This window comes from Ochotona princeps, chromosome 15 (assembly GCF_030435755.1).
Source record: "Ochotona princeps isolate mOchPri1 chromosome 15, mOchPri1.hap1, whole genome shotgun sequence".
Taxonomy (NCBI): Eukaryota; Metazoa; Chordata; class Mammalia; order Lagomorpha; family Ochotonidae; genus Ochotona; species Ochotona princeps.
Window position 1 is genome coordinate 53,355,429 of NC_080846.1, and position 108,329 is coordinate 53,463,757.

Genomic DNA, 108,329 nt, shown 5'->3' on the forward strand with positions numbered 1-108,329 from the left:
AAGCAGACAGAAATTGAAATAATTTGCCACCATGCTCTGAGCAAAACAAATAATGCTTAAGGATGTACTACATATCGAAACAGAGAAGGAGGCCTGGTGTGATAACATAGCGGCTAAGTCCTCACCTTGCGTGCAACGGATGTCATGTGGGCGCCAGTTCGTGTCCCGGCTGCTCCACTTCCCATCCAGCTCCCTGCCTGTGGCTTGGGAAGGCAGTGGAGGACATAAATATTTCATCCCAGCCTAAAACATTCTAGCAAAACACCAGGAAAACAGAATAGAGCTATAAATGATTTATTGGATCTTGAATTCTAGCACCTAGATTTCAAGCTCATTTCATCAAGGCTAACTCTTCTAATCCTTCAGTGTTCCCACTATCTGCTGTTTCTTACCGCTTCCCACCCCTTCATCCTTCTACGCACACAGCATATAGAATGCCTGGCATATTTGGTAAGGTCCCTTTAAATACCATTTGAGCCAATGGAAAATGTCACAATGGGTAAAACATGACATCGCCAGGATTTGGAGTCAATGATTGGCAACCTCAGTAGCACGGTGAGCCACAATCTCTGGGAGCGTAAAAACCCATTTCTTGGCTTCCTGGTAGATTTCTTTGTGAGCATTTGCCTAGATTCTCTGGAAATGTAGAAATAAAAGAAAATCACCCAGATTCTCAATATTTTTTTTATCAAAATGCAAAGTAAAAAAGACAATGAATCTGAATTTAAAAAAGAGTTTGAAAATTCCCCCAGTATAAGAAACCCCCAAAATGAATTGGATACTCCAGAGATTACTACGATTGAAATTCCACATGCAGTTCAAGAAATCCTGAGTAGAATTGAGCAAGCACAGCTTCTTCGAGCCAGAGAGGTATGTAAAGAATTACAAGTTTATAGATTGCAACATAAGGTTTGTTGAATTTATTTCTATTTCCTTGAGTAACAGTGACAAAAGAGAGCAACAGAAATATACTGAGATCACGCATCTGCTGGATTCACTCCTCAGATGCCTGCAACAACCAAAGCAGGGCCATGCTGAAGCTAGGGACCAGGAACCCGACCTGGGTACTACATGTAGGTGACAGGAACCCAACTACTTGAGCCACTTCTACCTCCCAGGTGAACAATGGAAAGCTGGAATGGGGAATAGAACCAGGACTCAATCCTAGCCCTCCAACTCAATCTGAGTCCCCCCTCCTCCTCCGAGTGGGTGGTAGGAGCCCAAGAACTTCTGTTTTCTGGTGCTTTCCCAGGCCCATTAGCAGGGGATTGGATTGGAAGCCAAGCAAGTGGGACTCAAGCCAGTGCTCCTATAAGGGATGCCAGCATCACAGCAGTGGCGTAGGCACCTGCTGTGCCACAACACAGGTTCCCAAAGCCAGCTGCTCTCTAAGAGAAATAAGAAGTGCTTCGAGCAGCTCCTGTGATTCTGGAGGGCACGACAGGATTTAGGGGAAAGCAGTAGATGATGGCTGATTTATTTGTGGGATATGCATGTGGGAGACCCAACTGGGGTTTTGGCCTGACACAGCTGTAGCCACTGTGACCACTTGGGGAGTGAGTCAGCAGATGGAATATCATCTATCTATCTATCTATCTATCTATCTATCTATCTATCATCTACCTTTCAAATAAATACATATTTTTTATAAGTGAGTAAAAACATTTTATGACTTGTTGGATGAATTAGGACCACCATTGCAAACTTGAATTGAAATAATGAGAATAATGGTCAAAGTTTTTGCCATAAGGTATGATGACAGTAGCTGTATATTTTTAATGGCGCTCTTCACCTGCTTGGAGAACTTCTTCTCTTGCCCTTAATTTACTGAAATTTTTTATCAGGAATAGATAATGTGTCAAATTAAAGGCATCTCCTACATCTCCTGCATCTGAATAACAGTCATGTTCCTGTTGAATGTGTCAATATAATGAATTTTATTGATTTTTTGGATGTTTAACTGCAGGGGGCCCACATTGGGGCTTAGTGAGCAAAGACATCCCACTTTGAGTACTGGCTACACCATGAGCTAGGATAATATAGGGACTTGGCACAAAGGGGTCAAGTTGAACACTGTCTCATTAATGCCCCTGGGATGTTGAACCATTCAATATTTTCCACTTGACCATTAACAGAAAGAATGAGGCTACTACAAGGAGACTGACGCATAGCCAGGACTCCATGACTGCCTCTCAATCAAGGGAATGCTGCCTCTTCCTTTAAAATGACCACAGTGAGCACATGGTGTGTGATCCATCACTGTGCCCTAATCCCAGATTTGAGAATCTGATGTCTTTGACCTTGAGAAGAAAGGTCATCTGAGAGGGGACTGGTCTCAGCAGACTTGGTAGCAATTAACCTGGAGAAGTGCCCAGGAAAGATAACAAAGCCTTGCCAAGGAAGAGCTGGAAACTCGAGCATCACCAAAAACTGGCAAGAATAAAGAACATCTTTTTATCTGGCAAGCCAGATAGGAAAAGAAAGCTTCTGAGTGTGAGGCTTGCATCAAGTCCCATGATGGCATTGCTGTGGGGATAAAGGTCCCGCATGGCAATTCAGTGCAGAGCAAATTTCCCAATACTTATTTTAAAATCAGCTCTTACTGGAGACATGGAAAGTCACCTGGCATTCCAGGCATGAGATGTGCATACGGATTGTGGAAGCCACCTGAGTTCTGGGATACTGTCATTCCGCAAAGACATGAGGGATTTGGGAGTCCCCACACACAGACATGGGAATGCAGGACAATACTGATTTGAGTGGCTGTCTCTTTGACATTGAAGGTGGAGACCTTCCTTGAATCAGTGTCTTGGCTCCCCACACTTGAGTATTGTCTTCTGGGCCTTTTCCATTAAGAAAAGCCTTCCAGGTAGGCTATCAGATGGCCAGGCACTGGTCACAGTAACTACTGTTGCATGTGTTGTGAGTGGTGCTGCTCCCCACTTTGGAGTGCCCTGTCTAGATTAGGAAACACTACATCTAGCTTCTAGTTCGTGGGAGTCTGAAATCCCATGTCAGTTTCTGAAGCTTGCCAATTGCTGAGCAAACACTTCTAGGGGTGAATCCACAGGGAAGAGGGGTAGAATCATGCAAGTGGTAAGTCTCTCTATGACCTATGAAGAGAAGAAGCCATGGCTCTACGTGGATTCAGACACAAGTATTTAGCATTGTGATCTGGCAACCCAATGTCTCCTTGTACCACTACTTGATTGCTTCTGTAGATGAAATCACCCCAGTCCTTTCCAGAATCCCCTGAGGTTTGACCCAGACCTGGGACTCCTCCCAGATTTCAAATGCAGCTACCCAAAGCTTCAATCATTTGGAGAGTTCTTCACCTCTGCACCTAGGAACCCTGGGTTCCATCAGCACCTGACTCCTAGGTTCTTGTCCCAGGAGGGTTCTAGAACTGCATCCAGGGATCCTCAGACTCTGGGGCTTCACCACGAATGTGTTCCAACTCAAACCCTAGGGTAATAATCTGCACCCAAGCATCCTCAGATGCAGGAGCTAAAGCCTGCATCTAAGGTCCAGTGGGGACTGCAAAGCTAACCATGCAAAGAGACCGTGAGATATAACAAACCTCTGCTAGCTACTGGCACCTTGACCCGTAAGCTAGGACTGAGAATCAGAGCTCAGATCTGCTCCATGTTTGTTAACCTTTCAGTCATTCCCAAGTAGAGCATCCCACATTGACTTTCCATGGAATCAGCTTTCCACAGAGCCACTGCCATATGAATTTTATCAGGGCTGTAAGCCAGGCACTGGGGCAAGCTCGCCATCAGGGCTTGGATTGGCCGACATGACAAGAGACAAGTGGCAGCACACACACCCGCAAACATGTCAGCCAGCAGACAAACTGTCCTGTACCTGAGAGGCAGGTGCAATAATTGTGTTGTCTTAGTCCTGCCTCCTTAAGAAACTGAGTCTTGAAGTCCCACTCAAACTTCTGACTACCTGGGAACCACCCCAATAGCTATGGAGGCCAGACTCTTGGGCTGAACCCTACGATTTCTGAGTGCCTATGCAGCTACAAAGGAAAAGAAGGAGTTCGAAGTTCACCACATGCGAGCTCAGTAATGGCAACTCTGTGCTAGAAGCAAGTACACCCCTAGGACAGCCCAGCAGAAGCTGACTCCAGGAACACAACACAACCAGTATATGTCTGGGAGTGGTGGCTCCATCACACATATGCACTTCTCTCACCTGCCAGAACGAACTAGGAACTGGCCAAATCCCTGTATTTTCCAATACATGCTAATGCACTTGGGAAGATTTCTCCAGGGGATTCTCTGTGCTCTGTGGGGCCTCCAATTATTGGAATACCTAAGTCCCCAGTTTCATATTTCAAACACCTGCCCAGAGGCTGTGAGTATAAAAGAGCGACAATGTGTATCATTGTCATCTTAACATGACATCTTCCAATCAATGAAAAATGGGATGTCTTTTCATTTACTTGTACCTCTTTAATTTTTCTTGGTAACATGTTGTAGTCAATACTGAAAGTGTATAGGGGCTGGCGCAGTGACACATCCAGCTAATCCTCCACCCTTCAGTGCTAGCGTCCCATATGACTGCCAGTTCGTGTTCTGGCTGTTCCATTTCCCATCCAGCTCTCTGCTTATGGCCTGGGAAGATAGTGGAGAATGGCCTGGATCCTAGGGACTCTGTACCTACATAGGAGACCTAGAAGAGGCTCCTGGCTCCTGGCTTCAGATCAGTTCAGCTCTGCTGTCACAACCATTTGGGGAATGAACCTGATGGAAGACTTCCCTCTATGTCTTTCCTTCGCTCTCTGTAAAATCTGCCTTTCAAATAAAATAAATAGTTTTTAAAATGTAAGTGTATAAATCACCCATATCCTTGGTTAAGTTTATTAACTTAAGAATGAGTCTTCATATTTTTATTCTAGATTAGTGGAATTTTCTTAATTTCCTTTTTGGAGTGCTTACTTGTAATGCATAACAAAGTCCTGATTTTTGCTTGTTGATTTTGGTGAATCCTACAACTTTACGGCATTCATTCGTTTTTAAAAATTTATTTATTTCTATTTATTATTATTATTATTATTATCATTTTATGATACAGTTCCATAGATCCTGGGATTTCCCTTATCCCTTCCTCAATTCCCTCCCCCATCACTGAGTTCCCCTATATCATTGCTATAGTATAATACTTCATACACAGTCACATGTCCATCATTGTGGATATGGACAATGGCAGAGAGTCCAGCATCCTATTGTCAAGATATAGTAAACAGTTTCATTGGAAGTCCATCTTTGGAAGTAGAAATGCATACTGCATTGTATCCTCACACCTGGATATGTTAGTCTCCATTTCACAATTGCTGTACATCCCCTTCAATGAAAAGTCACAGTACAAAATCAACAATAGGAAGAAAAATAGAAGTTTACAATGCCATGAAGTTAAATAACATGTTACTGGATATGACAGTCTCCATTGCACAGCTATTATACATCCCCTTAAATGAAAAGCCATAAAACAAAATCAGCATCAGGGAGAAAAAGATATTAACAACACCATGAAGTTTATAACATGCTACTGAATGATTAATGTGTTGCTGAAGAAATGAAAAAGAAAATCAAGAACCTTCTTGCAGAAAATGATGTTACTGTATGCTGCATGAGTCACTGAAGAATTTAATCAGAAGAAACTGTTTTGAAGAGATGAAACTAACAAAAACAAAAACATCAAAATGCATGAGATAGAGCTTCCACTGATCTTTGTTAGTGAAATGTGTCTCTGTGGGGCTTCTCCCTCAATATCCCCCTTTACCTCAGATACATGATGGACTTGAGTCAAGCAAACAATATGGACATAATAGTATTACCCACTTCCCTATCCCCCTGAACCTTTTTTTTCCCCTTTTCTTTCTTTAACTGTAATTAACTATGTAAAGATTGTCAACAACAATACAATAAAATAGATTAAAAAAAAAAAAGAAATGTGTCTCTACTAGACAACAAATAGATGGGTTTTGTTTTTAAACCCAGTCTACTAATCTATGATGTTTGATTGAGCTTAAGCCAATTACTTTCAGGGTTAATATGTATGGGTGATAATTTAGTCCTATTATTTTAGCAATGGGTTGTTCATTGATTTAGTCTTCTGTTGTTATTTTACTGGGATGTTCTTCCCATTTGCCTTTGGTTTTGGTGGACACTATTCCTGTTCTCTGTCAAGAGAACATCTTGAAGTATCATTTGCAGGACAGGTTTGGAAGAGGCAAATTCTTTTAACTTTTCTTTTTTTTTTTTTTTTTTTTAATTATTTATTGTTTAACTTCAGTAATTACATTGTATTATGTGACACAATTACATAGATACTTGGGTTCTCCCCACCCCTCCCCAAACCCTCCCACCATGGTGGATTCCTCCACCTTGTTGCATAACCACAGCTCAAGTTCAGTTGAGATTTCCCCATTGGAAGCGTATACCAAACATAGAGTCCAGCATCTTATTGTCCCGTCAAGTTCAACGGCTTCTTAGGTATACCCTCTCTGGTCTGATGACAGAGCCAGCAGAGTATCATCCCAGTCAATTGAAAGCTCCAACATACCATCAGCAAAAATTTACATCATTATGGAATTAATTGACATAGTAATGAGTAACCAATATGTTAAAAGTAAATGCGGGTTCCCAGCCACCTTCTGTGACCACCTCACCTATACTTCAATTTTAGTTTATACACAACATATAACATTCAAAACATAACATGTTATACATAACATCATATCATCTTAAATTAAGGCAAACATGTGGTATTTAACCTTTTGGGATTGGCTCATTTCCCTTAGCATTATGGTTTCCAGTTTGGCCCATTTGGCCACAAAGAACTGCATTTTGTGTTTTTTAATAGCTGAGTAGTATTCCATGGAGTAGATGAACCATAGCTTTCTTATCCAATCCTCTGTTGATGGGCATTTTGGTTGTTTCCATGTTTTTGCAATTACTGATTGTGCTGCTATGAACATAGGAGTGCATGTTGGTTTCTCATAGAACAAGTGTTCTGGATATATTCCTAGGAGTGCTATTGCTGGATCATACGGTATGTTGAATTTGAGTTGTTTGAATATTCTCCATACTGATTTCCATAGAGGCTGTACCAGCCTGCAGCCCCACCAGCAGTGGAGTAGGGATCCCTTTTCCCCGCAACCTCGCCAACAAGTGTCGTTGGTGCTTTTATTCATGTGGGCCAGTCTTACTGGCGTTAGGTGGTACCTCATTGATGTTTTAATTTGGATTTCCCTTATTGCCAGGGAACTTGAGCATTTTTTCATATGTTTATTTGCCATTTGGGTTTGTTCCTTTGTGAAGTGTCTGCCCATTTCCCGTGCCCATTTCTTGAGTGGGTTGCTTGTTTTGACATTTTGGTTGTTTTGTAGCTCTTTGTATATTCTGGATATTAGCCCTCTATCACCTATGTCGTGTGCGAAGATCTTCTCCCATTCTGTGGGTTGCCTTTTTACTTTGTTGATTGTTTCTCTAGCTGTACAGAAGCTTCTTAGTTTGATGAGGTCCCAATTGTTTATTTTGGTCTTGATTTCTATTGCATCTGGAGTCTTTTTTAGGAAGTGAGGGCCTACCCCTAAGTGTTCCAGTGTGTTTCCAACATTTTCTTCCAAAAGTTTGAAGGTTTCTGGATGTAGGTTTAGATCTGTTATCCATTTAGATCTGATCTTAGTGTATGGTGAGAGATGTGGATCTATTTTTTTGTTTCTGCAGGCTATCAACCAGTTGTCCCAACAGCATTTATTGAACAGACCTTCCCATTTGCCTGGGTTGTCGTTTGTCTTTTTGTCAAAGATTATTTGGCTGTATCTGTGTGGGTTTCCTTCTGGCGTTTCTATTCTGCTCCATTGGTCTTCCTCTCTATCTTTGTGCCAGTACCACGCTGTTTTGATAACCACTGCCCTATAGTATGTCCAGAGGTCCGGAACTGTGATTCCCCCTGCTAACTTCCTGTTCTTCAGGATAGTTCTAGCTATCCGTGGTTTTTTGTGCTTCCAGATGAACCTTTGGATCATTGTTTCCAGTTCCATGAAGAATGTTTTGGGCAATTTGATTGGGATTGCGTTGAATGTATATATTGCTTTTGGCAGTATAGACATTTTAATGATATTGATTTTACCTATCCAGGAGCATGGGATGTTACTCCATCTTTTGAGGTCTTGTTCAATTTCTTTTTTAAGCAGTTTGTAGTTTTCTTCAAATAAGTCTTCTACATTTTTGGTTAGATTTATTCCCAGATATTTCATACTTTTCTCTGTTATTTTGAATGGTATCTTGCTGGTTAAGTCTTTTTCCATCTTGGGGCTGTTCGCATACACTATGGCTGTTGATTTTTGTTCATTAATTTTGTACCCTGCCACTCTACCAAACTCTCGTACAAGTTCTAGCAGTCTCTGTATTGAGTCTCTTGGCTCTTCTACATAAAGAATCATATCATCTGCGTATAGTGAGAGCTTGACTTCTTCGTTTCCCATTTGGATTCCTCTGATTTCTTTTTCTTGTCTTATGGCCTCAGCGAGTACCTCTAGGACTATGTTGAATAGTAGTGGAGAAAGTGGACATCCCTGTCTTGTTCCAGATCTCAGTGGGAAGGGTTCCAGCTTTTCTCCATTCAGTATGATGCTGGCGTTGGGTTTTTCATATATGGCTTTAATTATGTTGTGGATTTTTCCATCTATGCCTACCTTGGTTAGGGTTTTTAGTAGGAAGTGATGTTGGATTTTGTCGAAAGCTTTTTCTGCATCTATTGATACTATCATGTGATTCTTGTTTTTCAGTTTTTGGATGTGGTGTATCACATTTATAGATTTTCGAATGTTGAACCATCCCTGCATTCCAGGGATGAATCCTACTTGATCTGGATGAATGATCTGTCTGATGTGTTTTTGAATTCTGTTGGCTAGGATTTTGTTGAGAATCTTAGCATCAATGTTCATCAAAGAGATAGGTCTGTAGTTTTCCTTCTCTGTTAGTTCTCTGTCTGGTTTTGGGATTAAGGTAATGTTGGCTTCATAGAATGAGTTTGGAAGGGTTGCCTCTTTTTCTATTGTTTTGAAGAGTTTGTAGAGGATTGGGGTCAGCTCTGTTCGGAATGTTTTGTAGAATTCTGGAGTGAAGCCGTCTGGGCCTGGGCTTTTCCTTGTTGGGAGGTCTTTAATCACTGATTCAATCTCTACTTCAGTTATGGGTTTGTTCAGGTCGTTTGTTGCCTCTGGGCTAAGTTTTGGCAAGTGGTAGAAGTCTAAGAACTTTTCCATTTCTTGGTGATCTTCTGATTTGTTGGAGTACAGTGCTTTGTAGTAATTTCTAATTATGGCCTTAATGGATGCGGTGTCTGTTGTTATGTTGCCTTTTTCATCTTTGATGCTGGTAATTCTTGCCTTCTCTTGTTTTTTCTTTGTCAGTCGGGCCAGTGGGGTGTCTATCTTGTTTATCTTCTCAAAAAACCAGCTTTTTGATTCATTGATTTTGTGTATGGTTTTTTTTATTTCTATCTGGTTGATTTCCTCCCTTGTTTTGATGATTTCTTGTTTCCTATTGTGTGTGTGGCTCTTCTGCTGTTGTTTTTCCAGTTCCTGGAGGTGTGTGTTTAGTTCCTGTATTTGGCGCCTCTCTTGGGCCTTGACATGAGCTCCAATTGCGATGAGTTTACCCCGTAGCACTGCTTTGGCAGTGTCCCACAAATTTTGGAATGTTGTGTCAGAGTTTTCATTGGTTTCCATAAATTTTTTGATCTCATCTTTAATTTCTTCTCTGATCCATTGTTCGTTTAGTAGCATATTGTTCAGCCTCCAAGAGTTTCTGTATTTCCTGGGGCATTTTGAATTGCTGATTTCCAGCTTCATTCCGTGGTGGTCTGAGAGGGTACATGGTATGATTCCTATCTTTTTGAAGTTATTTAGGTTTGCTTTGTGTCCTATCATGTGGTCGATCCTGGAGAAGGTGCCATGCACTGCTGAAAAAAATGTATAATCTGTGGCCTTAGGGTAAAAAATTCTATAAATGTCAACCAAGTCCAGTTGTTCTATTGTTTGTATGAGTTCTGTTGTTTCTTTGTTGAGTTTTTGTTTTGTTGATCTGTCTATAGTTGTTAGTGGGGTGTTAAGATCACCCACTATTATTGTGTGCATATCTATGTCTCCCCTTAAGTCCGTGAGTAATTGCTTCACGTAGCTAGGTGCGTTTGAATTTGGTGCATATATGTTCACAATGGTAATTACTTCCTGATGGATCAGTCCCTTCACCAATATATAATGTCCTTCCCTGTCCTTTTTGATGTGTGTCAGATTGAAGTCCACATCATCTGAAATTAAGACAGCTACCCCAGCCTTTTTTTCTCGTCCATTGGCATGAAATATCTGTTTCCATCCTTTCACTTTCAGCTTCTTCGAATCTCTTCTGGTTAGATGTGTCTCTTGTAGGCAACAGATAGTTGGGTGCTGTTTGATAATCCATTCTGTTAATCTATGCCTTTTGATTGGTGAGTTCAGGCCATTAGTGTTGAGAGTTAAAATTGAGAGGTTGTGATTTTGCCCTGCCATACTTGTTTTTGTGGGTGTTGATATCTGTGTTATTGCCCTTCCTTGTGTGGACTTTAGTGGGGAGACCTTCCTGTTTGCCATCTTTGCTTATGATTCACCTCTTTTTTTTCTGGAATTAGTGCATTTCTAAGGAGATTTTGTAGAGCTGGTTTTGTGCTGGCATATTCTTCTAATTTCTCTTTGCTGTGGAAGTATTTGATTTCGTTCTCAAATACGAATGAGATCTTTGCTGGGTACAATATTCTTGGTTGACAGTTGTTCTGATTCAGGATTTGGAAGATCTTTGTCCATTCTCTTCTTGCTTGTAAGGTCTCTTCAGAAAAGTCAGCCGTGATCCTGATTGGTTTTCCCCGGTATGTGATCTTTTCTCTGCTTCGTACTTGTCTCAGGATTCTTTCTTTGTCTTCGTTGGAGTGGAACTTGAGCACCATATGTCTGGGTGAAGATCGCTTTGGGTCATATCTGCTGGGAGTCCTCTGACCGTCCTGGATTTGAGCTGGATTCATGTTCCAAGTGTTTTGAAAGTTTTCCTGTATAATTTCGTCGAGCACCATTTGCATTCCTGATTCTTTTTCCGCTCCTTCAGGAAGGCCAATAATCCTAATATTTGATTTTCTGGGGTTGTCTTTCATTTCTTGTATGGTCTTATTGGCTTTGTTCAGACTTGTCTCCAGCTGTTTAATGAACTGGGTGTGTTCGTTTTGTGTGTCTTCCGTTTCAGAGATCCTCTCTTCTGCTGTATTTGTTCTGTTGGTTAGGCTCTCAATTTTGTGCTCTAAGTCAAGGATTTTACTTTTCATTTGTTGTATTTCTGAGGCTATGTGGTTCTTGAATTCCTTGAAGTCCTCCCAATTCTTCTCATTGTCTCTGACATATTTTAACATTATTTTTTTGAATTCCTTGTCTGGTAGATCTTCTATGTCTTCATCTCGCATCTCCAAAATAGACATTGGCTTTCGATCCTTTATTGGTAGGGTGTTGGCACTCTCATCTGGATCATTACCTTTTCTGGTATTTCTTCCCATTGTGTTAGTGTTTCTTTTTTGAGAGACCTAGGCACCAGTGTGCTGAGGGGTCTCCAAGCACTATCCTGTAGAGATCGGAGTCTGCAGGCGTGGAGCAGCAGGGTGTGGGAATTTTCAAGGCACTTTTGGTGCGTCTCCAGAACACTGGACCTCAGGGCGCCACTCCCAGGGCCCAGAGGATTCAAAGCGCACTCTCAGCTCGTCTCCTACAGGTATGCTACCACAGGGCGTGGGGGAGTGAAGGCACTCTCTGTGCGCGCCCCCTGTGCACTGGATCACAGGGCTCGGAGCAAGGGACTATAGGGCGTGGGGTGTTCCAGGTGCTCTCTGGAAACGCCTCCTGCGCAGGCCCGCCCACCCCAGCACTTGCAGGGGACCGACCGCCCCGGCGCTAGCAGGGAACTGCCCAGCCCAGAGGCGTGCTTGGGTTCCTGTGGGATAGCACCGCCCAGCTGAGTGCCAGACCGCAAAGGCACAGGGGAGTATCCCGTGTGCCTTTTGCCTTTCTCCCAGACACAGTTTTGGCAGTTTCAAGGCACTCGCCCTGTGTTCAGGCTCTGTCCGTGCCCCTGGGGGGCCAACTCCCGAAGCCTCCAACCCACCACTGTCCGCACCCAACTCACTCAAACCTCAGGTTCTTGCAGTCTGCCTCTTCCTCTGGTGGGAATCCTGGCCGCCGGTGCGTCTCCCGACTGCTGCGTCCGTTGCTGGTCTCGGGCGGGTCGCGATGGAGCCTGGAGGCTGCAGCTGGTGCAGGTCCCGGGGGTTGGCGACCAGGGTGGGCAGATGCCGGCGGGTCCCGGTGATTCAGGGTCCTGGTGTCCGCAGCGGGGCAGGTCCTGGCGAGTCCTGGTGACCAGGGTGAGCAGATGCCAGCGGGTCCCAATCACCGCCGGTCCTCACGGCCACAGCGTCTGCGGGTCGGTCTTTGGGTACGTCGGCGGCTTTCAGCGTCTGCACTCAGAGGTGACTCAGCAGGTCAGGAGCGGAAAGTCGTCTTCCCTGTCCTTTGCTTTGTTTTTCCCTGGTTGCTCTTCCGAGTTGTGTGGATTTTTTTGGCTCCACACTGTCCAGGGAACTTCACGTTCTTCTCCCTGTAGTTCTATGCTGCTCCACTTACGCTTTTGTCGCGTTCTAGCCCTCTCTGTCTGTGAGCTCTCTCACAGTCTTCCTCCTATGTCGGCCATCTTGCGAGTCCTCCCCACTTCACATCTTAACAGCACCTCGTGTGCTCCACGTGGAGATGGAGTACCGGGGAGCACGCGTCTGGGATACGTCGTTGCTGGATGGAGGCAGATGCTAGCACCGTCAGGTCAGATGAACTCAGGAATGGCCACGTGGAGGTAGAGAACTCCGGAACTGGCAGGCGAAGAGGGCGAAATCGGGAACAGGCCGAAGAAGACGGAAGCAGGAACAGGCCGTTGGAGATGAATTCACGAACCAGCGGGCGGATGGAGATGGATTCTGACGGCTGCTGGCGAGTCTCGGTGGTGGTGAACACAGATCACAGTTCTCACGGCTCGGGTCCCGGTAATGGCCAAAGGCCCGAAGGCCACGCGGCCAAGTTCCGGGGGAAACCGACCAGTCACGGCACCAAATGTTAGTTATTTTAAAAAGATTGTAGAGTTCTAGTTCATATGATATTACGATATTATCCCGATATTATTATGCGCAGCTAATTCCCACAACCTGGTTCTTTACCGTGAGCTGAAACACCAGACGCAACGAGGTATCTTAGGAGGTTTATTTCAACGGGGCAGGAACGGGTAGAGGTGGTGAAAGTCCGGAGGAGAAAAAGGGAAGGGGGAACTTTTCTTTACTGTGGAAGAATTTTATTTCATTTTCAAAGACAAAAGAAAGCTTTGCTGGATATGTTATCCTGGGCCAACGATTTTTTTCTTTTAGAATCTGAAATATGTCACACCATTCTCTTCTTGACTGTAGAATTTGCTGTGAGACGTCAGCTGTGAATTTAATTGGCATTCCTTTATATGTCAGTTGATTTTTTTCACGTGCACATTTAAGGATTTTTTCCCTTATGTTCGATTGAAGAGAGCTTGATGATCATGTGTCTTGGTGAAGATCGCTTTTGATCAAGCCTGTTGGGAGTTCTGTGCCCCTCCTGGATCTTGTTTCCCAATTCTTTCTCCAAATTAGGGAAATTTTCCCTTATTATTTCATTAAATATATCTGTAAAACCAGTTTGTCTTTCTGCACCTTCTGGGACTCCCATAACTCTTATATTTGGTCTCTTAATAGTGTCTTTCGATTCTTGAATACTTTTTTTGGCCCGATCCAGCTCTGCTTCCAGCTTTTTGTTTGCTTCCCCCTGATGACAGGAAATATCTTCCAATTCTGAGATTCTTTTTTTCTGCTTGCTTCATTCTATTTTGGAGACTCTCCACTGTACTTTTAATTTGCTCTACTGTGTTCTTAATTTCTGATATATGAGCCTTGATTTGCTTTGTTGCTGTTATTTCTTGTGTAATATATCCCTTAAATTCTTTGAACTCTTGTATGTGCTTCTCATTGCTGATCAGAAGCTTTATAATGAGTTTTCCGAATTTTGTGTCCCCCATTTTCTCGATGTCTTCCTCAGTTAACTCTGAGGTTGGCAAAGGGTTTTGCTCCTTTGCAGGGGAGTCTTCAGTAATATTCATTGTGCCTTTGTCTCTTCTTTTGCTCTTGGTCATTGTACTTCTAGTTATCAGATTCTTCTCCTTGGCGTAGGTTTCTAAGCTGTCACTCACAGGTCTGCAGTTTGATTTTACTTATTGCAGTTGGTACACAGCTCTTTGCTTGCACCCAATTGTGTCACTCCCTCCAGCAAGTTCCAGGTCTGGGTTCTGAAGTTAGATTTCCACCAAGAACTCTGTAGCCCCAACTCCTGGCTCACTACTCTCCACCTCCTCTGCTATCATGCTGAGGTTGCACTGTTGTCTGTACAACCTTTCTTCCACTTGCGGTTGGAGCAGGTCCCAGGATTAGGGAGACAACTGGTGTCCTATATAGCTAGGTTGTTGGTGGTGCTAATCTTGCCAGAACCTGTTGGATGTTAGTTAGGTCTGGGTGCCACATGGACCTATTTTGACCACAGTCAGTATTATTTTCCTGTGGGATCAGTGCAATTCACGGAACTCAGTGAGCTCTCGTGAGCTCAGCACATGTGCAGTTCACTGTTGTCCCCTGCAGTCCTATACTTTTGCCACACTGTAAGAAATGGTGCCTGATGTGCTACTACTAGAGTTCTTGATCTGCTGGCCGTCTGGTCTGAGGGCTACCCAGACCTGTCTTGGGTGGAACCTGTAGAATGCCACGTTGCTGCATTTCACTAAGTCAAAAATGAGTTCACTTCCAGCTCCATGCATGCTCAGTCCTTTCCCTTGCCTTTGCCTCCTTTGGCAAAATGGCACCCAATTCTGCTCTAGGGGGCTGCCCAGGCTGTGAAATCCACCCTGTTCTCACACTACCCATCTGGGATCTGCTGCTCTGTCTCTGCTCCTGGTCAAATCAAACGGACCAGCAGGACAGACAGTTCTTTGTCTGGGTTCACCTCCCAAGCTCCCAGTGGAAGTCCCTTCCCATCTGGTTGCTGGTAGAGTTCTGGCTGCTGGTGGAGTTCAGATCGCTGTTAGCTGAATGCCACTGGATTATCAGTCACTGCAACACCACACCGTTGTGTCCACTGCTTTCCTGTGTCTGTCAGTCTCCAGGTACCCCTCTACTTTTGTTCTGTCCTTTCCTGTTTCCTGGAATGTGTCCCCTCTGCTTCATCCTGATTAAATGTTTCTCTGTCCATTTAAACGTGTCCTTACCCTATTCCGCTATCTTGATTACCCCCCCCCATTCATTAGCTTTAATCGGTATTGTACACTCATGTATGTAATTCTCAGGGGTTTTCTAGTAGAAGACGATGTCTCTGTAAACAGAGATAACTCCTTCCTTTCCAATTTGGATATCTTCTATTTCTTCCTTTTACTGACCAACGTATATGTTTAGGACTTCAAAAATGGTCTTAGAGGAATAAATTTCAGTATTTTAGCCTAAAGTGTGACATGGGTTTTCATGTTAAGGAACTGTCCTCCTCTTCCTTGGTTTTTTGTTTGTTTTGTTTTTTTTTGTTTTTTATTTGTTTGCTTGTTTTACCATTAAAGCATAATTATTTTGTAGCATAACTTTTCTGCATCATTTGAGGATGTTCTGTTAATTTCCAGTCATTTGTTAATTTTGTGTTTTATACTGATGGACTTACACATGTTGAATTACCTTTGCACTCTGAAAATAAATTTGTGATCTATAAAATTCTTAGCATTCCTTGGGGTTCTGTTTGCTAGTATTATGTTGAGGTGTTTACATCAATAATTCATCTGTAGTTTTGCAGTTTTTTGTAGTGTTTTAGTCTGACTTCAGTGTCAGTGGAATGCAGGCATCAACACATGAGTTGAAGGCTGTTTCTTCCTGTATTGTCTAGGAGATTGAGTAACTTGAGCATTCAATCCGTGATCACCACACTGTTTGTTAACGAGTGATACTCTTCGTCATCTGACTTGACAAAATGTGCTTCTGCTCTCCTGTGATCCTAACTTAAATGTTTATTTTCTGAAATGCTATCATTTCCATCCTACCTCAAACTCAAATAGAAGTAGACAGAGGCTTACACCTAGATGCAGATGTAAAAGCTACAAAAGTAGGATGATAAAAATTCAGCTTTGTTGTACTGACACCGAACATTATTGACAGTGCTCCTGGAACTGTGGTGTTTCCCAAATGGTTTTTTAAAAGTGGAGGAATTTTGAATGCCATCTTTACTGTTGATGTATATAGTATTTTTATTTCTGAAAATGTCAACATGTAATTAAGTTAAGCCGAAGAACTAAATTTTCATTTTAGGAGCTACACATTTTTTAATATACTTGTGTAAATGTCCCCTGGGGCATTCCAGAATTCAAAGGTTTTGGGACAATTCTTCATTGTTTTGGACTACAAATTTGCACTGCAGAATTGGTTATCATTACTTAGCATCACGCGCAATCACTATGACAACCAAAAAGTCTTTGACAATATTCCATGTATCCGCATCAAGAGCTATTACTATGGGGAACCAGAGGATCTGGCTTTCCCTGGGGGCTGGCTCCCAGGCAGCATGGCTCAAGTCAGAGGCTCAGGTGGACATGCACTTGGAGCCACGTGAGCCTGGGCTACATGGTAGGGCTAGATCACAGTACCATCAGTGGGAGTTGTAACAGGCATGGGAAATGTCAGGCTTGGCCATGGCACTAACCAGCATGTTAGAGAACTGAGTCTGGGAACAGAATCTGTGGTTAATGTGTAAGCCCACCCCTGTAATCTGCAATTCAGCTGGTTTTCTTGGGAGCTGGGAGTGATGACATGCTGAGTAGGCATGATCATGGAACCCTCCAACACTCATGGGTACTAGGGTTGGGTACAGGTTGGGTTGGCCTAGGCTGAAGCACCTACAGGCACACTCAAGAACACAGTGTGTAATGGGCTGGGCCACAACATCCAGCACTCATACATATGCCAAGATGGAGAGTCTATGACTTGTAAGTACCTAGCACCCACTGGAATGTGTGAGATCTGGGTCTGGGGGTAGGTCTGGTGGGGGAACAAGGGAAACTCCCCTGGTGTGCCATGATTCTGGCATGTGATTCAGGACTGGGTGTTGGTCAGACCAGGCAAAGTTGGTCACCTGCTGGCAAGTATGTGGTGCAGCTTTGGAAGGGGACAGACCGGGCAGGGCCACACCAACCTAAGCTCAATGGCAAATGCAGGAGCCATGCTGGAATGCAGGCATGCCGGGATGGGCCTGCCGGAATAGGCTAGCACACCTATCAGTTTCCATGAGTCAGGGATGGGAGCAGACTGGGCAGGGTCAGGCCACAGCACTTGCCAGCAAGTATTGGGACTGAGGGCAGGCCAGGTCAGTTCAGGCTGCAGCATCCTATGGCAAAGGTCAAGACAGTGGATGGGCTGTGCCAAACTGGGTCAAAGCAACCATTGACATGTGCAAAATCTGTGGCTGGGACCAGGCCTGGTTGGGGAGCTAAGCGGGTGTCCCAACTGGGTTATAGTTCCCACTGGTGAGAGTGAGAGACAGAGTGGGGGCTGTGGTCCAGGCAAGACATGACTACAGTGTCCTTCCACACGAGTGTGGACTGGGTCTGGGGTGCAGCAGGCTAGACTAGATTCCAGCACCCACTGGTGTTCATGAGAGACAGAGTGCATGTAGAATGGGCTGGGCAAGGTTTCGGCTCCCCTGGGCCACCTGAGAGCTACGTCAGGGCATGGACTAGGTGTGGCTCAGCTGTAATACCCAACAGTAAGAACCGGATTGGGTGTGGGCCAATTGTGCAAGCCTACTGTTCCTATCAGGACAGGAAGTAGACTAAGTCAGCCTGGGCCAAGGACCCACCAGTGTGCATGAGATCTGCAACTGGGGGGAAACCCAACAACGAGCTTGGGAAACTTCTTTATCAAAGTGTAGCCCCTGCAGGAGAGTGCAAGATCCAAGGCAGGAGCAGCCCAGCCAAACTCAGATCAAGTTACACTACCTACTGGCATACATGTGGCTCAGGTCTGGAAGTGGACCAGGCTGCAGCAGTTCATAACACCCACTGGCAGATCTGAGAATGGGCAGATGGGGTACAGGATAGACTACATTTGGTTGCCTCACCAGTCAGTTCACATTAGGGCTGGGATTGGGGGCTGACTGTGCTGGGCTGGGTGGCAGCACCCACCAGAACGAGCTGAAACTGGAGGCAGATAGGGTCAGTTCAGGCTACAGCACTCACCAACAAATGTCAAGGTGAGACAAGCCATGCCAGACTGGGCTGCGACACCCACCAGCACATGCAAGACAGGAAGAGGTGTGCAACCCCAGTAGGGATGCTGTAGGGACTCCCCTGCTGGGCCACTGCTGGTGAGCACGAGAGCTGGGACTGAGGGCAGATCAGGCTCGGCAGAGCTACAACACCTGGTGGCCTACATGTGAACTGGGTTAGGGGAGAGCCAGGCTGGGCCAACCGATTATATACACTGGTACAAGCATTGGCCGAAGTAAGGGCAGACTTCTTGGGCTTTGTTGCAGCATCAGCAACTGGGGGCAAATCTTGTTGAGCTAGACTATAGAACCACCTGGAGTGTGCAAGATCTGAGAAGCGAATGGGTCCTCTGGGGAGACTGTGGGCACCTTTCTAACGGGCTGCAGCTCCCACTGGGGAGGGCTTGGCTGGACAGGCAATTGCACCCACTGGCACAAGTGTGGGTTAGAGGGTGGAGTCAGTTGGGTTGTTTGGTATCAACAGTCAATGATGTGTACAAGAGCTGAATGGGATGTGGGACAGATCAGACCAGTCCACTGCACATACTGGCAGGCACAGGAACCAGAGCTGGGGGCGGTCCAGTGAGGGTTACTGGGGGTCACTCTGACTTGGATTCAGTTCCCCTTGGTGTATCTGACAGGCAAGTGTGTGATGGTCAGGGTTGGGCTGGGCTGCAGCACCCACTGGTTTTCAGAGGAAGCAGGGCCGAACAAATTGATCTATTATCCCAGTGAAATTATTTTTTTAAAGATTTATTTATTTTGTTACAAAGTAAGATATACAGAGAGGAGGAGAGACAGAGAGGAAGATCTTCCATCCGATGATTCACTCCCCAAGTGAGCCACAACGGGCCAGTGCGCGCCGATCCGAAGCCGGGAACCTGGAACCTCTTCCAGGTCTCCCACACGGGTGCAGGGTCCCAAAGCATTGGGCCGTCCTCAACTGCTTTCCCAGGCCACAAGCAGGGAGCTGGATGGGAAGTGGAGCTGCTGGGATTAGAACCGGCGCCCATATGGGATCCCGGGGCTTTCAAGGCGAGGACTTTAGCCACTAGGCCACGCCGCCGGGCCCTATCCCAGTGAAATTTGACAGCAAACTTCTGGGTGAATGGAGACTCTGAGGTGGACAATGAAGCCAATTGACCTTGGAAGGATTTCCTTGTCCTTGGAGTGGCGATATCAACAGCATCTTAGAACTATCAAAATTACTTGAGCAGAACCCTCAGAACATGCTCCACAATGAGGACCCCAGGATGACATTGGGTACTGGGGAGGCTGGGCGTGGTCTCTCCCATTGTATCCTCCCCTCTCCCAGATACAGAAACAAAAAGGAAAATGTGTAAACAATGGTCTTGCCCACTTTCCCCTTATCCTTGACCCTTGCCACCCTGATCAACTATGTAAACATCATCAAAAATAAAATTTAAAAGCTCTGAAGAAAAAGATCTACTATGATACAGTGGTAAATGGAATAATTTGTTAAGACATTCTTGAGCAAAGGAGATAATGAAATAAAACTCATATTTAAAGAATGTTCTGGTAGCCAATTTCCCCACATGTGAGGGCTAGGTAAAGAAAGAAAAAAGAAGCAACTAAGATTTTAAAAAAATGTTCAAAAGAGGATTGGATAAGAAAGCTATGGTTCATCTACTCCATGGAATACTACTCAGCTATTAAAAAAAACAAAATGCAGTTCTTTGTGGCCAAATGGGCCAAACTGGAAACCATAATGCTAAGGGAAATGAGCCAATCCCAAAAGGTTAAATACCACATGTTTGCCTTAATTTAAGATGATATGATGTTATGTATAACATGTTATGTTTTGAATGTTATATGTTGTGTATAAACTAAAATTGAAGTATAGGTGAGGTGGTCACAGAAGGTGGCTGGGAACCCGCATTTACTTTTAACATATTGGTTACTCATTACTATGTCAATTAATTCCATAATGATGTAAATTTTTGCTGATGGTATGTTGGAGCTTTCAATTGACTGGGATGATACTCTGCTGGCTCTGTCATCAGACCAGAGAGGGTATACCTAAGAAACCGTTGAACTTGACGGGACAATAAGATGCTGGACTCTATGTTTGGTATACGCTTGCAATGGGGAAATCTCAACTGAACTTGAGCTGTGGTTATGCAATAAGGTGGAGGAATCCACCATGGTGGGAGGGTTTGGGGAGGGGTGGGGAGAACCCAAGTATCTATGTAATTGTGTCACATAATACAATGTAATTACTGAAGTTAAATAATAAATAATTAAAAAAAAAAAAAAAAGAATCATATATATGAAAAAAAAAAAAATGTTAGCAGTGATAGGTCAGAAAGATATTTTGCATGTTATACACCTCCTATGGCTGTGGATTTAATATCTCCACTTTTTTTCCTTATGAGGCAGAGAAGGGTCAAAGATGTTAAGTGATTTTCTAAAAGTCATTTGAATAAAAGCTAGAGTTAGGATCCAAGCAGCCTTCAAAGCAAATACTGTCCATTGTTTCATGGCATTTCTAGGCTAATAGAAGCAGGGAAGCAAGGTGTGTTGTTCTGTTTTGAGACAGGTAGAGAGCTGCTGTCTGCTGGTTCACTCTCTAAAGTCCCACAAGAACCAGAACCAAGAACTCAGGCATAAAAGGATCCCTGCAAAGAGAGAGAAGCAGCCTAAAGGGCAAAGGAGGAGAGCAGATGTTAATGACGATGAGAACAGCTGTACAAAAAACCAACACATGCCCAACAGGCCAGTCGCAGAAACAGAAGGCATGCGGCTGCCGGGCAACAGCACTATACTTTTGCTGACCACCGCTTGAAAAACTGTCTTTTAAAACAAGTTTTGTAAAAAGGTTGACTAATGGTTCTGCTTTTACAACAGTATGATTTTTTTGTTGTTGTCTTATGTGGAAACAAATACCATTAATGTTTGTAGAGTGTGTTTTGGAAAGTCAATGGAAATGGAGGAAAATCTGATTTTCTCTGTGCTTCTAAAGATTATTTTTTATTTTCTAGATAGGTTGTCTGATATTTGCATGTTGACCACTTTGGTGCAGAAGTCTCAAAGTATGGAGATGTCAAACGTCACGTCTTCTCTTTTCTGGATGCCATCAATATAGACTTCTTTAAGCCAACAAGTAATCTTGATATTGTCTTGGGATCCCTAAAATCAATTGTGTTGGACAAGTATTTGGCCTGGTAGTTACTGCACTGGTTAGGATACACATGGCCCATACTGGACTACCTGGGATCAGTTCCCAGTTCTGGCTCCCAGTATTTCAGATCTGGGCAGCAGTTCGCAATGACTTAAGAGGCTGGGTTGCTCATACACACATGGGAGACCTAAACTGATTTCCTGTCTCCTGATATCGTTCCAGCTCATCCCAAACTTAAGGGCATCCAAGGAGTCAGCCAGTGCACAGAAGTTCTCTCTGTCTGTCTAATTAATGATTTTTAAAAATCAATTACATGAAGTAACAAGCATCAGATTTTTCTGGAAATAACATCAAAACAATATCACTTAAAAGGGCCAAAACTCTTGTTTGTTAGTTATGGATTCATGTCATTGAGAATCCCGAAGGTTTCAGTGCCAGAGCTGGCCTGGGAAAACCTATTGACATGCTTCATGCGAGGGCCTCACGACCTCTGAAAGCTTTTCTTATTCTAAGCAACAACAAAAGTTGTTGTTACCTTTTTAAGAGGTTTTGTTTTCATTTAGTGAAAGATAAAGCAATAGAGGGAGAGAGGGAAGGAGAGGGGAGAGACAGTGTGAGAATGAGAGACTGGGAGACAGAGAGAGAAAGAGATCTTTCGTGTACTGGTTAATTTCCCAAATGTCTGCCAATAACTAGGGCTGAACCAGGTCAAAGCTAGAAGTCTGGAACCCATTTAGATCTTCCATGTGCATGGCAGGAGTCCAAGCCGTAGGACCGTCATCTGACGCCTCCTAGGATGGACGAACAGGATGTTGGATTGGAAGAACAGCTGCTAGGACCCAAACTTGCACCCTGACACAGGATCTGGGCATCCCAAGGGGTGGTCTGCCATGCTGTACAACATCTGTTTCAACGTTACTAACTTCCGTGGTCACTGTTCTGGGAAGGGACTTTGGAGGTTATAAAATGGCATAAGTTGTCAACTACGTTCCTGTGACAATATTATGTAAAGCCAGGAGCAAGTTGGTCTGATAGGGGATTCCACTTCCTACTAATATGAAAATATTCAAAGTTTTAGTTTTCCTTTTTACATTTTTTTTAACAAACTCTGAATTGCTTTTTATGAAACCGTGAGGCAGAATTTTCTTTTATTTTATTACTTTATTTTATTTTATTTTTGTATGTGGACAAGTGGCTTTGCCAGCATCTCTCAGTGAAAACTTCATCACTTCTCCAATAATCCGTAATACTTCTCTTCTTTGATAAGTCAGGTGTTTGGGTAAATGTTGGTGTAACTATGCTGACTCCCTGGTCAATCTGAAGAACTACACAGTCTTGATTAGCACAACTTTAGAGAAAGGCTTAATTAAATAAACTAAGATTGTCTCCATATTTTGTCATAAGGTTAATCAATTCTACTTCTAACTCCAACATCACTATCAGATTTTTCTTCCTTGGGAGTATCTTGGCTAGAACTTTTATAAAGTTATAGACCTGGATTGAGAAGTTAAACATTATTTGCAAAAGTATTTTGGGATTTTTTTTTTGCATTTGTACTGACTCTATTAATTTGATGGCCCATGTGGTCTTTACAATGTGATTTTCCAATCCATGAACATGGTGTAGCTCTCATTTATTGAGGTTTCTTGAATTTACTTCAGTAAATTTGTTTAATTCCCACCAAGAGAATGCGTTAACATATTATTCTGTCTTTTTCTTTAGGACATTAATACACAACTGAACCACATCATGAACAATGTGCAACGAATAATGTCTCGCTATGGTTCGGATTTTCCCTTGCAGTCTGAAAGGGCTCTCTCCCTTAAAGAACGTACGAAAAACCAAAGAACCATGTTTTTGGAGAAAATGGCTTCCTACGCCAGGAATGTTGAAATGAGAGACAATACACTCACCTATATTCTGGCCTGGTTGGAAGAGTGGAGTAAGTTTCCAGAAGAGGTCAGGAGAAAACCACAAAGTTAGAGAAGAGAGTGTATAAGTGAATGGTAAAGGAAACAAGACAAAGAAGTTGTTCAGAAAGTGGCTGTCCTCTTTTCCCATAAGAATAAAACGAGAAAAATAGATTTGTCCACTTGATGCCCATTATTCTGGAGTCCTTGCTCTTCTTCAAGAACATTAGTGATGCTCCTACCCGATGTCATGAGGTTGGCTATTTCCCCACATAGAACATGTGGATACATTGACAGCTGCATCACTTATTCCTTGTGTATCACTTTGAAATATGGCGTTCTCTGGGCTCGGCAGCATGGCCTAGTGGCTAAGGTCCTCGCCTTGATCCCATATGGCTGCTGGTTCTAATCCCGGCAGCTCCACTTCCTCTCTATCTCTCCTCCTCTCAGTATATCTGACTTTGTAATAAAAATACAATAAATCTTTAAAAAAAAAAAAGAAAAGAAATATGGCTTTCTCTGATCAGCCCATTCCCTACCACCTGACACTCTCCATTAAGCTCTATCTTAATTTTTGTCTATATCATTAGTACCTGACATACTAGATTGCTGTTTATTTTTATTTTTTGCCTGTTTTCTTTCATGGGAATGTAAGCTGTAAGAAGTTAGAAAACTTGTTCTAGTCAATGCTGCACCTACAACAACTGGAACAATACTCATGTGAAGAAACACTGGTTGAATTAAAGAATGAATGAATGAAGAGCATATATTTTTTAAAACTAGATTGATTTACTGAAAGGTAGAGTGACAGAGAAGGGAAAAGAAAAAACTCTATATATCTTTCATTTGCTGATTTACTCTCCAAATGATCACTACACCTAGGTCTGGGCCTGGTCTCCCACAGGGCTGGAAGGGGCGTTAAGTACTTGGGCCATCATCTAATGCTGTCCCAATTGCCTTAGCAGTGGGCTAGATTGGAAGCAGGGCAGCTAGATCGCAAATTGCCACTCTAATATGAATTGCTGTCATTGTTAAATAGTGACTTAACTCACTATACCACAGTCCAGCATCAATAATATCTGTGTGTATGTGTATGTGTCTATGTGTGTGTGTGTAACGCAAATTAAGCCAACTGCTGCCATGCAAATATCCCATATGACCGTGAATTTGGCTGCTCCAGGTTTTTGTTGTTGTCATTAAAGATTTATTCATTTTTATTGGAAAGGTGGATATACAGAGAGGAGGAGAGGCAGAGAGGAAGATCCACCATCTGATGATTCACTCCCCAAGTGACCTCAACGGCTGGAGCTGAGCCAATCCAAAGCCAGGAGCCAGGAACTTCCTCCAGTTTTCCCGCGCAGTTGCAAGGCCTTGGGCCGTCCTCGACTGCTTTCCCAGGCCACAAGCAGGGAGCTGGCTGGGAAGCAGGGCTGCTGGGATTAGAACCGGTGACCACATGGGATCCCTGCGTGTTCAAGGCGAGGACTTTAACCACTATGCTATTGCACCGAGCCCACTTTTTTGTCATTGTCTTTGTTTGTTTGTTTGTTTGTTTTGATTTATTTTTATTTGAAAGGCAGATTTTACAGAGGGAGGAGAGCCAGAGAGAAAAGGTCTTCATTCACTGGTTCTTTTTACAAACGGCCACACCGGTTGGAGCTGAGTTGATTTGAAGCCAGAAGCCAGGAACTTATTATGGGTTTCTCACATGGGGGCAGGGTACAAAGGATCCAGGTCATCTTCAACTGCTTTCCCAAACCATAAGCAGAGAGCCGGATCAGAAGTAGAGCAGCTGGGACATGAGCCAGCACCCATGTGGGAGGCTGACTCTGCAGGATGCAGGATTAGCAAGATGTGCCACCACACCAGCTCCTTGTGCCACTTTTGACCCAGCTCCCACCCATGTGGGAGACCCGAACAACACTGTAGGCTCCTGGCTTTAGCCTGGCCCAGCTATGGCCATTGCAGCCATTTTGGGACTGAACCAATGTTGGTGTGTGTGTGTATGTGTGTCTTCCTCTCTGTAACTCTGCCTTTCAAATAAGCAAATAACTTTGATTTTTAAAAATAAGTCATTTGATGGCAGCATGTTTGGTGCTGTAGCAGAAGAACAGACTAACTGGACAACTACCCCAAACAAAGGATGACAGCAAAAATCTCGGTGAATGGAGTCAGTGGACATTGGGAGGGTGATATCATCCCCAGATCGGCGAAATCAGTAGCATTTCAGAACTATCCAAGCCACTTGGACAGAACCCTTGGAATATGCACACAATGAGACTCTGGGTTGACATGAGGTGGTGGTTCCTCATCCTGGGTTCTGGGACGTGTGGAAAGTCATGAGTGGTTTCCCCTTTTGTCTCTTCCCTTCCCCCAGGAACAAGAAGAAATAGCAAATTTGGAAGCAATGAATTCACCCAATTTTCCCCAAACCACTATCCTTCCCACTCTGATCAATCATGTAATCATTAAAACATAATAATAAGTAATAACAATAAATTTGAAAAATCAGTTTTTTGAAATATTTTAAAAGAACAAAAAGGAATTTCATTTTGTTAACGGAAATTTTATGTAATGGGATGAGAAAACACTAACATAGGGGCAGTGTTGAGGCACAGTGGGTTAAGACATCGCTTGCAACACTGGCATCCGAAAAGAGCACTGATTTGGGTCCCAGCTGCTTGCCTTCCGATCCAGCTCCATGCTAATGTGCCTAGGAAAGCAACCAATGAACCAAATTCTTGGATCCCTGTCACCCACATGGAAGACCCAGATGGATTCCCTGGCTCCTGGCTTCAATCCTGCCCAGCACTGGCCACCACAGCCATTTAAGGAACAAACTGGAAGATGAAAGGGGTGTGTGTGTGTGTGTCCATCTCTCTGTAACTCAAACTTCCAAATAAATAAACATAAAGCTTATTTTAAAAAATGCTATTATCAAAGGTGTTAATTTAGCTTGTGTTTCCCTGCTATAATCACTAGAGATAGCGCTTTAGACACCCATCATTGACACATGTACTCACATTTTAGATAACTACTTCCCTCAATTTTAGGAGCTAAGCCGAAGTGATACCTTAAATCTGATTTGCAAGACTCACCTATCAGCCTTCTATTCCAAGTCTCTCTTATTTGTTTTTTTAAGAGAAAAGCCCCAGAATACCAGCAAGATAACTATACTCATATTCCCGAATACTACTATTTATTCAGTAGTTACCCAATATTATGACACTATATGGTTACCATCGGTGATTTTTATGCACAAAAGCACTCTTTTGCTCTTTCCAAGATGCTATTTTGTCTGACATAACTGAAACGGATATTGAGGAACACTACCACTGGATAGTGCAGATGGAGCTGTTTCCAGACACACTGAGAGCCATCGAGAACAATGTCAACATACTATGCAAAATTAGTACATCTTTCCTTAAAGAAAAGAAGAAACAGAAGAAAAAGGCATGTAAGTATGCTTTCTAATTTTGCAAATGGAGTTTTCTTTTTCCCAAAAATGAAGTTTTCTTGACATGCAATTGTATATCATACAACTCACGTTATGCAATGAAATGATTCGCATGTTAGCGTTCTTCAGCAATCACCACAATCCAGCTTCAGAACATTTTCATCATTCCTTGTGTTCTTTTGCAACTCGTCCTCATTCTCATTCATTTCTCCAAATATTCTGCTGTTTCCAAATGGGCTGTGTATTGATATCATATAAATAAAATTATTTAATTATTTATGTATGCTTTATTTCAATTAGCATAATGTTTCTGAGGTTTATCATGTTACGAATTTATCAGTAGATTTCTTTTTCCTTTCTATTATTATTTGTATGTGACTGTTTATACATTTTTGGATCCATTCACTAGTTCTTAGATATTTGGATTGCTTCCTGTGTTTAGCCTGTATGAATAATGCTGCTACAAATGACCATGTATAAGTCTTTACGTGGATAAATATTTTCACTTAATAGGGGCAGATATTTCTGACTAGAATTGCTGATAAATTTAACTTTTAAAGAAACCATCAGCTGTTCCATTGTGACTTCATTATGTTACATTCCCACCAGCAACATGTGAGTTCTACTTTCTACACATTTTCTTCAATGCTGTCAATCTCTGTCATTTCCCTTTGTTCTACTAGATACAACGTGGGCTCTCTTTGGGATTTTAGCTTGCGTCTCCCTACTGTAATCACTAGGGACAATGATGTACATCTTTTCATGAGATTGTTATCCATTCCTATATTTTTGGGTGAATTATCCAGTCAATACCTGCTCATTTCGATTACGGAGTTTGAAGATTTCTTTATATCTTCTGGATATAAGTCCCTTATCTGAAAAGTGATTCATAATTATTTTTCCCAGACTGTGGCAGGGACTTTATTTTTTTTTTTTTAGTGGTGACTTTACAGCCCAAAAGTATAAATATTATCACTTATTTCTTGTAAAAATAGTAGCATTTTATTTAGAACTTGTATTAGGGTGCAACAAGAGAAAAGCAGAACTAATATAATCTTTTTGCATATTCCACTATAAGTGGGGAACATATAATAATATGACTTACTAAGGCTTGTTTTTAAGCCTACCATGTGGCCTACCCCAGAGAATGTTCCATGTGCACTTGAAAAGAATATATATTTTGCTGTTGCTATGTGGAGTATCCCAAAGTTGGTCTACATTGTTCAGTCTTCTACATCTTTACTTATTTGTCCACCCATTTTTAGCGAGAAATTGAATTCCTCAACTATTATTGCCACTGAGTTATTCACGTTTCCCTTGGATTCTATCTGCACTTGTCTTCTGTATTTCAGGGCTTGGTGGTATAAGTGTGTGATCATTCTGGTTTGTTGATGAAGCGACACTTAATCATCATAAAAGGATCATTATTCTTGTATTAAAGTTGTAGATGAGAGTGAATTAAGGTTATGGTTGTGCTGACATTCTTAATCATCTAGAATTAGATATTTTAGATGATTGCAGAAAAAGCAGACTTTTTTTTTTTTTTAATCTTAGGAGGTTTATTCCAGCGGGGCAGGAACAGGGTGAAGGGGAAGGGGAGGAGGGGAAGGGAGGCTGGAAGAAGAGAGAAAAGAGAGAGCTGATGGAGAGGCGAGGAAGAAAAGGGGAAGGGGACAGAGGAAGGGAGGCTGGAAGGAGAAGAGAGAGAGAGAGCCGCACCTGGGGGGCTTTTTGTCTGCAAGGTGGGGGGGGGGCGGGGATTGGGAGGGTTTGAGGGCAGGCCCCAGGGGATTGGCAACTGCAGGTGAATGCCTAGGGATGATGGGTGAATGTGGTTGGGGAAGGGGCTGGAAGATTGGGGGTGGGATTCTCAGGTGGAATGCTGGGTTACATCTGATTGGTGGATGGCTAGACTGGCGCGAATTCCATGAGCTGTGAGGAAGAGGAAATAGCGCCTGGTCCAGGGTGGGATATTCCAATAACTCCTTACATTCCTCCCTTTTGTTATATATAAAGGAAGAGGGGCATTGTTCTCTATGGCTTCTTGGGATTGTTTACTTTTGGCAGTGGTTGCAACCTGGCGGGAGGAATGGGAGATGGAGGGACGCTTCTAGTCCTGCAAAAGAAACTGGCTAATGGTTTGATTAGAAAAAATTTTACATTTCAGTGGCTGGGAATGGAGGGAAGGGTTATTAAGAGTCCTTTTGAAAAGGTGGCTTGAGTTCATTTTCTCTTAGCCAGGACTTCTTGTACTTTGGCCATTGAGTCTTCATTACTCCTGAATGGTCAATGTAGACAAGGTAGCTTCACCAGGAACCAGAGACCCTGACTGCCTATCATCCTATCTAACTCCTTACATTTCCAAACAGGAGTGAACAGGGATAAAGGGATGATGACCACTCTAGCTTCTTCGAGCTGAAAGGGGGTGTTGTTGAGTAACTGCAGCAGTAGGGGGTTCTTGAGGTTCCTGGTAGAAGGTAGAAGTCATCAGATGTCTGAAGCACTGCCTGGAACTTGAAGGCTTCTCTTTGTTGAACTCCAATGAATGCAATGGAAGACATGAAACCTCTCGGTTGTATGAAATTGTTATGGGGGAGCATGCATCTGGGCTATGTTGTTGCTGGATGAAGGCAGATGCTAGCATGGTCAGGTCAGATGAACTCAGGAACGGCCACATGGAGGTAGAGAATTCTGGAACTGGCAGGTGAAGGAGAAATCAGGAATGGGCCATTGGCGATGAATTCGTGAACCAGCGGGCGGATGGAGACGGATTCTGACAGCTGCTAACGAGTCTCAGTGGCGCAGATGAAGACAGTTAACACAGATTGCAGTTCTCACAGTTCGGGTCCCGGTAGTGGCCGAAGGCCCGAAGGCCGTAAGGCCGCATGGCCAAGTGCCAGGGGAAACTGACCAGTCATGGCACCAAATGTTAGTTACTTAAAACAGTTCTAGTTCTAGTTCATACGATGTTATGTTATTACGTGCAGCTAATTCCCACAACCTGGCTCTTCACCGTGAGCTGAAAACACCAGACGCAACGAGACGTCTCAGGAGGTTTATTCTGGCAGGGCAGGAACAGGGTAGAAGTGGTGGAGAGAGAAAAGGGGAAGGGGGAAGGGGAGGAGGGGAAGACATGCTGGAAGAAGAGAGAGAAAAGAGAGCTGTAGGAGAGGTGAGGAGGAAAAGGGGAAGGGGACGGGGAAGGGAGGCTGGAAGGCGAAGAGAGAGCAAGCAGACTTCTTTTAAAATGTTTTCTGATCAATCTTTAATCAAGAGTTATCTGCTATGCTAAGTTTTCTTTCTTTTTTCTTCTTTTTTTTTTGAGTGCAGAATACAGCGCAAAAAGGTAAGTGCAATCTCATTGTTTTTGCTCTGTGTTTTTTTTTTTTTTTCCAGTGTCTAGAGGTGCTCTGTGGAAAACTTGGAAAGAAAGAGCTGTAAAGAGACCTGCGACAATCCATGCCTTAAGACCAGATCAGATGATTGCTGATCAATTTGCCGTAACTACAAAAGTTGCAGAAATTCAAACTATGCTGCAAGAACTCACGGGCAGTGGGATGTTCAACAAAATGGAAAACAACGCTATCAGGTACATATCATCAACAATACTAAATCTCTCGAAAGCTTTGACTACCGTAAGCGATGAATTAAAAGCTATTAACGTCCAAAGTAGCAGTATGTTTATAGAGACATATGAAACAGAAAAAGAAGTCTCTCAAAAGATGATTCATGACCTGAGTGAGCAAAATGAAATGCTTCAGCAGAAACTGCAAGCCGTAGAAGAAAACTACGAACAGCGCATTCAAGTCAAAGACACTAAAGCTTACAGAGAACATACACCATTGCCCGTGTCTACAGTCATCGCCAAAGATGGTGACCGGGAGGACAGTTTGAGTACCATTTTAGACAATGAATTTAAAGATATTCTAGAAAAATTCAAAACAAAAGAGCCAAGTGCCCCTGGGAAAAAGTGGGACTCTGCTCTTCTAAGTACATTCCCAGATGAGACAAGCCCAGATGTAGCTGAGCGACACCGCCTCTCTCAAGAAAAGCAGAAAGGGGCTTCCAGGCTTTCTGAAGAAGTTGCTGAAGATAAAATAGCACTGAAAAAAGAAGATGTTGATCAGAAAGCTGGGAGTGATCAGTATGAGTCCCTGCCAGGAAAGCATGCCAAAGGCCTTCATGGGAAGAGGACCTCCAGATCCACGCTGTTGGAGGACAAAGGCGAAGACAGAGTGGCAGAGCTCACACCTGACCGGTACGCCACACCACAAACACCCGAAAAGAACAGAAGAGAAATGAGACCGTTCTCTGATTCAAAGAGACAACCTTTCCCTTCCGCTGAGACCAAGAGCCAGGATGGCAGAAGTGCAACAAGTGGCATGCAAGAGAAGCACAGAAAACCACCAAGTCAACCCTTAGCAGACAAGAGCCCTAGTCTGCAGGAGGATATTGAGCTGGCAGACACACAGGGGGAAAGTGAAGCCAGTGGCTTTTCAGAGTCCCTCAGAATGAGTCAGCTGAAACACACATCTGTGCCAGTTACAGCTGAAATCGAAGGAAAGACACAACCAATGTCTACAAGCGCTATCATAAGCAAAGAAGGGAAAACAAAAGACAAGGAGATATCGGTCAAGTCTCCTAAGCCTGATAAAACATACTCCAGGAGAGCCAAAGTGACTCCTGAATCTGTCAAAGATCTGGATGCTTCCGAGAGCACAAGTGAACGGAGTAGTACAGAAACATTTCAGAAAGCCGTAATGACTTTCCTGAAAGAGAAAATTGAAAACATCCGAAAGCCGTCTGACGGCCAGGCCATGCGGCAGGAGGAGGACGAGTCCCTAAACATGACAGAAACAGAACAACTGGGGATGATCAAGGAAAAGATAGAGGAATATTTCCAAAAGGTGACTGAAATCGTTGCTGAAATCCTGAGGAAATATAATAAACAACAGCTTACACAGACACCTGTGACATCCAAAAAGGAAGTCTCCTTTAAGCCAGAAACATATTATCAAAAGTTACCAACTAGTGCCAAGTCTGAACTTAGCACCTTCCTCTCAAATGACAGTGTTGACCCTATGATTAAAAATTTGATACAAATGATCTTAACTGAAGTAGAAAGTCAAAGAGATACCACCACACCCTCAACAGCAGAGAGAGACCATGAGAAGGAAACGCAAAGCCAGAAGGAACACTTGCAAGAGAATCAAGAAGAAACATATGAGGAAGTGAGTCCCCCCAGGAAGAATCGTAAGGCAACAAACAAGAACTTGAGCAAGAAAAACAAGTCCTCGCAGAAGGAGGAGGAAGAGGAGGAGGAGGGGGAGGAGACCCAAGGACCGGAGAGGCGGCGGCCAGGAGGAGAGGGATGGGATCCAGGGCAGACAGAGGAGGATGAACCGCAGAGACACAGGGCAAAGCGGAGGGAAGAGCCCAAATCGTCGCAGCTGCAGGAAGCCCAGAGGCACACGGCCAGAGAGGACAGAGGGAAGCAGAAGGAGTACGAAGAGACGAGGACTCAGGTTCCCAGGGCAGCGAGACACCCGGAGCTGAGAATAACAGGGAAGAGAGAGGGGAGGCAGAAGCCACGTCTGGAGCACCTTGACAGGCAGAGGGAACACGCAGCAAAGGATCACAAGCTGGAGGAGAAAAAATATGAAGAGCTGTTGAACACAGAGGCCCAGACTCCTCTGAAGTCAGATGAACCCCCATCACCCCAAGGAAGTAGGCCCACAGGATATTCACAGATCCCTCCAAAGACAATGCAGTCCCTATCAAGCATCCCTCCCACAACTACCCAGGCCTCACCAAATGCACCCCTTCCCATTTACCAACATGCCTTCCCGAAACAACAAGCCCCCATTGCCAGGGAGACCCAGGCTCTGATGCCCACTTCAACTCCTAAGGGAGTCTACACCCAGGGGACCCCTCTGATGCCTGCACAGCTTCAGCCCTTGAGGCCCACTCTAGCTCCTCAGGGAGTCCAGGCCTTGGGAACTCATCTGACCCCTGCACAGCTCCAGGCCCTGATGCCTACCCTAACTCTTCAGGAAGTCCAGGCCCTGGGGACTGCCATGACCACTCAGCAGCTCCAGGCCCTGATGCCCACTCTAACTCCTCAGGAAGTCCAGGCCTTGGGCACTACTCTGACCACTCAGCAGCTCCAGGCCCTGATGCCCACTCTAATTCCTCAGGAAGTCCAGGCCCCAGGGACCACTTTGACCCCTCAGCAGGCCCAGGCCCTGGGGACCACTCTGACCCCTGCACAGCTCCAGGCTTTGATAACCACCCTGACTCCTCAGAAAGTTCAGGATATAGGGGCCACTCTGACCCCAGCACAGCTTCAGGCCCTGATGTCCACTCTAACTCCTCAGGAAGTCCAGGCTCTGGGGACCACTCTGACCCCTCAGCAGGTCCAGGCCCTGGGGACCACTCTGACCCCTGCACAGCTCCAGGCTCTGATGTACACTCTGACCCCTCAGCAGGCCCAGGCCCAGGCCCTGGGAACTACCCTCACCCCTCAGCAGGTCCAGTCCCTGGGAACCACTCTGACTCCTCAGCAGGCTCAGGCCCTGGGGACCATTCTGACCTCTGCACAGCTCCAGGTTCTGACGTCCACTCAAACACCTCTGGAAATTCAGGCTCAAGGAACACCTCCGACTCCTCAGCAGGCCCAGACCCTGGGGACCACTCTCACCACCCAGGAGCTCATGGTCCTGATACCTACTCCAGGAATTCAGGAAGTCCAGACCCTGGGGACCGCTCTGACCCCTCAGCAGGCTCAGGCCCTGATGACCGCTCTCACTTCTATACAGAATGAAGCCCTGGAGACAACTGTTGCCACTCAGCAGGCCCACGCAGAGGGAGCCACTCTGACCCCACCTCAGGTTGAAACCTTGGGAACAGCTCTGACACCTCAGCAGGCCCAGGACCTAGGGACAGCTTTGTCCCCACCACAGGCTAAAACCTTGGGGACAACTGTGACTACTCAGCAGGCCCAGACCCTAACAACCACTCTAACGCCTCAGGAAACCCAGGCTCAAGGAATACCTTTGACTCCTCAGCAGACCCAGGCCCTGACAGCCACTCTTACCACCCAGCAGGCCCAGGCCCTGGGGACCACTCTCCCAATTCAGCAGGCCCAGGCCCTAGGGACCACTCTCCCAATTCAGCAGGCCCAGGCCCTGGGGACCACTCTCACAACTCAGCAGGCCCAGACCCTGATAACTTCTATGACCCCTCAGCAGGTCCAGGCCATGATAACTATCCTGACTCCTGAGCAGGCCCAGGTCTTGGGAACCAGTTTACTTCCTCAGGAAGTACAGGCTCCAATGACTACTGAGACTCTGCAGCAAGCCCATGTCTCAGGGACTATCCTGACTCCTCAGCAGGACCAGGTCTTGGGGACCAGCTTAACTCCTCAGGAAGTCCAGGTCCTGATGACCACTCTAACTCCTCAGGAAGTCCAGGACCTGGCGACCACTCTGACCCCTCAGCAGGCCCAGGCCCCGATAACTACTCTGACTCCTGAGCAAGCCCAGGTATTGGGAACCAGTCCGACTCCACAGGAAGTCCAGGACCTGGGGACCACTCTCACTACCCCTCAGCAGGTCCAGGCCCTGGAGACCACTCTGACTCCACAGCAGGTCCAGGCCCCAACAACCACTCTGACCCCTCAGCAGGCCCAGATCCTAGGGAAAACTCTGACCTCTCAGCTGGCCCAGGCCCTGGGGACCACTCTGACCCCTCAGCAAGTCCAGGCCCTAGAGACCACTCTGACCCCTGAGCAGGTCCAGGCCCTGGAGACCACTCTGACGTCTCAACAGGTCCAATCCACAATGACCATTCTCAGTACCCCTGAGCAGGACCAGGCCCTGGGGACCACTCTGATTCCTCAGCAGGCCCAGGCTCTAGAGGCAACTCTGACCCCTCAGCAGACCCAGGCCCTGACGACCACTCTGATCTCTCAACAGGTCCAAGCCCCAATGACCACTCTCACTACCCCTCAACAGGTCCAGGCCATGGGAACGCCTCTGACCCCTCAGCAGGCCCAGGCCCCGATGATTACTCTGACCCCTCAGCAGGCCCAGGTCTTGGAGACCACTCTAACCCCTCAGCAAGTCCAGGCCCTGACGACCACTCTGACCCCTCAGCAGGTCCAGGCCCTGGAGACCACTCTGACCCCTGAGCAGGTCCAAGCCCCAATGACCATTCTCACTACCCCTCAGCAGGTCCAGGCCCTGGGAACCACTCTGACCCCTCAGCAGGCCCAGGCCTTGGGGACCACTCTGACCCTTCAGCAGGCCCAGGTCTTGGAGACCACTCTGACTCCTCAGCAAGTCCAGACCATGGGAACGCCTCTGACTCCTCAGCAGGCCCAGATCGTAGGGACCACTCTCACCCCTCAGCAGGCCCAGGCCCCGATGACTACTCTGACCCCTCAGCAGACCCAGGCCCTGGAGACCTCTCTGACCCCTCAACAGGCTCAGGCCCTTGGGATCCAACTTATCCCTGAGATACTGCTGGACTTGGCTGTGGCACTGCCACATGAGCAGGCCGTTGTCACTCCAGAACCAGCCCCAACACTCAGATTCCCTATTGTCCCTCGACTTACTCAGACACTAAAGGCAGCTGCCACTTTGCAGATCCAGGAAGGGCAAATCCCACTCCCTGTGAAACAATCTCAGCTATTCAGGTTCCCCAGAACTCAAGAACAGACTGAGCTGGCCCAAGCAACTGGAGCCACCCATGCTCCCATGCCGGTTCCAGCGATGGCGCCCCCTCTCACTTCTGTTCAGGGACACTCCTTAGAAATCCCTCTCACTTACGAGCAATTTCCAGTGTCTGGTGTTCCTCCCACTCCAGGGCAATCCCTGGAGCTGGAGGCTCTCAGTTCTAGGCAGTTACTTCCGGCCAAGCATCCTCAGACCCCCTGGCTGCCCACAGTATTGAAGACCCCTCTCACACCCTGGCACACTCTCAAATCTGAGCTCCCACCTCTCTCTGGAAAGAGTTCAGGGCACTGGGCTTCCCGCTCTCCTCAGGAGCCCTTGGCTCCTGGGGCCTCTTCCATCCATGGAGAACTCTTGGAAGCTGGATCCCCAGCCCTGTCAGGGCAGCCTGCTTTCCTGCCCTCTGTTGCTGCTGGGAAGTCTCCTGCTCTGCTGGCCCCTTCTGCCCTCGGGCAGCACCTCCCCAGGCAAGTGTCCCCTCCCACCTCTGAGCACCTCCACACATTACGGATCCACTCAGTTGCTGAAAAGCCCCCAAAGGGCTTGCCCTCTTCTGACAGGAAGAAAAGATTTCCATCCATTTCCTTTCTGAAATCTCAGTCATTGCTGGCCCAACCCAGTGCTTCAGGTTTGAAGACAATTCAAGATCCTTTTAGCAAGAGAAAGATCCAAATTTCAAAGGTCTCAGACACCCCTGGAGAAACCCCAACCCTCAAAGATTCTTCAGCCACAGACTCACTTAGGACACTCCATTTGTATCCCACCAGTGACAGGGCACCAGTGTCACAAATCCCTGGCTCTGATGAGATGCCACCTCCCACGCTGCAGAAGAAGCCCAGACCAGCCCTGCCTCCTCTCACTCTTCAGCTACCCCGGACACCACAGACGCCAGCCCCTCCAAGGGAGCTGAAATCATGCTTCCCCTCTCTCGACAAGCCCTGGATAAAGACTTTAGCTTTAGGTAAAGAACGCAAGATGATGGTGCCTCCTCCCACTCCCCAAGAACCTGACAAGGTGACGTATTTTGTCAATGTAGAGGCTCAGAGAAAGAATCTGATCCTATTAAATGAAGCCATGCAAACGTTGGGACTCCCTCCGCAGCTACTCACAATAGCTCGGAATCTCATCATTGAGCTCCTCCGCACAGACACAATTCGGCTGGGATTCTTCTTCCAAAAGTACATTGCCTATAGGCTGATCCAGCGTGTAAGGTAGATAATTCTCTAGTTGTCTAGTTGTCATTTGTGCAATTTTCTGGTATGAGCCTCATATCAAACGCTCTCATTGTTCTAGAAGTGTATGCTTATTTATGTTCTGATACTTTTTAAGTTGGTTATTAGGTTTCTCGGTTTGTCTTATGGTTAAGTTTGGTTTTTTTTTTTTAAATATTTATTCATTTTATTACAGCCAGATATACATAGAGAAGGAGAGACAGAGAGGAAGATCTTCCATCCGATGATTCACTCCCCAAGTGAGCCGCAACGGGCTGATGCGCGCCGATCCGAAGCCAGGAACCTCCTCCAAGTCTCCCACGCGGGTGCAGCATCCCAATGCATTGGGCCGTCCTCGACTGCTTTCCCAGGCCACAAGCAGGGAGCTGGATGGGAAGTGAAGCTGCCGGGATTAGAACCGGCGCCCATATGGGATCCCGGGGCTTTCAAGGCGAGGACTTTAGCCACTAGGCCACGCCGCCGGGCCCTGTTTTGTTTTGTTTTCAAGATTTATTTATTTTATTGGAAAAGCATATATACAGAGAGGAGGAGAGACAGAGAGGAAGATCTTCCATCCGATGATTCACTCCCCAAATGACCACAATGGCTGGTGCTGCGCAGATCTGAAGCCAGGAGCCAGGAACCTTTTCCAGGTCTCTCACATGGGTGCAGGGTCCCAAAGCATTGGGCCGTCCTCGACTGCTTTCCCAGGCCACAAGCAGGGAGCTGGATGGGAAGTGGAGCAGCCGGGATTAGAACTGTCGCCCACATGGGATCCCTGGCATTCAAGGCGAGGACCTTAACCATTATGCTATTGCACCGGGCGTCACTTCCATGCTATGTTATTTATCGAAATTTCTTTAAAAGAATGCCTACTTTAATTGGAGAAGCAGTTGGGGGGCTGGGGAGACCTCCCATCTGCTGGGTCACTCCACACACTGCTCGCAGTAGGCTGAAGTCGAGAGCACAGGGTTCCATCCACGTGGTGGTAGGGACTCAGCTATGGGTCCATCACATACAGCCTCCCACGGTACACGTTACTGAAGAACTAGAAGACTCACACCCAGGTACTCCAAATGGGATATGGGCATCCTAACCGGTTTCTTTTTTCTTTTTTTTTTAGATTTATTAATTTTTTTTATTGCAAAGTCAGATATACAGAGAGAGGAGGAGAGACAGAGAGGAAGATCTTCCATCCGATGATTCACTCCCCAAGTGAGCCGCAATGGGCTGATGCGCGCCGATCCGAAGCTGGGAACCTGGAACCTCTTCCGGGTCTCCCACGCGGGTGCAGGGTCCCAATGCATTGGGCCGTCCTGGACTGCTTTCCCAGGCCACAAGCAGGGAGCTAGATGGGAAGTGGAGCTGCCGGGATTAGAACCAGTGCCCATATAGGATCCCGGAGCGTTCAAGGCGAGGACTTTAGCCACTAGGCCATGCCGCCGGGCCCCTAACCGGTTTCTTAACTGCTAAACCAAGCACCCATCCTTGGAATTTTATTTTTACGGTGCTGAGCCTTTGCAGTCGTCATTATTGCTGTTTTCCCACAACTGTCAATGAGGTGTGAACAGAACTGATACATGTCACTTCGGTGCTGAGCTTGTCATTGTTGCTTTGAGAGCCTCTAGAAAGTCCTTTTCTTCTGGTGGGATAACCTGAGCTGTGCAAGGTAGTGGCTATTCTGCTAGCCTTTGTCCCTATGAGAGACAGTTTGCTTTCTGCCAGCAGTGATGGGTCAGTTGTGTCATCACCAAGTAAGCTTTTAGGATTTGGGGGAATTACTTGTTAGAACACAAAAACCTAGCTCATCTTCATAAGGTCTTCCTTGTGAAGGCTGCCAGCTCACTCGGGGCAAGAGGACTCCTGCACGGAGTAGCTGAGATGAACGGTCACTGTAATACAGGGTATGCATCTCCCAAGGGGTGGCTTACCATGCGGGATGAAAATGCCCACTTTGGGGCCAGTGTCATGGTGTCATGAGTAAAGCCACTGCCTGCCAACTCCAGCAACTGATGTGGGATCCAGTTCATGCCCTCTAGGAATAGCCTGGAAAAAGTAATGGAGGATGACCCAAGTGTTTGAACTCCTGCAACCCACAGGATAAAACCTGGATAAAGCTCCGGCCTCCTGGCATCAGCCTAGCCCAGCACTGGCTCTTGTTTTCATCTGGAAAGCAAGACAGTGGATGGCAGGCTTTTTCATTTTTTGTTTTTGATGTTTACATAGTTGACCAGGGTGAGACCGTTGTTTCCAAATCTTCCCTCCTCTTCCTCCTGTACCCCAGTACGTAGGGCCACCCAGTGCCATTCTAGATTTGTGATGTGGGGCTCCAAGGGTTCTACCTGAGTGGTTTTTATAGTTCTGAAATGCTGTTCATCTCGCTGATCCAAGCGTGATGATATCTTTCCATGGTCCATCTGCTGACACAGTCCACCCCATAATCTCCATTCACACAGATCCTTGCTGTCAATGCTTGGTTGAGGTAGTTGCCCAATTTATTCTGCTCTCCTTCCTCTGCTGTGGTACCAGACGCCCTTTGCCCCAGTGGACACCATGTGCATCTGGGCATGCCGTCCACTGTTCTGTCAGACCATAGTTCCTATGATTCTCCCATGGTTAGAGTTCTGAATCCAGCAGTTCATTTTGGGAGGATCCCCACAGAAACCTTGTCTGATGTGACTGCAGACTGACTCTTGTGTGTGCCTGCCAGTATGGGGTCAGGCTCAGTCTGCCACCCATATCTGCCTACACACACTGGTAGTTGTAATTGCTGGGTCAGTTCTATCTCCAACCCCATCTCTTATGTAAACCAATGGATGCTGTGGCCCAGCCCAACCCTGCCCACTACAAACTCAGCCCTAACAGTAACTGCAGCCTAATTGGAGCAACCCCCAATAACTCCCACTGGGCCCAGTCCCAGCCCTGGTTCCTATGTTTCCCAGTATATGCAACAGACTGGCCCAGTCTATCCTACATCACATTCAGCTCTTGTATACATCAATGGACATTGAAACTAGCTCAACCCAACTGACCCCACCATCCAGTCCACACTCAGGCCAGTGAGTACCACCACCTGTCTAGCCAAAGCTGCCCCTAGCCCTGATTCTCACACTCACCAGTGGGAGTTGCAGCCCCTCAGAGAGGTGCCCACAGTTCCCCCAACTGGCACACTCCAATCCCCAGATCTTGTACTTTCCAGGTGGTTCTGCAGTCCCACCTAGCAGAACTTGTCCCCCATCCCAGTGTTGGCCAGCTGATGATGCAGCAAAGCCCAACCATCCTGCACCTACTCTGGACCATGCTTGCCTCAAGGGGTATGGTCACTTAGCCCAGCCTGGTTCTTCCCCAGTCCAGCTCACATGATGGCCAACAGGTATTATAACCCTGCCCTATTTCCAGGACTCATGCTCATCAGTGGGAGCACAGGCCCAGCACAAGAGCCCCTTTCAGCCTCCCTACCAGGCTTGCTCCCCTCCCCCGGGTCTCACATATGCTGGTAGGTGCTGTTGCCCAGTCTGGCATGGCCCACCTTACCTCAGCATTTGCTGGCAGGTACTTCAGTTGGGCCCAGCCTACCCCCATTTCCAGTTCATGCTAGTAGGTGCTGCCACCCAGCCCATCCCAGCCAGCCCCCAGTCCCAGCCCTAATGTGGACTGGCTAGTGGTGTGGCCTGACTCAAACTAGCCTGCATCCCATCCCGGTTCGCACATCTGCCAGTGGGTATTATGAACTGGCCCAGGCCTGACCCACATGTATGGCAGCGGGTACTGTCACCTTGCCTGGGCTGGGCTTCTCCCAACCATGCACTCACCTACAGGAACTATACAAAAGAGTTCTCCAAAATCCTCCATCAGGTCTCCTCTAAGTGGCAGATACCACACACACCCATGGGTCTTTTACCCAGACTGACTGTCCTGGCAGTCAGTACCTGTACCTGTACAGTACACTGTACCTGTCCTGGCAGGTACAGTGACCTTGCCCAACCATCCCACAACTGTTTGGTTCTTACTGTTGGGTGCTACAGCCCAGCCACACCTATTCCACACCCAGATACAGCTCTCATTTGATTCAGCAGGTGCCAAGACCTAGTTTAACCCCTCCTACACCCATCCTGGCTCTTGTGAGTACCAATGAGTGCTGGAGTCTAGCCCAGTCTGACGCACCCTAGGCCCAGTCCACATCCATGCCAAGGGATACTGCAGTCATGTCCAGTCCAGAATGCCACCCCCACTCTGGCTCTCAAGCTCACCAATGGGAACCACCACCCAGCTGGGGTGTCTCCTTAGTTCCTCAACCAGGTTCAGCATAGCCCATCCCCCATCTTGGCCTTTACCATTAGACACTGCTCCCATCAGGGGAGTTTCCCAAGTTGCCCCACCAGGCCCACTCCAAGATCTAGACCTCACATATGGTGGTGGGTACTAGGCCGTTATGGAGTCTGCCCCACTATCCCAGCCTTTGTACGAGCTGGTGAGTGTTGCAGCCCAACTTGTCCTACACCCTATTCTTAGGTTATGCCTGTGGGTGCTGCAGCCTGGACCTGCCCAGCCTGTTCCCAACCCCAGTACCCATAAATGTTGGTGAGTTCCATGGTCATGCCTAGTTCAGCCTGTTACTACCCCCCAACTCTTAAGCAAGTCAGTGGTAATTGCAGTTCCACAGGGGTGGGCCCACATACCCTCACAGAGAATCTGCCCCAGATTTGATTCTCTCACTTGTTAGTGTCATGGCCCACCCTAACATTACCTATCCCCTGTTCTGGCTCTCACTGGTGGATACTGTGATCTAGTCCTGCCAGAGAGGCCCCCAGCTCTAGCTTTAGTGCATTGTTGGGTGGTGGCCAGCTGTAATTCATGCTAACTAGGCTAGCTGAGATCTCCAACGCAGGCTGGTGAGTCTGTCTGACCCATGAAAGTCCTGCGGTTTCCACTCTCCAAACCACTGTCTTGGCCCTCTCGCTTGCCTGCAAGTACTTTGTCGATGGGAGTCCCTCCGAAGTTATTCCTTGCCTCCACTATATTCCCTCAGCGGTCTTCCCTCCCACATATCTCCTTACCCCTCTCCCATCAATCCATGGACCACACATGTGGGGAGATCCCCAGGCTCACTCCACCTGCCTAGACACAAAGATCCAGGTATCCCCACACCCCCACTGGCACCTGCCTCAGGTCACCCACAAGTCCACAGCCACAGGATCCCATGAGTGCAGGGCTGGGCACACACTCCATGGGCAGCCAGCCCCCTTGGCAAATACTTGCCACAGAGTGTGGGCCTGGGCCAGTCCAACCAGCTTACATGGCAGCTGCCGATTGTGGAGGTTGAGGCCCAAGGGCAGAGCCTTTGAGCCCTGCGGTCAGCCAGCCCACATGGAAGTATTCTCTTTCTCTGTGTGTACATATAACTTTCTAATTAACTAAATGATAAAAAGAAAATGCCCACCTCTGTTACTTAATGTTATTATAAAATCATAAACACATGTAAAATGGTATAAAACATTGACTAAGATTTTATAACAAGGATGGCTAGGTAAAGAAAATTCTACAAGTATATGTGAGAGAAAATATTATAATATGAACTTTTTTGAACCTTTGTAAGTAAATGCTACCCCATGTTTTGGAGGGCCATCGTCTGGCACTGCAGTTAGGTACTGCCTGGGTACCCATACCCCACGGAGGAGTGCCTGGTCCAGTCCTGTCTCTGCTTGCAGTGCCAGCTTCCTGCTCGCTGCCCTGGAAGGCAGCAGTCCACAACTCAGGTAGTCAGGTCTGTACCACCCATGACTGAGTTCCAGGATCCTGCCTCACCCTGCTGCAACCCCGCATGTTACAGGCGTCTGAGGAACCAACCAGTACACAGAAGGGCTCTCCCTGTCCCATTCTCTTTCTCTCTCTCTCTCGATACCTAAAAATTTAAAATATAGAGACAGTTGTATTCTTGCACAATTGGGGAGCTATATCTGAAAAGGAATGACTGGGAGGATGTTAACTTAAGAAAATCAAATCATAATGAGATATTTCATTATCATACATAGGGAATAAAGTCCTCAAAGGTACTGAATGTTGTTGCGACTGAGCAAGTTCATCAACATTCTTTGAATATCCATTCCTTGTGGCAACACATAGAAAGATACAGACGGGTCAGACGCTTGTCTTTGGACAAGCCACAGAAGTGCACTCAGACAGCTGGGAATACATAGAGATGACTGTAGGCCATCACACGCAAAGAACAACGGTGGAAAATGCACAAAGCACATAGAAGCGAACTGAGGAGAAGTTAGAGTCAGGTGACACTTCTTGGGGTTTGAACGCATGAACAGTGTCTCATGAACCAGAGAAAGTCAGTGGTACAGAAGTCAGAATACAACAGAGCGACATAAGAAAGAAGTAATGTGTGCATGTATGGGTGTGAAGGTATAAACCGCTTCTACTTCTGCTGGTAGAACAGAAAGAATAAAAAGTAACGCACACACACAAAAGCAAAATGTGGCAAAAAGCATGACTGGAAAGACAGATGAGAATCCTAAATACCATGCCAAGGAACATGTGATTCATTCTGTACATAACAGAGAAAAATGGAAGAATTCTTAACTGGTAAAGTAAAATGCCATTCATGTGGAAGCTAGATTTGCAATCAGTGAGGCTTCCACATGTAAGGGCTTGAGTCAGGCCCTGAGAGCATCCACCCAGGACTTTGAGGGAATGTGAGGCTGAAAGTGGAATGATTGGTCTGGTATTTCCTGTCATCCTTCATGGTAACTCAACTTAGTGACTCCTATTTCAAAAGGGGAAGGTCGAAGACTCTTTCATTAAAAAGTAGAATAGCTGTACTCCTCAAACAACAAAAATTCATAGGCTAAAGGAAACATGGAGTGAGCATTAGTGTAACACTTAGGGCATTAGCATCTCATATTGGAGTACTTGGGCTCGGCACCTGCTCTGGCTCCTAACTCCACCTTCCTGTTAAGGTGCACCCTGGGATGCACTTGAGCAAGTAATTCAGCTCCTGCTTCCTCTGTGTGGGGCCCTGAATTGAGGTTGGAGCTCTGGGTTTTGCCCCAGTCCAGTCCCACCACGCAGGCATTTGAGCGTAGAAGCACTGGCTCCTTCTGCCTGCCTTTCTCTTTCTCTCAAACAAGATTAAAACACATTTTTATAAGAGGATCGAATTGGCCTACCCTAGAATTGCTTGAGGAAACATGGACAATCCACATGAAAATAAATACTCAGATTTGGTTACCTACATAGTGTTACAAAGCATTTACAATAACTAGGGACTCTAGATACATTATTGCAATTTGCACCGAGGATGAGAAACGGGGTTCAGAATGTTCATCTTATTCCCTAAGGTAACTGTTAGAAGGCAGTATAATTGAATATTTAAAACCCACTATCAAAGCTCATACTGTACACACTATACTACATATTATATTACATGGCCTTGAAGCAGGAAGCTGTAATAAGTTTATATTGAAATCTTACGCATACTTATCTTAAACATGGACTTTGAAATCAGGCAAACTTCGCTTCAAAAGTCCAGTTTTGAACCTCTCTGAAATGCAAATGTGCTGCTTACAAGATAGATAAAATAATATTTACTTCAAAGAATGCTTGGGAGGCTGGCACCAAGGCACAGCAAGCTAATCCTCCACCCTGTGACAGTGGCATCCCACGAGTGCCAGGTCTAGTCCTGGCTGCTCTACTTTCAACACAGCTCTCTGCTCTCTTGTTTATGGACTGAAAAAAAAAAAAAAAAAAAAAGCGGATGGCCCAAGTCCTTGGAACCCTGCACCCACATGGGAGACCTGGAAGAAATTCCTGGTTCCCAGTTTCAGATCAGTTCATCTCTGGTCATTGCGGTCATTTAGAGGATAAACCGGTGGATGGAAAACTTTCTGTCACTCTTTCTCTTTGTAAAATCTACCTTTCAAATGAAAATAAATAAATCTTAAAAAAAAGATGCTTGGGAGAGTTAAACAAGACCTGTAAAATTTGCAGCACATCTCACCAAATGTAAAACATTGTCCATATAAAAAACATGTCTTAGTATTGGAGTAATATTTTGTCAATAAAAGTGGCAAAAAAATGATGAGGAAGTTTAATAGCCAGGTTTCTAGATAGGGATTTTAAATAATGAGATACATCATGGTTACTCCTGTACCGAGTATTAAAATTATTAAAATATTGTAACCACTCACAAAAGATACCTAAAGGCTGAATTATACTTCCCAGGTAGGTGTTTCTCAAACAAAAAATCAGCTAAAATTTAATGGTTTCACCGTATAATACATACTGTACACATACATACAAAGGTACTTCTAAATTTCATAGGAAATAGAGCTAGAAGCTTTCTTTGGTCCCTAAAAGTTTTTGAAGTTTATGGATAAGTCTTCAAAAAGTTCATGGGGAAAAAATGCATACCAAGAAAAAAAAACTAGGTATGTATTTGACAATTTCTATATATTGAGAAAAATATCTTTGGTGCTCTCTAACTTGCCAAATAAAATCCAAATTCTTTAACACATGTTTTAACACCTTTCAAAATCCCTCCATATTGTCACACTTCTTCATTCACCTGTGATGTCCCGGATTATTCCACACATGATGATCTCCCAAAACACAGCTGTCACTTTCTGTTCATAGTACATAGTACATTCTTCATCCCCTTCTTTTCTGTTGGTTACTATGATGGTTTTAAAGCTTTTGGTGGTATTTACCTGAGATTTTGTTGAAGATGAAGATTCCTATTGCCAAGTTATTGCTTCAAAAGGTGCGGGGCGACACCTGGGGGCTGCTCTTCCAACAAGCACTCTCCAATGATTTGCCGCAGGCAATCAGGACCCACACCCTGGGAAAGCCTTGCACTGGTGTTGTGGGAAGAGAGACACAGGTTCCAAATTTGCTATTTGCTAAATACAGAACTTAAAAAGTCAGTTAATATTCATTTTCCAGCTGGGTAGAGAAAGAGACAGAGACAGTTATATGATTCTTCTTCAAGATCCGATTTGATATCTTCCTTGCAACTGTCTCTGTTGGCATCAGCATTGACATTGATGTGTAAGCACAGGGTCCCTGCTCACCACGTGGCAGACCTGGCTTGAGTTCCTGCTGGCTCATGGCCTCACCCATCGGTGCTTGCTTTTGGCATTTAGGGAGTGAATTAGAAGATCTCTTTCAATTAAAATGAATATAAGTGTTCAAAACATTTGTTTTAAAATAGTTATTTCTGTACATCCCTTTAAATGAAAAGTCGTGATACAAAATCAACAAATAGAAATTTACAATGCCTGAAGTTAAATGACATGTTACTAGATATGATAGTCTCCATTACACAGCTACTATACATCCCCTTAAATGAAGAGCCACAAAACAAAATCAACATCAGGAAGAAAAAAAGAAATTAACAAGAAGTTAAATAACATGCTATTAAATGACTAATGTGTAGCTGAAGAAATGAAAATCAAGAACCTTCATGAAGAAAATGATGCTACCGTATGATATACGAGTCATTGAATGATTTAATCAGCAGGAAGTGTTTTGAAGAGATGAAACTAACAGAGAATAACAAAACCCATGTGATACAATAGTTGTATAATGGAGACTATCATATCTAATAACATGTCATTTAACTTCATGGCATTGTAAATTTCCTCTTTTCTTTCTATTGTTGATTTTGAAACATGACTTTTCATTTCAGGGGATGTACAGTAGCTGTGAAATGGAGACTAACATTCAGATGTGAGGATGTAGTGTGGTATGCATTTCTGCTTCCAGACAAAGATGGACTTACAATGAAACTGTTTACTATTTCTTGACAATAGGATTCTGGACTCTCTGCCATTGTCCAGGCCTGCAATTGTGGACATATGACTGAGTATGAAGAACTGTATGTTAGTAATGATATAGAGGAACTGGGTGGGGGAGGGAACTGGGGAGAGGATAAGGGAATATGAAACTGTACTATAAAATAATAAGAATAATACTAAAATGAATTAAAAAATAAAATAAAATAGTTATTTCTCCTGTGGGAATTGTTTTTCAGTTTGCTCATATGGCATTGTTTTATTTCTGTTTGTCATTTACTTCAATTTTTAGCACAGCTTATTCATTAATCCCCCATTTGGATTATACACACTTTGGAAGCCTACACAATATCATTCTCTTATTTACATTAAGCACATGCTTTGTGGATTACAATCTGTGATTCTTTTTAAGATACATTTTAAAGATTTATTTCTTTGCAAGAGTCACAGAGAGGGAGAGACAGAGAATGTTCCATCTGCTGGTATACTCCCCAGATGGCCTTAGTAGCCATGACTGGGCCAGGCTAAAGCCAGGAGCTTCATCTGGGTCTCCCACAAGGGTGGCAGGGGCCCAAACACATGGGCTGTCTTTTGATGCTTTTCCCAGGCCATTATCAGGGATCTGGAAAGGAAGTGTAGCAGCCAGGACATGATCCAGTGCCTATATGGAATGCTGGCATCTCAGACAGCAGCTTTACCTGCTACACCACAATGCTGGCCCCTTGCATTGCAATTTATTTTTTTTTCATTACATTTCATTTTGTGACACCGTTTCATAGGCTCTGGGATTCCCCTAATCCCTCCCCGTGCCCTTCCCCCATGGTGGATTGCATTGCAATTTTATAATCAAGTATTTTATCCCCTAGGACAGTTTTATTATAAGCATGCATTTTAACTTATTCAAGTAATAAGCAATGCTTTTTAATGCTGAAAAAGCTGTAAGGGAAGGTTCATGAAACCTCCATAGTCATATAGACTATCCAAAGGTTATTCACAGAGGGTAGCAGACTCATATCTTATTTTAAAAAAAGGAAAAGTTCCCATTCTCACCCCGTGTCTACTTGGAAGGGATGTAAATGAGAATTGAAAGGAGTGGAGGACAATTTTGCTGGAGTAAGTTCAATAACTATATCCATCTAATTGCTGTTAATTTTTTTTTCAAGAAACAACATAATTCATCAAATAAAAACCACACAAAATACAGGAAAAGGTTATGAAGCCAGGAACCTCTACATCATGCTGAGCAGAATTGATGACTATCAGAAGAAGATCATGTGTGCCTGGGCGGAGAAGCTCAAGTCCCTAGAGGAGAAACGAAATCAGTGCCTGGGGAAAATGACAGCCTTATTTACCCAGGTAACCTATGGTCTGTTCTCTTTCTCCATGTCTTGTCAACAACAACAACAACAAAGAACAAAATGCTAAGTTCTGGAAGTCACACCAACATGGGGAGACATTTGCACGTTAGTTCTCTAGGCTGTCATAACAAATTACCAGACTTGATGGTTGAAAACAATGTATACTCTCCCAGTTCTAGAAGCCAGGAATGTGGAAAATCAAGGTGCTATAGGACTGATTCCCTCTGCAGGAAATCTCTTCAACTACAGTGCCACTGGCAACCCTGAGCATTCCTTGGCTTGGGGCCTCTTTGCCGCAGTCTTTCAAATGGCCTTGTTTTCAGAATATGTTATGTCTTTTGTCTCTTAGGACATCACATGTCATTGGATTTAAGATCCAATGAAATCCTGGTGAATCCAGTGTGATCCTGTCTTGAGTTCCTTAATTTAATTACGTTTGCAAGACATTTTCCAAATAAGGACTCATTCACAGGTTCTGGGTGGATGTATCTTTCAGCCTACCACCACATCATGACCACTGACACTGCTAGACTGACAGTGGGAATACTGACTGGATATCTATGTAAGAGGGGGGAAAAATGAGAACAGGAGACAGTTTCAGAAATGTTCAGCTCCTTCCCAATCAATGCCAACCTACCAGACCAAGCAATGAAACCTCCTTAAGTCAGTCACTGTCCCCTAACTCTGCGTGAGTATCTTTATTTGAAAGTCAGAGACAATCAACAGGCTAGGTTTGCTCTCATGACCTTACAAGAAAAGGAGATAATTTGTTTCTATAGCACAAAGCACAGAAGATCGTTTTCAACTCTGACGTTCACCCATTATGTCCTAGAGTCCCTCTCAGGCAACCAGCCCTCTGCTTTGGGGAGTGACATCAGCCTTCCAAAAAATTAGGGAGCTGAGATTAGTATTGTTTACATAACTGAGAGGGATGTATGCACATGTAGGCCTCTGACCAGGGAGGTTCAGACACAGAGGGACGTGAGTGAGACACATCTTTCAGTTTTGGTTTATTTTTTTGCCTCCTGTGTCCACAGGGGAGGCGGGAAAGAGAGCCACTCTTTGCTATCAAACTACACCAGCACTTGGGAATGGGCAGATGGTCCTTTGATGATGCCTTGGAGACCCCAATGTGGGGAAGAACATTCCAAGGATGTTACCTGAGTGGTTTCAATAGCCCTGAGACAATGTTGGTTTTGTCACTCTGGGATAGAGTAAATCTTCCCAAGGTCTATTGGTTGACAAAGTCTACCTTGGCGCAGCCACAGATCTTGGAACATGCTGCAAAACTTGGCCAGGAGAAGTGTCCAACCTTTTCTGCTTCCCATCCTCTGAAGAGGCAACTGACATTCCTTGCTGGCCTAGATGAGCTGCCCATGATGGCCCCCATATCTGCACATGTTGTCCACTGCACAGGCATCAGCAACTGAGGAGGCCCGTCCCAGCACATGCACTCCAAGGTTGGGCCACATATCCTATTATGCTCCCTGTAGCCAGGGTCTGCGTCCAGTGGTCCAGTTTGGGAGTCCCCCAACCTACTTGGGGTGAGCTCAGACTTGACTTTTGTGTGTGCCAGCCAGTACAGAGTCAGGTTCATTCTGTCACCTGCCCTGCACCAGCCAGTGCACGAGAGGCAGCTGCTTGGTCAGTTCCACTCCACAGCCACATATCTCACACAAACCAGTGGGTGCCGCAGCCCAGCCCAGCCAGCCAGCCAGCCATTGACCCAGTCCTTACACATACCAGTGGGTACCATGGCCTACTTAGGGTAATCCCCCAATAACCCTCACCAGGCCTACCCCAGCCCTTGTTTTTGCATGTATCAGCTTCTGCTGCAACCTAGCCCATCTGGCTCTTGCATACACCCATGGGTGCTACAGCTTAGCTCAGCCCAACCGGCCCCCAGACCTGACCCTCATATATGGTGACAGGTGCTGCCACCTTGTCCAGCCTGACCTGCCCCCAGCCCTGGTTCTCATGTTCACCGGCAATAGGAACAACCTAGCATGGGAATTCCCTCGATTCCCCTGACAGACATGTTCCTAGCCCTGGGTCTTACACCTGCCAAGAGTACTGCAATCCAGCCTGACATAATTTGCACCCAGCCCAGCACTTGATAGCTGGTGCTATGGTCTAGGCCAGCTGGTCCACACCCCTTTTGGCTCTCATGTGCACCAGTGGGTGCAGCAGCCTAGCCCAATCTGCCCTGCCCCCAGACCAGCCTGCCTCTAGGCCCAGTTCTGACACTTACCATTGGGAGCAGCAGCCCAGCAAAGGAGTCTCCAAAGTTCCCCCACTAGGCCCTCTCCCAGTCAAGGCGCCTGTACATGCCAGCATGTGTCATGGCCCGTTCTGAGATAACCCACCCCTAGTCTTGGCATTCAAGATGCCAACAGATGCTACAACCTGGCACATCCCAGCCTGATCCCTGTCCCAGCTCTCACTGGTGGGTGTATCAGCCTAGCCCAGCCTGGCCTGCGCTCTATCCTGGCTCTCACTCATGCCACTGTGTGTTATGGACTGACCCACTCTCTCCTGCCCTTAGGCACAGCTGCAGCCCAGTCTGTTCTAGCCTGCTCCCAACCCTGGCTCTCGTGCTCACCAGCTGGAACAGTGTCTTAAAAGGGGAGTTCCTCAAGTTTCTTTAACAGGCCTGCTCCTATGTGGCTTTTATTGTGTGCCAGTGGGTGCTGCTACCCAGATTGACATGTCCAGCTCCCCAGTTCTGTCACTGCCGAATACTACAGCATAACCCAACTAGGCTGCACCCATTCCAGCTCTTACTGATGGGTGCTGCAGCCTAGCCTGCCCCTCACCCATCCTGGCTCTCATAATTGCCAGCAGGTGCTTCAGCATCCTTTATGTGTGGGAGGAGAGAGAGCACCTCTTCCAGTTGCCAGGCGTAGAGCCTGCCAAGGGGAGTGGTTGCGTGATACCACCCCCGAGACCTGGAGAGGGAGGAATGTATCAGGAGGAAAGGGTCATTTGATTGACAGGTAGGCAGATGAGATGACAAAGGGCCGGGAGGGTGTGGCTTTCAGTTCATTGCCGTTTTATTACTCCTCAGAGAGTTCTCCCTCTTGGTCTTAAGGATTGCTGAAGCACACAGATTCAACATCTCTTCCGTAGTGACTTCCTGCTGATTAGAGGCACAGGGCTTGCCTATCATAGGTTCAGAAATTCTTTCTATCTCATCTAAATGATCATCTCCTGAGCTAGAGAACTTGCATTGGTGTCATGAGCCATTCTAACAGGAACTACAACATCAGGGGCAAATCAGAGGGTGAGTGAGGGCCTGCAGCCAGGGAAGTCAGATTATGAATATATTGTTTTTTTTTTAAAAGATTTATTTTATTTTTAGGACAAAGTCAGATATACTGAGAGGAGGAGAGATAGAGAGGAAGTGGAGCTGCCGGGATTAGAACCAGCGGCCATATGGGATCAAGGCGAGGACCTTAGCCACTAGGCCACGCTGCCGAGCCCTGGTTTTTTGTTTAAGATCTTTAATTTTAAAAGTTAGAGTTGAGGGGTGCAGGGAAGGATCGTCCATCCACTGGTTTACTCCCCATATGGCTGCAATGGCCAGCCCTGAGCCAAGACAAAACCAGGAGCCAGGAGGTGCGTTGGGATCTCCCACGTGGGTAGTATGAGTTCAGTCTAGCCACTTTCTCCTGCTTTCCCAGGCCATTAACAGTAAGTTGGATTAGACATGGAGCAGCCAGGACTTGGACCAGCATCCACATGGGATGCCAGCATCAAAGCCAGTGGTTTTCCTTGGTCTGCCACATTGCCATCCTCCAAATAAGAATATATTAACATAGTAAGAAAGGAAAATAAAAATCGCAAAGGATAAGAGAGCAGATAGGAATCGGTGTGATGGTTAAGATGGGCTCCGCTAGCATGTTGGGTGCAAATCACTTTCACCACACGCTGACTACAGTACCTGGATACATTAAATTTTCATAGCCTCAACATGGCTTTGAAAGGAGCCAAGAATTCCATCTTGATCTCTCATATGAGTAGCAGGGACTCAAGCACTTGAATCATTTCTGCTGTTTTCCCAGGTACACTAGCAGGAAAGTGGGTTTCAAAGCAAAGATAGACTTTCTCTGGTACCCTAATATTGGAAGTGAGTGTCCCGAGTAGTAGCTTAACCTGATGCCCCACAACACCCTCCCCAACATTGTCCCTCCATGTGTAGGGCAAGATAATAACACCCACCTCATATGGTAGTTATAAACCCCAAATGAGCTGACGTCTAGAAGGTGCTTATCTGTGTCTGTCATTCAGTGTGTGTTCAGTAAATGTCAAGTATCATTATATCCACAGGGTGCCTTGCAATTCGTACTCCATATATATTATTGCTTTATATGATATTAACTACTCCATATATATTATTGCTTTATATGATATTAACAACTTTGTGTGTCATTAAACCATTTCTAAAATGAAGATTAAACAGGTGCAGAGAGATTAACCAACTAACTCAAAGTCTCGTAGCCACAACTAGCATTAGAGCTTAAATAGGATTAAGGTTCTCACATGTCACAGCTGCCACCTCTGAAGTGAAGCATGTTAGAGGCAGAAGGAGAAGAGGACCTGAGAATCTATGGAAAAGACGCTGTCACAGTTCAGTCCAGAGCAAGCACAGAAGACGCCCCTTTGCTCTTATAACTTAGTTTTTCTGATTTAATTTTTTAGCTTCGAGAGATGTACAAATTGAATCTTAGCCAGCCAATCCTGTTGATTCCTAGCAAAAAGGAGACCCCTGCCTCTGCTGGACTTTTTAAACAGCCGCTCCAAGAGCTGCCGATAGAAAAGGAGAAACTATACGACAAGAAAATCAGGTATGTGGCGGAAATACTGACACTGCGTGGTTTAGACGTTTGAGATCAAGTGCTTCTTTCTCTGCACAAGACTCCCCCCACAGTTATGACGCAGTGCAGAGGAGTCTAAGGGAGTATTAGTTTTCTTAGGTGATGTGCCAACAGTTTTATTTACTGTTTGTTAAGTTCCTTTTCTTTGAAAAAAATTTTTCCTAAGAAACAGATTGTTCTGAGGATGTATAATAAAGAACATTAATTCTTGCAGGAACTGTGGGAAGGAAGGGAAAGAATACATGCTCTATATATTCCATGTTGCTAAGGAGGTAGTCGTAATATAAATTTCTAAGTGAAGCTATAGGAATGCAGCTTTGATACCATTTCAGCAACGTCTGCTTCTTCAGCCACCTATCAAAGCAGGTGTTGCTAATACGTGGCAGGCATTACAGGATCAGGGAGAGGGGAGGAAAGGTGGAGGGAATGAATAAAACCCGTGCATTTTGACTGTCCATGGAGCTTAGAAGAGCTGTGTGCTTCCACTTAGTGCTTTTCTGATTCTGTAGACAACAAGAAGACCAGCTGAGATCCATCTGGAATGCTGATCTGTCCTCCTCAAGCTACCCAATAATAGAGAAGACACCAGTGAGTCTGCTCTGGGCCAAGCTGGGTGGGTTTCCGGACATTCCCAGGCTACTCCAGTTAGACATCCAGTCCACCTTCAGAAAATCTCTTGCCTCCCTTAAGTCACGGTAAGTGAAGTATTGGAAGCACCTGAATAACGAACTAGGCCTTTAGTCCTCTGCCTTGTTTCTCTAGCCTGACTTTCTCTTGCAGCACAGTAAGTTTCCAAAAGTGTCTGGTGTGAAATTAGATTCATCATCCAGATATAGTGTTACTCGCCATAGGCCTGATGATGTCACCTTGAATAATGTAAAGCAAATGCAAAAGCCAGTCATCATTCTAGGACTCTGAATCGAACACTATAAAGGGCCACTTTGAATTCCACCTCTAGGGAAGTTACTGCAAGAACCAGAGAGGTGGGCTTGGCAGCGTGGCCTGGTGGCTAGGGTCCTCGCCTTGATCCCATATGGCCGCTGGTTCTGATCCCGGCAGCTCTACTTCCTCTCTGTCTCTCCTCCTCTCAGTATATCTGACTTTGTAATAAAAATAAAATAAATCTTTAAAAAAAAAAAAAAAAAAAAAAAAAAAAAGAACCAGAGAGGTATGAGTGGAATGTGTTTGTCCACATTATAGGTCGTATTAGACCTTCAAAGCAGTTGTCACAATTGTCACATCTAGGTCAAAACTCAGTTATGTTATGTGGAGTATCCCAGGCTAGACGGAACCGAGACTCACAGAGAACAGGTAAGGTGATGATGCGACTCCACATTCCCGAATTCCATTGACCTCAATTTTTTTTCAAGATTTATTTATTTTTATTGCAAAGTCAGATATACAGAGAGAAGGAGAGAGAGGAAGATCTTCTGTCCATGGCTTCACTTCCCAGGTGGCTGTAATGGCTGGAGCTGAGCCATTCCAAAGCCAGGAGCCTCTTCCAGGTCTCCCACACAGGTACAGGATCCCAAGGCTTTGGGCCATCCTCGACTGCTTTCCCAGGCCACAAGCAGGGAGCTGGATGGGAAGCGGGGCCACTGGGACACGAACTGGCACCCATATGGGATCCTGGTGCATGCAAGGTAAGGACTTTAGCCACTAGGCTAAAGCACCAGGTTCTTCCTCAATTCTTACACAAATGGAAACCACAGACGTGAAGAGCTTTGGAGTTTGCATTATAGCCTTCAAGACACAGAGTTACTTAATGATCTAAAGCGAGAGGCCCAGTGTGATTGCTCAACTGGCTTAGCTTCCATCTGCAAGTGCCGACAGCCCATATAGGTGCCAGTTTGTGTCCCAGCTGCTTCATTTCCAATCCATATCCCTGCTTATATCCTGGAAAAGTATTGGAGGTTAGCCTAAAGCCTTGGGACCCAGATCCCATGTGGGAGACCCAGAGACACTCCAGGCTCCTGGCTTCAGATCAGCTCTGTTCCAGCTGTTGAGGCTATTGGGGAGTGAAACAGCCGCTAGAATAAGTTTCTCCCTGTCTCTCCTTTTCTATGTAAATCTGCCTTTCCAAAATAAATAAAATTTTAATTTATTAAAATACATAAATCCTTTATTTATTAAAATAAATAAATATTTTTTAAAAGAAGGAAAAAATGAACTCTGAAACCCCAGAGTTCACAGGAGCAGTTAAGGTATTTTAGTGCAATCCAAGCTCTGAAATAAGTAGTATAAACCTACACATTTGCTCAAATGGAAGATATCAGGATATGAGCTATCAAACCAAATGTAAACATTAATTTGAATAAGCATGAATAGTGGTTTAAACAGAAGAAAATTCTTTTTAAGATGCATTTATTGGCCTAGCGCGGTAGCCTAGTGCTAAAGTTCTTGCCTTGCATGCACCGGGATCCCATATGGGCGCCAATTCATATCCCAGTTGCTCCACTTCCCATCCAGCTCCCTGCCTGGGGCCTGGGAAAGCAGTCGAGGACGGCCCAAAGCATTGGGACCCTGCACCCGCGTGGGAGGCCCAAAACAAGCTCCTGGCTCCTGGCTTCAGATCAACTCAGCTCCAGCTGTTATGGCCACTTGGTGAGTGAACCAGTGGCTGGAAGATCTTTGTCTGTTCTTCTCTCTGTAAATTTGACTTCCCAATAAAAAGAAATAAATCTCCCGTAGGGTTGACATTTGTGCATAAAGCACTTTGATGAGCCCTTTGAGGAGTTGTGATGGGACTTCACTTGGCAGTTGTCTTGATCTAGGTAAGCACATTTCTGGTTACATTTACTCCCTCGCAGCTGCTGTGTTGCGGTTTCACACTCAGGCAGCCATCCGAACAGAATCCATGACTACCCCACACCATCTCTGAGGACAGTGCTACGTATCTGCATATGCACGTAGTATATGAAAAACACTAGAGTTTTCTTCGGCCAGACATTTTGAGATTGCCGGCTTGCTACAGAGGAACAGCCAAACCTTTGTTCCTGTTGTTGGAGTGGGAAGCCAGCATGTCACCTGCTGTCCACATTTGCCAGCTGTGGTATCAGGCCCCGATCTTCTTTCAAGTCACAGTGGCCCATGGGGCTTTTGGGGTGGAGGAGTAAACATTCTCTGAGTGCAGGAGTCAAGTACTTTATAATTCTTGGTCTAGTATCTCTCCTTGGAAATTGCTATGAATTGTCCTGTTTTGAACTTGTCAGCCCTTCCATTGGATCTCATGCATTTTGCCACGCTACCACACATCTCTGTTAAAGGACTGGAACATAGGTGCCTGGAAATGTCCAGAGTAGGAAATGTTGCAGAAGTGAACATTTTTAAGATACTATAAGAAAGAATCAGGCAAATTAAAATCTCTATATTTTGCTAGCACCAAAAAAACACAAGTATATTCACCAGAATAAACAGTAGATGCCAATTGTTAAAGCCGTCTTAAAATGTTAGGCACTGTGAACCAGTTACTGCTTGCTGTTCTTTCCCTTTTAACCTCATTAGTATCTCTTCAAAGTCTTCACCCTAAAAAGCATGATACTTATTTTACAAACTTTTGAGTTCTTACCATACTTCATGTCTCAGCACATTCATAATTGAGCTTTTTCTTTTTTTTGGTATTAAGCATTGCTACATAGACATTTCAACCTGTGCACAGTTGTTACCATACTACAAATCTAAAAAGCCATCAATTATCTTTTTTTTTTAAGTCGTTCCTGTGACTGTTCAGCTTTAAATCTGGAGGCAACTCTTCATTAACAGGATATCATGGACCAGTAGCTTCTAATGCTCCTGTTGCATGAACCCCATCAGTCCTGTTTCCTACTGTATACATGACACTTAAGTTTTCAGTCTTTCACAGCACATTATTAAAGTTATTGAGAAAACTACCCTACAGCCAGAGATATTATTGTCTGACACAGCAATAAAGAGTGGTTTTCCATGGGAACAATTCTACTAAACAAGGGAGAAATAATTGAAAACATTCAAAGCAGATCAAATGTACAATTGTGACTCCAAATTTCTTTTTTTTTTTTTTTTTAAAGATTTATTTTTTATTTTCATTACAAAGTCAGATATACTGAGAGGAGGAGAGATAGAGAGGAAGTGGCGCTGCCGGGATTAGAACCAGTGGCCATATGGGATCAAGGCGAGGACCTTAGCCACTAGGCCACACCACCAAGCCCCATGACTCCAAATTTCTATATAGCGTTCCCTGTATTGTAGGATATAAAAATAACTCCACGGGGGCCAATGTGGCGGCATAGTAAGCGTATCTTTTAACTCTAAGTGCCAGTATCCCATATGGGTGCCAGTTCGTGTCCCAGCTGCTTCACCCCCTCTCCAGCTCTCTGTTTATGGTCTGGGAAGGCAGCAGAGGTTGGTCCAGTGCGTCTCCATGGGAGGCTGGCAATAAGCTCTGGTTCAAATCAGCTCAGCTCTGGCCATTGCAGGCATTTGAAGAGTGAACTTCCGTCTATAGGACTTCCTTCTATATTTCCTTTCCTCTGTGTAAAATAAAGTTAAAAAAAAAAAAAACACTACCATCTAGTCACACAAGATGGTCAATGCTTCCTATAACTTAATATCCCACTATTTTCTGATTGTACCAAAAAATAAGCAATCAGTAAATGATTTCCACGTCTCAAAATCATTTACACTTTAAAAATGGGATGAGACTAACTTTCCTCCTTCTTAAAAATGTTTCTCAAGCTATTTTTAAAAACCTTATATTTTACAAAATAGCTGGTAATATATTCCTCTGCAGGGTCCCGGCGTGATAGCATAGCAGTTAAAGTCCTCGCCTCAGGCGCACTGGGATCCCATATGGGCGCCAGTTCTAGTCCCGGCAGCCCCACTTCCCATCCAGCTCCCTGCTTGTGGCCTAGGAAAGCAGTCGAGGATGGCCCAAAGCCTTGGGACCCTTCACCCATTTGGGAGACCCGGAAGAGGCTCCTGGCTTCAGATTGGCTCAGCTCCAGCCATTGCGGCCACTTGGGGAGTGAACCATCAGATGGAAGATCTTCCTCTCTATCTCTTCTCCTCTCTGTATATCTGCTTTTCTAATAAGAATAAATAAATAAATCTTTAAATATATACATTCCTCTGCAATCCAGTGCAGCTCTCGCTGCTGCCTATAACACCAGCATTGCATTTGGGTGCTAGTTTGAGTCTTGGCTGTTCCACTTCCAGTCCCACTAATACACCTAGGAAAGCAGTTAGAAGATGGCCCAAATCTGGAGAAGACCCAGACAGAGCTGTGGATTCTTGGCTTAAATCTGGCCCAGCTCCAGCTATTGCAGCCATTTGGAGAGTGAATCAGCAGGTAGAAGATGTCTTTTCTCTCTCTCTCTCTCTCTCTCTCTCTCTCTCTTTCTGTCTCTTCCACTGTCTACGGCTCTTTCAAGTAAGTAAACAAATCTTTGTACAAGTGGAAGCCTGGTAAGACGTGGTGTGTGATGTTGGTCAGACTCGGCTTCTTTCTTTCACATTATCAGAGACTGAACTCACTTTGCTTTTAGTGTATCACTTTTCGGCAGGCCAATCTTGAGTCTCCTGGTTTGCCACCTCCGGCTGTTTGTGGCCGTGCTCTTCTCTCTTTTGCTTGGACATTTTTGTCTGATGAGATCCTTCCTGGCCTCCAACTGGGACTCCACTTGCACTTCTGCAGGAGCCGGGTTAACCAACAACCCATCTCTTCAGCTCTTCCTTCACTGTCGCTTCAACCACCTTGGGCATCTTGGCAGGGGGGAGGGTGGCACATGAAGAGCCTGCCTGAGCGCTGCCACTGCTCCTGCCACTCGCATGCGTCCCCTCTCCTCCCAACCCCCAGCCACAGCAGTCACTCCTCCTGAGCTGCCTTTCCTATGCTTCTGTGTGTCCTGGCAGTGTGTAACTAACATTACCCCAGCACTGATCGTTTTCCTGGTTTTAGATAGTGTGTTTCAGGAAGATTAGTGCCTGCTGTGCCACCTGCTTTTCTCCTTCTGTATTCTTTCCTTTCACAAAGGCTTGCTATTGGTTACTTGTTGTATAATAGACACTTTAACTAAGCCACGAGATACAGCAAATAGGAAGGTTCTATGATCAAGGATGCTGAATAGACTGAATAACCATGGCACAGATCCAGGGCCGGCCAAATACTGCTACTTTTATTTCATCTTCTCAAAAGCAACTGAACAATGAAACCCCAAAATAAACTTCACATTCTTCACATATTGCCAAGACAACAAAATGGTATATACGGAATGGGATAAAATATCTGTAAATCAGGGCCTAGTGCGATGGTTCAGTTGGTGAATTGTCCACCTACAAGTGCCAGGACCCCATAGGAGTGCCAGTCCCAGGATCATGGCTGTGGGTCAGCTCAGTTCTGACTGTAACAGCCATTTGGGGAGTGAATCATCAGATGGAAGATCTTTTTCTCTGTCTCGTCTTCTCTCTGTAAATCTATCTTTTCAATGCAAATGAATACATCTTTAAAAAAACAAAAAGCCTGCAAAACATTCTAAAATAATGGAGTTGTATTCAGAACTTATAAACTCAAAATTCAGTTGAAACCGATCCAATAAGAAAGGAGAAAAGATTTTTTTAGACGATCTATTTCTTTTATTGAAAAGGCAGATTCACAGAGAGGAGAGATGGAGAGAAAAAAATCTTCTGTCCTCTCGTTCACTCCCCAAGTGGCCACAACAGCTGGAGCTGAGCCAATCTGAAGCCAGGAGCCAAGAGTGTCTTATGGATCTCCCACATGGGTGCAGCGTCCCAAGGTTTTGGGCCGTCCTCGACTGCTTTCCCAGGCCACAGGCAGGGAGCTGGATGGGAAGTGGAGCAGCTGGAACTAGAACCAATGTCCATATGGGATCCCAACGTATGCAAGGCAAGGACTTTAGCCGCTAGGCTACTGCCCTAGGCCCTACAAGTAGATTTTAAGGAAAGAATCACAGTAATCTCCCTAATGTCCCCTGCCTTTCAATATTCTTCATTTCAAAACAAATACTATTGAGAATATCATTGCGAATAATCTTGCCTATTTTGAACTTCATCAAAATTGAATCAGACATATTTGATCTTTTCTGCCCTGCTTCTTTCTCACACCATTATTTCTGTGAGACAAAGCAAAATATTACTTCTCATTCTACTATAGATACTATGTATATTATTTTTATGAAGCAATACTAATAGCCAATAGTTTTCTACATCTATTGAGTTAGAAGAAAACCGTATGATTTTTCTTTGCCATAGTAAGATCATATATTATACTGATTCTTATTTTTAAATACTGATAGATTTTACCCAGAATAAAATGAATGCAAGTAGAAAACATGAAAACCTCCAACTCCCAAGTTCCTTCACTTGCCATGTCCAACAGCAGTGACTAGAACCAACACTTCTCCCCTTTTCCTGCCTTGCTGCCATCTTTTGCAACCTTGAGCTATAATAAGATAATATGAGGTAATAATGGTAAAATCAAGATTTCTAGAAGGAAAAGATAGAAAAAAGCCCTGTTCTTGATGACACCACAGAGTTGCTGAAACAGCCTCGAGTACACTGGCCTCTGAGCTCATAAACAATAAACAGCTTTCCAGATTCAGTCATATTTTAGTCAAGTATTCCGTTCCTTGCAGCCAAAAGCACCAATTTAGCCAGCTCAGTTTATTCTCTTGGGGGAGAGTCTTTCCTCGCCTTCTCTGTTGCTCCCTAGTGCCATTCCTCCACACTGCCTAGTATACCGAACTCACTGTACTCAGCACGTGGCTTACACTTGCCTGCTTAGGTGTCTATCTTGGGCCCTATTACTCAGAGAAAGTTCAATATTTAATAAATGAGTAAATCTGAACTTTTGTCTCTGAAGGGGTAATAATCAAAGCAGGAGGTGAGAAAATATTGAGCAATGCAAAAGATAACCATGAGAAAGTATCTCTTCTGACAGTAGCAACATTGTGATACAGTGACACAGTGGGTTAACCTGCCATGCCAGCATCCCATGTGAATGCTGAGCAGAGAATAGGAATGCTCAGCTGTCTTTCTGTTTGAAAGTTTTATGGCACATGACATATACTTTTATCCACTCTGGTGCTTGTCATTTTTTTTTTAAAGATTTAATTATCTGAAAAGCAGAGTTACAAAGCAAAAGTGAGAGACAGATCTTCCACCTGCTGTTTTACTCCTTAGATGGCTGCAGCGGCCAGCACTGGGGAGCGAGGCACTTCCTCTGGGTCTCCCAAGTGGGTGGGAAGCGCCCAAACGCTTGAGCCACCTCCCACTACTTTTCCCATGCCATTACCAGGAAACTAGATCAGCAGTGCAGCAGCCAGGTAATGAGCCACTGCCCAAACGGGATTCCAGCACCGAGACAGTGGCTTTACCCACTACTGCTACAAGGCCGGCCCCCAATCTTTGCCTTTTAAATTGGTGCATTTACATCATTTGTATTCAAAATCATTATTTAGTAGCTTGATTTGGCAGTTGGATCAACACCTTGTTTCTTGCTCTTGTTCTTTGTTGCTATATTTGTTCTCCGTTCTTCTTACCTTTTAACCTAACATTGTGTTTTAAGTTAACATCACTTACAACTCCATTTTCTGTTCCATAGCTAAAAAGATCCAGAATTAGATATTTCCTTCCCGCTGGTAAGTCAGGTTCTAGCAAAACCCCAACCGATTGGGCTCTTAAGGCCAGGCCTTACTAGAATACAGTGGCATATTTCACATTTTTCCGCTCCCTCTGCCAGGACAAAAGGGATTTTTCCCCCTAATATTTTCTGTGAGAAGAGGGTCCCTCCCCCTGGATAAACCTCACAAGAGTGTGCCCCTCCACAAAGCAGGGAAGCTGCGGAGTTTTTATTTCTCAGAGTGTCCACACAGAGCCTCCAGCAGTTTGTGGAATATACTCTAGATTTCCCAACACGCCCGCCCACTTAGGGTTCTGCTTCATTAAGTTGTGCCTCTCTGTATGTACCTGTCTGTCTCCAGCTTGAGGGACACCAACTGTGACCTCACTTCTCCATGAAACCTAAGGCAGTTTATGTGGTTAATTGTTGAAATATCTATGCGTCTGTTTTGTTGAAAAAGTAAGCTCACATTCGGTATTTTTTGAAAAATATGTATTTATTTTTATTGGAAAGGCAGATTTACAGAAATATCCATCTGCTGGTTTACTCCCCAAGTGGCCACAGTGGCCAAAGCTGAGCAAATCCGAAGCCAGGAGATCCTTCTGGGTCTCCCATGCAGGTGCAGCGTCCCAAGGCTTTGGGCCGTCCTCGACTGCTTTCCCAGGCCATAAGCAGGGAGCTGGATGGGAAATGGAACTACTGGGATATGAACCGGCGCCCACATGGGATCCCGGGGCATGCAAGGCAAGGTCTTTAGCCTCTAGGCTATCACACCAAGTTGGTTTGGTACGTTTTTAAACTTCCTAATATCCATATTCATGTGATTACTACCCTATGAACACTTCATTAGAGAATATTTTTTATTTTTCTGACAATGCAAAAGCAACACACGTTCACTGTAGAAAACTGGAAATGCAAGCAAGTCTATCCCAGAATCATAGCCTTAAGCCATGTTTTAACTTCAGATTAATTATCCATTGTTAGATTTACATTGTCAGTTGAGTCAGGCATTTGGCACAATGGTTGAGATGCCACTTGAGACCCCTGTAACCTGTAATGGGAAGACCGGCTTGGATTCCCACCTCTGCTTCCGATCTAGCATCCTGGCAAGGCACTCGCTGGAAGGCAGCACCTGCCTCACCTTCTGGAAGGCCCAGATGCAGTTCTACCTCCAGGTTTTGGCCTGGTCTAGCCTCAGCTGTTGCTGCCATTTAGGGAATGAACCAGGGAACAGAAAATCTATTTCTCTGTCTTTATCTCTCTGTTTTCCAAATAGTTTAAAAAAAAAAAAAAAAAACAAGTAATCAGCTACTGCCAAACTCTTGCTGATTTTTTGTCCTGGAAAACATTCTCCCTCCCTAACATCACTTTCTTAAACATGGACTTCCATGACTTTACTCTGATCTCCCTAGGTCCTAGAGGCACTCTTATTCTCCATATGACTTCACCTACATTCCCACAAATGTGTTCAAGAGCAATTTGTAGTAACATTTTTCTTGTTTCATTTCCAGGTCTAAGAAGGCTCCCAAGTAACTACAAAATTAAACACAAATCTATTGAAAGCAAAGTGCATGTTTCATTGGCTTCCATCTCGTGGCTATGCATTTACTTTGTCTCTCCTTTGCCTTTGCGTCACAATCTGAATTTCTTATGCTGAACATTTTTTATTTACAGACTAGTACTGTAACCACCTAACAGATCATATCTTCTGCTCTGGTTTATGAAAAGCCAGTTTTAACAAATATATGGTGGCTGAATCATAAAGATATGGCAATGTCCCTGGCAGGAGAACAATCTACCTCCACCAAGACAAACTTAAAAATGCCTCAGATGTAAGAGGTCATTGGGTACGAAGATGGGAAACAAACTCAGCTGCAATTCCTACAAAATCAGACAGTTACAGAAGAAGTAACAATCCTATCAGAGAAAGGCCAGGCTTCTAACACGTTGCTCACTTTGAAGAGAAATTCCAAGTTGGGGCTCTTTTCCATCTACCACATTGCCCAAGGCAGATAAATTGCCTGTCCATCAGTGCTACTCCAACCCCCCAAAATCAGGAGTGCCAAGAATCTCATAAAGAAATACTATTGGTATGCAGGGTTAAAATCACCAACTAGCCAATCCACCACACACAGAAAACGCTGGCTCAAGCACCTAAGGGTTTCCTCTCTTCCCCAGTTGGCTTACATCTCACCCAAATGGCTACATGGGTGCATTCTTAGGAAGGAATAAAGCCAAATAAAGCATCGAAAGGTTCCTAGGAACAAATCTCTCTAGTAAGAGAAGGATCTTCAGTGTTGCCCTAAACCAAGAGGAAAGGCGCAAGCTAAGGCCCAGGCTTCAATTTCTCCCTCCTCCATTTGTTCCCCACCAAGATAGCTGACACCCATGAGGGCAAGAGACCTCACAGGCAAAAGTAACTAGACAATCAGAAAAGTAGTAATATACATAACCTATTCTAGATGATAAGATTAACCAAGTACGAGCCAGAGAAACAAAAGAACACTGGCGATGAAGCAGAAACAATCACAAAAAGGACCAGGTTGGGGCAGGGGCTGTGATGTAGCAGGCAAAGCTGCCACCTGCAGCACCAACATCCCATGTGAGAGCTGGTTAGTGTCCTGGAGGCCCCACTTTCAATTCAGCTCCCTGCTAATGTGGCTGTGAAAGCAGAGGAGGAGGATCCAAAGGCCTGGGCCCCTGGACCCCCATGGGAGTCTTGCACCCCCATGGGAGCCTGGCCCCTGACTTCAGACCAGACCAGCTCCATTTAGGGAGTAAACCAACCAATGGATGGAAGATTCTCTCTCTCTCTCTCTCTCTCTCTCTCTCCCTCTCTCTTTCACTCTCTCTCTTTCTCTCTCTGTAATTCTGTCTTTCAAGTACGTAAATAAATATTAAAAACAATAACAACAACAAGTAGTGGGGGACTGTGATTCAGCAGGTCAAGCCTGCAGTGCTAGCATCCCATGAAGGTGCTGGTTTGATGCTCCACTTCCAGCTCCATGGTCCTGGTTTCCTGGTCCAACCCTGGTGGTTGTGGCCATGTGGGGAGTGATGCAGCAGCTGGAGGATCTCTGTCTTCTCCTTCTCTCTCTCTCTCTCTGTTACTCTGTCTTTCAAATAAATCTTGAAAAAAAACTAAGTAGGATAATTTCATATTCGAAACATAGGCTTGAATTAGGTGACACCAACAGCAAAATAAACATGGCCCAAGAGCAGGTGTGTTTCTGTAAACACTAGGATACAGATCAGATGAAAAATGGAAGTTAAGGAATATGATAATGGACATGGAAATGACAACATTCATAATGGAATGACAGAAAATTAAAAAGCGGAGTGGCCATTTGACAAAGCTGGAACGCCTGCAACTCGTATCAGAGTTCAAGTCCCACTGATCCTGTTCACAATGCACACCTTGGGAGGCGGCACGTGGTGGTGTTGTGAGAAAGCTGTGGTTCTCACATTTCAATTCCAGGTTTTTGTCTTGCACAAAGAGAGGAATTCTTAGTGTTGACAGATATAAAGTAAATTTCATTCAAAAAGTAAGAAAGTAGGGCACAGTTCCCCGTGCAATGGCTCAACACCTGCACTGCTGGCTTCCCATACAAGCCCAAGTTACTATCCAGGCTGCTCCCCTTCCCATTTCAACTCCCTGTTTATGGACTTGGTAAGCAGCAGAGACTGGCTCAAGTGCTTGAGCCCCCCGCTCGCATGTGGGAGACCAGAAAGAAGCTCCTGGTGTCCTGGCTTCAGATCACCTCCGCTCCAGCCATTGTGACTATTTGGGGAGGAAAGCCGTGGATGGGAGATCGCTCTTTCTCTGCCTGTCTCTCCTCCTGTTTGCAAATCTGCTTTTCAAATAAAAATAAATCTTTTTAAAAAGGTAAAAAAGCAAACACACCCACACAGAAGCATAATTTTCCCCACAAGAGAAATGTTACTGTAATTGGGTGGTGGGGCTAAAGGCAAAAGGGGGTGGAGGAAGGGTACCCCAGCACCTCCTCCAGTAGTGGTCCCCAGCAGCAGAGCGAGCCTTTTCATGAGGTTGAGGGGGAGTTGCTTCTACAGGCATGAAACCATTTTAAGATGCCTTCAAGTGGCACTGCACCTCCCATTTCCATGACACCTTTCCCCAGGACCCAGAAGAAACAGATGACCCCTGAGAACAGGGACTGTCACGCATGGTACAGGGGTTTGTGGACTGAAGGGAGGCACCTGCAGCTCACAGAGCCCACCTAGCAGCCTGCCTGTCTCATGCCAGCGGCTCACGTCCTTGAGCCCTGCATCCATATGCAAGATCCAAAGTGAGTTTCCAGTTCCTGACTTCAACTTAGCCCCGGCTGTTGAGGCATTTGAAGAGTAAATCAGCAGGTGAAATATCTCTTGCTCTCTCTCCCTTTCAGATAAAATGTTTAAAATTTGGAGCCGGCATTGTGGTACAATAGATGAACTCACTGCTTGCAACTCTGGCATCCCAGCTACTTAGTATTCATTCACTCCACCTTCCTGCGGATGTGCCTGGGAAAGCAGTAGAGGATGGACCAAGAACCTGGGCCGCCACTACCTAAGAAGATGTGCAGGGGGCTTCTGGGTCTTGGCTCCAGCCTGGCCTACCCCTGGCTGTTGCAGCCATTTGGGGAGCAAGCTAATGGGTTGAAGGTCCCTATCTCACTCTCTCCTCGTCCTTTCTCCTCTGGCCCCTGTCTTCCTCCTTCCCATCCTCTCTGAAACTGTGCGTTTCAAATCATTAGTATATCTGTAAAAATGGTTGAAGTATTAAAAGAAAGTTGAAATACAAAAAGGCAATAATTCTCAAAGAAAGATTGATTTTGAAATAGCTTATGGAGTGATACACAGGGTTGATATGAAAAAACAGTTTATAATATTTTAATGGAATTTAAGATGGATAGCTAAGTAACTGAAAAATTTCTAAGAGCAGTTCACTCACCAAAAAAAAAAAAAAAGAAAAGAAAAAAAGAAATCAGAATGATATTAGCGTTTTCGCGAGAAACATTTAGAAGCAAAATACTGAAAAAAGAAATTTTAACTCCGAAATTTTATATTCAGCAGATATAATTTAGATGCAAGAATACAGGAATTTGACTTTCAGACTTCCAAGTTTGAGTAGGTTATCTCAGTGAAAACACTCTTGGTTCCTCTCTGTCACAACATCTTCCAAATAAATAAAATTTAAATATCTTAAAATAAGGATTTACTTATTTTTACTTAAAAGGCAGATTTGCGAAGCAGAGACAGAAGAGAAGGTCTCCCACCCGCTAGTTCACTCCGCAAATGGCCACAAGGGCAAGAGCTGAGTTCATCTGGAGCTTGCAAGCCAGAAGCTTCTTCCGCTCGCACATGTGGGTGCACACAAAATTTCAAACTTTTGAAACTCTTGAAAAAACGAATATATTGAACAAAAGGACTTAGGAAATGCTATGAAATATGAGAAAGAAGAAAATAATTTTGCTGTGAAACTCATCAATCAAATGTCATAGATTAGTAGACTGGATTACTTAAAAAAAACAAAACCTGTCTATTTGTTGCCTACAGAAGACATGTCTCACAAAAAAAGATAAGCAGACACTATATCACATGGATTTCTATTTTTTTATTTAGTGTCATCTCTTCAAAACACATTCTTTCTCATTAAATTCTTCATTGACTCATAAAAAGAAAAAATATTTGCAGCAGCTGAAATTATTGGTCACTTTCCATGAGGTGATTTTTTTTGTTTTGGGGTTTTTTTTCTTTTTTTGTTGTTGCGTTTTTAAAGATTTATTTTATTTTTATTGGAAAGTCAGATATACAGAGAGGAGGAGAGACAGAGAGGAAGATCTTCCATCCAATGATTCACTCCCCAAGTGACCGCAATGGCTGTTGCTGCTCCGATCTGAAGCCAGGAGCCAGGAACCTTTTCCAGGTCTCCTGCGTGGGTGCAGGGTCCCAAGGCTTTGGGCCATCCTCGACTGCTTTCCCAGGCCACAAGCAGGGAGCTGGATGGGAAATGGAACTACTGGGATTAGATCTGGAGTCCATAAGGGATCCTGGTGCATGCAAGGCAAGGACTTCAGCTACGAGGCTACCATGCCAGGCCCGAGGTGATGTTTTTCAGATGGCTTCTAGAACCTCATACTCTCCTGGTTTGCTTTGGACCCTACTGGCCACCACCTTACATGCTTCTGATTGGTTCTCATCTGACCTCAGAATATTGAAGCACATGACAGTTTAGTTGTTAGACTTCTTTTCCTACCTACATGGCCTTCGTGGTCTCAGGAATTGAAATCCCATGCACCTGCTGATGACCTCAAGTTAACATCCCAGCCCCGATTTTTGCCTCTGAATTTTCTCCTAAACTTCCAGTTCTATACATCCACCCTCTTACTTGAACTCTACACTTCACTGAGCTCTTCCTAAGCAGCGCCAAGCCTGCTTCTCACACTATGTCCATTGTGTCACTTGCTGCCTTGAATTCTGCCTTGAATTTATCTGATACAGCAACTTGGCATATTCCTGCTGCGTAATGCATGTGTATATAATAGCTTGGAGTAATTCTTTATATCCCTTTTATCTCTTTCTTTTCAATTTCTCCACATTTTTCCATTTTATAGTGTTATTTCCCATAGATAATAACTTTTGTCTTTTCTTGGTAATTTAACCTGATATTGTACTCCCAGTTTCCCTGGCCTGCGGCAGGAGGCACCTGGCGAGAGAGCAAAAAAAATGAAAGCCTTTTCTGCCTGTCGTCTTTCAAATAAACACAAAATCTGTACAAAGAAATAAGATGTAAACAATCAAATCACATAAGGAAATCAAGGGAACTCGCCAAAGAAACATGAGGTAGAAAACAATACGATGACCAACTATGGGCTAATTTAATAATGCCAGATGAAATAGTTGACTCTTAGAAAATTACAAAATGCCAAAATTGGCAGGAAAAGTAAGTATGAATAAGTTGTTAAAATCCTTACCCACAGAAGAAGTTTTAAGTTTGTGAAGTTTTACAGTGAGTTTTATCATGCTTTTTAAGGAATAGACAATCCCTTGATCAGTTAACTTGTTCCAGAAAGTAGGAAAAGAAGAAGAGCTACCTAACTCTGTGTTCCAAAACTAGATCAAGACCATACAGGTCGATTCACCCTAATCAGAAAATCCAAAATCCAGCCCTTTGAGCACCAGCATACTACTACAAGTGTACAATTCCACATCTGACTTTGTGTGCCAGGTCACAACCAAAATCCAAGCACACTAAAATTATAGCATAAAATTCCCTTTAGGCTAAATTGCATAAAGGTTCTTTCAGGTACTAAAAAGAGGAATGGAAAATGGAATTAAAAATAAGCTTGACTGGGCCCCGCATAGTAGCCTAGCGGCTGAAGTCCTCACCTTGAATGCCTCGGGATCCCATATGGGCGCTTCCCATCCAGCTCCCTGCTTGTGGCCTGGGAAAGCAGTCGAGGACGGCCTAAAGCCTTGGGACCCTGCACCTGCATGGGAGACCCGGAAGAGGCTCCTGGCTCCAAGCTTCAGATCGGCGCAGTTCCAGCTGTTGCGGCCATTTGGGCAGTGAATCATCGGACGGAAGATCTTCCTCTCTGTCTCTCCTGCTCCTCTCTGTATATCTGACTTTACAATAAAATTTTAAAAAGAAAATAAATCTTTACAAAATAAGTTTATCTGGTACTAAAAGTCTGGTTGGTGATTTATGTGGCGTTTCTTTATAACTTACATTTTCTTTGAATTTTCTGAAGAACTCTTTATCTCAAATTTTTACCACTGAAGTAACTTTGGTTTTTGTTGTTATTTACGATTTTTTTCAGAAAAAAATCTGCTAGACTTGGGAGGGGAGTAAGGTACATATGGAGCTGTAGTGAGAGAAGTTTGAGCATATCACAAGCAGACGGGGCGGTCGCTCCTGAGCTACACAGGAATGTCTGCTGGTTAAGAGAAGACTAATCAGATGGATTAGAGCTGTCCACAGTTGGCGACAGTAATCTTCTTGCTGGTATTGCCATTCTCGGGCCTAAAGTTCTCCATGGCTTCCACAATACACATGCCCTCTTTCACTCTGCCAAAGACCATGTTTGCCATCCGGTCTTAAAAGTGCTGATGAGGGGCCTGGCGTGATAGCGTAGTGGTTAAAGTCCTCGCCTTGAATGCGTTGGGACTCCATATGGGCACCGGTTCTAATCCCGGCAGCTCCACTTCCCATCCAGCTCCCTGCTTGTGGCCTGGGAAAGCAGCAGAGGATGGCCCAAAGCCTTGGGACCCTGCACCCACGCAGGAGACCTGGAGGAGAAGCTCCTGGCTCCTGGCTTCGGATCGGCTCAGCTCGAGCTGTTGCAGCCGCTTGGGGAGTGAACCGTCAGCTGGAAGATCTTCCTCTCTGTCTCTCCTCCTCTCTGTATATCTGCCTTTCCAATAAAAATAAATAGATCTTTAAAAAAAAAAGTGCTGATGAGAAACTGCGCACCCTTTGTGTTGGGTCCAGCATTTGCCATGGACAAGAAGCCAGGCACTTGCGTGCTTCAGGATGGAGTTTTCCTCATTGAGTTTCTCTCCTTAGATGGACTTGCCACAAGTGTCATTAGGGCACGTGAAGTCGCCACTCTGCCACATAAACTCTGGAATAACACTGTGAAAGCAGGAACTCTTAACCAAGTCCTTTCTCTCTAGCGCTCAAAGCATGGAAGCCTTCTCTGTCTTTGGAACTTTGTCTGCAAATAGCTCGGAAGTGACGCGACCCAAAGGCTCACCATGGACAACGATTTCAAAGAACAGGATGGGGTTGGCCAGGGCTGGCAGCGGGCAGCTGTGGGCTGCGACGGTGTCTGCCAAAGTGTAACCTTATCTTCAAACTCCATTTTTCCACAAACTTTGTTGGCTCACCCTTCATATAAGTGCCCATATGGGTACTTACAGGAAAGGTATTTCACAGAAGCATACAATATATGAAACAAATGAGTTTGGATTTAGGTCGAATCCTCAAGATAACTCATTATGCAAATATTCCAAGTTCTAAAAACAAAATCTGAAGCTGAGACACTCTAGACCCAGAGATTTTGTCTAAAGATACTCAACCTGTACCAGAAGGGAAGCAGAAATCCATGTTCCTGATGAAAATACATTTTTAAAAAAGAATGCAAATGAGTATCACCCAAGTGAATACAATAATCTTCCAGGAAACAAACCTGAATCTGAAAAGTTATATACACTCAATCTGAAAAAATCACACTAATGGTGGGGATGGAAATTAGTTAGCCGCTGTGGAAAACAGTATGGGAAATTCCTTTAAAAGCTAAAAATACAACTGCTATGTCACGCAGCAATATTACTGGACATACAACCGAAAGATACGAAATCATTTTATCAAAGAAATATTTACTCCACCCAGTTGCTTGCAGCATTATCTACAATGGTCAAGATACAAACTGCAACAATGTAGCCACCATCCAATGGATAAAGAAAATGTGAACTGCATAACGACGGAATATTATTTGACCACTAAAAAGGAATGAAATCAAAATCAAGACAAAAACAAAACAAAAAGAGAAGAAGAAGAAAAGAATGAAATCCTGTCCTTGGCAGCAAGTGTATGGAAGCAGAAGACACAATGTATGTAACAAAGGCCACAGTGTGAGAGAGACAAACACCGCGTGTTCTCCCTCATCCGTGAGAGCTAAAATAACATCACCCGAACACAGAGTGGCAATCAGTCAAGGCTGGGAAGGGTGAGAAGAACAGAAGGAGATTAGAAAACAGGTACTAGGGCCCGGCGGCGTGGCCTAGCGGCTAAAGTCCTCGCCTTGAACGCCCCGGGATCCCATATGGACACCGGTTCTAATCCCGGCAGCTCCACTTCCCATCCAGCTCCCTGCTTGTGGCCTGGGAGAGCAGTTGAGGACGGCCCAAAGCCTTGGGTTCCTGTACCTGCCTGGGAGACCCAGAGGAAGTTCCAGGCTCCTGGCTTGCCGGCCGTTGTGGTTACTTGGGGTGTGAATTGTCGGACAGAAGATCTTCCTCTCTGTCTCTCCTCCTCTCTGTATATCTGACTTTGTAATAAAAATAAATCTTAAAAAAAAAAAAAAGTGTCTGCCCCAGAAAAGTTTGATAAACAAGATCCAAAATCATAAAAGTTAAAGCCAAAAGTTAATGCATTCGTTACCAGTGTGGCATAACTCAAGAGGTAGTTAATATCTAAAATTAGTTATGTTATTATTATCAGTCATTTTGGGAAGGACCTTGGAAGCAGGACTCTGAGTGTGCCGGACCCTCAGATCTGGTCTTCTGCGTACCCAAGTATACCCTAGAAAAATGGTCATGTGACTAACACAGGAATATATACAAATGTTCATCCAACTCTGCCATGATAACCAGGAGGTAGAAGCAATCCAGGAATTTTAACCAAAGGTCCAGGAAATAAAATACGGTGGGTGCAGACTATGGAAGAAACAAAAACAAAATAGGTGTACATTGCCTAGGCAAGTGTTACACTGCTGGGAGAAAAGCAGCTAATAACTGGCGGGCATCCCTGGCCTCCTAAATGCCAAATTTGTATTCACTATACCAGTGTGCCAGCATAGTCACCTATTCTATTTTTTTTTTACTTACATATATGTAGGAGCCAGATGCCAGTATGCCAGCAGACAGTGTCTGGGGACCTGTGTGTGAGTGTGCATGGGCCCTGGGTAGGCAGACAGGGCCCCAGGCTGGCATGGTACACCACCAGAGGACCTGGTATGGGAAACTGGATTGCTCAGGGAAGTGGGTCTGCAGCTGTATGGGAGGGAGGGGGGACTGCTAAGACAGAACGTGACAAAGTGAGGAGTGACTGCTGGGGGACTTCCACCAACCAGGCTACTGCACTTACAGGGAATGAGGGGACTGAGACTGGGTGGTTTAGAGGAGGGAAACTAGAGGACATTTTGGGCTAAACCAATACACCCGCCCATGTGGGAGACCTGAGGTGGGATTGTTGGAATCAACCACTGCCTAATGACGCACATGAAACCATAGCTCGGGGGCTTACCTGGCAGGGCTTGAGCACAGTACCAGCCAGGAAGTGTCGGGGTAGACCATGTTAGGTTGGTCCATGACACTACCAGCTCATGAGAGAACTGGGTCTGGCAGCAGATTCTATGGGGGATTATGGGCTCACCCCTGTAGGACGTTCACACCAGCTGGTTTGCTCAAGGGCTAGGAGTGATAATGGGCTAAGCTAGCCATGACCATGGAACTCACCAACACTCATGGGTACCGGGACTAGGAACAGGCCAGGCTGGTCCAGGCTGTAACACCCACAGGCACACCCAGAAAGTTGGATGTGGGGCAGGCCGGGCCGCAACATCGGGCTGCAACATCCACCAGCTAACACAAAGGCCAAGATGGAGTGGGCAGACCGTGCCAGGTAAGAGCCTGACACCTACTGGCACACATGAGATCTGGATCTGGGCCGGGCCTACTGGGGAACTTGGGAAACTCCCCCTGCTGAGCCATCACTCCTGTTCGTGGACATGTGAGTCAGGGCTGGGTGTTGGTCAGGCTAGGAACGGCTGTTTCACTTGTCAGCAGGTATGTGTGTTGGCTCTGGCAGGGAGGCGGGGGAAGAAGGGTGGACTGGACAGGACAGGCCATACCAAAGTACAGTGGCATGTGTCGGAGCCAGGATGCGGAGAAGGCCATGCTGCACTAGGCTAGGCTATCACCTCTACTGGTTTGCATGAACACCAAGGATAAGAGCTGGTTAGGCTTGGTTAGGCTGCAGCACCCACCAGCATGAGCTAGATATGGGTAGACCATGCCAAGCCAGCTATAGTACCTGCCAGTGAATGCCAAAGTGAGGCAAGCCTGCCAGACTGGGCCACAACACCCATCAGCACATGTAAGACCCAGGATGTGGGGGGCGAACCTAGTAGGGGAGCCATGGGGGTGTCCCTGCTGGGCCACTGCTCCCACTGGTGAGTGTGAGAACTGGGAATGGGGGCAGACCAGGTTGAGCAAGTATACGAAACCCATTGGCCTGCATGCGAGCCGGGTTAGTGGGACAGCCAGGCTGGACTAAGTATCCACTTGGTGCATGCATGAGCCGGAGTAAGTGCAGGCTAGTTGGGCATTGCCACAGCATCAACCAGCAGATGCTGGGACTGAGGGCAAGTCCTGTCAGACTAGACCATAGAACCACCTAGAAAGTGTAAGATCCGGGGTCAGGAGTGGGCCTAGTAGAGAAATTGTGGGTACCCCTTTGATGGGCCGCAGCTCCCACTGGTGAGCATGAGAACCAGGGCTGGGCCAGGCACGGCTAGACAGATAGTGGCACCTGTTGGCATGAGTGTGGGCTGGAGAGTGGGGTTGGTTGGCCTGAGCTAAGATCAAACACCCAGGCCCAACGTGGTGGCCTAGCGGCTAAAGTCCTCACCTTTAACATGCTGGGATCCCATATGGACACCGGTTCCCATCCAGCTCCCTGCTTGTGGCCTGGGACAGCAGTCAAGGACGGCCCAAAGCCATGGGATCCTGAACCTGCGTGGGTGATCTGGAGGTTTCTGGCTCCTGGCTTCGCATCAGCACAGTACCGGCCAATGCGGTCACTTGGGGAGTGAACCATCGGATGGAAGATCTTCCTCTCTGTCTCTCCTCTTCTCTGTACATCTGAGTTTGCAATAAAAATAAGTAAATATTTTAGATAGATATTTAATTAAAAATAAAAATAAAAAGACCCAACACCCATTGATGTGTACGAGAGCCAAGTGTGATATGGGACAGACCGAGCCCATGTTCTGCACACACAGGCATGAACAGGAACTGGGACTGGGGGCAGGCCTGGTGGGAGTCATTGAGACTCACTTCAGCTTCCCCCTGGTGTGCGTGAGGGCCACGTGTGTGCTGGGCAGGACTGGGCTGAGCAGCAGCATCCACTGGTTTGCATATGAGATGGGGTTGGAGACAGAACTGACCTAGCAATTGCAACCACCAGTGTGTGTTAAGTCAGATGTGGGTAATGGACTGAGCTGGAGCCTACACTGGCTGGACACACAAGAGTCAGTTGGGATCACCTGTGGTGAAGTTTCTTTGGGGACCTCCCCACCTGGACCACTGGACTCAAAACTTCAACCACGGTGAAAATCACAGATCTGTGTCTCTACCGTAGAGTGCATGTGTCAGAACTGGGCTGCCTCGGTTGTTGAAAACAGTGCAGTGGACTGCATGGCCAGATGTTCATGGCGGACATGACAATCAGTTCACTGAGGCCTGCAGAACACATCTAGTACCATGGAGGGCAGAACAAATTGGACAGCTCTCCCAGCCAAGCATTGAGAGCAAGCACCTGGGTGAATGGAGACCCTAAGGTGGACTATGTCAATAAATGCATCTTGGGAAGGATTTCCTCATCTTTGGAATAACAAAATCAACAACAGTTGAGAGCTAACAAAATCACTTGAGCGGTATCCTCAGAGCATGCTCCCATCGTGGACCCAGTGATGACATCAGGTGGCCGTCCCCCAGTCCCAGGTACTGATGCAATTGGGCTGCAGGGAGCAGCCCTCTCCCCTTCTGTCCCCACTTTCCACAGATACGGGAAGAAAAGAGAAGATGGAAAGCAGTTACTTCATCCACTCGCCCACCCCTGAACCCTCCCCACGCGATCGGTGGTCCACAGGGGCATGCATCCTTCTCAACTATGTAAACATCCTCAAAAATAAAATGAACATTATTCAAAAGGTTACATGCTTATATAGTACACAGATTTTAAGCATAAATGCTAAATGATAAAAGAATGTTTAAAGCATAATATTATGTATACACAACTATTAATAAGAAATACACATGCCAAGTTCCTCTAACCACGGCTCCTCCTTAAAAACTGCACAGTTGCCAACATTGTGTACAGCATATTAGCCCATCACCTACAATACCAATATCCTGTATTAGTGCGGATTTGAGGTCTGGCTCCTCAGCTTCCAATCCATCTCTCTGCTAACACACCTGGGAAGGCAGCAGAAGATGGCCTAAGTACTTAGGCTCCTGCCACCCATATGGAAAACCGGGAGGAAGTCACAGGTGCCTGATTTTACACTGGCCCATTCCTGGCCATTGTGCCATTTGGGGAATGAACCCAGAAATAGAAGATCGATCTCTCTCTCTCTCTCTCTCTCTCTCTCTCTCTCTCTCTCTCTCTCCCGCTGTGTGTGTGTGTGTGTTTCTCCAACTGCCTTTCAAGTAAAAACAAATTTGTAAATCTTTTTTCAAAAACAATACAAAGCAAATGAAAATGTCCATAGTTGACATGAAATACAGGGGAAAATCCTATACAGTTTTACGTGCAAGTTGGGAAAATGACCCTGGAGACTAGGCAGAAATCTCACAAGCGTGTGAAGGGCACTGGAGCTCCGGGAAAGACTTGGCATTGGGGGTTCCTGATACCACCCGCAGTCCACATCCCAACCTCTGTGAGAAAAGCAGAACTGCTCCAGCCCCTGGCATGTTAGCTCTGGCTTGCAAAATTCACAGGACCAATGCTTGAGAGTATTGGGAAAATATCTCTTTGGGGATAAAGAGTCACTTTGGGAAGTTTTTTCCCAACTATAAAAAGGAACAGGAAAATCAGAGGAAACAAGAAAATCAATGACTAAGGAAGCTGTTATTCAACTTAACAACAGCAGAGGGAGCTCGTGGACTGGGAAAAAACAGCGACTGGCAAAGTTTTCCCCATTCTAGCCCAGAACCATCTTTCAAATCTTTTTTTTTAATCCAATAAAAATTAGAGTTTAAAAGGATCAAAAACAATGATAACCAGACAAACAGGCTTGATCACATGTATTCTTGGAACCCTTGAAAAGGAAAACTCAAAATAATGGAGCAAATATTTATTTATATTTAATACCACACATTTTGGGGAGCACAGGAGAAGAGCTGAGTCTATTACAACACACCAAGTTCCAAGTGCCAATAAACCAATAACAAAAAATTGCCCGTGACTCTTGGGGGAAAGGCATTTTCTAGGGTCAACAGCCAGTTGGGTATCAGTTCTCAGCATCATCCAAGTCAGAAAATAGAAAAGCAGCATCTACCTTATGATCAAAGGCGTAGAAAAAGTTTGCAGTACTCACAAATACAAAATGCTCTCCCACTAAGAGAAAACCGAGGAACCTTCTTCAAAGATACTGGCAGTGAATATCTCTAGAAGTATGTCCAAATCTAAAACAAAAGTGTAAGTAAGAATATTTCCCAAAACCATGGCACCTTGAGATTCGAGAAGAATGCAAAAGCAAGAAGGTCACTGTCTTACCCCTTCCTAGGAGAGATGCTTCCCCTGTGGCCATAGGAAAGAAACTCCTTATTGCTGAAGACTTTGGGACAAGTGAAAGGATGTGAGCTAGCAGCCTTGCCATGCTCTGCTGGGTCTCCTCCTGTGAGATCGGACTGCCTGCCCCTCCAACCTGCTTCTCCGTGACTGTCCACACTTCGTTCCAATAAGCGTAAAAACAGGCAGGTTTCTTTCTCATCTGTTCTTCAGTTCTGAGTGCTCCCAGATCATGTAAAACTTATAACTGAAACAAAGAAAGGACAAATTAACTCACTGATTGTCCCACAGGTAAAAAGTAGGGACAGGGCTGGTGTTGTGGCAGAGTGTGTTGGGCCACCTGCAATGACCATAGTCCATATGCATGCGGTTTGAATCCAAACTGCCCCACAACTAGTCCAGCTGCCTGTTAGTGTGCCTAGAAAAGCAGTGGAAGGTGGCCTACGAGTCTGGGCCTCTGTCACCCACTTGGCAGGCCCAGATAAAACTCCAGGCTCCTGACTTCAGCATGGCTCAGCTCCTGCTGCTGTGGCCACATTCAGAGCAAGCTAGCAGATGCAAGCTCTGTCTCTATGTCTCTCTACCTCTTCAAAGAATTTTTTAAAAAACATGAAGCCAATAAGCTGAATGTTATGAACAAACATAATAAGGGAACATTGATAAATATCAAGAAAGATAACACTCAAGCCAGGAGCCTCTTCTGGGTCTCCCACACGTACAGGATTACCAAAGCTTTGGGCCGTCCTCAACTGCTTTCCCAGGCCACAAGCAGGGAGCTGGATGGGAAGTGGAGCTGCCGGGACACAAACCAGCGCCCATATGGGATCCTGGCACACGCAAGGCAAGGATTTAGCCACTGGGCCATTGCACCAGGCCCCTTCATAGTAGGTTATCAAGAGATGTAAGAAAGAAAGTAGGGGGAGATGTTAACAAATCATGGCAAGAAATACACAAAAACCATGTTTGGTCAGCATGACTCACAAATGGGAGTGTTTCAGAATTATCTGACCTTTTTAGAAGTGAAAGGCCTTTAGGGAAAATAATATGATTTGGGGTTTGGACCTGGTCCTGCTTGAAATAAAATGGGCTTTGTTTTGTCAGAAACTATAAGCAGAGGGTAGAAGAGGGTACATAAAGTGATTTAGGACTTGTCTCTCTCTCTCTCTCTCTCTCTCTCTCTCTCTTTCCACAAATGTACTGATTGTCTCTAGGACAAAGGCACCTGTAGCAGACCATATCTTTGTCATATGTGTTTTATTTATTTACTTTTACCTAGCTTAGCTGTTCCATAATGAAATAACCAACAGAAATTAAGATTTTAAACATTAAGGGTGCATTGTTGTGGTACAGAGGGTAGAGTTCTAGGTCAAGTCCCAACTGCTCAATTTACAATCCAGCTCCCTGCTCGCCCACTGGGGAAAACAGCGGAAGATAGTCCAAGGACTGGGAGAGCCTGGGAGAATTCCAAGCTCCTGGCTTTGGCCTGGCTTATCCTTGGCGTTTGTGACCACTGGTGAACCAAACAGCAGATGGAAGATATATGTGTGTATGAGTGTGTGTGTGTGTCTCCTCTTCTCTCCCTGTAACCCTGCCTTCCAAATAATAAACCTTAAAAAAAAGAGTAAAATTTTGGGGTACTAATGCATAATTTCAAGAGTGCTAGAACTGAAGTCTTGGTTTTCAATTCTCCTTTGTAGATGAACTGAAGTGAACAGTTCCAACGTATTTGCCTGAGATATATACGGTTTAACAGATCCTGTATTTCTTTTCTTTTTTAAATATTTGTTTATTTTTATTGGAAAGGCAGATATATATAGAGAGAGTAGGAGAGACAGAGAGGAAGATCTTTTGTCCGATGATTCACTCCCCAAGAGACCACAACAGCCAGTGTTGTGCCGATCCGAAGCCAGGAGCCAGGAACTTCCTCTAGGTTTCCCACGCGGGTGCAGGGTCCCAAGGCTTTGGGCCATCCTCAACTGCTTTCCCAGGTCACAAGCAGGGAGCTGGATGGGAAGTGGAGCTGCCGGGATTAGAACCGGCGCCCATATGGGATCCTGGTGCGTTCAAGGCGAGGACTTTAGCCGCGAGGCCATGGCACCGGGTCCTGAGAACCTGCTATTTTCTAATAGTCAGAAAATAAAACCCACCCAGCAACCTTAATACACAATACTGCACTTCTCTAGTAGGTATAATGAGAAAATAAAAATGAAGAGACATAAAATGAGCATCTGCCAGCTCACTCCTTTCAAGATAACAGCCAGAGCTCAGCTGTCCCAAACTCCCATCACATTTGACCAGCTGCAATGAGCAGTGCGCCTTCCAGATGAGCTCAGTTCCCAGGAGGATGTGGCCTGGAAGAAACTGCTGACCTCTGCTCACCGCTCGGGAAAGCGTGATCCTTTGCCACCATGTGATGCCCCACCCAGGCCCCTCAACCGGAGGACCTGCTTATGTAATGTTCTCAGTGTCAGGATCTGTGAAATGTTGATGTCTCTGACAAGGACAGGAACTAAAACTTAGCTACTTTCATTCTTTCCCCAGTTTATTTACGAAAACAGAATATTTCGGAGCCAATCTAAAACATTTATGATGGGGCCCAGTGTGGTGGCCTAATAGCTAAATCTTGCCTTGCACACCTCCAGGAGCCTGTATGGGTGCTGGTTCATGTTCCAGCTGCTCTACTTCCCATCCAGCTCCCTGCCTGTGGCCTGGGAAAGCAGTGGAGGATGGCCCAAAGCCTTGGGACCCTGCACCCGTGTGGGAGACTCAGAAGAAGTCCTGGCTTCTGGCTTCAAATAGTCTCAGCTCCAACCATTGCAGCCACTTGGGAAGTGAACCAGTAGAGAGAAGTGAACCTTCTCTCTGTAAATCTGCCTTTCCAATCAAAGTAAATAAATCTTTTTAAAAATAAAAAATAAAACATATGACATAAGAAAGTAATAAATTGAACCTTACTACACAAAGTATAGCTCATCTAATCTTGCTTTGCTTCTAATTTTTGGAATTGGTCATATTAATACTTGATTCACAGCATTAGGTCGCAATAAATAATCAATGCAAAACCTACAGCCATGTTGTGGTGTAGGAGTTGGTAACCAGCAGTCTGTGAGCCACATCTGACCTACAATCCATTTTTATGCCCTATAAGCTACAACAGTTTTAACATTTTAGACATACCTGCCAATATTTTTTAAAGCTTGTATATTAATTTTGTTTACATATTTGGTAGGAAGGAAATATGAGAAACAGAGAAAGAGAGAATTTTCATCTGCTGGCTCACTCCTTAAATGGCAGCAGCGGGTGGGACTGAGCCCGGCTGAAGCCAGAAACCCCTGACTCCATCCTGGTCTCCCACATGGGTGGCAGAGGTCCAAGCACTTTGACATTATCTGCTGCTTTCCCAGACACATTAGCAGGGAACTGACTTGAAAGCAGAGCAGCTGGGACTTGAAGAAACACTTACATGGGATGCCAGAGTCACAGACAGTGGCTGGACTCACTGTACTTTGATACCCACCCCTTCTGGCTGTATGGGGAATTTGAAAAGTGAGAAAGAGGAGGCAGAGGGAGTGTGCAGGGGTTGTATGGGGCCAACAGAGCTCCAAGTGTTTACTAACTGGCCTATAGGAGCCTCCGACATTTATTCTAGCGGATTCAACTAGTATTATTTTTTAAATCTAGAAATAGTATTTTTCAACACATACAATAATAGTTTATATCCTTCAAGGTCTTACTATGGACGAATAAGGAAGAAAGAGCAAGGATGAGGAAAATGCATTACAGGTCAATCAATAAATATTCTGAATACCGACAAAACAATGTGCTCAACCTGAGCTGGCAATGTGGCACCCCTGGTGAAGCCACATCCCATACGGAGTTCTGACAGCTCCGCTTCCAATCCAGCTTCCCACTGACGCACACACTGGAAAGCAGCAAGTAATGACTCAAATGCTCAGGCCTCTGCCACTCATGGGGGAGACCCTGCTGGTGTGCCGGGCTCCTGGCTGCATCCTAGGCCAGCCTCAGCTGTGGTGAGCACTTGGGAAGTAAACAAACAACTGCAAGTTCATTCTCTCTCTTGCGTCACTTTGCTTTTCAAATAATTTTTTTTTTTTTAATTTGCTGGGGCCAGTGTCTTAGCATAGGAAGTTAAGCCTGTGGTGCCAGCATCCTACAGGGTGCCAGTTCAAGTCTCAGCTGCTCCTCTTCCAACCCAGCTCCTTACTGATGGTGCAGGAACGTGGAAGAAGATGCCCCTGAATCCACATGACGGCCTGAAAAAGCTCCTGGCTTCGGATCAGCCCAGTCCCAGACGTTGCAGCTATCCGGGGAGTGAATCAGAGGACAGCTCTCTCTTTCTCTCTCTCTTTCTCTCTCTCTTTCTCTTGTAACTCTGCATTTCAAATTAACATAAATCATATCTTTTCAAAAAATGTGCTAGCCAGTGGAATGTTGACAGTGAATAATCCACTCCAAATCCGTCACAGTAAGCCCTTCGAACTGCTGTTTCCATCAGGACTTTGCTATTTCTGGAATTCATTTGGATGTCAGACAGAGGTGTTTATTTCCTATTTTCCACATTAGTAGGTATTTTCTCAGCACTTTTTGTTGCATGACTCATCGGTGATCTGGACTGTCACCTTTATTCATATGCAAAGCTAATTTTTAGAAGTAGATTTGTTTCTAGACCCTACATTGTTTCATTATCTTTCCTGTGTCAATATCATATTGTATGTAAATGATAATAACTTTTTAAAGATTTATTTATTTATTACTTGAAAGGTAGAATGACAGAGAGAGCGAACACTGAGAAAGGCATCGGCTATGTGCTTGCCCACCCCGCAATGCCCTCAGTGGTCAGGATTGGAACAGGTGGAAACCAGGACTCCATCGGGTCTTCGATGTGGATGGCAGGGTCCCAAGCACTTGTGCCATTCTCCACTGCCTTCACAGGCACATCGGCGAGGATCTGGAATTCCAACTTGGCGTGCCAGCATCACAAACAGCAGCTTAACCCACTGTGCAGTAACAGTAGCCCTAAGTTACAACGGCTTTTAAAATCAGCTTGAGAGGGTTAGTGCTGCCAGTGTCCCGTATGGGCACTGGTTCAAGTGCAGGGTGCTCTAATTCCATTCCAATGCTCTGCTAGCGTTGTCTTTAAAGCAGTAAATGGTGCCCAGGTGCTTGGGCATTAACTCACACTTGGCATTAACCAGGTCCAGACATCCTATTGGCTACTTATCTCCCAGCAGTATAACACTTGCCTAGGTACAAAGCAGCCTAGCAGTTCTTCAGCTGGGGTAAAAGCAAGTTTTCTGAGCCTGGTGTGGTGGCACAAGGGGTTAAAGCGACCAGCATCTGAGATGTGAGTGCCAGTTTGAGTCCTGACCCCTCCACTCAGTCTAGCTTCCTGCTGCTGTAGCTGGGAAGGCAGTGGATGAAGGCCCAGGCTTTTGGACCCTTGCCATCCGTGTGTGAGACATGGATGTAGTTTCTGCGCACTGGCCTCAGCCTAACCCAGCACAGCTGTTGCTGACACTGAAGGGTGCGAACCAGCAGATGAAAAGGCTTCTCTCTACCTCTCTCCGACACTATGCCTTCCAAATAGATTAAAAAGAAATAAATAAATATTTTTTTAAAGTAATAAATTTTTTTTTAAAGTAAGTTTTTTGGAGCAGGTGATCAGCCTGATGTTTAAGATACCTGCATCCATATCAAAAGACATAGGCTTGATTTCTGCTCCTGGCTCCTAACTTCAGCTTCCTGATAATACACACACCTGGAGACAGTGGGCTGGATCCAGGGATGTAGCTGTGGGAAAGCTGGATTCAGTTCCCGGGTCCTGGCTCCCCGAATGCTGCTGCAGACCCTTGGATGGCAGAGAACTCTCTCCAATAAAAATTGTAGAAGTTAATAAACAAAATGAAATTTGAAATCTTTTCTAAACCTCTCAGCATTTAGAGAGAGGTCAGAATTGTGGCCTAGCAAGTTGACCCACTGCCTGGGATACCAGCAATCCCAAAGAAGTGTCAATTAGTGTCCCAGCTGCTCCACTTCTGATTCAGCTCCCTGCTAACACGCCTGGGAAAACAGCAGAGGTTGGCCCAAGTGCTTGGGCCACTGCAGCCATGCGGGAGACACAGATCGAGTTCCAGGATCCTGTGGTCTGGCCCAGGTATGACTTTTGTGGCCATTTGGGGAGCAAACCAATGGATGGAAGATCTCTGCCTTTTAAATAAGTAAATAATCTTCTTTTTTAAAAATTTGATCCTATATAATCAATCATTGTATACCCAGCCACCATGGTAAACAAAACTATTACCTTCAATATAAATAATATATGGTTATGTACTTTGGAATTTCCTATGAAGACAAGAATACTGCTTGCCAAAGTTTTCTCCTTTTTAATTCCTTTTTTTAAGATTTATTTATTTTTATTGAAAAGTCAGGTTTACAGAAAGAGACTGAGAGAAAGATCTTTCATCTGCTGGTTCAGTCCTCAAGTGACCACAATAGCCAGAGATGAGCCAGAAATAGTCAGGAGCCAGGAACTTTCTCCAGGTCTCCCACACAGGTACAGGGTCCCAAGGTTTTGGGCTGTCCTCCACTGCTTTCCCAGGCCACAGTCAGGGAGCTGGATGGGAAGTGGAGCCACCGGGATTAGAACCGGTGCCCATATGGGATCCCAGTGCATGTAAGGTGAGGACTTTAGTCACTAGGCTACCTTGCCAGGCCCCCTCCTTTTTCATTCTTTTATTTTCTTTGGGGACACAAGGGAGTTCCTTTTATTTTCAAGATATATTTATTTATTTGAAGGGATGAGTTTGGCTAGAGAGGGAAACACAGAGACCTCCCATCCGCAGGTTCATTCCCCAAATGGCCATCACAGCCAGAGCTGACCCAGGCTGAATCCAAGAACCCGGAACTCCAAACCAGACACCCACATGTGCCAGGGCTGAAGCACCAGGGCCATCTTGCATTAGCAGGGAGTTGGACCGGAAGTAAAGGAGTCATTACTTGAATGGGGACCCACATGGGAAGTTGGTGTCAGAAGTGGTTTAACCCACTACATCACAATGATGGCTCCAAAACTAACCGTTTCTCTGCAGGATCTCCAAGCTATATTAATATATTTGTATTTGTAAACAAGATTTTGGGTTTTTTATTGTTGTTGTTGTTAACAGGAACGTGGAGAGCTTTCCAATAAATTGCCAGGGTATTTTGAGCTTTTTTTTTTTTTCAGCCTTTTGTAATAAAATTGGTTGTGAGAAGACAGGTGTGTTAGGGAGAGGAGAGGAGGAGTAGGGAGCAACTTAAATTGGAGAGTACCACTCTCTCTTTCACAGGATAAAGGTGGGAGGAGGGGAAGAGGGCCAGGGTCTGGTAATTTAAGGTGACAGAGACTAATAATAAGTGTCTCTGAATGTAAGAACAGCAGCAAAAGAGGACCTAGTTAAATTACAGGAGGACAAAGAAGACTAGAGAAAGACTCAAAGGCACTCTCAGGTCAGCCTTCCAATACAGCTGGGCACTGTTCTCAGCGCGCTCCCTGGAGAGTCCTCTACTTCCAGTGACATTTGAGGTATTAAACATGGGAGATGGGATTGGACACCTCGAGCATACGATCCTGAAGGGGCTGACAGTGCACCCTTCCTGCTGAACTAGTTTCTTGTCCTAGAGGCTGACCCCTGAGCTCAGGTGTGCTGCTCCCCAGCACTTCTCAAACTTCTGTCAATCTGTTACTAACAAGAATGAGGAAGAAGCCACAGGTCGGCTTCTGCCGTGGGATGTGCGATTTACCTCCAGAAAACTGCAACCTGCCAGAAGTGAGGTAGCTTTTTTGCGAGGCAAACTACTAGGTGTCATTTCATTGAACACCATGATACCGCCCACCCACTAGTCTTGACTGTAAAGGAAGCAGCTGAGGCTCAGAGACTCAAGAGACTTACCCCCTGCCTCACAGTTTTAACAGATAGAATGCAAATGAATCCTGACACCAAAGCCTTTGCCTGTTCCGCCAGAGTAAGGGACCCCTCCCTCAAAAGTGGCAGCGCCTGCAAGTTCTCCTCCTCCCTCTCCCTGGCTCTGGAACACTTCCACTGGAACCATATAACATTCTACACACTCGCAATCTGACAAAAATCCCAAAGGTTTACTAAGTACAGGAATATCTATGCACATGTGTTTAAACTCTAAAAGAACGAGAGGAAGTATACAGGTCCTGCCAACGGTAAGTTTTTTTATAAAGGAAAATCGCTTCCTCCTTCATTTATTGGAAGTGCTTGGAAGCAGAAGTCAGGAAATCCCCTCCCTTGACATGTGGTATTTATGTGACCAAACTGTTATTCCCAAAGAAGAGAATTTATTTTGTTTTGCCCTTTGAGATCTCCAATATGTTCCATGTGACTTGTTTATTTTACTCCTTTTTTTTCATATTTCCAGAAATGAAGCAATCGCCCAAGAAATGGCTGTCTTCTACATTCAAAATATATGAATGCAATAAGTTACTGTTTTATAATCATTACAAGAAAATATCTTAAACACACGTATTTCTAGTTAAGTAAATAGATGCTTGGAAACAATCCAAATCAAACACATGCAGGATTCAGCCCTTTTTATATCAGAGTTCTTTTCAGCAAGGTAAAATAATCTTCATTACTAAAAATATTACCATAGACACATAATTAAATAGACTAGAATAATGTATTCAAAAACAGACCCCCCACAACATCTATTTAATTTTTCAACAAAGAGCCAAGTGATTCAATATAGGAAAGCACAGCTTTGTCAAGAAATAGTTTCAGGGAAGGCAGAGTTTAGCCTAGCCATTAAGACACTCCTGTCCTACGTTGGAGAACTTGTGTTCAGGTCCCAGATTTGGCTCTGACTCCAGCTCCCTGCTTGGGGCCTGGGAAAGCAGTCGAGGATGGCCCAAAGCCTTGGGTTCCTATGCCCATGTAGGAGACCCGGAAGAAGCTCCTGGCTCCTGGCTTCGGATTGGCTTAGCTGTAGCTGTTGCGGCCACTTGGGGAGTGAACTAGTGGATGGAGGAGCTTTCTTCTGTCTCTCCTTCTCTCCATAAAATCTGATCTGCTTTTCCAATAAAAGCACATTTTCCAAAAGAAAATGAATTTATTCCATAAATGATCATTTAACAACTATGAAATTTGTTTGTACTATCTTAAATATCCTCCCATTTTTATTGCTATTATCTTTTTTGTCCAGTTTCTTCTTCCCAGATTAAAAAAAAAAACTTAACCATCTGGCCCAAAATTTACTTATAATTTTTAAGATGTGTTTATTTGAAAGGCAGAGTTGGTGGAGACGAGAAAAAGAGACCAACCTTCCAACTGCTGGGTCACTCTCCAAATGATCACAACAGACAAGGCTGGGCCAAGCCAAGCCTGGAACTCCATCCAGTCTCCCATGTGAGAGGGCCCCAAGCAATCGGGCCACCCTCCACTGCTTCCCAAGACACATTAGCAGAGAGACGGATTGGAAGTGGAGCAGTGGGAGCTCAAACTGGGATTCCACTTACACAGATGGTGGTTCAACCCACTGTGCCACAATTCCAGCCCTATTAATTAGAATTTAGAAACTAACCACATGCTACTAAAACTCAGCTTCACCTTGGTACTAACATAAAATTTGTGGTAACGATATTTTTTTTAAATTTTTATTTATTTATTTGAAGGAGTTGCAAAGAGAGAGAAAATCAAAGAGAGCAAGGCTTTCCATCTGCCTGGCTCACTATTTAAGTGACCATAATGGCTAGGGTTGAGCCAGGCTGAACCAGAAGCTTCACTGAAGTCGGCCATGTGGGTGGGATGGGCCCAAACTCTGGGGCCATCTTCTGTTGCTTTTCCTAGTCATTGTTAGGGAGCTGGATTGGATATGCAGCCAGGATTCCAACCAGCGTCTATATGGAACGCCGGCTTCGCAGGTGGCACTATATCCACTATACCACAATGCCAGTACTTTCCAAACAACATGAATTTTGTTTAAAGATTTGTTTATTTTTTATTGGAAAGGCAGATATATAGAAAGAAGGAGAGACAGAAAAATCTTCCATCTGCTGATTTATTCCCCAAGTGGCCACAACAGCCAGAGCTGAGCCAATCCGAAGCCAGGAGCCTCTTCTGGGTCTCCAACATGGGTGCAGGGTCCCAAAGCTTTGGGTGTCCTCAACTGCTTTCCCAGGCCACAAGCAGGAAGCTAGATGGGAAGTGGGGCCACCAAGATTATAGAACAAGCGCCCATATGGGATCCCAGCATGTTCCAGGCAAGGACTTTAGCCACTAGGCCACCGTGCCGGGCCCAATGTTTGTGTGTGTGTGTGTGTGTGTGTGTGTGTGTGTGTGTGTTTTAAGATTTATTTGTTTTTATTGGAAAGGCAGATATACAGAGAGAAAAATCCTCCGTCCGTTGATTCACCCGCCCAGTGGCCACAACAGCCAGAGACAAGCCGATCCAAAGCCAGGAACCAGGAACCCCTTTGGGTATCCCACATGGGTACAGAGTCCCAAGGCTTCGGGCAGTTCTCAACTGCTCTCCCAGGCCACAAACAGGGAGCTAGAAAGGAAACAGAGCAGCTAGGAGACGAACCAGCATGCATATGGGATCTCGGCCAATGTAAGGCAATGACCCCATTGACTGAGCCATCACACCAGGGCCACAAATAAATGTTCGATTACTATTTTGATTACTGTTCCCTTCCCTGCCATAGGGGTTGTAAATGGATGCTAGCTGAATTTTTGTTCATGTTAACCAGTAAGACAAAAAGTGAAACATTGAAGTGGAACTTCAGTCATTATCAATGACATGAGCAGCTGACGTCTGACTGGCCTTTATTGGGCTTCCCCTGATGCCGAAACTAAAAAAGTTAAAATCTCTGGTATTTCCCTATTCATTTCCTGAAGTTTCTGTTTTATGCTTTAATAGTGGTCTGATCATATTTTTAATGTTTTTGTTGTCCTACCAGAGTTACTCAGGACACTATCACATAATGTTGACCTAAGACCATAACCCTCTGATCAGAACTTGTCTCGCCAGTTTCTGCACAGCTGCTACCTCCTACTTAATCCATAAAACCTCCCTCAGGTCCCCAAAACAAAGGGAAAGATTTGAATAACAGTCTCCTTTCTCCTCTCGGGCCAAGAAGAAAGCCTTTCTCCTTGTTGTCACGGATTTTGTGCATCAAGCAGCAGACAAACCTGGTTCAGTAACATAACTTCTTTGCTGAAACAGATAATTTTCCAATACTGCCTCAATGACTTGTGTTATTCACAATGTAAAAGGTAGAGTTGTGTCACACCGTTCAGTTTATTTCTGCATTATTTACATTTTTCCCCCACCAACCTGCTGTCTGTTCTGTAAATTAAGCTTTTTTTTTTCATTCTTACTATTCTGCTTATGGCTTGCTTTTGCACTACAATGAAAAAGTAGTGTAGTTGTGAAAGAGACCATATGTTCGACAAATCCTAAAATAATATTTGCCCATTAATACAAAACCTCCTGATATTTTGTCTAAACAATCAATGAACCAATAAACAAAACTCTCATTTATAGCATCTGCCAGTCTCCATGGTACATACACTCCCACTAAACCAACTTCACACCACCAAAGCGACATCTCTCTAAATACAGATTTCAGAATAGATGGAGATACTATGGTCAAATAACCTCAACAGCAAATTATTGGGAAAATCAAGTTAGAAAAAAGCCTTATAAAATGACTTTTTAGCACTTTGTGTTTAATGTAATTGTAAGCTTTTACAATTTGATTTTTTTTAATAAGGCTTGCTTGACAGGCTCACAAAACCTCTGGAAATTTAGCAATCAACCTTGCAAACTGGTGCAAGGCAGCTCTGTTTTCACCAGTCCTGGTTTCAAAAAGAGGCTTCGGGATCGTAAGTAATTTGCTTGGTTCACAAAGTAGCTGAGTCGAGATTCAAATCAAAAATCCAAACCATGGCCCAGGTTGGGTTTCTTAACCTTCTTAGTGGAGATTAAGGGCCTCTATTGTGGGTCACTCCACATGCCAGGGAATGCATTTTCTGGAATAACATCCCACATAGACACAGCATGCTCTTTACCATTGCCATGCCATTTTTGCCAGTCTTATTTGAGCCCTTGATGCTTGATACTGTGAAAACAAAATAAGCTGGCTACTAGCCTGGGATCGCTTCTGTACCCAAAAGGCAATCTCAAACACAGGAGGCATTGCTTGGAACTGATCAATTTGAATCAGATTCAGTCAGCCATACTAGCCACTTAGCCAACCAGACAGCTGATATTTAAGCAGGACCCTCCCATGAAACAAGCAAAGCAAACATCTATATAGAGTCTATTAATTAATTTCTTCCATTTTCAGTCAATAAAGCTTGCTGCCTAGGCTGCTAGAGCAGAGCTCTCTGAATCTCTTCCGGTTGGCAGCACTGGCTGATTTGGAAATTTTAAATCTCTCTTTTGTAAAAGATTTGTTTATTTATTTGAAAGGCGGTATTATGGAAGAGAAGGGGAAACAGAGAGAGATTTTCCATACACTGGTTCCCTCCCCAAATGACTGCAACAGCCAGAGCTGGGCTAGTCTGATACCAGGAGCTTCTTCCAGGTCTCTCACATGGGTGCGCAGGCATAAGGACTTGGTCATTCGTTCGCTGCCTTCCAGGCCCATGAGCAGGGAGCTGGATCAGAAGTGGAGTAGCTGGAACTCAAACCAGCGCTGATATGGGATGCCAGTGTTGCAAGCTTTATCCACTATGCCACAAAGCCAGCCTGTGCGAACTGTAAAACAGGTTTACTTACAGCTTGCTTTTGGTTTTTTTGTTTTTTTGTTGTAACAGAGACAGACAGTGCTTTCCTCTGCTGCCTCACTTCCCAAATGCTGACAACAGCTAGGGCTTAGCCAAGTCAAAGCCAGGAATCCATCCAGGTCTCCATGTGGGTGGAAGAGACCATAAGCTGCTCCTTCCAGGGTCTAACTAGCAGGAAGTTGGATGGGAAGAGGCAGGATTCCATCATGGCTAATCTGATATGGAGAAGGATGCACCAATAGGCAACTTAATCCTCTATGCCACAGCAGCTGGCCTCATTTAAAAAATCCTTTAGAGTCAAATGAACAGTAAATTTAATATCATCCTGAACAGGATCAGATCCAGATGGGGAGTTCTTGGTTCTTGCCTTAGGCCTCACCAGCACCGACTAGGGCAGTATGGTACAGAGTCAACCAGACGGAAGATATCTTTTTCTGTCATTCTGTGTTTTAAATAACATTCCACCTTTACTTTTTATTTTTTAAGATTTTTGTTGCAAAGTCAGATTTACAGAGAGAAGGGGAGACAGAAAGATCTTCCATCTGCTGATTTACTCCCCAAGTGGCCACAATGGCTCGAGCTGAGCTAGCTAATCCAAAGCCAGAAGCCAGGAGCTTCTTCTAGGTCTCCCACAAGGGTGCAGGGTGCCAAGGCTTTGAGCTGTCCTCTACAGCTTTCTCAGGCCACAAGCATGGAGCCAGAAGGGAAGTGGAGCCGCTGGGACACGAACTGGTGCCCATATGGGATCCCAACACATGCAAGACAATGCCTTTAGCCTCTAGGCTACCATGCTGGGCCCTAAAATTAAACTGTTAAAATAAAATGTTGGGGTCATATGTTAATTCTCTGCCTGCAGTGCCAGCACACCATATGGGAGCCAGTTCGAGTCCCAGCTGCTCCACTTCCCATCCAGCCACCTGCTTGTGACCTGGGAAAGCAGCAGAGAACGACTCAAGTCCTTGGGCCTCTACATCCATGTGGAAGATCTGGAAGAAGCTGCTGGCTCCCTGCTCAAGACCACTCTGACTCTAGCTGTTGAGGCCATTTGACGAATGAATCGGTGGATGGAAAGCCTCTCTCACTCTTTCTCTCGCTCTCCTGGTAACTGACTTTCAAGTAAAATAAATAAAACTTACAAAATAAAATGTTGTCTAAAGTTTTTCTGTTAATTGAGATCTTCAAAATGTTCATGAAAAATCTATTTTATGAAAAAAGTATGATTTTTTAAAAAAGTGTTTTTGCATCAAAATAAGTTATCTGGTGGGGTCAGCATTGCAGCTAACAGGTGTGGGCATTGGTTCCTATCCCAGCTGCTCCTACCTTCAGTCCAGCTTTCTAACGGCTTGAGAGGGCAGCAGAGGATGGCCCAAGTGCTTGGACCCCTGCACTCACGTGGGAGACAAGGAAGAAGCTCTGGCTCCTGGCTTTGCCTTGGCAAGCAAGGTCCCAGCCATCACAATCATCTGGGGTGTGAACCAGTGTAGGGAAGATCTCTGTCTCTCCTTCTTTGTAGTTCTCTCCAAAAATAAATAAATTCTCTAGAAAATATTTTTTTACAAGATTTTTTGTTTTAATTTGAAAGGCAGATTTTATAGATAGATCTTCCATCTGCCGGTTCACTCTCCAAATGGCCACTATGGCCTTAGCTGGACTAATTTGAAGCTCAGAACAGAAGGTTCTTTCAAGGTATCTCACGTATGTGCATGGTCCCAAGCCCTTGGGCTATCCCCCACGGCCTTCGCAAGCCATTAGCAGGGAGCTGGATCTGAAGTGGAGCAGCCGCGACAGGAACTGGTAACTGATACCGATATGGGATGCTGGCGCCACAGGGCAGAGGACTAGCCTGAGCCACTGAGCCGGGCCCCAGAAAACAAAATTTTAAAAATCTTAATTCCACTCTCCATAAACTTTCTGAAGTGTCCACATACCTGCCCAGTAATGAGCCTAGATTCAGTATTTGAAGAAGACAGCTGATCCAGGCAGCCAGCCACTCTCCCTTAGCCATTCTCACTAACAGCTTTAGGGAGTGCACATAGCATCATTCACCGCTCCTAGCTCCAAGACTAACCCAGCTGCGAGAATTTCCAAAACCCTTCAGAAAACCTGTGAGCTGAAAGCCTACCACACTTGAGGGGCACGACAGGACATTCTGCAAGAGCATGATGCATCTTCATGGAACCCCGGGGGAAGAACTGGACCGGACAACGGCCAAGCGCAGGACCTCGTGACCGTCTGAGGCATTTGCCAGGTTCCTGTCCAAGCGTAGGAATGCGAACAGAGCTGTGGGGGCACGGGGAGCCCGTCCGCGCTCCTCCACCCACTCCATTCTCGAGGAAACTCCGGTGAGGTGGACAGACTTGGGAGCCTCGAGTCCCTGAGGGCTCCTTGCACCACAACGCCGAGCCTACCCAGAGCTTAACCTTCAGGGGAGCTGAGGAGAGCCCGCGGGGTGACTCCCGAGTCGGGTGACTGACAGAGGGGTCAGGCCGAGGTGCTGGAGCGCAGCTGAGGACCCGGAGCGCAGGGAGCCACGCCTCTGGCACCCTGACAGGACCGCGCACGGCGCCGGGGGCGCGCACGCTCGCCCAGGCCGCCCGGCAGGCGCACAGCCGTGCGCGCCCCCGCGGCGGGGGCGGGGCCGGGGGCGGGGCCGCCAGGGCGGGAGGTGCCGCGGCAGCCCGGGCGCGACAGGTGCGTGAGGTAGGACGCCCGCAAGCCGTGACGGGGCAGGGGACATCGTCGAGAAAAGGCGTCTCTTAGCCAGGTAAGGGGCTTCTTGTCTGCATTCTCCACCTGCGGACGGTGAGCCGGGAGTTGGACTTTCTGCGACTTGTGGGATGAGCCCGTCCCCCTCGAAGGAGCGACCCGGGGAAGCCCTGGAGTCCCGACTGTCGCCTCATTTCTGGGGTCTGCGCCCTCGTGGGAGTGACTGTGTGGGACTGAGTTTTTAATGTCGGAGGGCGGGGGCTGATGGGACCCCCTCCTCTTCCATCCGGACACTGCTTTCTAACTGTGTACGTTTCTGGTGCAGTGGGGCAAGGTGGCTGTCCGTTCATCAAAACTCCAGAACTCTTCCAGGGATATTCTAGCATGTTTCTGCATTTTTACCTCTCCCTTCCCTGCGGTTTTTCTGCCCTTTGGTTTCTCCAGCTGAACTCTTCAGACACTTAGACTGTTGAGACTGGAGAAATGCCTGCAGCTGACACTGTCACGCACGAGTCGCTGTTGTGTGTGTCTGCCGCACCTGTCCCCCACAGACGTAGGTGCAGGGTGGGCTGTGCACTCCTGGCTACATACACTAAAGCTGGAAGGTGTAAGTGCCAAGGTGGACCGACCACCTGGCATCCTTACTAGCTTCCTTGCAACAGTTTAGCTTATCTTGGGAGATTTGAACAACGGTTGTCTTGCACCAGCTTTCAAAAATCTACCTGTTCAGTTGGCTCCGCTCACCTGACTCCTGAAGTTAATCAAAGGTCACCCTTTTGAAGAGAGGCCTTGTTTCCCATTAGAGGTTGTTTCACTTCGTCTTGATTTAAGTAACTGAATGGAATAGCTGTATCCCCAAATTTACAAATATTGTTCACAAGTGATACATATTTTCGGAGCTGTAACACTTTCTTCTGAGGCCTGGTGTGGCCACGAGAGATGGCCCTCAACGAACGTTTGCTACGTTACGTACTTGCTACGTACGAACGTTTGCTACGTTCCAGACGCGTTGTAGCCTGGCTGAAGGTCACTGCGTTAGCTAGACCTTCAAAGAGTAGTAAAGTTGGCTGCAGAGTAAAAACAGACAAGCACAAGTGTACACGCATATATGTGGTCTTGTTTCTCAGCAATGAAACACTACTTGTTGAGGCTCATGGTAGTCACTTCGGGACCTTATTCCATTCTCTGGCAATGCCGTCAGAGAGCGCGTCCTGTGTCAGTCCTGCAGCGGAACAGCTTGAGATCAAGTGGGTTAGGCAGCCTCACAGATACAACCTGCCCTATTGGTGAGGACAGCCGAGGGTGCTGTAGGGGCTCAAAGAACATGGGTATTTTTGGCTTTCTTTCCTTTTCCACTCTTTGTTAAAAACAAATGAAAAAATGCGTTTTTAGAGAAGCAGTAATGCAAACTTTGGGAAATAATAAGCGAGGCCCTTCAGTTCAGGTGTTTGTACCACTCTGTGTTTTGCCTCACCTCCCACCACTTATGCGGGCTGGCGAGGGTGGGATTAGAGCCTGGCCTTAATTCTTGAGATTGAAAATGCGCTTGGTGAGGCTGCGTTACTGTTTTGTATGGCTCAGAAGCGTTATCAACTAGTCCCTGAACTCTCGAGCATCTGGGAAGAAAACATTGGCAAGATTAACAAAGTAGTGCCATTTTGTAAAAATTGACTCATTGTGTGACTTTGTTTAATTTGCCGCATTCAAGCTTTGTTCCGGACTGGATAAAGGTGGGGCCAGATTTTCAACGCAATAATTGAAGGAAGAGAAAACTCCACAAGTGAAACAATCAGTCTGTGAACAGCATTTCTTGGTGTTGGAGGATACATTTCTTGCTCCAGTGCCCTCAGAATATTTTTGAGGGGGTGGGGAGAAAGAGCAGGGAAGGGGTGGGAGGAAAAAATCAGAGGCTTTGGAGAATTTTTGCAGTTGTGGTGAGCTGAGGCTTCACCCGTCTTGTGTGCTTCTCCTTTGAGTGGAGGTGTTGATGAATTGCCGACTGCGTGCAAGCTTTCTAGGATGTGGAGGATGCACTCAACTCAGTGCCTTCAATGTAATTGTGTTTTTGTTTTTTAATTTTTAAAGATTCACTTGTTTTTATTTGAAAGGCAGGGTGGCAAAGAGAGGACTCTTTCCTCCAGGCCTGGCACCATAGCCTACTGGCTAAATCCTCACCTTGCATGCACTGGGATCCCATATGGGCGCTGATTCATGTCCTAGCTTGCTCCACTTCCCATCCAGCTCCTTGCTTGTGGTCTGGGAAAGTAGTGGAGGACGGCCCAGAGCCTTAGGAGCGTGCACCCACATGGGAGACCCAGAAGAAGCTCCTGACTTCTGGCTTCAGATCGGCTCAGCTCTTGCTGTTAAACCACTTGGGAAGTGAAACAGTGGATAGAAGCTCTTTCTCTCTGTCTCCTTCTCTCCGTAGATCTGCCTTTCCAAGAAAAATAAATAAAAGCTGTAAAACAAGCAGACAAAATGCATCCACTGGTTCATTCACTAAGTGGTCGCAGTGACTAGAGGTGGGCTTCAGACAGGAGTTTCCTTCCCAGATCCTGTATTGGTGCAGGGACTCAAGAAGTTGGACTATCCTCTACTGGATTCACAGGTGCATTAGCAGAATGCTGGATCAGAACTGTAGCAGCTGGGACTCATGAGATGCTGCTAGCTACACTATAGCACCAACCCCTAAAACAGATCATAATTTTAACCCTGAAACTAAGAGCTTTCATCATTTTAGGGCCCGGCGCGATAGCGTAGTGATTAAAGTTTTCGCCTTGCACCAGGATCCCATATGGGCACTGGTTCTAATCCTGGTGGTCCCGCTTCCCATCCAGCTCCCTGCCTGTGGCCTGGGAAAGGAGTCGAGGACGGCCCAAAGCCTTGGGACCCTGCACCTGCGTGGGAGACCCAGAAGAGCTCCTGGCTCCTGGCTTCAGGTTGGCTCAGCTCCAGCCGTTGCGGCCGCTTGGGGAGTGAATCATTGGATGGAAGATCTTCCTCTCTGTCTCTCCTCCTCTCTATATTTCAGCCTTTTCCATAAAAATAAATAAATCTTTTTTTAAAAAAAAAGAGCTTTCATAATTTTAAAAAAATATATATATTTCTTCTTACTTATTTGAAAGGCAGAGAGAGAGACATAGAGAAAAAGAGGTGTTGCATTGGTTTGTTCACTCCCCAAGTAGCCACACCAGTCAGGGCTGTGTCAGGCTGAAGTCAGGAGACAGGAGCTTCTTCTGGGTCTCCCACTTGGGTGCAGGGGGGCAGCGCTTCTGCTGCTTTCCCAGGTGTAGTAGCAGGGAGCTGGATCAGAAGTGGAGTAGCCAGGAATGGAATCAGTACCTTACCTATTGTTTGCCGAACTTTTGCCTGCTGCCTCAACCTTGTCCTTCCCTGAAATGGTGGACTTAGAAAACTTGCTGCACCACAACCCTGCCCCTCCCTTCCCCTCTTATTGATTCTGTAACAGAGTTTATGATATGGAAAACTTTACAGTCCCTCAAGCAGGTGCTGCCTTGGATAGGAAAGTATTGTCTCTGTTTATTTCACTCACCGTCAGTTGGTCATCCTGATAGACTTTTACTTGGTTTTTGATTTCCGCAATCATTTGATTTTTCCTATAAATGGAAATTCAGGCTCATCCCCAAGTCTTATTTTCCTCGAGACCCGTTTTTCAGAGCAGGTGACATTTGCTCAGATCTGGCTTCTGTCTCGGCACTTGAGGATCTCGGTCTGTCCCAGTGTGGTGCCCAAGTAGCGCTGTCACTGTTGTCCTCCTTGGACCAAGTGAACAACTTTCCTTGTTCTTCTGTCCGTCTGGTTTTCTTGACATGACTGCTTCTCCATCTTCTGATCCAGCCACAGCTTCCCACACTCCACCAGCTCAGTCTTCATGCCCCTTAAATGCAGTGCTTGCCACCCACTTGTCCAGCACATAGGACACCTTCTTCCTGTTTGATCTGATCGATTTCCATGGCTTTATCTCTCTCTTACATGTGGATGACTTGCAAGGGTATCTCTTTGTATGTCTTCATGTTTTATTCTCTTATACATAAACACATACCCAGATAATTGAGCTCATGCTGTTACAGGAGATGTGGTTTTGCCTCTCTTGTCCTTTGTTAATTTCCATACCCTCTAAATCATTTGTAAATAATAATTCTTGTGGATGTTTAATGCCCTACTGTATTCATGTTACATAATGTAACTATGTTCTTGGATCTTCTTAAAAGTATATTTTCAAGCGAAAAGCCTGAGAGCTAATGTTTTCATAAGTCTTTGTGCAAATCACCCATCATCTCCTTACGTGTGATTTTCAGAAGTTGCGTTGCCGCTCACAGGACATGAGCATTTAAAAATACTCAAGCTGCTCCCAAACCATTTTTCATAAAAACTAAACTGGTTAACATTCTGCCTGTGGCGAGTGTGAATGCCACTTAGTTCATCTCTGATAAAACTGATTTTTTTAAAAAAGATTTATTCATTTTTATTTGAAAGGCAAATTTTACAGAGAGAAGAGAGACACAGAGAGAAGTCTTCCATCCACTGGTTCACTCCCCAAATGGCCACAACAGCCAAAGCTGAGCCAATCCGAAGCCAGGAGCCAGGAGCTTCCTCTGGGTCTCCCAAAGCCTTGCTCCATCCTCCATTGCTTTCCCAAGCCATAAACAGGGAGCTGGATTGGAAAGGGAGCAGCTGGGACATAAACCGATGCCCATGTGGATAGCAGTGCCACAAGGCTGAGGATTCGCTTGCTGTGCCACCGTGCCAGCTCTGAAACTGATTCTTTATCTAACTTTTTACGATTTGTGTCGGTAAAAGTGACTTAGTTTGAATTTCTTTTTTTTTTTTTTTAAGATTTATTTATTTTATTACAAAGTCAGATATACAGAGAGGAGGAGAGACAGAGAGGAAGATCTTCCGTCCGATGATTCACTCCCCAAGTGAGCACAATGACCGGTGCTGTGCCGATCCGAAGCTGGGAACCAGGAACCTCTCCCGGGTCTCCCACACAGCTGCAGGGTCCCGGAACCTCTTCCGGGTCTCCCACAGGGCTGCAGTGTCCCAAGGCTTTGGGCCGTCCTCGACTGCTTACCCAGGCCACAAGCAGGGAGTGGATGGGAAGTGGAGCTTCCGGGATTAGAACCGGTGCCCATATGGGATCCCAGCGAGTTCAAGGCGAGGACTTTAGCCGCTAGGCTACGCCGCCGGGCCCTAGTTTGTATTTCTTGAGAGAGCAAACATTTCCCATGCATTCATTGCCATCCCTGTGTCTTCCGTGAATTGTCTTACTGGTGAATCCTACTCTGTTTTATTTGCTCGTTAACATTTTAATTCCATTGGCTTTCTGTTTGAGGTGCTTTTCATTTATTTGTGGGTGTCTTCAGAGGGAGCACAAATTTTTATTAGTGCAAATAGAATGAATAGAGTGCTACTGTGGGACATCACAGAGCCCTGCGGGGCGTGTGTTCAGAGCCAGGGTGCTCCCTTGGGGTTGTGGCCAGCCAATCAGGAGATCTCGGGCCTCACTCATTGACTCAGAGCCCCAACTGTAAAATGAGAGGGTTAGGTTATTGATCTCAAAGTCCATACAACCTCCGTGCTGAAGGAGAACTTTAGAGCTGCCCTGTCCTAGTCACTCAGCCTCGTCCCCAACCTGTCACCTGTTCTAGGTGTATGCAGCCTGACGCAGCCAAGGCAGTTTCCACTCTCATAGCAAGGTTCCATGGAGCCTGGGGGAAATTGAGTTTGTTGTTTTCATTTTCAGTAGAATTGAACAGATGAGTATAGCATGTACCAGATACTCCCACAAGAATCTTACTGGCTGATGCTGCAAAATCTTATCAAGTGGATGTGTGATTTCCACTATCCCGTACAGAAGCTATTTTTACTGGTTTTTTTATGTGTGTGATTTCTATCTGGCATTCATCTGTTTTCAAATACCTGACCAGTTGTTTGCCTTTTAATTTTTTATGTGGTAATTTGTAACTTATCTATAAATCTTTTTATTTGGGACTGCTTTGTGGCTTTTATGTATTGAAGGTATTCACCGTAGTGATAGGTAAAGTGTTCATTTTCATTTCCTTCTTTAAAAAAAAGTCTTCCTCTAACTCTGCCTTTCAAATAAATGAATAAATAAATCTTTTCTTTTTCTTCTTTTTTTTCTTTTTTGGTTATTATTTTGCATGATACGGTTTTGTAGATATAGGGAATTCCTCCTTCCCCTCTCTTCTCCCCCAAACTGTTTTCCCATATTAAATAAATGAATCTTAACAAAAGGTCTGGGGATGGCCAGGCATTGTGGCATAGCAGATTGAACCTCTGCCTTTTATACAGGCATCGCATGGTCATCAGCAGCTCCATTGCTGATCCAACTCCCTGCTGATGTGCCTGAGAAAGCAGCAGGGGACAGCCCAAGCACTCAGGCTCCAGCATGCACATGGGGTCTCAGAAAAAGCTTATGGCTCCTGGATTCAGGCTGGCCCACCCAGCTCTGGCAACCTTTTGGAGAATGAATCAGTAGATGGAAGGTCTCTGTCTGTCTCTCAAATAAGTCCATTAAAAATTCATTGTATTGATTTGAATGGTATCTACCTGCTCATTTACTACTGCAGTGGTTGCAACAGCCAGGACTGGGCAGGATCCAGGTCTCCCACGTGGGCAGCAGGACCCCAAGTACGCGGACCATTATTCTACTGCTTTCCCAGGCCCATCCGAAGCAGGGCTGCTGGGACTCAGCCATCACTGTAATAGGGGATGCCAGCATCACAGGCAAACGCGTAACTTGCTGAGCCACAAGTTCAGCCCCTCATTTCCACCTATTTTTATGATGTTATTTTTAACTCTTTGTCTGAAATGGACTTTGGAGTCCCCTATTTCATGTTTAGTGCTTTTGCACATCTGAGCTCCAGCTCCACACGCCTGGCTTCCTGTTGAAGTCCGTGCATGGGGTCTGCATCGCGCACGTGCCCCTGCCCCTGCTCCTTCCAGAGAAAGCTTGAGACTGCCTTGAGCACTTCAGTCCTCTCTCCTCTCACCCTCAATCAATCACCAAGCTTGCTTGATGCTACCTAATAGTGCTCGTGGCTCTTTTATCTTCTAATTCACTTTTTTGGGGGGGGTAGAGTTCTTGAGCAATCCCTAGAGTTGACTTCAGCTTTTACCTTTCAATCCAGATGTACCATTAAAGAAAAGGGGGGGCACTGATTTTTCCAAGCATGGTCCTCTTCAGTGCCAGCATCAGGATTACCTGGGAGTTTGTTGACATGGCAAACATTCAGATCCAAGCCACATCTGGGTGCGGGTCAATGTGCTGGCAGGAGGGAGCTGGGAATCAGACGGTTAAACAAGCGTCTTCATCCAAACCACCCAGAGACACACTTAAGGGAAACCGATGCCCAAATCAGTTATGTCTAGACACCCTCCCACTGCCCACCAGACAGCCTGATATTCCAGGTCCATCTCCTGAGGTGCCCCACACCCCCAGCCTGGCACTACAGCCTTAAAGTGACTCACTGTTTCCTGGACTGGTCCTGCCCTTTTCCTGTCTCTTGCAGTTCCCACAGCCACTTGCTCCTCCCCCTCCCCCACCCTCTCACTTCCCTGGAAATCCTCTTCTTCAAGGACCTAAATCAAATGCTACATTATTTTAATTTTAAAAAGCATTTTCTAATTGCTTCTATTTAAGTAGGTGGCTCCTGCCCAGCGTTCCCTCAGCACTGTGTTTACTTTCGTCTTAGTTCAGTGTTCTTGCTGTTTATGAATTATTGCTTCATTGCAATATTATAAGCCTTGTAAGTGTGAGAACTTTCTTTGTCATTCTGTAGCCATTATGCATTTAGAAAACAATTAGCTACTCAAGTTCATGATATTAGGATACTTTGCAAAGCTCGTGGAAAATGGAATTACAAGTTGTTTTGGTGCAAAAAGCTTTTTAAATCCATGCATAGTTTTTCATACTACCCATTTTAACACAGACTTACTAAAAATGTATCAGGGATGGAGCCAGCACAGTGACGCAGGAGGCAAATCCTCTACCTGTGGCACCAGCATCCCATATGGTTGCCAGTTCATGTCCTGGCTGCTCCACTTCCCATCCAGCTCGCTGCTTGGACCCCTACATTGACATTGGAGACACAACAGAGCCCCCTGGCTGCTGGCTTCAGACTGGCCCAGGTCTGGCCACTGCAGCCACTTAGGGAGTGAACCTATGGATGAAACAGCTCTCTCACACTCTCTCTCCCTTCCTCCCTCCCTCTCTCTCACTTTCTTTCTCCTCTTTCTGCAATGATTTCAGGTAAGAATAAAATAAATCATTTTTAAAAATGCACCACGGTACAGGTAAAGCCACTGTTTGCGACATCAGCATCCCATGTGGGTGTCAGTTCCAGGCCTGGCTGCTCCACGCTTGATCCAGGTTCCTGCTAATGCGTTTGGGAAAGCAGTAGAACATGGCCCAAATGCTTGGACTCCTGCACCCATGTGTGAGACCAGAAGAAGCTCCTGGCTGCTGGTTTTGTCCTCTTTCTCTGTAATCCTTGTAAGTAGATAAATAGAACTTTTAAAAATTTTTGTGAGAGAAAAAGAGAACGTATTTCCATCCTCTTGTTTAATCCCCAAATGCCTGTGACTCTGGAAGCTAAGAACTCAGTCCAGATCTTGGATGTGATTCGCAGGAACCAAGTCACTGGAGCCATCACTGTTGCTTCCCAAGGTGTACATGAGCAAGAAGCTGAAGTCAAGATCCAGAGCCATGGGACTGGCACGGTAGCCTAGTGGCTAAAGTCCTCGCCTTGCACATGCCAGGATCCTGTTTGGGCGCTAGTTCTAATCCAGGCAGCCCTGCTTCCCATCCAGCTCCCCACTTGGGACTTGGGAAGGCAGTCGAGGATAGCCCAAAGCCTTGTGACACTGCACCTGTGTTGGATATGTGGAAGAAGCTCCTGGCTCTTGGCTTCAGATCAGCTCAGCTCTGGCTGTTGAGACCACTTGGGGAGTGAATCAGTGGATGGAAGATCTTCCTGTCTGTCTCTCCTTTTTGCATATCTGACTTTCCAATAAAACTAAATAAATCTTAAAAAAAAAATAGATCCAGAGCCAGGACTTGAACCCAAGCGCTCCATTATAGGACATGGGCATCTTACCCAGTGGCTTAACAGCTAGCCCAAATATCTGCCCCTCCATGACCTTTTCAAGATTCTATGTTTAGTGAATATATCTGATCTTGCAGACATATTGTTGAATGTAACTATGCTTGCTTTTGTATCAGACTTACAGAAAATGGGACATCCTCATTTGCTTTTCCACTCCTCTCTTTCCTCTCCAGTCTTCTCCCCCACCCTCTAGCCACTTTGGTCCTACCTCAGCACCTTTGCTTCTTTTCTCTGCCCATCTGTTCGCCTGGCTGGCTGCCTGTATCCTCCCTGCTGCAAAGGTCATTCTCTGGAAGAGGCCTTCTCTGACACTGTCCACAGAGCTGCCCTTTCCCTCCACCACTCCAGGCACTCTTGTGTTTCCTTCACAAAGCCCATGGCACTCCTTAGGAGCCATGCTGCCCCTCTGGAAGGGAGGACTGTGTCTGTTACTGTTCATGTTCCGGCCGTCACACCTGCAGCACAGCCCGGCACATAGTAAGTGCTCGGGAAATCTCTGCCGTGTGAATGGATGAGCCTTGAAGATACGGTTCAAAACCATTGCCATTGCTATGGTTTCTAACAGACAGCAGCTCAAAGTGGTTCCATCTGGGTTCAAATCGGGTAGCAGTCTCCGAGGATTTCTGAAGGTTACAGGACAAAGGTTTGGCTGTGGTGACGACTGGGATTCCGTTCCATCTGAAGGCTGGTTTTCCGAGGGGTTGCCAGGATCCAGGCCACCGTTCTGTTGGACAATACTGGCCTCTTAGCTCTCGTTACAGTTCAACGGCAAGTATAGCAAACCTGGGATCCAGCTGGCTGGGAACCTCATTCAACCAGAAGTTTCCTTCTGCTTCCCTTCTCTGGCAGAAAACTACCTAGACTCCTGCGGGGAAAATGACATTATTTTCATCAACCTAAATGTGACAGTGTTCTGACAAACACGTTCAGCAACACCTCTGAGCAAAAGGCTTGTTATTAACCTTTGACTAAATCAGACATTGTAGCTAATTAGTTCTAATTTCGTCTTGTTTCTCTTTAAAATGTTTTTCTTCTTAACACAGGCTTGATTTTTTTTTTTTAGGTAATGCTTTTGACAGTTATTTTTCATTTTGTTTTGATCTTACCATCAGTGATTTGATCATCAATGATTTAACCCTCATAGTCATATTCTATGAATTCATGTCTCTTCTTCAGAAATTGAGGCTTGGAGGATGGACATTTGGCAGAATGGGTGTTTTTTAAGATTTATTTATTTTTATTGAAAAGGTTGATATACAGAGAGGAGGAGAGACAGAGAGGAAGATCTTCCATCCTATGTTTTCACTCTCCAAGTGGTCGCAACAGCTGGAGCTAAGCCAATCCGAAGCCAGGAGCCCAGGGCCTCTTCTGGGTCTCCCACGCGGGTGCAGGATCCAAAGGCTTTGGGTCGTCCTCAACTGCTTTCCCAGGCCACAAGCAGGGAGCTGGATGGGAAGCGGGGCCGCTGGAATTGGAACTGGCGCCCATATGGGATCCCGGTGCATTCAAGGTGAGGACTGTAACTGCTAGGCCACGCCGCCGGGCCCGGCTTCGGTCCATGTTTCAGCTTCCTGTTATCATGTGCCCTGGGAAGCAACAATTCCAGGGTTCTGCCGCTCCTGTGTGATTTCAGCCTGGCCTGGCCGTAGCTGTTTCAGGCATTTGAGAAGGGAACCAGCAGATCGAAGATCTCTCTGTCTCTTTGCTTTGAATTACGTTCAAACTTGTTGACTGGGACTGGCATTATGGCATAGTGTTTTAAGCTGGTACCTGTGATGCCAGCATTCTGTATGAATTCTGGTTTGAGTCCCAGCTGCTTCACCTAATCCAGCTTCCTGCTAGTGCACCTGGGAAAGCAGCAGAAGATGGTGGCCCATTTAAGCCCTGCTACCCACATGGGGGCCCCAGATGGAGCTCCTGGCCCCCATCTCAGCCCTGACTACTGCGATCATTTGGAAAGTGAATCTCACCCTCTCTGTTTCTGTCTCTCTCTGATTCTGCCTTTCAAATAAATAAAGCTTTTGTAAAAATATATGTATTAAATCGACAAAAAAAAAAAATGAGGTCCAGGGAATTTCTTAATTTTTTCATACTATCTGAAAGATCATTGCCCAATAAATTTCTCTTCGTTTTTATAGTTCCATAATTTAATGTAGACAAACAGGAAAATGTAATTAAAACATGAACATTAAGATTAGCATGTATGTCCCCAGTCCTTCAGAAATAGAATCACAGTGTTCATTAGTCCAGAGGAGTAGCAAAATTTTGTCACTCCCATAGCTGTGTGATTTGGTAATTCTTTATGTAACCAGCCCCACTTATACTTATCTTTGGCTAACACATTGTCCTGTTAGCTTCTCAGATTTTTAAAGAAGGAAAAGATTAGAGAGCTTGCCTAGAGAAGACTCACTTTTTAATAAACGTGTTTTAATTCTCTTGCTTGAAGGGATTGGTTAAATTGATCTGAACTGGCTCTTCAGATTGAGCAAGTCTTGAAAAAAGCGTATCATCTAGAGTTTCAGATAAGAAGAATGGAAGCTAGGCCTTTCCTGGAAATGGCCAGGAGTGAAACTAAAGAAGCCCTGTGTTTGGAGAAAACCTGATTAATTATTAAGGGCAGAGGAGCGCCGTAAGAAGGCGGTGTCTTTAACAGATGCTGCCTTCTGAAAATAAATGTCTCTGCGAGTGTTTCTTCTGTCTTCAAGACTTAGCAAGACTCTTCATTAACTGTGTAAGTGGTGGTGCTCAGCAGGTCCTAGACTGTGCAGGTGCACATTGGTTGAGGTGGAAAGCTGCTGACTACTGACGTGACACTCTTTTTCATTCATATGGCAAGCCTTGGTCACGCCCCTGCTGTGCTGGGCCAGTATGGTGCTGTGGCTGATATGCAACATGGAATGGTTAAAGGTTAAAGAGGAGGCAGGCTGTTGGGAGGACATCTAGGCTTTGTGTCTTGTCCACTTAGAAATTTCCACATGCTGCTTCTATTAACTATGCTTTTCACTGTTTTTTACCTTAATCTTGGGGTTACTGACATAATAATCTCTTTTTACCAAAAAAGATTTTTCTTACTATGTTTACCAAATTTTATTTTAAAAGCCTCCATTGGATTTGTTGGCTCTTACAATGAGTTAATTATCAACCAAGGAGGGAAAGGTCAGGAGGGAAGGAACCAAATGAATAAACAATGAATTAGATTTAAGGGAGAACTAAACTTAAGTTACAGCTTATGATTTCTTAATTTAAAGGAGAAAAATATTAGACAGGTTCTGAATGGTTCATGATAACCTACAAATTTTAGGCAAAAGTCAATTTTGCAGGGTTTTTTTGTGTTTTTTTTTTTTTTTTTTGAAAGGCAGATTTACAGAGAGAAAAGACAGAGAAAGGTCTCCATCCTCTGCAATTGGCTGCAGTTGCTGGAGCTCAGCCAATCTGAAACCAGGAGCCAAGAGCCTCTTCTGGGTCTCCCATGCAGGTGCAGGGTCCCAAGTCTTTGGGCCATCCTCCACTGCTTTCCCAGGCCACAAGCAGGGAGCTGGATAAGAAAGTGGAGCAGCCGGGACACTAACCAGTGCCTATATGTGATCCCAAGGCTCCAAGATGGAGAATTAGCCAATTGAACCATCATGCTGGGTCCCCAAGGTCAATTTTTAAAGACTGATTGAGTTGTTATTTGTCTGTTTGATATGTGACAAATACCACAACTACATAAAAAGTTAATTTGAGTTTTATTAATGCAAGACGATACTAAAGTGAATAAAATAAGGTAATAAAGGTAATCCAAGAAGATTATAATTATATTATCTGCAACTTAAAAGTTCTTTTTTTTTCCTTTTAGATTTATTTTTATTGGAAAGACAGATCAGATTTACAGAGAGAAACATCTTCCATGTACTGATTCATATTTCAAATGGCCGCAATGGCCAGAGCTGAGCCAATCTAAGACCAGGAGCTTCTCCCAGGTCTCCCACACAGGTTCAGGGTTCCAAGGCTTTAGGCCATTCTTCACTGCTTTCCCAGACCATAATCAGGGAGCTGGGTGGGAGCTGAAAGTGGAGCAGCTGGGACATGAACCAGTGCCCATACAGGATCCTGGCATTTGCAAGGCAAGGATTTAGCCACTCAGCCATCACACCAGGCCCAGCTTGAGAGTTCTTGTAGAAGTGCTAGTAACACCTAAAATACGGCCCTCCAAGCTATGATTTGATAGGTTTAGTCTTTGTAGTACAGGGAAAACAATGTCAGGATTTTAAGCAGGTCTGCTGTTCTTGGTGAATTCTTCACTTTCGGGGCTGGTATTGTGGCATAGCAGGTAAAGTTTTTTCGTGCAATATCAGTATCTCATAGGGTTCCAGTTTGAGCTCAGTCCAGCTCCCTGCTAATGCGTCTGGGAAAGCAGCAGAGAGTGTTCCCAGTGCTTGGGTGCCTGCAGCCATGCGAGAGACCTGAACAAAGCTCCTGGCTTTATCAGTTGCAGCTGTTTAGGGAGTGAATCAGCAGATGGAAGATCTCTCTGTCTCTCCTCCTCTTTCTGCAATGCTTTTAAATGAATAAATGTGGGTTTTTTAAAATACTATCAGTTTCTCCAAGATGACATTAGATGCCATTTTTCATTGATGATTTGACAGGAATAACTTGACCCTAAAATTGCTTTTCTGGTTTACTCTCTGCACTGGAGATCATTTTATTTCCAGCCTACTCTCTTAAAAAAAGCAAGAGCCAAAATGTATTCAGTTTCTTTGTTGGGGGATGGCGGTCCAGTTCCTTGTCTCAGATGCACACAAGAATTCACAGAGAAGAAGACATCCTGTCTGGTGCCACTCCCAAAAAGGTCAGAAAATGGACAGCCATCACTCACCTAAAAATCCCTGTCCCCTTCCTGGAAATCCTGCTGCCACCCCCACGTGCCTCCAGGTCACAAACAGGGATGACAACAGAACCTCACGCCAGAGCGAACTCCCACTCCCTCCCCAGTGGCAATTTGCTCTGATAATAACTTAATAAAAACTATTAACTTTTCTAACACTAGTGGACAGTGATTCTTCTTCGGAGTGCATTCCTGTGAATATGAAATAAGCAGTTAAAACTGTCTGATATACGATAAATGCTCAATAACGAATAGGTTTCCCACCACCACTAGTATCATTATCTATTAAGCATTTATTTTAGCAGTGAGCCAAAGGAACATTTCACAGATGATGAGACTAAAGCATAGAGTGATTTTCCTGATGTGACTGGTAGGTTCAGTATTTTGGCTTGGGTTGAAAGGAACCTAGGGAACAGGCAGCGACATGTGGCTCAGCCCATTTCTAGATTCAGTATCCACAGAAGTCAAGGCCGGCCCAGGCCACTACTAAATACTCAGAAGACGTGCTCTGCCGTGTGCTGTTAGAGTGTGAACTTTAAAGTCTGCAGATTGTTTCAAATTCCTGCAAGTGTGACCTTGAGCGAAGTGTTGCGTTTTTCTGAGCCTCCATTTCTTCCTCTATAAGAACCACATTGGCTTCGTGCTACTGTAAAGATTGAGTGAGTGAGATCAAGTGGAATGGGATGGCATACATAGAGCACCTGGCATTCAGTTATTGCCCAGTAACCAATCCCCAGGTTTATGCTAGAGAGGCCCAACTTTTATCTCAATTCTGACTTACACCGTCTAGATGGAGGGCAGGTAGGGCCTGGGTCAGCCTCCTCACTCTGACCAGGAGCACTAGGATCAAGCCAAGTGCTTTTAGCCTTAGAATCCTCAGGGACCCTTTTCAGAAAAATTAGCACCACCATCCTGAAAACCCTTAGATCGGCTAATAGCGGGTGGCTGCTGAAGCGCCACACAAAACTCATCTGTTAATGCTTGGGTTGTTACATCGCCTGTCAGGCTCCTCCTGGGCCAGTGCTCTGAAAGGAATACTAATGAGCAGCCAGGGGCGGGCACCCTGTAAAAGGGAACTCGGCTGAAACGAGGCTCTCATCTGTATAGTCAAGCAGCATTTCTGTTTGGAAAGAATATTAATGAGGTCTGGATAAGAATCAGACACCGGGAAAGGACAGCTGCTCTGAGAGGCAGCTTGAATTGTACAAGGAGTTACACATGATATTCAGAAAGTCTTTGTGCAATGAGAGCCATTACGTTGTAGAGATAATAATTTATAAATGACATTTTAAAAATAAATGTAGTCTCCAAAAGTTCAATGTATTGAATGGCCAATACACATTTTGAAATATGCCCAGCCTCACCCATGATTAAAAGAATTAAAACTAATGAAATCATGTACCATTTTTCACATATATCCTAGCAGGAAAAAGATCTCGCTCTGCCTCTTCCTCTTTCTCTCTATAACTCTGCCTTCCAAATAAAATAGATAAACCTTTATTTTTTTAAGAAAAAAATACCCTAAACAAAGATTTGAAAAGAAATGGGTGATGCTGGGTGTTGGATGCAGGTTTGAACACCTGTCTGCTTGACCAGGTTGGAGTCCCAGTCTGATTTCTGATTCCAGCTTCCTGTTACTGCACATGCTGAAAGGCAAGAGGTGATGGCTCGAGTGCTTGGGTTCCTGCTCCGCACACGGGAAACCTGGATTAAATTCCAAGATTCTGGTTTTGTTCTGGCCTGGGGCATGTGTGAACTAGTAGATGGATGATCTCTGGCTTTTCTCTGTGTGTGTGCGTGTGCCTGCCTTTAAAATAAAATTAAACGTTTTTTGGACCCGGCACGGTGGCCTAGTGGCTAAAGTCCTAGCCTTGAACACACCGGTTTCCCACATGGGCGCCGGTTCCAATCCTGGCATCCCTGCTTCCCATCCAGCTCCCTGCTT

General features: G+C 45.3%; 2 protein-coding genes across 2 annotated transcripts; both read left to right on the plus strand.

Annotated features, from left to right (window-relative positions):
• The first annotated feature begins 527 nt into the window (after nt 1-527).
• On the plus strand, nt 528-35,156 carry FAM186A (family with sequence similarity 186 member A). The gene is made up of 6 exons (XM_058673145.1): nt 528-870; nt 23,301-23,520; nt 26,775-26,945; nt 30,342-33,361; nt 33,440-35,064; nt 35,141-35,156. Exons 1-6 carry the CDS (start codon nt 694-696, stop codon nt 35,154-35,156), a joined length of 5,229 nt encoding a protein of 1,742 aa, XP_058529128.1. The 5' UTR covers nt 528-693.
• Nucleotides 35,157-36,195: 1,039 nt separating this feature from the next.
• LOC131482063 (protein FAM186A-like) lies at nt 36,196-63,115 on the plus strand. The gene is made up of 5 exons (XM_058673510.1): nt 36,196-36,891; nt 47,855-48,047; nt 52,751-52,896; nt 53,436-53,621; nt 63,052-63,115. The coding sequence occupies exons 1-5, from the start codon at nt 36,488-36,490 to the stop codon at nt 63,071-63,073; spliced, it is 951 nt and encodes a 316-aa protein (XP_058529493.1). The 5' UTR covers nt 36,196-36,487; the 3' UTR covers nt 63,074-63,115.
• The last annotated feature ends 45,214 nt before the right edge of the window (nt 63,116-108,329 follow it).

Excerpts from the sequence above, each read along its gene's own strand:
- FAM186A (XM_058673145.1), top strand. The coding sequence starts at position 694 with ATGCAAAGTAAAAAAGACAATGAATCTGAATTTAAAAAAGAGTTTGAA. Across the intron at positions 871-23,300 it reads AGCTTCTTCGAGCCAGAGAG|GACATTAATACACAACTGAA; the intron begins GTATGTAAAGAA and ends CTTTTTCTTTAG. Across the intron at positions 26,946-30,341 it reads GAAACAGAAGAAAAAGGCAT|TGTCTAGAGGTGCTCTGTGG; the intron begins GTAAGTATGCTT and ends TTTTTTTTCCAG.
- LOC131482063 (XM_058673510.1), top strand. The coding sequence starts at position 36,488 with ATGCCACCTCCCACGCTGCAGAAGAAGCCCAGACCAGCCCTGCCTCCT. Across the intron at positions 48,048-52,750 it reads TGACAGCCTTATTTACCCAG|CTTCGAGAGATGTACAAATT; the intron begins GTAACCTATGGT and ends TTAATTTTTTAG. Across the intron at positions 52,897-53,435 it reads CTATACGACAAGAAAATCAG|ACAACAAGAAGACCAGCTGA; the intron begins GTATGTGGCGGA and ends CTGATTCTGTAG.